Below are 144,179 nucleotides of genomic sequence, written 5' to 3'. Positions count from 1 at the left end.
GCTGTGGGCCGCATCTGGCCCCCGGGCCGGGGTTTGGAGACCCCTGAATTACAGCCTAATAGCCCAATCCTAATCAACATTCCATTGCCGTTTCAGCCGTGCTAACAAGGCACGAGCTGCTTTCTGTGGTGGAGGGGGCGGTCACGGAGGCCTCCTCAAGATAAGGGAACATCAGTTCCCTTACTCTGGGGCTGCATTGCAGCTGCCTCAGAACAGGAAAGTTGGTTAATAAGTTGTGTCCCACCTTATTATGATGTTTTAGACATGACTTCCTTCCCATGAAACCTTCACTCCTTAAGCATACTTACCCAGTGCCATTGAAATTACTGGATTTTGCTTTCACGTAAACATTATTAAGATCGAAGTCGTTTAATAGCAATTAGCAATGATGGAATTGATCCTCCTCAAATTGGGTCCTTCATATTTAGAGACTAAAAACTTCTGATTCCCCATTTCATGTTTGTAATAAACCCATATTACCAATATCTGACTTTTTAAAGAAAGTTCTTCAGCCCTTTGCTCCAATCGGCAAAAAGTCACCCGTAGTTGCTGATTTTCTTCTCTATGTTATTATAAATGTGCAAGGAATGGGGAGTTTTTCTTTCCGTCTTTGCCCAGCTCTAGAAGAAAAAGTGCTCTCTCTCTCTCTCTCTCTCTCTCTCTCTCTCTCTCTCTCTCTCAGCATTCTTTGGAAAACTTGTTATTAAAAGCTATTTATTGTGCTCAAGAACAAAGCACATTCCAATAATCCCTGGTGGCAGAAACTTGTCTGCTGTCTCTTAAACCAATATAGAAAGGTGAATCAAATATGTGACAGAGAGCTTTTGATAGCAACTTGAAGGCAGGCTGGACCCAGACGCTGTGATACCCCTTTCAAAATTCTCTTTGCTATCGTGCCTTCAGAAATATGAAAGCGGCCGCTTTCAACAGCCCTTGTTGCATCTGACTCTAATCTTGATTGCGGCCAGAGCGATAGGGGGTCCGGAGAGCTGTATCGGTGGAATGAAACTTGAGAAAATTGTGTCGACCATCAACGGGGTCTATTGCTGAAACCGTTTCCATGGGCAAAATGAAGTGACAATGAAGGGACAGCAAGAACAGTTAACTAGTTAATTTGCCTGTCTGGTCTCTTTTCAGGGGGTTTGGGTTACATTTCATTACACCAGAGCCCAGCGAGAGAAAAATTCCGAAGGAAGCGAACTGGGATTGAGAACAATCCCGCTTATCTGCACATCGGTCTACTGACAATTCAATACAGTGTGCACCTCTCAGGGAGGAGGAGGGAGGCAGCCAGTCCAGGCAACAGCTTTTGTGTGGCTCACAAATGGACGGCATGTTTGAAAAAGAGTTGTCAAATGCATTTCTCTCTCAGAGCAAGAGACCCAAAGTATTCTATTGATACACAGTTTCCTGATATCTCTTGCTGGAAAGAAAGCTCTCAGGCGATCAGAATGGAATTTGCCCCTTTAACTTTCATATGCTCTCAATAGCCTTTTCTGTTCCCAGGGCAAGGCATCCTCAAGGAGCTCTTTGGCGCAATCACACACCAAAGGAGTTTGTTTTTTTGATGGCAGCCCTTCACTCCTCCAAATGCAATGTGGGTATCATCATACTTGTTTACGTTCCGGTGTTGTTAGAAATGTATGTTGGCAACCTTCAGTCTCGAAAGACTATGGTATTGAGCTCTGAAAGGTGGTTCTGGAACAGTGTCTACTGTGGCTGAAAAGGCCAATTCGGGAGTGACAATCCCTTCCACACTGGGAGCAAGTGCAGTCTGTCCCTGGTCTGTCTCCCTGGCTATGGGCCTTCCTTCTTTGCCTCTTAGCCTCAGACTGTTGGCCAAGTGTCTCTTCAAACTGGGAAAGGCCATGCTGCACAGCCTGCCTCCAAGCAGGCCGCTCAGAGGCCAGGGTTTCCCACTTGTTGAGGTCCACTCCTAAGGCCTTCAGATCCCTCTTGCAGATGTCCTTGTTAGAAATATTGCAACAAAATAAGAAATGTGGAGTGTTTTGCACACTCCTACCATGCTATAGCAGGGCAAATTGTTATTTATGTATACTGCAGACTCATTTAAACTTCTTCTTAGGGAACTGTAGCTACATAAGAGGGCCTAGGCTCTCCAACAGATAATGGTCGGCTCCCTCACCATGATGAACATATCTGAGTGAGGCAGCTGCCCATTCTCTGTTGGAGAATAACTGCAGATCTCTGGGGAAAGAGAATGACTGTCAAACAAGTTTAAATTTGCAGCATACGGTTCCTGGGATCCTCAGGGGAAGCTATGATCATTAACCTAATGTGAAACTGACATCAGATTGCAATGTAGCTATGTGCTTATAGTATTACAAATACTACACCGAGCATCCTTACACTGGATTATCTACTATCTGTTCAGTGCACCAGGCTAGCAGGCTGGCCGACTCCACCAGCCCTGAGTAGGGCTGACACAGAAGCAACAGGAGTGAGAAGACGTAGACCAGAGGGAGACCACAGGGTCTGGACAGCAAGAGCAGGGAGTTTGCCAGTCTGAGTAGCAGAGTTTGGTTTGCAAGGCGGGGCAAAGGAACTTTCCCATAGAGCTGTTGCACTTCTAACTCTCGCACAGCAACTGAAGGGTTTTCTTAGCAGAGTTGACTGCTCTGCCGCTTCCGGGATCTCAGCAAAATCTTGACCCAGAGCATGTTCTGATGGAGGTGAACATGGGCAACCAATGAATGGCCTTAAAAGATGCATTCCCTCTTTGGGGAGAGAAGGGCATGGATGGGCACTCAACTCGAAATGGCTCGATTCAAGTTGTGAAAACACTGGCTTTTTGTGATTCGTTTTGACTTGAGTCATGGACATTGCTGATCCTGACTTGACTCGCAACTCGGGGCCAGTGACTCTAAAAAAGAGTCAGGGCTTGAAATAACTCAAACCCCACCATGAGTCGTGTGTGTGTGTGTGTGTGTGTGTGTGTGTGTGTGTGTGTGTGTTCTGGCTTACTTTTTTTTGCCACTTACAAATTGCTCTAAAGACATCATGGATGAACCAGAAGCTGGCATTCAGAAGGATGGCAGCAGAAAACAAGGTGGGAGAAGGGTAGGTTTTGGTTCCAGGATCTGGGGGCTTGGGAGTGGGGGTGGAGAGGAAGAGGAAGGCTTGAGTGTTTGTTTGTTTGTTTGTTTGTTTGTTTGTTTGTTTGTTTGTTTGTTTGTTTGTTTGTTTGTTTGTTTGTTTGTTGGCTGGCTGCATGAGGCTGAGGGTGGGATCAGAAGACTTCTCAAAATCATGACTCAGCTCAAAATGACTTTAAATGTGGCTCGGGTTGAGTCGTGACGGCCACGGACAATGACTCTTAAGTCGAGTTGAGTTGCTGGGTCACGGGGTCAGGACTCAGCTCTTGACCCAGGCTCAGTGACTGGAGCACAACCCTGGAGAAGGGTGTGAATGCCACTTCTAAGATGGTACCTGCTGGGACGCATCCATGCAACATCTGCAAACAAAGGAAATATACTTTTCCTAGAGAGCTATTGTCTTTACTCATATGCTAATATATGCAGATTTGATTGTATACAAAACTCATTAAAACTCATATAATTAGCCAATTAAGTTTTCTTTAATTGGGTGACAGCCCCAGTTCTAATGCCTTGCTTTGAAATGTCATTAAACCCTCTCTCACAAGCCTTGGGGGATATGGTAGGTTGAGGATCTTTTTGTCGTCGTTTTTTCGAAACGTCACATGCACCCTTGCCTTTGAAGGCAAGGCGCTGTGAAGCAAAGCGCTGAAGTGCCGTGCTGCACATTTATCACAACGAGCACAATTGAAAGCTTGAACACCAAGACTGTGGGTCAGCGGAGACTACCGTGATCCACTCTGTTTGTTTTTATGGCACTTCTTCAGACATTCTGTTCCATGGACTTGAGGCGGCATGGAAGTGTGTTGCTTAGCAACTTGCAACACACATGATAAAACTACCCCCAAAGAATTTTGTGTTCAGTTGGGAACAAATGAGAAACAGCAACTGGGAACTTTCCAGGAAAGAATTTTGTTCTGGTTTTGTTACAGGGAATGCACTCTTACAAAACAAAAAACATGATCATTAAATTATTTATGGTCAGAAGGAGCAGCAGGTTACCAGGTCCAACCTGCTCTTCCAAAACAGCTAAACCATGCACCAGGTTGCTCACAGATGAGCCTTTGCCACCTGGGCACAGGTGTGCCACAAGATGTCCAACTGGAGCTCTCGGGCATGTGTACATAGCTTCTAAAGTCAGCGCATGTCAGCTTCTAAAGGATGCGCATGTGAAACTGACTTGCTCAGGGCCAGACCAAGGGTTCGTCTAGCCCAGTCTTGTCTATTCCGACTGACATGCTCTAAGAAGGATGAGGAGGAAGGAAGGATTGCATGAGATTAGCAATCTAAAAAGACAGCTTTATTGGAAAAATAAGAGGGGAAACTCTCGCATCCCATCTGGTTAACACCCTAGCAATATTGCTTCTTTCAGATGCAGGATGCTTGTGCAATGATGTTCCACCTTTCTCCACATCCAGCACAGAGAAGGGTCTTTCCCAGTCTTACCTGAACCTGGGGTCTTGTGCATACAAAGCAGGGACTCTACCACTGAGACAGCCTTAAAAAAATTAAGCCGCCTTTATATGTCTCTCTCACATTAAAAGATGTGGGTAAATAGGGCCTTGACAATCTGATGTAAATAAGGGAAATAAGGCCTGACAGTCTCATTAATTCCAAGACCACGTCACTCAAGTAAATAGGAGACTTTTAGAAGGTGATTCCCTTAGGAACAGTATCCTCCTTCTTTTGCTGTGTAAACCAGTTTGGGTAAAATCCTGAGTTGCATTTAGACCAGCACAAGTTTCTTGAGCCGGCCCAGGAGGATCACAAACGTGCTGTAAAGCACGGCTGCGCCAGCCCAGGGATGCGCACCAACCACGGATGCTGAATCCAGGGCGGGTGGAGGACAGGTAGAGGCCGGTCCCGGGGCGGGCAGGCAGAGAGCGGGAGGCGGGGCTGGGACTCAGCTCTTATGCCGGATCCCAACCCCTGTTCCTGAATAGCATAGAGCGGCTTCAGGTCGCTTCACTCTCCTCAGACTTATGCCACCTCTGGAGGTGACACAAGTCCATTGGGGCAGTGGTGGCTTACCCAGGGGTAAGGAGAAGAGTTTCCCCTTACCTCCCACAGAGCCATTTCAGGGCCCTATCTTGCCTCCTGGCCTGCCTGTTCCAGCGAAAGATAGGACTGTGCTGTTAGTGAACTTTTTGTTGAAAGGCGGTATATAAATATTCTACACAATAAGAATTTTAGGAAGTTGATTGAATCCAATGACTATATGGCTTCCAGCTGTATGATTTTATGATCTCATGACCCCGCAGCCAACAAAGTCTTTGCTTAAGAATTTTCTGATACTGCTGTTGTTTCATTGTGCTATGCAAATAAGATCCCTTTTCAGAAGCCAAAAGCATTTAGTCAAAATCTGAACCCTTCTAGATCCACTGAGAGCATGTAAGCCGACAACTGAAAATTAATCAAGAGTTAACGAGCTGGGCCCACAATAGCACCATAGAAAACTCTGCCTCCAGCACAAACACTTCTGAGAGGCTTTTGAGATGGTTTTAATTAGAGCTGAAAAGTGCCTTAAAACTGAATCCTGCAAATGCCCAAAGTGGTGCAATGATAAATAATTGAAGTCGGAAAATTAAGCACATGCATAGAGCGAGATTCTGTTTACAACCCCACAGTGACTCTGATTCTTTCCAGTTTTCTCTAAGCTGATGTAGGTGCCACATTGTCCTATAACATTGCCCTCTCCAGACAAGATATTGCACTTCCTCTGAGGACAGTTGGACAGCGCATGTGGGGATTTCCCATTTCATCCTTGCAACAACCCGTGGAGATGAGATGTGAACTTTGTGGCTTCCTGGCCTACATGCACCACACTGCTTGCTGTCAAATCTTCGTTCGCACCATAGCTATGTTCTCTTGAACTTGTGTTCATCTGAGGCTAGTCAGCCCTAAGTCAGTGCATCTCACATGTCCAATCAATGCACGCAGGGGTGGGAACTCAAGCTCTGGATGCTCAACTGTAGGTGTGCAAAAGGTGGTTCTTCAGTCCCCGAAGCCTCCAGTCCCCTGTGCTAGGTAAGCTGCAGTTAAAGGCACATGAGAAGATCAGTAGATCAGAAGATCAATGATCAGTGTGCGTAAACTTCTGGTTTTAGAAGTAGTCTACTTTCAGCCCAATCCTATGCGTGTGTACTCAGAAGTAAGTCCTATTGAGCTGGGGCAGACTCCCAGGAAATGGGGCAGACTCCCAGGAAAGCAAGTATAGGATTGCAGCCTCAGAAAGTCAAGTGATAACAGGATACAGGTGTCTTGTTGTCTTGTGTGCTCCCTGAGGCATCTGGCAAGCCACTGTGAGATACAAGAAGCTGGACTAGATGGGCCTTTGGCCTGATCCAGTGGGGCTGTATTTAGTTCTTAGTAAGCATGGGGAAGATTGCAATCCTAAGCATTTTCGACTTAATGAGAGACGTTGATTTTCACCCTGGCAGAGGGGTACAGATTCATTTTTGTAAGCTGTTGAGGATTCTGCTGGTCCCCCACCCCACAATCACAGAAGGATGCTTTCAGAACAGCACCTGGCGGGTTTCTCTGCAGCCAGAGTAGCACCCCACAATGCCACAATGCCTCCCAAGGCCTACACTTTTGAGAGTTCGTGGCCAAGAAAAAATGTGCAGCATCACAACTGGAAAAGTCGCACCTGATAAATTCTTGAGCACTAGTGCGCAAAACCTTTGCACAATTTCGAGTGGGCATGTGCCATGACAGTAGCACCAGCTAACTTCCCTTGCACTTCGGATGATTCAACAGAATTGGTGGGGCAAAAGGCCAAAGCCTTTTGGCATAAGGGGAAAGCGACAGCCTAAAGCACAAGAAAAACAAAAGGGCATTTTGCCAAATGGAAAATGCATCCAAAAAGCATGGAGTTTGGAGGACCCCATCTGGTGAAGAAAGGTACAAGCCTGCTTTTTCAACCCTCTCTGTGATATCAGGATCTGTTTTAAATATACAGAGAATTCTGTGATTAGAGTTGGCAGCTCCAGGCCCTTCTGTAGATTTACATATTGGAAGAAAGGGAACATAAGAAAGTCCCTGCTGGGATAAAATATCACCACATCACATGACAGTGAATTCTATAAATTAAGTAAGCATTATGTGAAAATTGCCTCAGTCAACAGACTGAGGCAAAGAGTGGAAAGCCAGGGAGACAGACCAGGGACAGACTGCACTTGCTCCCAGTGTGGAAGGGATTGTCACTCCCAAATTGGCCTTTTCAGCCACACTAGACGCTGTTCCAGAACCACCATTCAGAGCGCGATACCAAAGTCTTTCAGGACTGAAGTTTGCCAACTATGTGAAGATTGCAATTCATGCAGATATAACGCCCCGTCACTCTGAGAAAAATGCTGCAGGATACCAAAAGCACAGCCCTCTTGGTATCCTGCAGCATGACGCAGAATTCTTGTGTACTTTGAAGAATAACAAAACTCTATCAGTGCCACTCTGAAGCATTAAATAGTGCTTCCTTAAATAGAACCATTAAATAGTGAGGCTGCCAGCCACAGGTAGCAGATTATGAAGTCCTGCTGAAGAGTCCCAAACTGCAAATGAGATGCATGTAACGTTCTCCAAACGTTTTTATTTAATGGAAAGGAATCATGGAGAGGTTCGATTAAGGAGCATTCTTTCCCTGCCTGTAATTTCTTCTGCTCCAAAGTCACCCACTCAGACAGATACACGAGATGGTCTTTTTCGCTTAGGGAACAATCCCAACCCCTTATGTCAGTGCGTTCCAGCACTGACTGAGGGCACAATCCTAACCAGGTCTACTCAGAAGTAAGTCCCATTTTGTTCAATGGGGCTTAATCTCAGGAAAGTGTGGTTAGGGATTGCAGCCTAAACTGCACCAAGCCATTCCTGGAAGTGTCAGATCTAGACCAGAGCGAAATGAGTGAGATTCTTCACCAAAAGTGCTGGCAATGTTTCTTAGGACCAGTCCTCCAATGACTGGAGAAGCTGCTGTACATCTGGGGGGGAATCTCCTCTCTTGTGCAACGATAGCAGCCAAAGTCTGCAACTCTTTACTCAGTAGCCAGTGCTGTTGTGTTAAGTGGAACTTGCTAGGAGGAGCTGTAGGCCAGGGATGGAGTGAAGAGAACCCTGGTTCAATTGCTCAGGGATGATAAGGGAAAACCCTTCTCTGTCTGAAGCCCTGGAAAACCACTGCCACCCTGTGTAGACAGTAGTGAGCTTGATAGATCAATGGCCTGGCTCAATAACAGATAGCTTGATGCAGCTGGAGAACTACATATTGCAGCCTTAAAGGTGTAAAAGCTTTCTCAGGGTCTGGAACCAGCAACTTGTTTCTGTTACACTAGCCAAAAAAAAACACCAACCTGTTATTGGATCTCTGCTCTGTATCTTTGCTCTCCACATGTTTGAATCTGCCTCTTCTGAAACAGCTTTGCTAAGCCCCGAGTCAATTGGACAGTGCAGAGTCATTTCAATAGTGTTTTATCAAGTAACCCATAAAACTATTTCTGATTGCCTAAGATTTAAAAGAGTTCTCCCTGCACCCCATCCCTCCTCCCCTCACGCCTGTTTAAAGCCAGCCAAGTACCACATCCTTCTGCTTTATCACCTGCAGCTTCTCTGCATGAGATAATTCCCTCCAGTGCAAACCAGAAGGGGTCTGCTGGGTGAACGCTCATCATGAAAACAGTGTTATTGAGGAAGCTGACTTCAAACATCACGTCCAAGGAGTCAGCAAGCTTGTCCAATCAGCATCACTCTGCATGAAGAAGGGAAGCTTCTACAGCAGGATTCATTGGCAGTAATGAAACCGCCACAAGGGTGCGTATTTTGCAGACTCTCCTCCTTTGTCTGTGTTCATTTTCTTTTCGTCCTCTCCAAGAGCAAGTTTGGGCTGTGAGTGGGCTAAAAGCAGACACCAACTTTCTAGGGAGTGTGTCCTCCACTGAACACAGTGGTACTTAATTCTAGTAAACATGCATAGGATTGCACTGCACATGACTGAACTACAAACCAAGAAGTCACGGGTACAGATCTTGCCTCTGTCATGAACACACAAGGTGACCTTGGGCAAGCCACACTGTCAAAGTCTCAGGCTCCACATCAGCAACAGACCTACCCTGCAGGGTTATTGTGAGAATTGCAACAAGATTGTGTTGTGTTAAGGCCCTGGAACGTCTGAAAATGCTGTACAGATTACTTTTCAAGAGTAAATACTCTCCACTGAACTAGACATGACTAAATTTGTGTAGAGTATGCTTGGGAATGGCCATGTTTCTTTCTTCAAAATGCTGCTGCGATGGGGACATTCACAGGAGGGCTGAAGAGTTGACACTTCCTCTGCACACTGTTTCCTGCTGAAAATAAATCACTCTCCCCACTGAAGCTGCTATCTGCTCAGATTTAGTTCAAAAAAATCAGGGCAAACAGAGTCCAGATAAAGATCAAACCCTGCTCTCATGGTAGTTTCGTATTATTAGAAGAGAGCATGATAAAGATGTTTCAGGTACTACATTGAAAACTGCAGCCCATCCTGGGGGATTCCATGTACCAAGGCTTTTATGCAAATGCCCAAATGGGAGAACTGGAATGTCTGATGACAAGAGAAAACTTTGATATAGTGGGCATAACAGAAAACTGGTGGAATGCAGAAAATCAGTGGGATACCACAATCCCGGGCTATAAACTCTTCAGGAGGGACAGGGAGGAGCGTGTTGGAGGTGAGGTTGCCATTTATGTTAAAGAAGGGGTAGAATCCACAAAGCAGAGATTGAAGGCAGGTCCGACTCCACCATAGAATCTCTGTGGGTTAAATTACCAGGCCTAAAGTCCGATGTAACACTGGACAGGTGACTCTGGATTTGAAAAGCGGTGTGCCCCAAGGATCTGTCCTGGGACCACTGCCTTTCAGCCTCTTCATAAATGACCTGGAGACAGGGTTGAGCAGTGAAGTGGCTAAGTTTGGAGTATTGTGTCCAGTTCTGGTCGCCACATCTCAAAAAGGACATAGTGCAAAAGAGAGCAAAGGAAATGGAAAAGGTGCAAAAGAAAGCAACTAAGATGATTACTGGGCTGGGGCACCTTCCTTATGAGGAAAGGCTACGGCGTGATTGAGACATACAAAATTATGCAGGGGATGGACAGAGTGGATAAAGAGATGCTCTTTACACTCTCACATAACACCAGAACCAGGGGACATCCACTAAAATTGAGTGTTGGGCGGGTTAGGACAGACAAAAGAAAATATTTCTTTATCTCAGCGTGTGGTTGGTCTGTGGAACTCCTTGCCACAGGATGTGGTGCTGGCATCTGGCCTGGATGCCTTTAAAAGGGGATTGGACAAGTTTCTGGAGGAAAAATCCATTATGGGTTACAAGCCATGATGTGTATGCGCAACCTCCTGATTTTAGAAATGGGCTATGTCAGAATGCCAATGCAAGGGAGGGCACCAGGATGAGGTCTCTTGTTATCTGGTGTGCTCCCTGGGGCATTTGGTGGGCCGCTCTGAGATACAGGAAGCTGGACTAGATGGGCCTATGGTCTGATCCAGTGGGGCTGTTCTTATGTGTGCAGGAATTGAGAGCAGCAGCCGCCAATGGAATGGCATACAAGAAAAGCAAGCTGGCCATTCCCAACAGAACAACAACACCGCTCACTGCAGCCAGAGCCTCCTGTGCATGTCTGCTGGGACCTCTGCAGAAGTCTGAAACTCACCTAATGGTGACAGCGTAGGAGAGCAGCGGCTGCCTTGTTCTGGGGCCTTCTCAACATTGGTCTTGCTTCTCCACACACAAACCAGGCAGGCTCTGGTCTTCACAGATCCCAGGTTAATGCCAGTCCCAGTCGAAATGAGCACATTCTGCCCTTCTGCTAGTGAGTGTGTTTTGTTTTCCCTTTATCTGATAAATATTAATAGATAATATTTTATCTATTTTTCACATTTTTCTACCACCTTTCCTCCAAGGAGCTCATACATAGTTCCTCTCCTCCATTTGTCCTCACAACATGAGGTAGATGAGGCTGAGAGATTGAAATTGGCCCAAGGTCACCCAGGAAGCTTCACGGCTGAGCAGGGATTTGAACCTGGATTATCTAGGTCTAAGGGTGCAATCCTATCTTGCGCTGGAACAGGCAAGCCAAGAGGCTTGCGCTGTATCCAGCGCAGGATAGGTGCCCAAAATGGCTCAGCCAGACCTAAGGGAAAGTTTTCCCCTTACCTCCAGATTCCTCAGGAATGGGGGTTGGGATCCAGCATAACTGCTGGGTCCCAGCCCCACCTCCCGCTCCCCACCCGCCCACCCATTGGGACGCCCACCGCCCAGCCTCCCCCTACCCTGGAACACCTCCCTCCCGCTTCCTCCCCACCTACCCAGAGCCTTGCATCAGCCCACCTCGGCCGATGCAAGGCTCGGTGCCTCCTTCAGCGCGGAGACTTATGTCAGACTCCACAGGCCGGCACACCTTTGTGTGCCGGCCAAGCTGACACACAAGGAGGTGCAAACGTGACTTACGGCATGTTTGCAACACTCCTGGGCTGGCGCAATGGCCTTGCACCGGCCCCAGATTGCACTGTAAGTCTGACTCCCAAAACACCACTCCAAAGATATAGGCAAGAGTGCTGTGGTTGGAGAAAGTGTCCCCTTCTCATAATGTATACACTTTTCCTTCTTCTCCCATTCATTTTCAGAATATTTTCAAAATATTATAAAAACCTATAGAACCTGTTTGAGCAAAGACAAATGTGGGACGAACATACATGAGCTGTAACCCCTCTTTTTAACTGACCAGTTCTCTGAAGGAAAAAAAAAACTAATACCTGCCTCCTACCTTAGTGACTTTTGTTTTCACACTTCACCTTGCATTCCATCTTGGGGCTCTCAGCATCTCCACCTCATCCTTTTCCTGTTCTAGGTGCAGCACTCTTCGAGTGAAGGTCAAGATCAAACAATTCACAGGCTGTTATCAACAGCTTTAATCACCTCTGCACAGACCACTTCCTGAGATGTTGGTCTTGTAGGGTAGCAATTTCCAGAATTTTTAACAGGGGCTGGAGATAGGCCCTTGTCTCTCATTAAGAACTGAAAGTTGTTTAAGAAAAACCATATTGCACAAGGTCACATAAGGTCATATTGCACAAGGTCACATAAGGTCAATCAGGGTTCGCACATTATGAGAGGGGGGGAGGTTTATCAGAGGCAAAAGTAGAATATGTGACCACACTACAAATCAAGAAATCTCTTTCAAACTGCAAAAAAAACACTAGTGTCTGTCTCCAACCAATAAGACAAGCCTTTCTATGATGGCCAAACTACACATTACAACACATTGGTCAGTGTGCTTGTTTGTTTACTCTCTAAATAGTAGTTGTGGAGGCTGACCTGAATCAGATCCACAGCATCAAGACAGGGGGCTTTAACTCTTTGCCCCATGGTTCCAATCTGGACTGAGACCCCTGTGGTTGCTAGTTAGGAAACAGAAAATGAACAAAGTCCAGCATTCTCCCCTCCCTTCCAAATTCAGTCCTCCCACCAGCCCACCCACCCCTGCCCTCCTGCTCTGGAATGCCCCCATGCCACCCTCCCCAGATCCCCGCGCCAGCCTGATTCAGCTGTCATGAACTTACCTTGCTGCTGGCGCAGTGGGGCCAGATTTGGCGTCTGGAGGATGGCGCACAGATGTACGCCAGCCTCCCAACTCCCACAGTGATGCAAAACAGCCTTATAGCACTTTTGCAACACCTCTGGGATGGTGCAAGGAACCTGCACTGACCCAGGAGTGCTTCTGGATTGCTCTCTCAGTCACCTTCTCCAGTTAACTCCTGCTGTACAAATGAAGCTCAAATGCAGCTATTCACAAGTATCTCTTCTACTGACAACCATCTAAGCTCTGTAACTATTCTCCTAAGCAAAGTCATTGAAAGTAAACGTAGCTTTTTTTTTGGTTTGCCTACATTCTTTAATAAACCATCTTCTTTTGAAAAGCTCAAGTCTTGTGGTCACTGCTAGCCTAATTCAGAGGCATTTTGAGGTTGCTCGCACCACTCACCCATGTCAACAATTCAGAAAGTGTCAGACTCTGCTGAATTTGACCTTTCAAGTAGTATTGCTAATTCCCCCAATTTGGTTCAATTGGAGTTATTGTGCAGTTACTGTGTTATTGTGGAGAGTTGTGACAAACGTAGGAACACATGGGTGTGTGTGAATGAGCAGTGTTGGCAACACCGCTCAAAGAGCATGAAACTGCATGCAATGTTAGTTCTGTCCTCAACGGCAAGTAACCACAACCAGCTTGCTCCGGATTTGGTAGGACAGCAAACATCTTGACCAGAGTGCAAGCTGTCTAGGCAGGCTTGTTCAACCACAGAATTTTTTGTTTTTAGTCATTAAAACTGTTGAGGCAGATGATACATAATGCGCCGGGAGTGCTTCCAGAATGGCCTGCGCTTCCTGCTTTATTTTAAGTGCTACTTGGTCAATATTTTGTTTCTCTTTAGTTCCTTTAATTCAAAGCATGCATGAGACATGCATTCAAATATGTGTAATTGATGCTAGGTGTCTGCCTGAAGAGCAGACCAATAATAGGTCTGTTTTGCAGGACTAATGGCAGGAAGCCACAGATTCAGAGGCCACATTTCTCCTAGAATCATGTAATGTCTCCAGTTTCTTAACTGATCCGTGGAGCCTAACCATCCATGCGGCCATCTGAAGGCTATAGTGCAACCTCACCAAAGAACCACCAACTCTCTACTATTCTCCTTGCCATGTGAAGTCAAATGGACTGCACACTCAGCGTCTCTGTCTTTCCTTCCTGCATGTGTTTGTGAGTGTGTGAAAGCTTTTTCCTGCTTTTCCAACCTTTTTGTTTGAGGTCCAAGATCAGGCCTCCTAACAACACCCCCCCCCCCAACGAATCCATCAGGTACTCTGAGAAAACAGAATCTCCCATTCCAAATGATAGCCCTTTGGAGGCTTGATCCTTCAGGAGTGCTTGCTTGGTGGGAGAGACGAGATTCCCCAGCACATGTGGGTGAAGTGCATTCACAGCGTGTTTCGAGGGTCACCCCTTACCTGTACCCTCCGTTCAGGCTACAGAGAGCCACTCTCAGCTGCAGCATAGAACAGTGTTTCTCAACCAGTGATATGGGTATCACCAGTGGTACTTGAGGTGGTATCTGGTGGTACTCATGGGACCAGTGCCTAGGAGAGGGAGGTAAAGGGGGTAATTTGTTCCCGGGCCCAGGGTCAAAAGGGGGGCCCAGGAGCAAAAGGTGGGAGCCAAATTTCCTGGGATCTGACATTTTCCTATCTACTCAGTCTTGTTGCCCGTACAGGATGCTGGAGACACTACCATGTCTGGGGATCCTGGGGACACTACTGATGCCACATGGGTGGGTAAACCTGGGCTCCAAAGACTTTTCCAGCTGTCTCTACTCTCCCCTCACCCTGCTTCGCCCCTCCCTGCCCCTATTCTGCTCGCCTGTCACCCCTCCCCCTTTGCAAAGGGGCCCAAAAGAAACTTTGTACCCCCTGATAAAATTCCTCTCAGAGGCCCTGCATGGGACCCCTGGACCCCTGCCACCCAGCAGCGAGACCAGGAATGCAACACCACAAACAACAGTAGGAGGCTCATCTTGCCAGGCAGAGTTCCAAACCATGCTTTTCTGTGCTCAGAAAAGCCCTCTCATCCATACCTGAGCCTCTTACTGGTGTTGGTTGCACCACATCTGGCCTCCCAACCCAGAAGTACCTGGTGATGATGTCATTGCCAGTAACCTCTGGTGGTGCTCCAAATATCTGGACCATGTGAAGTGGTACAGCAGAGGACAAACACTGAGAAACACTGGCATAGATCCCATTCCAGCACACAGACAGATTCCCAACTGTCTCCTTAATATTCCCCAACAACCCACCTGTCCTGATGGATGAGGGTCTCACTCACCTACCTGCCCGTGCGCACAGCCACCAAGGACTGTACTGGAGGCCTCCTTGCACTCACCAACAGTGTCAGCAAGCACAACAATACTGCACAACATGTGCCAGGATCCAGTCGCTTCCACCTGAATCCTGGTGCTTCCAGATGCCAACCGATAGGATTGGACAGTTGGCAGGATGGCCAGATGTTCATCCCTAACAGCATCCTGAATACAGCTTCTTCAAACTGTATCTGCTGGAATTCACTTTTCTACACAATTAACTAATGAGTTCAGGGCCCTGGTTTGCTCTGGCATCTGAGCAGTGGCATAGCTAGAGATGTTTTGCAGGGAGCCTCCCCACAGAGTTCCAGTGGCCCCTCCCTCTTCCCATCGGAGCCATTCCAGAACAGCTTCAAAGGGGAGGGGCCACTTGCAAGCTGCGAGGAGGCTCCCTTCAAAACTTAGCGCTTTGCACCCCCTCTAGCTATGCTACTGCATCTGAAAACCACAGTGGTGCCAGTAATACACAGTGCAAAAGCGCTCTCAGTTCAACTGATGACATGTTATATATGAATGTTGCAAACTAACGTACGCAGATTTCAAACCCCAGTGCTCAGAAACTCAACCCATAAGAAGAGCCCTGCTGAATCAGGCCCAGGGCCCATCTAGTCCAGCTTCCTGTACCTCTCAGCAGCCCACCAGATGCCTCAGGGAGCACGCACAAGACCACAAGATACTTGATACTTGAACCCCAAAGTAAGAAGCAGATACTGATCTTACACACTCACTCAGAGGCAGAACAAACCTACAATGAGGGGTTGCTGAAATATTACCAGAATGGCCACAATGAGGAAGTACCAAAACCTTGCAACTTGAAAAGCTCATTCGAAAAGTACCACAGATGACAAACCAAATCTCAAAACGTTTGCACCGCCTTGTAACACTGGCGTTGGTTTGAAATCTCCAGCTCCACACACACATTGTGTTGACCAATTAGGAAAGCTGCTGCAACCTTAAGCAAGCTACTACTCACTCAGCCTAGCTTTCCCCTCAACCCAAGGCATCCATTTGCCATATGGAGATGAGAACAGTGCCTGCTTACAGGGGTAAAGCAGAGATTACTAAAATACCATATGCAAGGTGCTTTGAATACCTGAAATGTTGGTGGCAGTAGCCTTTGCAATAACTCTTTAAGGGATGGCTGTAATATCTGTTGAACTTCCTGCTTGAAGTTTCAGAGGGGCAATGACTATTGCTTCCCAACTCCCTCCACTTCATTTTTTTTCACTGCCATAGCTAATATCATGCAACAGTGTTCCCAGCAGCATCCATTTTTAATTCCCACAATCCCCCCTGAAAATAACACTACGCCAACATGGAGCATCGCTTCGGAGGAAGAAAAAGGTTGCCCTCAGTCACCCAGAGGTGTGCCGTGACCACCTGAGATCAGCACCACCATCTTGCACAATGGAGACATAACAAACTTATCAAGCTCAGTGACAGGCGTCGGCAGCAGGGGTGTGTGTGATATGGCGTTCATTCAGTGTATTTCACAGATAATTTAATGTAGTTGTGTGTGTCTTAAAAGGTGACACTGCATGTGGCAACACAGGGCACACACATTTGCTGTCGTGACACACACATAGCCTGCACGTGTTATAACTGTGCCACAAAGGCAGGCCTAGCACATGAACCTAGCAACCCCATGAGACAGACCAATGACTTTACTCAGTATAAAATAGATTCAGATGAGTTCATATGACTCATTTCCCAGGAATAAATGACATAAAAGTCCACCAACCTTGAAGATTTCAGATATGGCTTTGGGATAGCATGCAACATTTCCGTTTTATTGAAAATGAATTGGGGAAATGGGTCAGTAGATATGCACCAGCCTTGGGTGTGTGTGTGGCTGGGTGAGAGAGAAGAGATTGCATGAACTTTAAGCTGAGCATTGGAACTGTTTTGCAGAAGTCCACCCAGTTCAACGCTGGCTTACCCCAAGAAAGGTACATTAGTCATCAGTGAAACCCAGTGTGAGCAATGGTACTTAAAGTTACACAGCCCTAATTGATCCCATTATTGATCGAAATAGATGAGATTTAAGAATGACTAGTGTAATCATATACACACTTACTAGAAAGTGAGGCCAATTGCAATCAATGGGCCTTATTCAAATTAAAATGTATAGCCCGTCTTTCTAGGTAAAATGTCCACTCAAATGTCTGCTTAAAATATATAGAAACAAAAGCAAGCAACCACAATATAAAATGTAACCAATGTATTAAAAATATGGGGGAGGGCAGAGAAAGTTGTCTAAAAATACCCACAAGAATAACACAGTTAAGTGCCCATTTAAGTGCATGTCATGAGGAGGCCAGTTGAACTTCCTTGGGATGATGTTCCAGAACCTTTGATTATCAGTACCATGAATTCTGCCTGGAAGCAAGTTGGGAGCCAGTGGAGTGGACACAGAACTGGCCTAAATAGTCTACTCTGCTAGCCTCAGACACCAATCTAGCAACATTATTTTGAGTCAACTGAAGTTTTCAGACAATCTTCAAGGGCAACCCCATGTTAAGTAGCCCAGCCTAGAGAAGACTGGAGCATGAATGACTTCTCCAAGAAAGGCAGCTGGCAAACCAACTAGAGTTAATACTTCAGAAATACATAAGTTAGGACTACACTGTGCTGTAAGAAGTAAGGCTCCCCAAGGAACTATCCCAGGACCATTGCTTTTATTCAAAAATGATCTGGAGTTGGGATAAACATTGAAGCGGTCCAGTCTGCAGATGACACCAAACTACTCATGATGTTTTGCCTTGAAAAACAAGGCAGATTGCAAAGAGCTCTGAAAGGATCCCTCCAAACTGGGTAAATGGGCAACCAAGTGGTTCAGGGTCAATAAATAATAATAAAATAAATGTAAAGTGATGCACATTTGGGCAAAAAAATCCTTACTTCACATACAGGTGGGGCCTCTGTATCCATGGACTGAGTATCTGCAGATCTGGCTCAATGTGGGTCCCCCAGACTCGCATTGAGCCACTCTTGGCCCCACCTGAGCCCTCCAGAGGTGACCAGAGCTGTGCTCTGGTAGCCTCTGGAGGACTTTTTGAAGCCCGCAGAGGCAGTGTACATCCACCCGCTGCCTCTGTGGGCTTCAAAATGACAATTTCACACTAAAAAACATGACTTCCAGTTTCCCAAGGGAAACCAGAAGTGACTTTTTAATGCAATATAAGGCATTCTGAGGCCCAGGGAAGCCCTCCAGCACAGCTCTGGTTGCCTTCAGAGGGCTTATGGGGCCGGAAATCATGGATTTGATTATCTGCAATTTTCTGTATCCGCCCCATGGATACAGATGCCCCATGGATACCCCATGGATGCCCCATGGATACCAAAGCCCCACCTATATAGAGTGATGAGGTCTGAGCTGTTTGTGACGAGCCAGGAAAGAGATCTATGGGGCATAACGGCCAGATCAATGAAAGCATCCATCTAGAGCTGTGAAAAAGGCAAAATCCAGGCTGGGATCATCAGCAGTGCCCCCTGTAATTTTCTCAGTGACTTCACGGGGCCCTAATAGAGCTACATGGGGGCAGCCCCGGAGTACTCAGTGATGATGTCATCACTCAGCTCTGGAGCACACTGACAGAAGTTACATAGGCTCTGGTTCCAGCTGAACGTTGCACAGCCATGCAGTTTAGAGAGAGCACTAGTCATCAGAAAAGGGACTGAAAACAAGTTCGCTAATATTCTAATGCCTCCATACTAATCTGTAGAACCACTGTGTACAGTTCTGGTCGCCACACTCCAAGGAGGATACTGTCACCTTGGAAAAGGTGCAAGAAGGGCAACCAAAATGATCAGAAGACTGGAAAAGCTTCCTTTTCTAAAAAGGCAAGTGGGAGTAGGAAGGGAAGAGGTTTTTTGCAGGTACTATTATAAAAAACTGCCTCAGCCGTCAACATATGCAGGGCACAGAGTAATTTTTTAATGTTCCCTCCTCCCCTTTGTCTCCCAGTGAATGCCAACAGTGCGTGCTGGCTCTTAGGGCTTATTGCTTCCTGCCATTGTAGCAAACTGGAATCTGAAATCTCTCTGATTTGGGGTGGGGGGGGCGGCGGCGGCAGGGGAAAGGATTTGGACAATTTGTGAGTTGGTTCAAAGTGAGACTTCTCCAGTTTGCCCATCTCCACCACACAGGTTTGTTCTGAGGATAAAGGGCAGGAAAGCCTTGTACTCTGTTCTGAGCTCCTTAGAGGCAGGGCCTCTGAGAGGAATTTTATCTGGGGGTACAAAGTTTCTTTTGGGCCCTTTGCAAAGGGGGAGGGGTGAAAGAGTGGAGGAGGGTGGTGACAGGCAAGCAGAATAGGGGCAGGGAGGGGCAAAGCAGGGTGAGGGGAGGGTAGAGACAACTGGAAAAGTCTTTGGAGCCCAGGTCTACCCATCCATGTGGAATCAGTAGTGTCCCCAGCATCCCCAGTCATGGTAGTTTCCCCGATAGGAAAATGTCAGATCCCAGGAAATTTCCGTTCCCCCTCCTTCGGCTCCTGGGCCCCCCTTTTGACCCTGGGCCCAGGTACAAATTACCCCCTTTACCGCCCTCTCCTAGGACCTGCTTAGAGGCAGGGTAGGAGGAATATGTACTCAATAAGAAAGAAGGCAAATGAATTTTTTCCCCTTTCCCCACATACAACAAAACAAGGGGCAGCAAAATTAATTTTTTTTCCCTGTGGCAGCAATACAGTTTTAGAGTTGGGTGTGTGTCCCAGAAGTCACAAAAGTTCAGCCGGTAAAAACTGTTATATGGAGGCCGTGGCGTCACCCAGTGCAGTATCTCATGGTGTCACCCCATGGACCTGCTCCCATGTACAGTGTCTGCACAGATTGCTGCCTCTTTCTCCTCTCTTGGCTGTCTGAGGCTGCTGAGTTCCACCTTAACACGTGCCCTGGGCAAGCTGCACACACCATTTCAGTTTAACAGAGGAGCGTTTAAAAGGAGGGGGCACCCCAAGCCTTCCCTCAAAGATACTGCATACTGTGGCTCTGGGCACTCCTATGCCATGCCCCCCACACTGAGCATCTCAGAATGCGCAGGTGCAGCACAAGGGGGGAAATAGAGCCTTGTGCAACAACAGCAATTGTACACTGAGCTCTGTGGAAGCAGATGTAACCGGGCAAGTAATTTTGGTGTCAACCCCTGATGGTGACACCTGGTGCAGTTCACACCCCCTACACTCCCCTAGTGATGTCACTGCAGGGGGAGCATTGGCTAAGTGTATGCTTTGACCCCAGATTCAGTTCCTGGCAGCAACTCTAGGTAGGGCTGGGAAAGACTCTGAAGCCCTGAAGACCTTCCCTCAAATTCCTGTGGCACACCTGTGGACCATTCGTGGCACACCAGTGTGCCATGGCACAGTGGTTGAAAATGGCTGAGCTAGATGGACCAGTGGCCTCACTCAGTAGTTCATATAGGGACCAGTTCTGAAAAGTCTGTGAAATGCTGTGGTATTCTGGAGTGCAGCTGAAGCTCACTTTTTTCATTATGGGAAAAACCCGTTAATGACTTGAGTCTGTTTAAAAAAAGAAACTGCTAAGTGGGTAGTGATGAAACAATTGAGCTGGTTGTGCATGCTGGGTTTTTTTGTTTTTTTCTTTTCATTTTCCTTTGTCTGGAGTATGAGTAAAATGACACAACTGACTGTTACTTCCTGACCCCAGTTTCATACGAGCGGGGAGAGACAGTCCATGCCAGTGCTCAGAGGACCCTGTTGCTCCTTACACATCTTCAGAGAAGGACATCTGCTTTACTCCAAAGGTAGGTTGATGCTTGCATTTTAACATATTTTCTTGATTTTAATACTAATGATTTTAATACTGGTGTTGGCCATGTGGCAGAACACTTACGCTGGTGGCAGACAATAGAAGCTGCTTTTGCTTTTTCCAGAAGGTTGAAAATGGTTCAATACTAGAGGCAGCATTGCTGGTGATACGGACATCCTTCCCACTATCATCTTGGGGAAACCGGCTTTGCACATGTTTGCAGCGTTTCAAAGATCTCAGTACACGATCAGATGTTTTGTTTGAAAGGAGGGGTTCATTTGTATTTGGTTCTGTTCTAAATCATGTTGATGAAATTCTATCAGCCACTTGAGGGTTCAACAATGGTAGAAAGGCAGTGACTTATATGTGCAAATCTTTCCCTTACTGACCTGTGAGGTTCAGTGGTCAGAGCAATCTGCTATACCAATGGTTCTCAAACCTTTTAGCACTGGGACCCACTTTTTAAAATGACACTCCATCGGGACCCGCCTAGCTTTATGAGACTTTTTTTAAAAGGTGATCTAGAAATAAATAATATTTTTATTTTATTTATTTGCAAAAACAAACTCAATCCATTTTTCATAATGAGGCAGCCCTAATGACTAGCCTCAAGGCTTGAGGAGCTTAGAGTGCAATCCTAAGCAACTTTCCAGCAGCAAAGTAAGGGATCCAAGGTCACAAACCTTCCTTTACCTTGAGGAAGCCTCCGTGACTGCCCCCCAACTGCAGGATGCAGCACATGCCCCACTGGCACAGCTATGCCAGTGCTAGAAAGTTGGTTAGGATTGCACCCTTAGTTATGTGATCCAGTCTTCACCTGCCCTCATTACCTGTCATTGACAGACTTGGAACAAAGATACTCCAATGTTTTTCTCCCTGAATTTACACAAGCTTGCAAACTGCAGGAGCTCAGCTCTTTGCAGGTAAGTTAGCAACTATATGATTTTTGAATAGCCTCTGGGCATGAGGCAATTAGTTACCTGATCTTTCCATTATGCATGTTTTCATTGGAGGCTCTGTGGGACCCACCAGAAATTGGGTCCAGACCCATAGTTTGAGAAATGCGGTGCTATACAACTGTGCAACAAAAGGGTTTTTGTCCCCTCCCCTTTCCTTTGTGTATGTGTCCCTTGGAGGTGGAGAGCAGGACCTAAAGGTGCCCCAGGCAAGGACCATCTCTGGTGCCTTCTCCATGTGTTCAACTTCTTAATACTGTACCTTATTTTTTTGTTGTATTTGTGACCTTGACACAAAAACCACATGCACAATTTAACCTTGACATGAAAGACAATGGATTTTCACATATGAATTTATGAATCTATACAGTATTTTTTTTCCCATGCTATAGATGGGGGGAAGTACAGGGATGGACAAATGTTTTGGCCAAAGAGTCTATGGAATTCATAGAAATTCCATATTTCTATGGATATTGTACAGGCAACTGCAATGCATACTTGTAACAATTACCATGTTAACTTTTATTCAGGTTCAGTAAACAAATATTTTGTATTCCATAATGGAATGGAATATTTTGTATTCCATTCCATTAGGAGGGGTTAGGCCCCTCCTAACTGAGGAGTTAAGTCAGATAGAGGTTAAAAGAAAAGATGTTTCAGACCTCATTGATAAATTAAAGATCAATGTCACCGGGCCCTGATGGCATCCACCCAAGAGTTATTAAGGAATTGAAGAATGAAGTTGCAGATCTCTTGACTAAGGTATGCAACTTGTCCCTCAAAACGGCCACGGTGCCAGAAGATTGGAGGATAGCAAATGTCACACCTATTTTTAAAAAAGGAAAGAGGGGGGACCCGGGAAACTATAGGCCGGTCAGCCTAACATCCATACCGGGTAAGATGGTGGAATGCCTCATCAAAGATAGGATCTCAAAACACATAGACGAACAGGCCTTGCTGAGGGAGAGTCAGCATGGCTTCTGTAAGGGTAAGTCTTGCCTCACAAACCTTATAGAATTCTTTGAAAAGGTCAACAGGCATGTGGATGCTGGAGAACCCATGGACATTATATATCTGGATTTCAGAAGGCGTTTGACACGGTCCCTCACCAAAGGCTACTGAAAAAACTCCACAGTCAGGGAATTAGAGGGCAGGTGCTCTCGTGGATTGAGAACTGGTTGAAGACCAGGAAACAGAGAGTGGGTGTCAATGGGCAATTTTCACAATGGAGAGAGGTGAAAAGCGGTGTGCCCCAAGGATCTGTCCTGGGACCGGTGCTTTTCAAACTGTTCATAAATGACCTGGAGACAGGGTTGAGCAGTGAAGTGGCTAAGTTTGCAGACGACACCAAACTTTTCCGAATGGTGAACACCAGAAGTGATTGTGAGGAGCTCCAGAAGGATCTCTCCAGACTGGCAGAATGGGCAGCAAAATGGCAGATGTGCTTCAATGTCAGTAAGTGTAAAGTCATACACATTGGGGCAAAAAATCAAAACTTTAGATATAGGCTGATAGATTCTGAGCTGTCTGTGACAGATCAGGAGAGAGATCTTGGGGTGGTGGTGGACAGGTCGATGAAAGTGTCGACCCAATGTGCGGCGGCAGTGAAGAAGGCCAATTCTATGCTTGGGATCATTAGGAAGGGTATTGAGAACAAAACGGCTAGTATTATAATGCCGTTGTACAAATTGATGGTAAGGCCACACCTGGAGTATTGTGTCCAGTTCTGATTGCCGCATCTCAAAAAAGACATAGTGGAAATGGAAAAGGTGCAAAAGAGAGTGACTAAGATGATTATGGGGCTGGGGCACCTCCCTTATGAGGAAAGGCTATGGCGTTTGGGCCTCTTCAGCCTAGAAAAGAGACGCCTGAAGGGGGACATGATTGAGACATACAAAATTATGCAGGGGATGGGCAGAGTGGATAGGGAGATGCTCTTTACACTCTCACATAATACCAGAACCAGGGGACATCCACTAAAATTGAGTGTTGGGCGGGTTAGGACAGACAAAAGAAAATATTTCTTTACTCAGCGTGTGGTCGGTCTGTGGAACTCCTTGCCACAGGATGTGGTGCTGGCGTCTAGCCTAGACGCCTTTAAAAGGGGATTGGACAAGTTTCTGGAGGAAAAATCCATTATGGGGTACAAGCCATGATGTGTATGCGCAACCTCCTGATTTTAGAAATGGGTTATGTCAGAATGCCAGATGCAAGGGAGGGGACCAGGATGAGGTCTCTTGTTATCTGGTGTGCTCCCTGGGGCATTTGGTGGGCTGCTGTGAGATACAGGAAGCTGGACTAGATGGGCCTATGGCCTGATCCAGTGGGGCTGTTCTTATGTTCTTATGTTCATAATTTTATTCTAGTTTTAAGCACTCATTTTGGACCTGGAGGGAGGAGTTCTGGAGAGGAAAATGGGATGTTTCCTTTCTCAACATCTCAACCTTGTTTCCAACCAGTTCTTTTAAGACTGTAGCATGCCTGAAAAGGACACACGTTGGCCCAGGCTCAGTTCTGAGCATGGAGCAGTCCAGGCAGAAGGTCTGCTGAAGCATTTGCTTCAGGCTCTAGACTGGGGGAAGCAGCAAACTGGCACACAGTAGGTAAGGGCAGCAGAATTTGTCATCACCTTGGACATTTGATGGGCTTGCGCTGGCCCTGATCAGCTGGCATGCATCCATGCTGGTCTTTCTTACACACAGACATGGGCGTTGCATCTGGGAATGAGGCTGCTGTGCTTAGGCAGGCAGCACCAGCGTCAGTGGGTATGTGCACAGAAGAAGGGTCCGGAGGGCTGGAGTTCTAGCCATGGACAGGGAGAGGGCCGGATTGGAAGCTCTTAGAGGCTGGACGCAGCCACTGGGCCATTCTCTGCCTACCTTGTGGACAGACAACCAATACAAACAAATTTGTTTCATCTAATCGTAGAAGCTTTGTAATTCTAAAAATAGCTGAAACGTCTGGTGGCACTCTACCCCCTCCCCATCAAGCACCATAGCAGTCACCTGGATCATTTGTCCCTACATCCAACCATAATGGGGAAGTTTGGTGAACAGATGGCCCTGCCTTGTATCACTGGCTTAGACTGATGCCATCTGTTCATTCAAGCTCCATTACGATGTGAACTTCTTTCTTTACCTCCTCTCTGTTTCCTACCTGTAAATTCTTTTATTTTCTTTGTTCTACCCACTCCATTTCCTTCCTTGCCCCACCCTTCCAGATGCAACAGTCGATGCACTCTTGTTTCCTACAGACACCTCCCAGAAGCACAGCAATATAGACCTTTGGGGTTTCTAGATTGATTCCCCTCCTTTTGGGGGGACCACAGTAGACCACTTGGGGGACCACAGTGGACCACAGTAGACCACTCTACATGCTTGGCATGTAGAGACTTCCTTGTTGGCTGGCTGCCCATTTCTGTTATGCAAGCGAACTCTCCACTGTTTCCTTTCCCAGCCATAGCTGCTTTATTTTTATTTTTTTTAATTTGGGCGTTAGCTAATTGACACTTCCTGTGGGGAATTTCGATCTAGGCACAATCAACTTGGTTAACCCGTTTCAGATTTGTAAATGGCCACCTCTCTAGTCACCTCTGTGAAGGAAGAATTGCCCACAGGTGACTAACTGAAGAAGCTGATTCTGTGGCTTTTTTCATAGGCCACAAATAACTAACGGTGGGGAAACAGGTCAGGGCAGGAATTGCCCAATGACACCTCTAAGTCACTGCTGTAACCTTCACTGGGGTGCACATCCCCCCCAATGAAACATGAGGTTTCCTCCTTGCGTGGGGTTTCAGTTTAAAGGGAGCACATCCCTTTTAACTTTAAACACCATGAAAATACAGTAAGGAGAGGGGGGTAGCAAACTGTTCCTTCCGTGCACAGGGTTTGAAGTTTAAAGCAACACATTCCCTTCCAACTTTAAATCCTGTGCAAGGATGGAGCACAGGGAGAGATGCAGATGACCTGATTCCCCACTCATTTTTAGCAAGCTCAGAACAGATGGGTGCGGCTTGTGTCTGCAGTGGGCTGGAGGGAGGCAGCGGTGCCAGACTCAAAGTGAAAGGCACCCCCAAATATGCCACATCCTTCCCCCTCCCTCCAAGTGCCACTAATACACCCTGCATCAACCCACATCATGACTGGGCTGGCCATGGGGGTGGTTATTTAGGAATACTGTACTACAGGTTTTTTTTTTTCAAATATGTGTTCTCAGAGTTGAAAGAACTCTTCACATGCTCAGAGACAGTATCAGAAATTTTTCAGTTGGCAACTGCCTGGAACAAAGCTTGTCGTAATGACAGAAAAGGTAAGGAATCTAGCTATGTGATCCATTGCAATAATTAAGTCCACTGAGGAAGATAAACCAAAGACTCAGGGCCAATCCTATCCAACTTTCCAGGGCCAATGCAGCTGCAATGCAGTCCCGGGATAAGAGAACAAACTTTCACTTACGTTAAGGAGGCCTCCGTGACTGTCACCCCAATACAGGACAAAGCACACACCCCGTTGGCACAGCTGCATCAATGCTGGAAAGTTGGACAGGTTTGGGCCACCAGTAAGCAAAGAAGGAAGAAATTTCTCCATTGGCACCAGACCCTGGCAATCTACACTAGCAGACTCAAACTCCCAGGAGTTATGGCAATTGTAGGTGTTAGAGAAGTACATGTAGCCCAATCAATAACTTGAAAGAGGGATCACATCTCCATTGGAAGCCTGTGGAGAGAGAAACCCCATCCCCTTTACACAGTTTGAGAACCTAGCTCCCAAACCTTAACTATATTGGCTGATAACCTATGGTGAGTTGCTATTCTCAAATCCTGCAGTTGTACTTAGAGATGGGGTAGGATAACATGTGTACCAACTGTCTTGTCCCAAAAATGTTCTGTCTCCTAATGTCCACTTTTTTGGCTAAGTAACACATCCTTATCTCTAGAAACAACAGCTGTGGTGTACAAAGGAATGAACGCAGAACTCCTTATCTATAGCAATTAACCAAATTTATTACTACAAACACGTCCCCTGCAATCCCCCTTGTCAACAGGCTTCCCCTCCCCAAAACTCCACTTAACTCAGTGGGTAAAGGTCCAAAGCCTCCAGTCCAAGTCCACAGTCTCAGTCTTCAGAGCACAGTCCAGTGTTCGGCAGCAGAGTCCCTTCCTCTGTGTCAGAGTCCTCCATCAGGGTCCTGGCAGTCCCCTTCTCCCGGTGTGTCCGTCCCGCAGTTCTCACTGCCGTAGATCTGGGTCAGGCAGCTCTGGGCTCCTTCTGAAGCTGTCTTTTATCCTTGGATGTCCCATAATCCAAAATGCAGCTCAGCTGTGAGCTACCTTGTTAGCCCCTTGTTAAGTCCAAATTAGGCTCAGGTGAGCCAACTCTTCAGTCCATGTCCATTCAAAGTTCCATAAAGGTCAAATGAAGCTCACGTGTCCATTCAGGTCTCCATTGGCCTTGTTTGATTACAGCTGTGGAGCCAGCCCTTCCCAGAGCTGTCAAACAGCTGTCAAAACATGGAATCGCTGTCAACACCACATCATCCACCTGATGGTCTTCTGATCTTCCATTACACCAACTGAGTTACTATAAGGGGTCCCTTTGGTGCAGCCGCAGCATTCGTTTTCTGTAGTCAGCTGGTGGCGGAATGAAAATAGTGGTTCCACAGGGTACTTAAACCATTTTTGCCCAGTGTTGCATATACGCAACAGGGATCAAATGTGTACACCTGTGGGCTGGGCAGAAGTGGGTTAATAGAGCCCTACATCAGCAAGGTATGCCTGTCTCAATGGCCTTCTATACAGTTCCATATATCCTTCTATACATCCAAATAACATACAAGATCATTCTATACATCGAAACAAAGTTAGCCACGTCTAAATCTCATTGGAATTAATGGAATTATTCACAACAAACTTGTCTCATGGATTTCCATCATATTTTGTCATGACTGACTTACAGCCCAAAATGTTTATTTTATTTATTTTTCACATTCTTATACTGCATGTCCTCCAAGAAGCTCAAGGTGGTGTATATAGTTTCTCCTCTCCTTTTGTCCTCACATCAGCCTATGAGGTGGGTGAGGCTGATTGATAGTGACTGGCCCAAGGTCACCCCAGACGCTCCACAGCTAAGCGAGGATTTGAACCTGGATCTTCCAGGTGTACGTCCAGGTCCAGAACCACCACACCATCGTGGCTCCTTGGTTTATTCAGCAAAGGTCCAGATTCTTCTTAGAGAATGGAGAATTTCCACATGTGGCATTTCCATGTGATGAACTCGTGTAAAAACTGCCCCCACGGTGTTCCTGTAATGTCCTCCAGCCTCAGCAGTTTGTGGGCAGGAACTAATGAAACACAATAAAATATAATGTCTTTCCAGTTGTTTGCAGCAGAGGTGACATCACAGGTCAGTCATCAACCTGTTTGACCAGGCTGAGCCGTAAGCCCTCAGTATGGCCATCCAAGGGCAGACAGGTAGCATCGGGGACTCCACATAGGACTTTGCCCCCAGCGACATGGGCATCAGCAACTTGTTTGAAGTTTCATAAGTATGCTAAAGTGTAAGAAGGAAGAGGTTTTACTGGTTCCTCTGTGGTTTGGTCTTTGCTGCACCATATGTTAAACTGAAAGCAGACATGAGAGTATCTCTGTCAAGGACTAAAAGAAGTCCAGGTAGTTCACTTCACTTTTTGTTCAGGGACTAGCCAAAGACAGCAGTGATCAATGTGTTCGAAAGCCTGGATCGCATGCTTTTATTTATTTATTTATTTATTTATTTATTTATTTTACTTTTATTGGCAACCTTCAGTCTCGAAAGACTATGGTATCGCACTCTGAAAGGTGGTTCTGGCACAGCGTCTAGTGTGGCTGAAAAGGCCAATCCAGGAGTGACAATCCCTTCCACAATGGGAGCAAGTGCAGTCTGTCCCTGGTCTGTCTCCCTGGCTATGGGCCTTCCTTCTTTGCCTCTTAGCCTCAGACTGTTGGCCAAGTGTCTCTTCAAACTGGGAAAGGGCATGCTGCACAGCCTGCCTCCAAGCTGGCCGCTCAGAGGCCAGGGTTTCCCACCTGTTGAGGTCCATCCCTAAGGCCTTCAGATCCCTCTTGCAGATGTCCTTGTATCGCAGCTGTGGTCTACCTGTAGGGCGCTTTCCTTGCACGAGTTCTCCATAGAGGAGATCCTTTGGGATCCGGCCATCATCCATTCTCACGACATGACCAAGCCAACGCAGGCGTCTCTGTTTCAGCAGTGAATACATGCTAGGGATTCCAGCACGTTCCAGGACTGTGTTGTTTGGAACTTTGTCCTGCCAGGTGATGCCGAGGATGCGTCGGAGGCAGCGCATGTGGAAAGCGCTCAGTTTCCTCTCCTGTTGTGAGCGAAGAGTCCATGACTCGCTTATTAACAGTATTTATATACCGCTTTTCAACAAAAGTTCACAAAGCAGTTTACAAAGAAAAATCAAATAACTAATGGCTATTTATTCAGACTTTTTTTTATACCAGCCTTCCTCCAATGAACTCAGGTGGTGTACATAGTTTCTACCCTCCTAAAAGTCTGCTCTTCATTTAATAGAAATTCTCAGCTGTAGCAAATATCAAATTAACTTATTAATCAGCAGCTCGTGCAATATAATACGATGCACTTTTTAAAAATGAGCTAAACAGATAATTGTACAGTGATCTAATTATGGGAGGCTAGAGAAAACTTAAGAACATAAGAACAGCCCCACTGGATCAGGCCATAGGCCCATCTAGTCCAGCTTCCTGTATCTCACAGCGGCCCACCAAATGCCCCAGGAGCACACCAGATAACAAGAGTCCTGAATCCTGGTGCCCTCCCTTGCATAGCTCATTTCTAAAATCAGGAGGTTGCACATACACATCATGGCTTGAAACCATAATGGATTTTTCCTCCAGAAACTTGTCCAATCCCCTTTTAAAGGCATCTAGGCCAGATGCTGTCACCACATCCTGCGGCAAGGAGTTCCACAGACCAACCACACGCTGAGTAAAGAAATATTTTCTTTTGTCTGTCCTAACTCTCCCAACACTCAATTTTAGTGGATGTTCCCTGGTTCTGGTGTTATGTGAGAGTGTAAAGAGCATCTCTCTATCCACTTTATCCTTCCCATACATAATTTTGTATGTCTCAATCATGTTCTCCCTCAGGTGTCTCTTTTCTAGGCTGAAGAGGCCCAAACGCCGTAGCCTTTCCACATAAGGAAGGTGCCCCAGCCCAGCAATCATCTTAGTTGCTCTCTTTTGCACCTTTTCCATTTCCACTATATCCTTTTTGAGATGTGGAGACCAGAACTGGACACAATACTCCAGGTGTGGCCTTACCATCGATTTGTACAATGACATTATAATATTAGCTGTTTTGTTCTCAATACCTTTTCTAATGATACCAAGCATAGAATTGGCCTTCTTTACTGCCGCCGCACATTGGGTCGACGCTTTTATCGACCTGTCCACCACCACCCCAAGATCTCTCTCCTGATTTGTCACAGACAGCTCAGAACCCATCAGCCCATATGTGAAGTTTTGATTTTTTGCCCCAATGTGCATGACTTTACACTTACTTACATTGGAACGCATCTGCCATTTTACTGCCCATTCTGCCAGTTTGGAGAGATCCTTCTGGAGCTCCTCACAATCACTTCTGGCCTTCACCACTCGGAAAAGTTTGATGTCATCTGCAAACGTAGGCACCTCACTGCTCAACCCTGTCTCCAGGTCATTTATGAAGAGGTTGAAGAGCACCAGTCCCAGGACAGATCCTTGGGGCACACCGCTTTTCATCTCTCTCCATTGTGAAAATTGCCCATTGGCACCCACTCTCTGTTTCCTGGTCTTCAACCAGGTCTCAGTACAGGAGAGGACCTGCCCTCTAATTCCCTGACTGTGGAGTTTTTTCAGTAGCCATTGGTGAGGGACTGTGTCGAACGCCTTCTGAAATCCAGATATATAATGTCCATGGGTTCTCCAGCATCCACATGCCTGCTGACCTCTTCAAAGAATTCTAAAAGGTTTGTGAGGCAAGACTTACCCTAACAGAAGCCATGCTGACTCTCCCTCAGCAAGGCCTGTTTTTCTATGTGTTTTGAGATTCTATCTTTGATGAGACATTCTACCATCTTACCCGATATAGATGTTAGGCTGACCGGCCTATAGTTTCCCAGGTCCCCCCTCTTTCACTTTTTAAAGATCGGCATGACATTTGCTATCCTCCAATCCTCTGGCACCGTGGCCATTTTGAGGGACAAGTTGCATATTTTAGTCAAGAGATCAGCAACTTCATTCTTCAATTCCTTAATAACTCTTGGGTGGATGCCATCAGGGCCCGGTGACTTATTGATCTTTAATTTATCAATGAGGTCTCAAACATCTTCTCTTTTAACCTCTGACTTCATTCCTTGGTCAGGAGGGGCCGTTTGGGCAGTGGTCTTCTGCCGTGAAAACAGATGCAAAGAACTCATTCAATTTCTCTGCCATCTCTAAGTCTCTTTTTATTTCCCTTTCCCTCCCTCACCACCCAGAGGGCCAACCGCTTCTCTGGCAGATTTCCTGCTTCTAACATATTTGAAGAAGCTTTTATTATTCCCGTAATGCTGCTGGCCATGTTTTCCTCATAGTCTCTCTTGGCCTCCCGTATCACCTTCTTACATTTCTTTTGCCACAGTTTATGTTCCTTTTTATTCTCCTCATTAGGGCAAGACTTCCATTTACAGAAAGAAGCTTCCTTGCCCTTTACGGCCTCTCTAACTTGGCTAACTTGCCCCCCTTAGCCTTTTGTGATGGCCCCCTTCACCACAATTCTTCCAAAGATAGAGCTTGCCTTGACTAAAATTAGGGGACTAAGGGCCCAATCCTATCCAATTTTGCAACGCCAGTGCTGTTGTGCCTATGAGGCATGCACTGCATCTTGTGGTGGGGCAGCAGTCACAGAGGTATACTCCCTTAAAGTATGGGAGCATTTGTTCCCTTACCATGGGGCTGCATTGTGGCTGCACTGGTGCTGGAAAATTGGATCGGATTCGGTCCTTAGAGGGTGGGGTTGTGCATTTCATCAGTGGCGCTCCTACCTTTTCACCCATAATATTAGCACTGGTGTCACTTAATAATCTGCTAACTGGGCAAAGAGACACTTTTTAAGTGGTGCTCCTCTTATATTTAGTAGGGAGAGAGTACCACTTTCTCCACACCAGCACATTTTCCTAGTGGCTGTTTGCTGGTGTTCTGCATCTTTTTAGATTGTGAGCCACATTGAAACAGGGAAGGCACAATCTATAAGTTCTATTGTGGTCAATGGGGTTTAATCTCAGGAAAGTGTGGTTAGGATTGCAGCCGGAGACATCTGATGATTTGATATTTGTCTATAAACCGCTTTGTGAACTTTTGTGTTGAAAAGTGGAGCCTAAATATTCTTAATAATATTAATCCAGATACAGCAGTAGTCGACAACAAGGAAAATCAGGTTTGGATCATTGATATTGCAATCCCAGGTGACTGTAGAACTGAAGAAAAAAAACATGAGATTATAAGATATTAAAACCTGTGAGTAGAACTTGGGCATCTCTGAGCTAAGAAGGTCAATATTGTACCAAATGACATTGCAGCACTGAGGTGCACTGAGGTGATTATGTCAGCACTGACATAAGGGTAATGCAGCTCTGTGGGAAGGGAACAAACATTCCCTTGCTTTGAGGAGGCCTTCGTGAGTGACACCCAACTGCAGGATGCAGCACATGTCCCATTGGCACCACTATGCCAGTGCTGGAAAGCACTGACATAAGGAGTTAGGATTGTACCCTCAACCTGTCAATCTGTCAGACCCTCAATTAATCTGGCAGAATATTTTAAAAATGCTATTATTAGTTAATCTCATTATTATTCTCATTGTCGTCGTCGTCATCTCAGCTAGCAAGTCCAATCATTTAGAAGAGACATCTCCTTCAACAAGAGAGAAACAGGGGAATGTCTCTTGTAGATGACACAAAGGCAAGGGACATTTTGCACCTCCAGTGGAGACACTTGTGGACCCACCTGGTAGATCAAGGCAGCATTCCCTGTATGTTCTCTGATTCCTGCCTGTATATTCTCTGAAGCAGCATTGGTGCCTATAGGAACTCCCCCCCCCCCAAGCAAACAGCTATTAAGGGTTCAACACATATTGTGACTGCAGTAGCACTGCTAGAGAGGGTGCAAAACATTAAGTTTTGCATGGAACCTCACTGCTGTGTGCACATGGCCCCTTCCCCTTCCCTTCTGGGCCATTCCAGGCTGCTAGAGTCTGGACTGAGTGCTTTGCAACTCCTCCAGCTACAATACTGCAGTCACTGTATGTCTTGGGCCCTTCCATCTGCAAAAGGGATCTGAAGGCCTTAGGGATGGACCTCAACAAGTGGGAAACCCTGGCCTCTGAGCGGTCCGCTTGGAGGCAGGCTGTGCAGCATGGCCTTTCCCAGTTTGAAGAGACACTTGGCCAGCAGTTTGAGGCAAAGAGGCAAAGAAGGAAGGCCCATAGCCAGGGAGACAGACCAGGGACAGACTGCACTTGCTCCCAGTGTGGAAGGGATTGTCACTCCCGAATCGGCCTTTTCAGCCACACTAGACACTGTTCCAGAACCACCATTCAGAGCGCGTTACCATAGTCTTTCGAGACTGAAGGTTGCCAATACAAAGCTGCTATTTGCTGCTTATCACTGCTTGGAACAGCAAGAATCCCACATATAGGAGGTGTCTCCTCCATTTTGCTCTCCTGGCCTAGAATGGCTTTGAAGGGGGGGGGCTGCTTGCACACTATGGTGAGGCGTCGTGCAAAACTTAGTGCTTTGCACCCCACTCTAGCTGTGCTACTGTGTGACTGTGGTAGGTTAAGACCACCTCACCCAAGCTGTGGTCGTAATCCAGTTCAGGGAGCCACAACTGCAATTTACGTAAATAAATAAATAAATAAATAAATCTCATTCTCTTCTGAACTTTTCCCAGTTCCACTATATCCTAAACATGCTCCTGATGGAAAGAGGCCACGTTAGGGCAGTTTGTATGAAAACAGGCAGTGTCTGGCCCAGTGGCATCACTAGATTTGCGGCTCCTAGTGCGGGAGGGCAGCGTGTCATCCCTATGACGGCCTCCTCCCATGCAGTAGGTGCGACAATGCCCTGGGCGGGAGGCATGGTGATATACCACCACACCGCCCCCCACTAGGTTTTTTTGGTATAACTTGTGACAGAACAGAGATATTTCAACATGGTTTGTTTCATTGTATCCTACATGAAATTGCGCATCAATTTATATATAACATGATGGTATTATTTGAAAATACGAAGATTTAAAAAGTTTTGGTGAGTAGTGGAGTCAACCCCCCATGCGTGTCACCCGGTGCAGCCTGCACCCCCCTAGCAAAGCCACTGCTCTGGCCTCAGAATTAGAGAAGGCTTTAATTTCTTTCTTGCCCGTTTTCCTGCAAACTACCCCTTCTCTCGAGACACGCAGCCTGGTGATTCCTGCTGCTTTGGGAATGGATTTTACACCAATAAGGACTGGATCAAAGTCAGCCTTGAGCAATATTTTGAGTTGCTCCTAAGGAATTTCCCTCTCTCCCATATCCTCTTTCATAGAGTGAGAGGGCTGCTTTCACATCCCCTTTTCAAATATAAATAATTAAATTGGGAGCTGGTTTTCTTGAGAAAATGACAGAAATGACAGAATGACACAGAATGACACAAAAACAACCCAGCACAGCTGTGAAATGCTCAGAGGTGCAGACATGTGGGTGACATGGTGGCTGCCAGCTTTTCGCAGACATAAGTATACAAGAGTGTTCCTTGTTTTATTTTTCATTTGACTTTATTTAACTTCCTGAGTCTCTCACTAGGAAAGGCAAGTAGGGTAGGTACCATCACCACATCCTCTGGCAAGAATCTAATATAATAATAATAATAACAGTATTTATATACCGCTTTTCAACTAAATGTTCACAAAGCGGTTTACAGAGAAAAATCAAATAACTAAATGGCTCCCTGTCCCAAAAGGGCTCACAATCTAAAAAGATGCAAAAAGAATACCAGCAGACAGCCACTAAAACAGAGAGTGCTGGGGTGAGGTGGGCCAGTTACTCTCCCCCTACTTAAAAAAGGAGCACCCACTTGAAAAAGTGCCTCTTACCCAATTAGCAGGGGTTAGGGTTACACAATGTGTTACACAATAATTATACAATGTGGCTCTATTGTGTGGGGGGGTTGTTGTTGTTTATATAAATAACAAAAGGGAGGCCATGAAACATGACAAAATCCCAGCATGAGGGAGGGGAGCTCAGTGGCATAGCTAGAAGGGGTGCAAAGTACTAAGTTTTGCAGGGAGCCTCACCACAGCATGCAGGCAGTTCCTCCTCCTCCTCTTCAGAGTCATTCGCTCCTCAGATATGCATATACGTATGCCTCCATTTTGCTCCCCCTGCCTGGAAGGCTTCAAAGGGGAGTTTGGGGGCCACTTGCTGGCTGCAGTGAGACTCCCTGCAAAACTTAGTGCTTTGCACCCCTTCTAGCTACGCCACTGGGGGAGCTTTAGTACTTTGACCTGCCAAAGTTTGGATCATGTTTTCGATCCTCCATGTACTATTTTAGGTTGAAACCAGGCTTCATTGGCTTTTAACTGAATTTCCCCCCCCCCCCCGACTAAAAATCGCTGTGGGAGGAGGCCGTAATCAAGATGAAAAGGACAGCAAGAGAGATATACTAAGGTCCCCCTAACCCATTGTTGTTTTGACATGTTCTGCTGTTTATAACACTGTGGCTTCAGCACATCCCTGGTTTTAACCCACTTTTCAAAGCTGACTCACAAAGTGGTTCACATCCATCAAAAGGGAGGCATAAGCCTTGCCCTCAGGTTTGCAAACCAAAACAGAGAAAACACATAAAGGAAATAGAGGAGAGGAGGAAGATCAGTTTGAAAACACCAGAGTGAACTGCTGAGTTGCAATGCAGGCAGTTACAAGGGGGTTCTGCAACAAAACTTTGCAATGCGCACATCTGCAGTGGAGTAAGGGCCACTTGAATCCATGGACCTTATTTCAGAGGAAACATGGCTTCGATCACACTGGAAGGGCTGACTGAGAGTCTTATGTCCAATGCTCCCAATTTCTTTTCCAGATTGTCCTGACAGTAGATCCCACTGGACTTCATGGGGCTTACTTCAGAGTAATCATATCCTAATGACGCACTCACTGAGTCACAGTTTCTCCAGTCTTCCTCTCTCTCTCTCTCGCTCTCAAACTCTTAGGCTCCCCAGGAAGCAAAGCATGGGGTGGGGGGTTGTTTATGAAAGCTGCTAACTTCTGCAAATCTTTGGAGGTCATTAAGTACAGTGTAACTAGAAATCTCCGTCTTCTTTTGGGTAGCCCTGTTCTGGCTCCAGAGTCCAGACTGATCAGCACTCAAGACCTGAGTTTGCCATTCTAAGAAGAGATATGCAGATAGGACCAGGATGATTTCCCTCTTGCTGGGGTCCTTCCTTGGATGGAAGTGGTAAACTACCCAGTGGCTTTTGCAGGAACCCTGGAGAAATGTCACCTGTTTTCTAGAAACTCATATGGTTTCTTTTGAACATTCTCAAATGCTCTTTCCGTCCTTGGCAGGAACTCTGAATTTTCTCTCAGCTGCCGCTTATTGTGAAACTTCAGAGTAGTCCTCTGGCTAGTGACGGAGGTCAGAATGCCTCCCCCCACAGGCCCTAGACAACTAGGAGATGCTCCTGCAACTTCTCCTTCTCTGGGCAATGACTAGGGCCAGACCCTTGCCATGGTCTTATTATTGGAAGGCAGGACAGCCGACTTCCCAGTGGCCCTTGTTCCTTATTAGACCAGTGTTTCTCAAACTGTGGGTCAAGATCCATAGTGAGTCATGAGCCAACTTCTGGTGAGTCCCCATTCATTTCACTGTTTTATTTTTAATATATTAGGCTTGATGCTACCATGGTATGTGACTGCATTTGGGAAAGGTTACAGACCTGTACTTTTAACAAGCTACTATGTATATTCTTTTAATGGGACTTACTCTCGGGTAAGTGTGCATAGGATTGCAGCCTAGGAGTGTTAAAAATTTTCCTACTTGATGATGTCACTGCTGGTGGGTTCTGACAGATTCTCATTCTAAAAAGTGGGTCCTCTTGCTAAATGTGTGATAACTACTGCTCTAGCCGTGTCACAGCCAGACTATCCTTTCTCTCACTCTTGAAGTCTTCAAGGCAGAATTTGTTGTGCAACAATGCATACTGGGGGTGTATGTGATCCTGCCTTGTAGCGGGGGGGGGGGGGTTAGGAACTTGATGACATAGGCTGGCAAACTATTTCTGAGAACCTTGGAGTTTCTCCAAAGGTTAGCAGGAGTTCCTCAATGTGATTAACAGGGGAGAATTAACTGTCCTCTTCATCTCAGCACAATGTCCTTTCTAGTGGCTGTTTGCTGGTGTTTCTGTACAGGAAGTCATTTAATTATTTTTGATTTTGTCTGTAAACCACTTTGTGAACTTATTTTCTTCAACAGACGGTATACAAATATTTTTAATAATAATATCGTCTTCACTGAAATACAGAGTGCCCACCAGTTCTGATCATTCCCTTCAATGCACAGTTTGGGATATTTTCTAGGGCAGAAGGTCAGTCAGGACCCACAGGTAGATTGCTGGATGATCTGCAGTAGATTCACAAGGATTTCTGACTTCTTTGTTTTTAAACAAAAACAACCGTAAAATAGCTCTGTTTTTCTAGATTAGGCTGCTAGAATCTCTGGTGTATAGTCACACTTGTGTACACAGGTCATCCTTACATAGCTGGCCTGGTGAATGCAACAGGGAATTGGTTCCATCACTGGGCCACCATTTTGCTCCTGACTTCAGCTGGCAGTCCTTGGGGGTTGTAGTTAAAAGCAAAGTACATCCTGGTGTTTGAGGGGAAGGAATGCTTTCTGCACCTTAAAGACTAAGGGTGCAATCCTAACTGGTAGTTAGGCCTGCGCAAGTCCCTTGCGCCAGCCCAGGGGTATTGTGAAAGTGCCATAAAGCAATTTTGCACCACTCTGGAGACAGTTAGGCTGGTGAACTGCACCGTCACGGGCCTCAGGGATGGTGAGTTGTATCAGCCAAGCTCGGCAGATGCAGGGATCTGGGGAGGGCAGGGAGGATGTAGGGAGGAGGCGTTTCGGGGTGGGGGTGGGCGAGTGGTCCCAGGGGTGGATGGGTGGGTTGGGTGCAGGAGGTGGGGCCAGGATCTGGCTGTTACTCAGGATGCTAACCCCGTTCCTGGGCATCCTGGGCCAACCCCAGGCTGCTCAGATTTGAGCTACCTCCTGAGGTGGCACAGATCCATTGGGGCTGCAGTGGCTGTCCCCAGGGTAAAGGGAAGCAATTCGTCTTGACCCGGGCTGAGCCACAAAGCACCCAAAATTTGTGCTGGATACAGTACAGGCCTGCTGGCCTGCCTGTTTCCAGCACAAGTTAGGTTTGCGCTGCACTAGAAGTGTGGTGGCATCACGGACTAGACCCCACTTACTCAGAAGCATGACATGGGAATCCTGGATACTGAGGTTAATACTTCATGCATCAGATGAAGTGATTCCAAATCCCTGAAAGTGTATGCAGAACAGATTTGCTAGCTTTTGGAGTGTTCAAGGACTCCTTTTGATTTTGACTGGTACTGTGCTTTCTTGCTAATAACAGGAAATATAGAACACAGACCGAAACAAGAATAGAGAGCAGTAAATTATGACAGGTGTTGGCCTGTAAATATATACTGTGGCCCAAGGTAGTGAAAATCTGCCTCTCCAACTTGTCTCATATGACAACAGAGGTGGTCATTAACTTTTGGATGTGCAGGAAGCCATAAGAAGAGCCTCACTGGATCAGGCCATAGGCCCACCTAGTCCAGCTTCCTGTATCCCACATTGGTCCACCAGATGCCTCAGGGAGCACACAAGACAACCAGAGACCTGCATCCTGGTGCCCTCCCCTGCATCTGGCATTCTGATGTAGCCCATTTCTAAAACCAGGAGGTTGCACATATACATCATGGCTTGTAACTAGTGATGGATTTTTCCTCCATAAATTTGTCTAATCCCCTTTTAAAGGCATCTAGGCCAGATGCCATCACCACATCCTGTGGTAAGGAGTTCCTACCTAACTACATGCTGAGTAAAGAAATATTTTCTTTTGCCTGTCCTAACCCTCCCAACACTCAATTTTACTGGATGTCCCCTGGTTTTGGTGTTGTGTGAGAGGGAAAAGAGCATCTCTCTATCCGTGGGGCACAGGTTCTTGGAAAAACCATAAGCCATCCAGCTGATAGTCTTCCACCAGTGGCAGAAGATCAGTGCAAGAAAGCACAGGAAGCCAAGCATCTGTGAGGGTGGGGCTAAAGCCTTTGAAGAAAGTTCTCCAGAAAGTCAGGCATAGCAAAGGAAACTATGATTCATGATGCACTGTGAAGCTTGTTGCAAACAGGGCAGGAAAAGGCCTGGTGAGTTAGAGTAAAGGCAGAGGGAATTAGCAAAAGAGAGCTCTTAGCATATCCCCCTGGCATGGGATTAAGCCCAGTTTCCAGTCTCTCAGAATAGGTGTGCACCTCAGTAAATCAAATGTGGAAGTCTGACTTTTCAACCTCAGAAGGCCCTCTAAGGGTTGGGGAGGCCATGCATTGGGGCAGCCTCCCCGGCCTTCTGACTCGACTGTAGCTGTCCAGTGGGGTTCGGAGGGCAACGTTCAAATCTGCAGGTACCAAACCCATGGATACCAAGGGCCACCTGTAGAATAATGTGAAAAAAGTAAAAACTAAATCAGAACACCATTCCATCATCATTCCGTCATCATGGGGGCTGTGGGCACCACAGATCAGGGATCAGCAGTGAGGTCTCCTGAGGTTTTGGTGTTGCCCAGGATAGCTAACTTTGATGCCAACCCTGTGTTGGTAAAAGGGGAAATATGCACTCAGTTACATGCACTTTGTGCTTTGTTTCAGTGAAGGGTGAAAACTAAGGGGTTGTGTCAAAGAGGAAACGGTGGGTTTTGAAGATGGATTCGAAGGAAGATCACCATCAAACTTGTTCTTGTCCCAATTGCTAACATGCCTAACTTTTCCCATTTTGTGTTTTTAGGCCTCCAGGGAGCCCAAGTGAAGGAGACGTTGTATTGCGGGACCCTACGTGTGCCGGCAGCATGGCCACAGCAAACAATTCCACAGACCCGTGCAAGGACCCCATGCCATTTGAAGAAAGCAAGCAACTTCTGGTTATCGTGTACAGTCTTGTCTTTGCGGTGGGTCTGCCAGCCAACTGCATCACTGCTGCCTTAACGCTGGTCCAGATCATCAAGGGAAACGTCCCAGCAATTTACCTGTTTGGCCTGTCGCTGTGTGAACTGCTATACCTGAGCACCATCCCTCTCTGGATCATTTATGTGCAGAACAGCCATCAGTGGATGATGGGGCTGCTCTCGTGCAAGGTGACCGGGTACATCTTCTTCTGCAACATCTACATCAGCATCCTTCTCTTGTGTTGCATCTCCATAGACCGCTACGTGGCAGTGGCCTATGCACTGGAAAGCCGAGGGATACGGAGCCAGAGGGTGGCCACCGTGGTCACCGTGGCCCTCTTTGCCGTGGTTGCAGGGATCTACCTCCCTGTATTCTTCACAGACATACAGGCCAATGTCAAAACCTGCTTTGAAACGTCAATCAACCACAGGCTGGCCGTTTACAATGTCAGCCGGTTCTTCGTTGGCTTCGTCATCCCATTCGTACTCCTCATCGTCATGAACTACAAAATCTTTCAAGGTATTCAGGGCAGCTGCACCCTGACCCTGCAGCAGAAAGCAAAAGTGAAGTACCTGCTCATTGCAATCATTTGCATCTTTGTGATCTGCTTTGCCCCCTACCATTTTGTGCTGATCGTTCGATCTGTCCACTACTTTCTGTACCCGGAAGACGCATGCAGATTTGACAGTAGGGTCTATACCATCTCGGTGGTGTTTCTGTGTTTTTCCACTGCCAACAGCGTCGCAGACCCCTTCCTTTATGTCCTGGCTAGTGAAAATGCTCGGCAAGAAATTTCCCGGACATTCAAGGCATGCCGAATTCAGCTGTCCTTTAGGTCTCAGACAGACAACAGCAAGGCCTCCAATATCCAAAGGACACTCAAAGACAACTTTACATTGGACGACAAAGAGGATAGGTAGCGTCTCCTTCTTAGCAAGAGGCAGGAGGTGAGTCGCTTCTTCTGACAGGAGGTCCACTTTCTCCACACGTCTCTGGGGCTGAGTAAAAGCTTGCCCCTTTCGGGGCTAAGTGTTGCTCTTTGCACAGTGTGGCCTCTTCACAAAACATCCTATGAATGGTCCTTTCAGCAAACTTGGCCATTATGCTTGAAGAGATGATGTCACATGCAGCTGGCAATGTGCGGGACATGGTGCGACGTAAACGGAGGCTCCATGCAGCATCAGGAGCACCAGCTGTTGAGACAATCAGAATGATGTGCGGATGGTGGGTTTGTGTGTTGGCCTTTGCATTAAGAGGGGGAAAGCTGGGATGCAGCAGATAAAAATTAGAGAAGAAACTGGAGATGTTACTGCTCAGGGTTATACTCTTGTGTGATGTCGGATTTTGTCCAAATACCAGTCCTACCTTCAGTAACAATCCACTACAGTACTTCATTGCACATTACAATTGCCGTGGTAACCCAAACCACTGTGTTTAAAACATAAACGATGGATACCTGCATCTGAGGGCCGGTGATATGACTGTAACGAATTCACACAGTCAGGTATTGGGGGAAAATGATATTTTTGTCATTAAAAAATTGTATGCCTGCGCAAAAAGATTCTTGCTCTGGGCACAGTGCATGGATTGTGTTTGCACTTAAATAAAGAAAGTCTTATATGGTGTCCCTGTGAGTGCTTTGCCAAGATACTTGTATGGGAATCTCTCACTCTATGGAGGGATTGTTGTGCAGTGTGCACTGGTACTCAAAGGGTTAACAGAAGAGTTGGGAGTAAGTCCGTGCAAAGCAGTGGTTCAAAGCCTTTAGGAGCCCGTGGACCACTGAGGCAAAAATTGGAATTATCATAGACTACACTACCCCTCTGCACACAAAAAATACAATTAAATTTGTAATAATTAGAGAATATTTTCAGAGATTTATTTTTTATAGAGAAGATTTCTGGGTTGCTGGTTTTGTTGCTAGCTGTGGTTGCAGGTGGTCCATTCTCTGCGATGAGTGTTCCCCCATAGACTACCAGAGATGACAGAGAATGGACTGCCCACAGCCACAGCTGACACTTCATTGACGGCTACAGACAGTCTGCTCTCCACTCTCTCTTGTGGTCTGTGGGGGAGTGCTTGCTCAGTGAGATTCTTGAAGTGATCAAAGCTCATCTTTTTTTCTGAGATCTCACAGACCACTTCTCAGGGTCTCATGGACCACCTGTGGTTCCCAGACCACAGGTTTGGAACCAGTGGCGTAAACCAACCAATTTCAGTTTATTTACAATAGGGATGAGATCCCCTAGGACCTCTTTCTTCACTTCTGCCACAAGGGAAAATCCCAAAGGAGGGAAATCCCTGACTTCCAGCCTGCACTGGTGAAAGACAGAAGACCACAAACAAACCCTTCTACCTTCATCAAGAGCAGGGGTGTCCAAACATTTTGGCAGGAGGGCCACATCATCTCTCTGACACTGTGCCGGGGGCCAGGGGGGGAAAAAAGAATAAATTTACATTTAAAATTTGAATAAATTGACATAAGTGAATATATTTGAGATGGAACATATGAATGAATGAAGGTATTGCAGTAGCTTAAGGCCTATAAAAAGCCTTGCACAAAGCAAGGCCAGTCTTTCCTTCACTGCCACTGCTGCATCACAGACATGAAACAGTAAGTAGTGGAGGGAACCCTCGTCCCATAGCTCAGGTGAGAAGTTGAACAGTCGTCCTCACATTGAGAGCAGTTGCATCAGGCCAGCAAGGGCTCCAGCAAGTCTCTGGAGGGCCAGAGGTTCATTGGAGACTGGGTGCTCCCTGTGGGCCTGATTGGGAGCCCCCAAGGGCCGCAAGTGGCCCCCGGGCCGGGGTTTGGGCACCCCTGATCAAGAGCATAAAAGGGAGATGTTTAAAGGTTAGCAAAGGAGGCACATGGATGGATCCCCTTGTATGCTGCTGTGAAGCCCCCTGCAAGATTTAGTTGCTCTGCACCCCCTCTAGCTACGCCACTACTAATTGTTCAACCACTGAGACAAAAGCAAGGATGTGGCAATACTGGGTCTCTGGTTGACAGAGGCATCCCTGGCTCAGGCCCTTTCTTTGATCAAGCAGATATATTTCACTGCAGTGGATGGATGTTCCAGAATTCTTCATCCCATGCTTATTGGGGCTGGACTTGGCAACAGCACTTGCAGTCACCTTTGGAAACTGCCATCTCCATGCAGCTTTTTAGGGGGGGGGGAGGAGAATGAAGGAAGGAAGGAAAAGGGGAAAATGGCTTTTTCACCAGACCTGGGCTTCGTGCTCTCCTGGCATGGAACCTCTGTTAAAAAATCTGTGTCTAGTGCCACAGTGAGAATAGGGAATCTCCGCTCTGGCAGACACGTAGGCTGGGCTTTTGAAATGGAGGGGAATTCCAGAGCTGAAAGGCTGCCACACAGCGGTGGTAGTGGTGATACTGGGATTTCCCTTCCTGCAGGTAGCTCAGGGTTGCATACGTAGTTTCCCCCAGGCCCACTGTATCCTCACATTGGCTCTGGGAAGGACGTTAGGCTGACAGATGTGGACTGGTCGAGGGTCGCCCAACAAGCTTTGGTAGCTGGGCAGAGATCCGAAACCGGGTCTCCCAGCTCCAAGTCCAACACCATGTCCACAACACCACACTGGTTGTCAGGACATGTCCTTCGCACCCTCCGTGACACTATGCCTTTTTTCATCACTGGATGAAAAAGATTTAAGTAAATCACTGAAGATTTACTGCTGGGCAGGTGGATGGGAATCGGAGTGTGGAGATTTAAGCTCACTCTTTTGTCATGGGCAGATCACTTCCTAGTAGGGTTTAGACTAATTGTGGCTTCTTGTCTCTAAATTATAAGAACATTAGAAGAACCCTACTGGATCAGGCCAAATGCCCACCTACTCCCGTTTCCTGTATCTCAGAGTGGCCCATCAGATGCTGCTGGGAGCACTCAAGAGAGCCCTGATACCTACATCCTATCACCACTCCCTTGCATCTGGCATTCTGAGATAGCCTACTTCTAAAACCAGGAGGTTATGTATACCCATCATGGCTTGTAACCTGTGATGGACCTTTCCTCCATAAATCTGTCCAATCCCCTTTTAAAGGCATCTAGGCCAGGCTCCATCATCACATCCTGTGGCAGGGAGCTCTATGGTCCACTCCCAAAGGCTGTTGGATCCTGATGGTTTCCAGCTCTGGTCAACCTCTGGAATTAGGAGATGGCTTCAGCAGAGGATCAGATTGCACCCGCACAACCTCTGGCACACTGTGGTGCACACCTTGATTTACTGGGGAGCTGCAGGCTATAAAACAACTGAGAAGACATCTTGAGCAATGGTGGAGGAAAACACAGACTAGAATCATGTTAGAGTCTACGTCATGGCAGTTTTTTCACATCCACAAAGTGTTACCCAGCTGATCTCTTACATGTAGCTTGGGGCTTATTGCATCTGGTCTCTCAAAGGATTTACCGGTATGTGCTTGGTGGCTTGCTATCATGAGTTTCTTAGATGTTTCACAGGCCAAGTCACTCACATCCATTATGCCTTGGACTCCACATTGACAGTGTCTGTTGATGTCCCCCAGGCATCTTCTGGTCCTATTGTTTCAGATTCTTTCTATCTTATACAACCTGAGGATGTGGAGTGAATCCTTGGGAAAATGTGGGCATCTGCTTGCTTGCTCAACCCTTGCCCAATGCGGCTTATAAAATCAACCTAGGGAGGTCTGGCCCAGTGGGTGGGGAGGGTAATAAACATGTATTTAATGGAGAACCTAGAACTTTGAAGGTGACAGTGGTGTGCCCCTTCCTAAAAAGCCTCCGTTAATCCCACTGTGCAGGATAATTTCTGGTCAGTGTCTAGCTGCCCTTTTCTGGGTAAGGCAATTGAGAAAGTGATGGTGTCTCGGCTCCAGAGGGTCCTGGATGAAATGGATTATCTGGATGCTTCTCAATCTGGCTTCAGGCCATGCTTTGGGATGGAAATGGCCTTGATCCCCTTGGTAGATGACCTGCACTCGGGAATGAACAGGAGGGGTGTGTGCCTCTTGGTCCTGCTGGACCTCTCAGCAGCTTTAGACACCATCTAACCTGGTGTCCTTCTGGGTTGGTTGGGTGAGTTGGGGCTTGGATGAACTGTTTTGCAGTGATTCCGCTCCTTCTTGGTTAACAGGGCACAGAAGCTGCTGATGGGGGATGCCTGTTTGGCACTCTGGCAGTTGGTTTGAGGAGTGCCACAGGGACTTATTTTGTCATCCATGCTATTTAATATCTACATGACACTGCTGGGAGAAGGCATCTGGGAATTTGGAATTGGGGATCATCAATATGTTGATGAGACTCAACTCTATCTCTCTTGTCCATCAAACACCAAGGGAGCAGTTGAGGTCCTGGAATACTGCCTGGAAGAGGTTGGGAACTGGATGAGGATTAAGAACCTGAAATTAAATTCAGACAAAAAGAGGTCTATTGGTCCAGAAGTCCTCAGTGAAGATGCTAGCCTATTTGCCTGTTGTACTCTCTCTACAGGAACAGGCATGCAGCTTGGGAGTCCTTCTGAATCCAAAGTTACTCCTGGATTGCCAAGTCAGACCCAGCCATAGTGGTCCACACCTTGGTGACATTTGGATTAGATCAGCATTTCTCAAACTGTGGGTCAGGACCCACATGGGACCCACTTCGACGAAGCCTCTGTTGAAAACACGGATGAAGGAAAGATCAGATAACTACTTGCCTCAAGTAGGGCTATTCAAAAATCAGATACCTGCTAACTTCCCTGCAAACAGCTGGGCTCTTGCTGTTTGCAAGCTTGTGTAAATATAGGGAGATAAATGTTTGAGAGTTTTTTTTCTGGTGTGTTTCCCCCCAATGACAGGTAGTGGGGGTGGGTGAAGACTGTAACTAAGCCCCTCAAGCCTTGAGGATATTCATCAGGGCTGCCTCATTATGAGAAATGGCTCAAGTTTTTTTTTGCAAATAAATAAATAAAATATTCCTTATACATAAATAAATATTATTTCTTTCTAGATCTCCTTTTTTAAAAGTCTCATAAAACTAGGTGTGTCCCGACAGAGTGTCATTTTAAAATGTGGGTCCTGGTGCTAAAACGTTTAGGAATCACTGGATTGGATTGCTGTAATGCACTGTACAAGGAGCTACCCCTTAGAGGAATTCCTTTGGAGGGGGTTGAAGACTTTTTTAAAATTTTAGATCTAGTGTGGCTAGAGTGCTAGGTTAGATGGGTTCTTATTCTCTGCTCCTTTCATGTGATATTTTTGTGTAGTACTTTTATTGCTGCTATTAGACTATTTTTATTTGTGCTTTTTAAATTTAATGAGCACTTTGTAGGCTGCTGCTTATAGATATGGAAGTTTTGATGCTAATAGTGGGGCTCTCTGCAGGCATATTATGGCATTTTTGTTAATTATTGGATTATCTATCTTATCCCCTGGGGGCTGGGGATAAGAATAGGCCCTCAGTTTGGCTGTACTTGTCATAAGAGGCGACTAAACAGCCACCGGGTAGATGGGGCTCTCAGCCTGGGAAGGCAGCTCATCTGAGAGAAGGAAAACTCTGATCCCAAACCTCCACTGCCTTGTGGCTACATCCAGTTATGGAAAAGGCTTCAGGAGTCAACCTCGAGGCAAAATCTGGAGCCGGAGTCCCTGAGGCAGTTAATGGCTGAACACAGTCACGTTCTGGCAACTCCTGCAACGCCACTGGAACCAACCGTATTGGCCTCTGCCTTTCCATTGGACCATTTCAGCGACGTGGAGAGGGGGGATTTGCTGCATGGGTAACAGCCTATCCTCCATACCTACTTTACCCAGGCTTTGCGCACTGGAGAGGACACTCTGTTCCAGAACCTCCATTCAGAGCGTGACACCATAGTCTTCCGAGACTGAAGGATGCCAACTCAAGAATTATTGGAGTAATTATAGTGCATTTTTATATTATAGTTCTATTAGTTTGTGTAAATCTGTTTAACAAACTGTATTGTTAGCCACTTTGTGCATTTTGGGGGGAAGGCAAGATGAAAATCTTTTAAATGAACAAACCCCCCCAAACTGTGCCTGTCTCAGTTGCAATTCATGGCTGTGGTCACCAGAGGGCACAGCAGGCTAATCTATTTCAGTAACTGTACAAGGTGGAGACAAGAAAATTCACCTTTTTTAATTGCCCATTTGTTTTTATCAGGGATACAAAATTAGCAGGACACCTGCAATTGTGGTAATATCAAGTCTCATCATTTTATGAATTTCAATTTTTGAATGGTAATCATGTTCCACAGCCATGTACAGCTCCTTGCACCACAAAACATTTTTCTTTTTTCTGAATGGATATGACGTTCAAAATTCCATGAGAATGCCTCATATTTTATATTTAAGAAAAAACACACTTGCTTTTATAAAAGCAAATTGCTATTCACATTTTTTTTTAGGCAAGAACAAACTGAAGATCCACCGGATACGCAATTTTGCCTTACCCAAAAACCTGTGGCCAAACTCCATCAATTATTTTATTTAACCCTATCCACACTTTCCTGAGAGTAAGCCCCATTGAACACAATGGGACTTAATTCTGAGTAGACATGCATAGGATTGTGCCCTCATTCATCTTATTAACACAACCAGATGCCTGCACTGAGTAGGGGCTGGACTAGATGACCTCCGAGATATCTTCCAATTCTAACATTCAAGGATTCCAAATTCCCAAGATATTACTAGCCATTCATACTTCACTGGGGGCACAAAATTTCTTTTGGCTGGAACTTTTGAGATGATATCCAATGGCCAGGCAACACCAATTGTAGATTTGTCGAACATTTGTTCCCTTACCTTGGGGCTGCATTGCAGCTGCCCCAGTGCTGGAAAGTTGGATAGGATTGGGCCCTCCTCTCACCCTTCACCACTGTTCCAACTCATAAGAACGTAAGAACAGCCCCACGGGATCAGGCCATAGGACCATCTAGTCCAGCTTCCTGTACCTCACGGTGGCCCACCAAATGCCTCAGGGAGCACACCAGACAAGAGACCTGCATCCTAGTGCCCTCCTTGCATCTGGCATTCTAATGTAATTCACTTCTAAAATCAGGAGGTTGCACATACACACAGAGTTGGCAACCTTCAGTCTCGAAAGACTATGGTATCATGCTCTGAATGGTGGTATAGTATAGGCTTAATTGCTGCTCTCAGAAAATCTTTCTAGAACCTTTGATCATGGGTCAACCCATGTTTTCAAAGGGCACAAAGCCAGCAGCAAGCCTGGGTTTTCCATGTTGGCAACCTTCAGTCTCGAAAGACTCTGGTATTACGCTCTGAAAGGTGGTTCTGGCACAGCGTCTCGTGTGGCTGAAAAGGCCAATTCGGGAGTGACAATCCCTTCCACACTGGGAGCAAGTGCAGTCTGTCCCTGGCCTGTCTCCCTGGCTATGGGCCTTCCTTCTTTGCCTCTTTGCCTCAGACTGTTGGCCAAGTGTCTCTTCAAACTGGGAAAGGCCATGCTGCACAGCCTGCCTCCAAGCGGGCCGCTCAGAGGCCAGGGTTTCCCACCTGTTGAGGTCCACTCCTAAGGCCTTCAGATCCCTCTTGCAGATGTCCTTGTATCGCAGCTGTGATCTACCTGTAGGGCGCTTTCCTTGCACAAGTTCTCCATAGAGGAGATCCTTTGGGATTCGGCCATCATCCATTCTCACGACATGACAGAGCCAACGCAGGCGTCTCTGTTTCAGCAGTGCATACATGCTAGGGATTCCAGCACGTTCCAGGACTGTGTTGTTTGGAACTTTGTCCTGCCAGGTGATGCCGAGGATGCATCGGAGGCAGCGCATGTGGAAAGCATTCAGTTTCCTCTCCTGTTGTGAGAGAAGAGTCCATGACTCGCTGCAGTACAGAAGTATACTCAGGACGCAAGCTCTGTAGACCTGGATCTTGGTATGTTCCGTCAGCTTCTTGTTGGACCAGACTCTCTTTATGAGTCTGGAAAACGTGGTAGCTGCTTTACCGATGCGTTTGTTTAGCTCGGTATTGAGAGAAAGAGTGTCAGAGATCGTTGAGCCAAGGTACACAAAGTCATGGACAACCTGCCGTTCATGCGCAGAGATTGTAATGCAGGGAGGTGAGTCCACATCCTGAAGCATGACCTGTGTTTTCTTCAGGCTGATTGTCAGTCCAAAATCTTGGCAGGCCTTGCTAAAACAATCCATGAGCTGCTGGAGACATACACATCATGGCTTGTAACCCGTAATGGATTTTTCCTCCAGAAACTTGTCCAATCCCCTTTTAAAGGCATCTAGGCCAGATGTCATCACCACATCCTGTCGTGTGCTCCCACCTGCACACTATTCCCAGTTTTAGAAATGCTTCAAGTGAAATCTGATAGAAGCTGTTTTAAAACTACAACCAGCCCATGGAGAGGGGAGTGATTGGGGTTGGAACTGCAGTGGATACTGAGATGGAAATTCCCCATGTCCTCATCATAGTTTGGGGCCATTCCATGCCCCCTCCCCACTAGCTTAAAAAATGTAAGCAAGAACTAAACTCACTTTCTCTAAGCTGTGGATTGACCTTAATTAATCAGGTCTTTCCCTATCAGCTGACAGTTGCCCAGAGCGAGGGGAAAGGAATGAATTGCCTCTTTCCAACCTGTCCAATGATGGGCCACAGTCTTATTTGTATACATGGTTTTTGTCTCAGCAAAATTCCATCCTCAATTTCATTAGCTAAAAGGCGATATTTGCATCCTATCCTTTGATGAGAAAATAAGATTTTAGCATGACCTCTTTGCTCAACCATATATTCCCTTCCTTATGGTTGAAGAAAACCATTCTTCTTCACGCAATCTTCAAATCTAACTAGCTATCCCAAAACAATTTTTAATTCAGTTTAATCCCAGTAAGATTCAAGGAAACACACAGACTTGCTTTGCTGTTTAGTGGACCGAGGACTGTTTTCTAGCAGGGAGAAAATGAGGTTGAAGGTAGAAGGTGAAGGAATGGATTATTAAAGGCACAGCAAATTCAAACTCACTTCTTTATCACCAGCAGTATTTTTTTCCTTCACATCCAAAACAAGTAGTTATTATGCCAGACCAAGTGAAAGGTCACAAAGCTGTAAGTAAGTGTTCAAATTTACCAGAATTCTTCTACAGGCTGAACACTAAGGAACAGAAAGAAGAGGGGGAGAAAAGGTGCTGTGGGTGTAATGGAAAAACCCCAAAGTCTTCAGGTTCCACCAGTTTTAAGGTAGAATGGAGGAGGTATTTTGCAATCCAGGCCATAATCCTGAACACGCTTACTAGGAAGCAAGCCCCATTGCTTCTGAGTATGCTTTTGTAGACTGCATTTGCCTAGAAACACTGGCGCACACACACACACACACACACACACACACACACACACACACAAAATCCCTGGCACTGCAATAAAGCATTGTGTGGCTGCTCTCCCACTGAAGCTATAGAAGACATCATTCAGATCATATGTGCATGAGATGCAGTGGTGTAGCTAAGGGGGTGCAGGGGGTGATAATTGCACCAGGCAACAAGCTTTAGGGGGGCAACAAGCTGAGCTTGTGAAAATGGTGAAAACCTTATTAATTATTATTAACAGTATTTATATACCGCTTTTCAACTAAAAGTTCACAAAGCGGTTTACAGAGAAAAATCAAATAACTAAATGGCTCCCTGTCCCAAAAGGGCTCACAATCTAAAAAGATGCAAATGAATACCAGCAGACAGCCACTAGAACAGACAGTGCTGGGGTGAGGTGGGCCAGTTACTCTCCCCCTGCTAAAAAAAGGAGCACCCACTTGAAAAAGTGCCTCTTACCCAATTAGCAGGGGTTAATTGGTAAGTACAAATAATACCATAGTGTTTTATATCATCGGAAAGGTAATTTAATGCTGAATGCAATGAAACAAACTGACTTGGAGTATCTTTATTCTGTCAAAGGATATGGCCAATTAACCAAACAACTTTTTATTTATTAACTTCATAAATTGAATTTGATTTTGTCATGGGGGGGGCCTACAAAATCTTCTTCGACCCCAGTCAGCAGATGCCTTAGCTACGCCACTGGTGTGATGTGCTGGTGGTACATGTGTACCCAACCACATGCCAACCCTCCAAGATTGGCCTGGATGCCAACCCTCCAAGATGCCAACCCTCCAAGATTGGCCTGGAGGGTCCAGGAATCTGCACTGCTCTCCAGGTAACATCTGAAAGCAATTACAGGGCTTCATTACATTCTCTCATGTTGGGGGGGGGTGAATCTCCAGGAATAGCTACAGTTGGCAACACCCTAAAACACACACACAGACAGATAGAGTGCTGGCAGGGTCAGGTCCTAGCAGCTGGAAGGTCTGTAGGTAGATTAGCCTAGAGCAGAAGAGACAAAAAAAATGGTATGGTACCTTCATTGGCTGGTCAGAGAACCAAGTCAGGACAGAGCAGGGTGAGGAAGGCAACCAACAGAAGGAGGATGGAAAGCAGGACATAGACCTCTGTAATGTGTGAAAGTGGAAGCTTTTCCACTAATGGGCCAAAAAAGCTCTGGCTCCCATTAGTTTCTATGAAAAACTCTCTGTAGTCTGATCTTTCAAATCCAAAATTTTAAAAATAGGAAAAAGAGCCCCAAATTTAATCCCCCATCTATGATAGGCTGCCCCAGACATGCAATGCAGCAACCACGAGCGAGAGATGCCCAGGGACTTCTTAAAGGGACCTTGGGCTGGACACACTGGTTGAGATCCTCATATATGATCTCATGCCGGCATGGGGGCACACTGTAGCAGAGTGGACTACAGAAATGAGGTTCATCTCAGTGGTAGAGCAGCCACTTTGCAAGCAGATGGTCTCTGGCTCAGTCCCTGGCAGTGGCACAGCTAGAGGGGGTGCAAAGCACTAAGTTTTGCAGGGAGCCTCTCTCCAGTGTACAAGTGTACAATGGCTGCCTCCCTTTAGGAGCCATTCCAGGCTTATGCCTCTGTTTTGCTCCCACCGCCCAGAATGCCTCCAAAAGGGAGGGGGGACTGCTTGCACACTGCAGTGAGGCTCCCTGCAAAACTTAGTGCTTTGCACCCCCTCTAGCTATACCACTGGTCCTTGGTATCTCCAGACCCCCCCCCCCCGTCTGATTCCCTGAAGACCCAGTGACCCTGCCAGATAGTAGACAGTACTAAGCTAGAGGGACTTGCCTCTATACAAAGCCACTTCATTTACTGATGCACTGTTCAAACCTCACTTCCTTATTCAGTCTGCACCTTTGAACAGAAAAAAGGAAGTTGTTGAAAAAGGCTTGTTTTAACTTTTGGAGAAGTCCTTGGGACTTCCATGGGCTTCTAGTGAAGCCTGAATGGGGAACTAAGGACAGAAATCCACAGGGGAAACCTACGCAAGACAGAATCAGGTATGGGCAGGGATGGATCCTACCACAGCCGTAACTAGAATGGAGCCTGAGTGGCACCTGCCCTGGGGTGCTTCACCAAGCCGAGGTGCATGACTGCTCCCAACCTCCATGGAGAAGGAACAGGGTGCATGAAACAGCCAGAAAAGTGCCCCTTCCTCCAGGGAGAATCTGGAAGCAATGTTACCCCAGGAGCCCAAGTAATCCATTATGGCCCTGGATTCTACACAGTCTGCAGAGTGTCCACCTGCAGACTTACACGTACATTTCTGCTGAGTACAGTCCCAAGACATGAGGAGTCTCTGTATGTGAGCACTTTCCTGCAGGCCTTACAAGGTTGAAGAGCACCCCTTGGCAGGGAAGTGCCCTTTTGCCAGGGAAAGAACTGGGGCAAGCAATAGTGGGAGCAAGCCCAGAAGGCTGGGAGCCCACTTTACAAAGACCTAGGATGGGGATCATACAAAGCAAGTTCAAGGCAAGCCAGAGGAAAGAGCAACACCAAAACCAAGCCACTGCTTCTGTAGTGTGCATGGCACACCCAAGGCACATGCAAAAGAGAAGGGGGTAGACAGGCCTCAAAGCGGCTCAGTCATCACTGGTGGTAAAGAACACCTTAGCACAGGGGTGGCCAAACCCTGGCCCTGGGGCCACTTGTGGCCCTCGAGACCTCTCAATGCGGCCCTCAGGGAGCCCCCCATCTCCAATGAGCCTCTGGCCCTCCGGAGATTTGTTGGAGCCCACACTGGCCCAACACAACTGCTCTCAGCATGAGGGTGACTGTTTGACCTCTCACATGAGCTGTGGGATGAGGGTTCCCTCCATTGCTTGCTGTTTCACGTCTGTGAGGCAGCAGTGGCAGCAAAGGAAAGGCTGGCCTTGCTTTGTGCAAGGCCTTTTATAGGCTATGAGCTATTGCAAGACCTTCATTCATTCATTCATATAAGTTCATCTTTAATATATTCATTTGTGTAAACTTATGTAAATTTATTCAAATTTGAAATGTAAATTAATTCTTTTTTTTGCCCTGCCCCCGACACAGTGTCAGAGAGACAACGTGGCCCTCCTGCCAAAAACTTTGGACACCCCTGCCTTAGCAGGTAAAGAACCTCAGAAACACTGCAGGAGGTCATGAATATCCACCTGATTTGGCAGTGGGGAAAATGTGGGGGTCTCATAAGTTTAAACTAGCCCAACAGTGCTTAGGGGCTTAGGGTCTCTCTAAAATGGAGCCAACCTGCTAGATTTGGAGCAAGATTCCCATCAGGTCACGGAAAAGTCTGGTGCCATCCCTGAGGTGTCTTTCCACTCTGGTGTCAGGAGTTGTTTGGATTCTAATTGAACTTACAAGATACGGAAGTTTGGTCAGACCTTGGTTTAATTTTCTTTTGAATGTTGTCTTTGATCTCAAGTGTTCAATTCGACTGTTTGTCTTCCATTCTCTTTCTTCCCTTTTTCTTTCAATAATCTTTTACTTGTTTCAAATGAACAATCAACCTCTACAGCATTTGATCTGCAATAAAGTATTGTTTGGAACCTTCTGAGGTTTGGTGATTAAAAGGAAGGATGGCTAGTTGAGACACTGCCTTCATCTCTACTCCATCTGGGGGCTTAACACCAGCCAGAGTTGTATCAGTGGTGGAGGTTCAACGGCATGGGACCATGCTGGTGTCAGAATGCAGCTGCACCAGCATTGGGGGGAGTTGGTGCTTCAAGTGCGGTCAGGATGAAGTTCAACCAGCGCCTGAATGCTTACATTATACCCTATGCTACTCAGAAGGAATTTTCAAAAGTACAGGCCTCCGCCACTTAACAACGGTTTGCTTAATGACAGACCACATATATGACGGTTGTCAAAGCACAATGAAGTTGCTCTTAATGAGGCAATCGTGTCTCCCGTAGCCTGCAGCAGAAGTGTCTGTTTACACTCTTAATGGAAAGAAGAGGCAATCTATCTCCAGTAGCCTGTGCAACTAGTTAGTGTCTGGCAGGGAGTATCTGTTTACCCAACAAGGCAATAGATTGGACTGAATTTTCACATAATGACCTAACTGCATAACAACGGGAATCGGAGAACGTATCCCCGTTGTTAAGTGGCGCACACCTGTATATGATTACACCAATAGTGTAGTCACCAGTTACCATGTGCAGTCGTGAAATCCAACCTTGGTTTGTCAACTAAATAATTTCTCTTTATTATACCTTCTTTCTTGTGTTTCTTTCCCCACAGCTCAAACATCCTTGGCTGTTTCTTTGGCTTCTGTTATAATTCCTTTTTCTTTCCAGTTTCCAGCCTTCCCTTCCCTTCCCTTCCCCCTCTCCCTGCCCTGAAAATCCTTGTTGTTGCTGAAAGCTGCAAGCCAGGAGCTGCGATTGCTGCTGCCTCCTGCTGCATCTCGCTCCTCTCCCTTGTCGCCTGGAGCAAATCTGCCTTCTTCCCCTTTCCCCCTCTCTTGATCACAGGAAGAGGCAGCCAGCACCATAGCAGCACCCAAGGTGTTCAGCCCTGCTCAGCACAAGAAGCAGTCCAGGAACTGGAAGAGGTGCAAGAACAGGCTAGCCAAGCTGGAAAGCAGACAAAAAACAAATACTTCAGGCAGCAGAATTGGCTGGATAATATTTGCCAAAAGTGCCTGACTCAAAGGATCGCCTCTTCTTTGCAAGACATCAGAGTAGCCCCACAGAACATTTGTAGGCTATCCCAGTACATAGGAGTCTACTAGCACAGGGGTTTCCAAACCCCGGCCCGGGGGCCAGATGCGGCCTGAAGCGAGCCTCTATCCGGCCCACTGCCAGCCTCTTGTGCCCTGAAAGCCTCTGGCCCACTGGACTGAACATGACCAGAGCTGTGCTCCAATTGCATCTGGAGGGTGCTCTGAGGGTTGGAGAGGCTGGATGAATGAGCCCACTCATTCATTTATTCATTCATCTAAGTTCCATCTCTAATTTATTTATTTAAATTTTATATTTAAATTTTTTTCCGGCCCTCAGCACTGCGCCAGATATTTCATGCAGCCCTCTGGCCAAAAAGTTTGGAGACCTCTGTACTAGCACAATGTTACATATCCTCAGAAGTAAACCAGGCTTACTAAGCCTCACGGTTTTCAGTGAGACGTTTTCCCAGGTCAGTGTCTGTAGGATTGCAGCAGAGCCTGCCATCCATAACACACTTACTAGGAAGTCGCACTGGACATCAGGGACTTAGGGCCCAATCCTATCCAGTTTTCCAGTGCCGCATGGCAATGAGGCATGCACTGCATGGGGGGGGCAGTCACAGAGGGCTCCTCATCATAAGGAAACATTTGTTCCCTTAGCTCAGGGCTGCACCGGTGCTGGAAAGTTGGATAGGATTGGGTCCTTCTGAATAAATGTGCACTGGATCTGACTGCACAGCTATGGTCCTATGCACACTGAACATTGGATGAAGGGCTAGATGTGGACAAACACATTTAAATTGAACTTAGGAGATCCACTGGTTTGGAAAATGGTGTTTCAGCCTACTCTGGAGGATGTTGCATTCCTTTGAGGCAGGGGTCTCCAAACCCTGGCCCGGGGGCCAGATGCGGCCCACAACAAGCCTCTAGCTGGCCCGCAGCCAGCCTCTTGTCCCCTGAAAGTTTGTGGCCCACTCAACTGAACACAACCAGAGCTGTGCTGAGAGCCAGAGAGGTTGAATGAATGAGCCAATTCATTCATCTAAGTTCCATTTCTAATTTATTTATTTAAATTTTATATTTAATTTTTTTCCCCCCAGCCCTCAACACTGCACCAGATATTTGATGCGGCCCTCTGGTCAAAAAGTTTGGAGAGCCCTGCTTTGGAGAGGGATCAAGTTTACAGTTTGGGGATTCTCCAGACCTCTAACCTTGTGCCTGGATGTCCAGGTGACAGCTGTCCCAAGATGCTTTTGTGCAGCTTCACCTGGTGCAATTGTGCCTGTTTCTGTCTCAGGGCCCAATCCTATCCAACTTCCCAGCCCAGGTGCAGCCATGCCAATGCGGTGTGCACTGCACCCTGTGGTGGTGGGGAGCAGTCATGGAGGCCTCCTCATGATAAGGGAATGTTTGTACCCTTACATTGGAGCTGCATTGCACCTGCATCAGTGCTGGGATGTTGGATAGGATTGGGCCCTCAGTCAGGCTGGCTTCAGTTATCCACCTTAGCCAATTCTCATTGGGATGGCTGCAATGTGCTTTATGTGGGGCTTCCATTGAAGACCCTCTTGAAGCTTCTGGGGATGCAAAATGGAACCGCTAGAGTGCTGAGTGGTGTTAACTATTAAGGCTATTGTTGTTCGGGCTGCACTGGCCAGTGCAATTCAAGGTGCTGGTTAGTCTTAAATAGTTTGGGGCAAAGGTACTTGAAAGACAGGGATGTGTGGTGATGGTGAGGCAGAACCACCCCATCCTAATCCATGGAAAAGCACCACAGCTGCCCTGTCTGCTTGCACCTGAGGTCGCTCTCCTTACACCTGAGAAAGTTGGTTTAAGAAGAGTCTCCTTGGGTGTAAGCAGGCAGGGCAGCTGCAGTGCTTTACCATGGACTACAATGGGGAGGTTCTGCCTCACTTGCTCCACCCACACCACACATCCCTGTTGAAAGACCACCTCCTTCATGTGAGTCTACCCATTCCCTAACAGAGGGAATGTGGAGGGCCCTCTCAGTGGTGGCTGGCATCTCTCTTATGAAATTCCTTCCTGTTCATGGTATGGCTTGCTCCCTCCCTTCCAGAGTCATGCAGGAGCACTGTTGCAGAATCCCCTTATACGTCTTACACAGATTATGAGCCCAATCCTCTGTATAGTATACTCAGTAGTAAGTACCATTATAGTCAATGGCACTTACTCTCAGGTAAACATGAATAGGATTGCAGTCTCAGGTTTGCACCCATTTCTTTCCAGGTTGCTTAACCTCTGAAGACCTTTTCACACATTACAAACTCTTTCTGCAGAAGGCCCTTCATAACCCATTTCTGCCCAACCCACAGGTGTACACATTTGATCCCTGGTGCTTATATGCAACGTTGGGTAGAAATTTAACAAGAACAGGTAGATGAAACTTGAATTAAGGATTTAATGATCTTGCACCCCACTGTCTCTACATGCAGTGGGAAGCAGAGGCTGTTCATGGGCTTGTCATTACATCCAATACATGAGGAAATGCACACCCTATTGACTTCCGTTGGGTATACATGGACTTTGCACAATGCATAATTTTTTCAGGCATGGTTAGGAATAGGGCCTTTTGTGGTGGCTCCTCCTCTGTGGAATTCCCTCCCCCTTGAATTAAGAACAGATCCCTCTCTGGAAACATTTTAGGAGGGGGGGCCTTAAGAGCTTTTTTTTAATTCAAAGAGGCTTCTAGCGGTTGACATGATGGACAGGAACTTTTTTTAAATTTTAAACAAAATATGATTTTAATTGGTGATTCAATTAATGAATTAAATGAACGTGCAATTAATTACTTGCCCCACTATAAATTAACCCCTATAAATTAATTAATTAAAGGTGCTATTAACCAATTAATTAATTAGAGCAATTAGTTTTTAATGGGGCAATTAATTAAGTAAGCACTAAGTAATTTGTTCTCCCCTCCCTCTCCAGCGGGGCTCTTCCCCTCCCCCTCCCAGGCCTCCTGCAGAGCTTCTTGCCCTGAATCCCTGCCAGGGTTTGGCAGGCGTTTGAAACTTCGCCTGTCTCCTTCCAGCCAATCACAGCCGAGGGGCGGGACTGCGCGCTCCATGGCAACGCGGGCGGGTTGCAGAAAGAATGAGCTGCGGGAGGATGGAGTGAGTGAGAGCGAGAAAGAAAGAAGGCGGGACCGATCGCCATAGCAACCATTGGACCAATCGGTAGCTCGGGGAACAGCTGCTCCCTTTTCCGCTCGCCCAATGGGAAACCGAGGCGGTGAAGGGAGGGGCGGGACCTCCTCTGTGGCCCAATCGCGAGGCGGGAAAGGGAGAGGGGAGCGCGCGCTTGTTCCCTTTGTGGGGGTTTGACAATAGGGCCGGAGGGGCGGGGCTTCGCGAACCGTTGGCTCCGCCCACTTTCTCTCAGGCGCGGAGATCGCCGAGGCGGGCGCGCCCGGCTGTCCGGTAAGTGGGGCGCAACGCGGCGCCGGTGGGGGCCGCCACGTGGAGGGGGGAGCCGTTGGCCCGGGGCCCAGGGGGGGAGCGGGGCTTGGCCAGGGAGGGAGCTGGCGCCACAGCAGGTCAGCGAGCCACGGCTCTAAAATGGCGGCGGCGGAGCAGGAGGGGGAGGCGAGACTCTTGCCCCCCGCGCCGCCCCTCCCGGCCCCCCAGCACTCCCTCCCCGCCTCCCCCTCCAGGCAGGCACATGCCCCCCACGCCACGCACCCCTTTGCCCCGCCATGTTCCCCCCCGCCTACACACTTACATACACTTATGTTTTTATGCCACCTTTCCGCCTAAGAGCTCAGGTCCTCCCCTCCTTTGTCCTCACAACAGCCCTGCGAGGTAGGCACGGCTGGGAGAGGGAGGGGGCCCAAGGTCGCTCAGGAGGCTTCAGATAAACGCCCCCCCCCCGCGCCATGCACAGCCTTTTTCATCATGTTCAACCCCCACCTTATGCACTTGGTAGACACATATTTCTATACCACCCTAATTCCAAGATGGGTTCCTCCCCTCCTTTTGTCCTCACAACAACCCTGCGAGGTAGGCAAGGCTGAGAGAGAGAGACTGGTCCAAGGTTGCCCGGGAAGCATTAGATAAATGCCCCCCTGTGCCACGCACAGCCTTTTTCATCATCCCCTTTCAATTCCCCTCCCCCAATACACTTATATTTTTATATTACTTTTCCTCCAAGGAGCTCAGCGTGGTTTACATAGTCCCTCCTCACCTTTTGAAAGTATAACCCGAGGCTCAGTGCAAAATGATGCCCCAGGAGTGAATGGGGACCCACCTGAAATTGACTCGCGACCCACCTAGTGGATCCTGACCCACAGTTTGAGAAACACTGCACTAGTGGGTTTGCAAGTTTATTTTCAGTGGGCCATGAAAAGTTTTTGAAACATTTTTTTTAAACTATCCAATCCCCCTTGCCTGGTTTGCAGAAGAAATTTGTCTGGAATGCTAACCTGTCGTATATTCTTCATACCCCCCCAATTAAAATGTCACATTTTCCAATTTCCCCTAGTAATTGGCATGGCATATAGATCACTTATGAACCCAGTTTCAGTTTTTTTCAGTTTCAGCCACGCATATAATGTGTGGCTCTAAGAAATATATTGCCTGAGGTCCCTTTTGATATTTAAGAATTTAACTGCTCCATAAATATTGTGGGTCTCAAACATCTCTATTGTGGCCCTCAAATATCTTAAGATTATCATATGTGGCTGTTACATTAAACAGGTATGGCCACCCCTGCTATATAAGTATATATACTTATCTGTCTGACCTCTTCTTCACTGCCAGTTATTCTGGTCTCCATTTAGTGTACATGCAGTGTGCTATTCCCTTCATAGAACAATTTACAGGCTAATTGTAAGTGTAGTTAAGATTGCCATATTAAATTTAGTTGGCTGTGGTGACATCTGAAAGTATATAGACTGATAGTGCTAAATTTAATAATAGCACGTTTTATATAGCTCATCTCAGTTATTCAGACAACTTGCAACTATATCCCTGTAAGGTGGGTCACTATAATCCCAGTATTGCAAATACAGGACTGAAACTTAATAGTAGGTAATAGAAGGTGACATTTCAAGTGGAGTCTTCCCAGCTGATTCTCCTTGCCTCTGGAGGGCACAAACTCTCCTGAATCAGGAGAAACCAATTCATATGAATGTAAGAGGAATCCTGCTGGGTCAAATCTGTGGTCCATCTAATCCAGCATCCTTGAATTTGGATTCTTCTGGGAAGCTCAAGGCAAAACCTGAAAGTGATAGCCCTTCCCTGCTGTTGCCCCCCCCAGCAAGTTATCAAAAGACATACTGTCCCAGAACATGGAAATTCCATTTAGCTTTTGTTGGTAGTAGCCATGAATTTGTCTAGTTCCCTTTTAAAGTCATCTAAAGCAGTGGCTATCTGCTTTATGAGGACATAGATTACATATATTAATTGAGTAAAGGAATTCCTGGTGTCTTCTGCATTTATTGCCCACCAGTTCTCAGTTTTAGTACTAACAAGAAGGGGATTCGTCTTATTCACAACACCGCATAGCTTTATACCTCTCTGTCGTGTTTCCATTGTCAGCTGTTTTCCCCCTCATCTAAAATGTCCCAAACTATAGCCTTTCCAAACACTGCCTCTATACTTGATCCTAAAAGAAATTTTACTGAGTTCCCCTCAGCATATTGTCCTGCTTGTCATCTTTATGCAGACTTAGAAAAAATTTTATTTATTTCTCCTGGGGGCTGGGGATAAGAATAGGCCCTCAGTTTGGCTGTACTTGTCGTAAGAGGCGACTAAACAGCCACCGGGTAGATGGGACTCGTTAGTCTGGGTAGGCAGCTCATCTGAGAGAAGGAAAACTGATCCCAAACCTCCACTGCCTTGTGGCTACATCCAGTTATGGAAGAGGCTTTAAGAGTCACCCTCGAGGCAAAATCCTGAGCCGGGGTCCCTAAGGCAGTTCATGGCTGAACACAGTCACGTTCTGGCAACTCCTGCGACGCCGCTGGAACCAACTGTACTGGCTTCTGCCTTTCCATTGGACCATTTCAGCAACGTGGAGAGGGGGGATTTGCTGCATGGGTAATAGTCTATCCTCCATATCTACCTTACCCAGGCTTCGTGCACTGGAAAGGACACTGTTCCGGAACCACTATTCAGAGTGTAATACCATAGTCTTCCGAGACTGAAGGATGCCAACTGAGAATAAATTTTAGGTATCTAGTTGCCCTAGCGGCCCTATGGAAGACTTGTGCTTATCTATAGTGGCTTCTAAGGATTTCAAATGGCTTTCAAGCTTGGTCAGCTGTTGCCACATCACCTCAGCGACTGTACCATCCTTGCATAATCCATAATGTAGTAATTTCTTAGTCTCCTGTACAATTTGCCAATCTCACACACATGCCAGAGCTGCCTTCCATCATGTTACCTTAATTTCTTCAAAAATTTCCATTCCCTATTTTTATCAGTTGTACATCACTCTTCCCAGCATCCTATTCTGTCATTGTTTTAATCCTTTCAGTCACTACAATCGATAAAGCTCTGTATACTTTTCTCACTATAATTATTTTAAAAACCTCTCCTTCATAGGCTTCACAAGTTTATTATTATTATTATTATTGCAGTATATTTATATACTGCAATATACTTATATTTATATACTGCTTTTCAACTAAAAGTTCACAAAACGGTTTACAGAGAAAAAAATCAAATAACTAATGGCTCCCTGTCCCAAAAGGGCTCACAATCTTAAAAAATGCAAAAAGAACACTAGCAGATAGCCACTAGAAAAGACACTACTGAGGTGAGGTGGGCCAGTTACTCTCCCCCTGCTAAAAAGAGGAGCACCCACTTGAAAAACTACCCCTTTTCTCATATAACCCTTTTCCCCATTTAGCTACATCTCCAAACTGGGTGAGAGTGGGGCTCAGGAAAGGAGTGGGCATGCTAACCATTAGGCAAACTGTTCCCAAACTTAACCTGATCACAGTATCCTTAGTGTCAGGAAGTCTTTCACAGGTTGCTGCCATGCTAAGGGAGGACGAGATGGCTGCCAGCCATCTCAACCCATACAATCTCAACCCAGCCAAGATGGTGGAACCTGGGAGAGTAGGTGCCCCTGTGAGTTCACCACAGTGCACAGTTTGGGCACCATTGCACTAGGTGTTACTTCCCTGGGTCAGCCTGCAACTTCTTCAGATTCGCTGCTTCTTGCTTGACATGGAAGGAGCTGCTAAAGTTCACCTTGCACTTTCTCAAAAATGTGCAGCACTTAAATGTGTTGGCATCTCACCTAAGCCATGTCTGGTTCTTCTGCAGCCAGTCGCACCTCCCTCCCTCGCCCAATCTGCCTCCTGGGCCATCCACCCCCTGCCCAAAAGGTGTGCATGTTCAGAACGTAGGCAAAATTTCTGAACATAGTTCCACAAGTGCATTAATAAACAATAGATGAGTATAGGTGTAAATTTATATTTCTGTATTTTAACTGTAAATAAAAATTAGCCATACCCCACCCAGCGTCAAATTTTTTTTAAAAACACCTTATTTTTGGTTGTTTAATATGCCCACATTAATAGATGAACTTAAAAGGTGAGTTCAAGTTAAGATAAGCTAAAAATTGAACTTGAGGTATTAATATACATTGAAAGGGCTTTTAAAAAAAGTTTTTTGGTTTCACCTTTACTAGCTTAGTGGTAGGGTTTTATAAGGTCTCTATTTTGGTCCCCTTTTTTGATCTGAAAGTACCTTAAAGTCTCTCAAATAGACTTGAGTATGGAGTACGAGTCCTGGAAATACAACTAGAAATTAGGGGCACTAGCTGAAATTAAATGGCAGTAGATTCAGGACAGATAAAAGGAAGCATTTCTTCACATAATACATAATGTAAGGAATTTACAGCCATGAGATGTGATAACAGCCACTACTTTAATTGCTCCTCCATGCATTTGCCAAATCCTTTTTTAGAGCTATGAGCCAGGTTGGCTGAACAGTACCTCTGTGTTCAGAGGCCGTATATCTCTGAATATTAGTTGTGTGAAAAGGCTGCTGCCTTTTCACACATGGGTTTCCTTGAAGAAACTGTTGCAAGCAGAATGTTGCATCAGATCAGAGGTTCTCCTCCCCTCCCTCAGTTAATTGTCTGTTCCTTCTGAGATGGACAAGAGAGCCTGCTCCACCACCACCACCCACTGTGTCATGGCTGCTGCTGCCTTCTTCTAATTCCTCCCCCCCAACCTTGTGCAGCCTCCCTTCTCCCCTCCACCTCCCAGCCCCCACTTCCTGGAGTCCACCTATTGTCCTCCGACCAAGTCTATACCATGTACTAGTTTGGGTGCTGGCTTTTGGATTGCCCACAAGGTCTTTCAGGGTGACATGGAAGTGAAAAAAAAATAGTAAGCAAGTGTACACACACACAATGTCAAGTCATAAGAACAGCCCCACTAGATCAGGCCATAGGCCCATCTAGTCCAGCTTCTTGTATCTCCCAGTGACTCACTAAATGCCCCAGGAAGAACACAAGACATAAGAACTGCATCCTGGTGCCCTCCCTGGCCTCTGGCATTCTGACGTAGCCCATTTCTCATGACTTGTAACCTGTGATGACCTTTTCCACCAGCAATTTGATTCCCTTTTAAAATCAGGAGGTTGCACATACACACAGGCCCAAAATGACAAATCTTTGTGACTTGTTATGCAAGTTATGACTCTTCCTATTGGAGCCCCAAATCGCAAGTCAGTGGTGCATGTGACTCGAGTTCCCATGAATCTCAGAAAAAGTGTGTTTTCACAACTCAAGTTGAGTCTGCAAGTTACGAGTGCCCATCCCTGGGAACTTCCAAAAATATTAAATTTGAACCATAGAAACAACCATTTGTTACTTCATATTTGAAGACCTTAAAAATCTAGCAAGAGAATCAGTGAGAAGGCTGAAAAGAATAAATATTGTGGCCGATAAGAAAATATCTTATTGGCTTTGTTGGCTATCAGTAGTCAGGGCCAAATTCAAAATTGTTAAATTGTCATAAGAAAGTAAGGATAGCCATGATGGATCAGGCCAAGGGCCCAGTTGGTTCAGCTTCCTGTCTCTTACCATGGCCCACTAGATGTCTCTGGGAGCACACAAGGCAAGAAGATACCTGTACTCTGTTGCCACTCCCTTGCAAATAGCGTTCGAAGATAGGCTACCTCTAACTACCTTGTCTAGTTGAAAAATGTGTATTGAGGCCATTTTTTTCTTCCCTCTAGAAGGTCCTTGTATAATCCGTGAATCCCCTTATGTGCCTCCTTGGGCACATGCCCTTCAGTTTATGCACCCTAGCACTACATAGTCCTTTTGGTTCAATGTAGCAGAGTTCTAATTAGTAGCTTACATGCAACTTCTTATTGTTAACATTTGTTCTTACATTCTAACAGCTGTGTTCAAAGCCAAAATATCCTATTTTCAATTCATTATATACAAATTCTTAAGAAGTCATTGATCTATCAACTGTCATCTAACAGTTAATAGATTTGATCTGTGTGTCTCTTGGTGCTCCATTGTTGGAGTTTGTACTATTGGAAAGAAAAGTTCTCAGCTCTGTGGAGATGCAAGCAGCACCCTAAGAATAAAGTCAAAAGGACATTGCCTCTTGTTTAGATTAGAACAAGATAGTTCTGCAGTTCCTAGTCTGCCTTAACTCCTTGGTGTTTGAGGTGCTGTTTTGTCTTGCATATTAATGCTGCTTCTGTGCTAGCTGCTGACTCCTACTGTTCCCTTGCAAGGCAAATTCAGCTAGATAGTTCATTTAAGTTTTCAAGGCCACTTCCAGTTGTCACTGTCAAGTTGCTACTTAGAATCTGCCGAACTATTAAGTGCTTTCAGGTCAAACATTAGTATATTGATTAATAGTGCAATCCTATGCATGGCTGCTCAGAAATAAGATCAATGGAACTTACCCTCTGGTAACTTCATACTAGGATTGCAGTCTAAGAGACTGAACTTTGAATGGGGAAACTTCGATTAAAACCATGTCCTGCCATAAACTTACTAGGGCTGCAATCCTAACCACACTTTCCTGAGAGTAAAAGTATTATTTTCAAGTATCTTAAAGGTTTTTCTCCATACTTTACTGTCACTTCACTTTATTTCTTAAAATAAGAGGAATGTATATGGGGAGGGAGAGTACATTTCCTTAAAATGTTTCCTATACATGTTGTGCTAAGAATGTAATTTTTTTAAATGATTGAAGACATTTATTTCTTACATGCTGCTTTTAGGTAGGTGGTGCTAGAAACTTGCTGTATGGAATCTTGTTCTGTAATATGGGGGAAGAGGAAGCACTCCATCAAACGCAATTGTTGGTAAGTAGCTTGCAAGTTATATGGCCTACCATTTGTATGTTAATCATCATCAAAACATGTTGGGACACAGGAGTTCAAGACACCAGGAGAAAAAAAAAATGTGTTTCTCTGTTTGGAATCGTGCCTTGCTTCCATCATAGCTCACCTGTGGGTTCTCCTACTTGTCCTAGATCCTCTTTTGTTCTATACAATACTCTTCAGGAGTGATGCTGCATTTTTTTGTTTTCCTGCACATAGAAAAGAAAGAGCATTACTGGTGAGGAATAGCAGTAATGTTTGTGAGATTATTAAAGAACCGGAATAGACTGGCACCATACATTTAGCAAGTGAAGATGGGTGGTCAGAACTCTGTCCACCATTGTCATAAATAGAATTGCAACATGAAGTTGACATTGAGAAAAAAGCAGTGGGTGGCTTTGTTCACTGTGGTGCAGCTCACTCAGGAGTAATGGGTTGGCTCTTATTTATTCAACTACTTCTTAGTCAAAGGCCCACAGAACAGCTTGTGCAATTGTGTAGAAACCATTGTTTTAAAGTTACTGAACTTATTTAAAGTAAAGATAACTACAACAAAATAAGTATAGACATGACTGGGCATACTAGTTTCCTCCCTGTTTTCCTGGTTTGAGCAACCCATAGTTTGCTCAGTTCCAATGTACCTGACGGAAGGAATTGGAGCATATAAAACAGGGTCTTGGTGAACCCACAGAAACTTTCCAGTAAAACAGCAGCTGGGCAAGATGAGGGTGGCTGGGTCTGTTGCAGGAGCGGGAACATAGAAAAATTTGTAATATGTTTGGCAGTGAGGGAGCAGGTTAGGATTTGCAGCTCTGTGTAGGAGAGGTCATTTGAGATTGAATGGCTTCCAAGGTCTTGTAATGAATTGCCAAAAATCAGTGTGCTGTTGTGTCTACATTATGATATTTGGAACAGTCTTTGGAACTGATATTTGGAACAGTCATTATGAGTCTTTGGAACAGATTGTACTGCAGGGGTACCTGTATTGATTTTGGTGTATGCAAGTGTATTAACACACTTAAACAGCCTTTCATTGAATAGATTTCCCCAAATCCATGTTTTATATGTAGACACTTGTGTCTCATCCATGAAATTGATTAGAATAGCTGTGTGGTAGAACAATGATTGGAGTGGTTCTCTTTGTGGTAGTTTGCTGCTTTGAGGTAGCCATGCAGCAAAACACTTAAAGAGGCTTGACACAAGGCCAGGATAGAATCTTCCATCAGCTTAAGATGGTCAGCTAGGCACAGACTTTAATAGGAAAGAATTATCTAGCCACTACCTATTCTGGCCAAATTGAAGGTGCTGTTTCTTGCCTGTAAATCTTTTAAGTGGCTTGTGTCCAAGATAACTCAGAGTATACTGTTTTCTTTGTTCCAGGTATATGAAACCCTGTTCTAAAGCCCATCGCACTGTGAAGTTGAGCTGTATGGCCCAGGACTCTCAGGAGTGGCACCCATTATTTAAATAACTCTTTATGGGGAGGTCATTGAGGCTCCTTAGTTTTTAAGCCTCGGATAATACAGCTGTCTTGGTTGCTGATACCATGATCTAGTAAACCAGAAGCTCTTTCCTTACTCTAAAGATGGATCACCAAATCAGGCTGTTAGCCTCTCTAATGCAAAGATGCTCTTGGCTGGTGCCATGATGTCTGAATGCACGTTGTCATTAAATAATTCAGAACAGATTCACTGGTCCCAGGGCAATTGCCCTGGAAAGAAGTGGCTGTGCAAAAGCTAAGCCCATTAAGATAGTAGCTATTCTGTATTGACCAAGTGTTAGGTTTGTTCAAACATTGTATTTGAAAGTCATCGGATTCAAAGTTTTATAGCGAGCATCTTCAAAAGGATTAGCTTGTGGAAAGTCACTCATTTGTAATCCTCTGTTATTTTTTAAATTTATGGATTAATATCCCATCAAACAATATTAAAAATGCAATAATAAAAGCAAAAACGTATACATATACAGGGGGCCCCCATTTTCCATGGGGGTTCAGTTCATGGAACCCCTGCAGATATGGAAAACCGTGGGTATTCATACCAGTGGTTCCCCCCCCCCCCCCCGCTTCCAAACCCTACAGGATCTGGGCTCCAGTCAGGCCTGGAGGCTTTCTGACGCCCACAGATGCCACATGTGACTGCCTGAAGCAGACCTCAGAATGCCTGAAAATAAAAAAAGCAAGTTCAGTTTTATGATAAAAAGCAGCTACGATCAGGCTTGGAGGTTGGGAGGTGTTCAGCACCTGTGAATACTGGATGCTGAACCCGAGGATAACGTGGGCCCCCTGTAATAGCGATTTATTTAAATACAACAGTCTTAAAGCACTAACCAAAATTGAATTACTTCTTGCTTGTGGCAACGTCACTAGTATTCTACTTGTAGGGTAAGCCCTAAACCAGTGGTTCTCAAACTGGGGCATCGCATTGCCTTGGAACCTGCACCCTTAAGGTTCGGGCAGCCCCGCAGGGGGCCTTGCAGGGCTTCCCGCAGCTTGTAAACATTGAAAAACACAATTGCAACCCACTTCCCGGTTGTGAAAGTGAAACTGGAAGTAGATCACAATCGCGTTTTTTCACTATTTCCAAACTGCGGGGATCCCTGCACAGCCCCCTGTGGGGCTCCCCAGACCATGGCAACAGGTAAGTCTTGCTAGGGAAAGCTCCCTCTACACCCACGTGATCCGGGAGATCGAATCGCTGCCTTCCCCCCACCCCCAACCAAGACTTACAGTGGCTCAAACTCCCTGAGACTTTGAGAACCGCTGGCCTAAACCAATGACCTGTTAATCTTAATTTTGTTGTAACCAAGTTGCTTTGATTGAAATTCCAAAACCTCTTAGACCAGTGGTTCTCAAGCTTTTAGCACCAGGACACTTTAGAATGAGAATCTGTCAGGACCCACCAGAAGTGATGTCATGCCTGGAAGTGACACCATGAAGCAGGAAAATTTTTAACAATCCTAGGCTGCAGTCTTACCCAGGAGTAAGTCCCATTTATTATCATTGTTAAAAGCATATCCATAGTCGCCTGTTAAAAGTACAGCTCTGTAACATTTCCCCAAATGCAGTCACATACCATGGTAGCATCAAGTCTAATATATTAAAAATAAAATATTTAAATGAATGGGGACCCATCTAAAATTGGCGCGCGACCCACCTCGTCGGTCCCGACCCACAGTTTGAGAAACACTATCTTAGACCATGAATTTGTTATCCAATAGCCTCTTATTCTGTTGCTTTTAACAGGACACAATGTTTGTTCGTGGATTGAAGAGGAAATGTATTGATGGAGAAGAGGATATAGAAGGAACTTTAGCTGGCTTTAAAGCTATTCCTTCTTACAACCTTCAGCGCCAGTCACTGCTAGACATGTCTCTGGTTAAACTTCAACTATGCCACATGCTTGTTGAACCCAATCTCTATCGCTCAGTGCTTATAGCCAATACGGTACGACAGATCCAAGAAGAAATGACCCAAGACGGAACTTGGCAGATGATAAATGCACAGAGTACGGGACCAACCTCTCTGGACCGTCTTGTTTCAACAGATATCCTCTGCCGTTCCTCCAAGGAGCAAGCTGAAGAAAAGCTTGTTAATGGTTACAATGGCTTCTCAAAGGACTTTGAGGACACTCACTCACAAGAGAGCTCAGAAATCTTAAGACCTGCTCCACTGCAAGGTCCCCGAAACCTGCAGAATAGCATGTGGGAAATGGAGAGCCCTCCAGAAAACAGAGGAAACTTCCATAAATCATTAGATCAAATATTTGAAACCCTAGAAACAAAAACCCCTGACTCTGTTGAAGATCTGTTTTCAGAAGTTGACAGTTCCTATTACAATCTTGATACAGTATTAACAGGAATGATGGGCAGTACAAAAATGGGACACTGTGATGCACTAGAAACCTTTCCTCAAGCAGCCTCAAATTCTAATTCTAACTGTAAACCTGACCTTAATGAGCTTGATCATTTTGTGGAGATTCTGGTTGAATCCTGAGACAAAGGGTGAATGAGACGTTCTTTGGCACAGCCAGATCTTGGATAGTAAAACTTCCAAATATTTTGTTCTCTGAAAGCTGCACATGATCTTCCAAAAAAAGGCATTTCATTTTGCAATGTTGTGTTAATGTATAATGTTAACCTGCAATTTGTAGTGTCTGAACTGTATGTATTTTCAAGGCCACAATTTTGAGGGGTATTCTAGGCACACTTAAGAGCTAGCTTGTGCCCTGCAGATTTCCTTTTTTTTTTCCCCTAGAACATTGTTGCTCCATCCTTTGCCATGTCATAAAACTGCTTTGTTTTGATATTTGACATATCAAAGGACCCTGGATGTGTTTGGTTAATCATGTACTGCTTTGTATTGTACCCATACATTCTCATCCACCCCTTGGGGGCCCAGTAGTTACAAAACTAGATTATTTTGCTAATCCCTTCTAGCTTTAGAAGGGGTATTTAAATGGTGTAGCAGCATTCCTTCTCTATTGACAATCTCATCTCCCCCTCCAAGGTCCAAGTGCCACAGAGTCTTCAGTTCTTGACATACAAAGGGTGGCTATAAAGTTGTCTGCTAAAGGCCAAACCCAACTTGATTCTGTTTATGGTGCGAACTCTTCAGTAGCCTCTTGTATTTGTTACTGGTTGACTTCAGTGAGACAACCTTGCAATAATTTGGTTTGAGGACCAAAAGCTTGCTTTCCTTCCCCTTAATTCCAAGTAAATACTTCAGTGACTTGTCCTTTGCAATTATTTACCACAGAGCTCTAAAGAGCCCTAAGCAGTGGCTCCCAGTATCCTAGCTAATTTTTCTGTCATTCTTATTTTCTGTTTTTAAATATAATTATAGTTTTTAAATGTGTTTTATCAGTGTTGAGAATTTTTCAGCTATTTTCTGAGGATATATTTTTGCTACAAATCTTCCATCAACTGCTTATTTAGTATCCTGAAATATTTGCAGTTGTATTTTTTTAATCACTTTGAAGAAGGAATTTTTCCTTATCACAGGCCTTCCTTACATATTGTAAATATACAGCTTCAAGGCAGGAGCATTTGTCAGCATTCTGTCTTAAGAGTACAAAAGAATAGACACTGTTACATGTTACTCTTGGTACAGCTTGGATATATACACCGGCAGAAGGGCTCTTCCAAGCTACAGAAGCTCTTGATGCCTTTACGCTTCAGTTCAAGCCATGTCTATTTGTTACCGTCAAGCATAAATTATGTGGATTTTATTTATAAGTATTTATATGTATATGTCATCAAGTGAATTGTTTGGCTGAAGTCTACTGTCCATACTTAAGTATTTGGGGGTGGGGGGGACCCAACCTTGCACTAATTACTACAGTACTGTGACAGAGGCCTTTCAAGAGTGTTCTTCACACTCGGATGTGTTCCACTAACGTGAAGGTGCATCTGCCCGAATCCTGGTGAACAGGAGATATAGTAGCAGGTTAGTATTAAAGGAAGCAGATTGTTTTAACTTCTAAAAGCAGTTTCTGGTGAAAGGGTGCGTCAAATGTGACAACACTTACAAAAAAGTTGCCCACTTTTTACCTTGATAAACTGGTAATGCAGGAAATGTAACTGCATGGTGGGAAAACGAAAAGAGCACTGAGTACTCTTTAAAAGCTTAATGCTCTCATTAACTGCTAAGAAGTATTTCTGTCATCTGACAAGCAGTTCTTGCTACTTCACATCAATTTGCAATGATGAAAATTGAAAAAGTTGCTTTGCAAAATTCATTCTGGGTTTTAATGCTTTACTTGAATACCAGTTACAAAAATGTTGGCTGTCTCATCTTCCAGCAGAGGGACAACAATGCTGCAGGATCCCTGTTGTGCAAAGGAAGTTTCTGTACCTTAGGGCAGCATACCCATCATGTACAGCCAAAATATCTCTTGAAAGCATAAGGATTCTTGTCTTGTGTATGTATAGTTAAATGTCTGTCTTAGTTTAGGGTGCAACCTGAAATCACTTAGCCTAACTAGCCCTTCCTAGAATTCAAAGGGCTACTTACAAGGAAGTGGTTTCATGATTGTGGCCTTAATAATTTAAGTGCTTTTGAAGCAACTGGTTTGAAAATGACACTGTTTTCCAGTTTTGGCTCTTTTCTGTAAGTCAGTTTTGTGCCAGACCATACAGTTTTTAAGAGGACCTTTTTAATGCTTTTGAAAATGATTAATGTTTTTTATATTAAAAGTTGAATATGAAGTTACTTCCTTGCTTTATAATAGATGTTTGTTATATCTTGATATAACTTTTGTGATTAACATGGCATTTTATGGGACAAATTCTTTAAAGACAAGCTAGCAATCAGCAGAACTTACTTCTGGACATGTGATCTTAGGTGTGCTGATTGGCATGTAAATGTCATTTAACTGATTTAAACTACTCCTGAGCAAGTTCATTTAGGATTGGGCTGTAGTAAATGACTTGATTTTACAAGTGTAAGTAGTCAGTGAATTGCTGTGTCATTTCTAGTAAAATTGCATCCTGGCTTCAGGGGAGCATTTGCTAGAATTTAAGTCTGCTAAACAATTTGCACCTATTCTAGCTTTTATCCATGATAAGTTCCAAGTATGTTTGCTAGAAACTTACTACCTTGCCTTTCTGTTAATGTAGTTCTCTTATCAAATTGATGATCCAAAGTCTGTTACAGTTGTCCTTGTTTTATTTCAAATATGACAGTCAAACATCAGCTGCACTGTGATGTAGAAGACTTGCTCTGGAGTTGGCATCCATAGTCTGCATACCAGCCTTTCACTGTGGTCCATTTGGTGCTTAATTTCACAGCCCCATGCATGGCACCATCATAATCGTCAAGGGCTGTGTATTGGTTAAGTCTGCTTTAGAAGCTAGGAAACTATTTTTGCTCTAGCAAGGTTATATAAGACTTCTCTACTCAGAAGTAAGCCCTACTGAGTTCAACGGGGCTTAAGTAAGATTCTAGGATTGCAATCCAAATTCTTCAGTTACTCTCTAATAATGGGCCCAAGAGCAAATGGTTCAAATCACCTCTTTTGGACCTGTGTAGCGCTAAAACAGTGTTTCCAGAAAGTCTTTTACTCCCCTACTAAACTAACCTATTCTTTTGTTCCTTTTATTCTTTACTTTCAGACTCTGGCTCCTACATGGGTATGTGCAAGGGTACTAGGTATCCACAGCTAGGCAACATCTTACACTTTTAACCCTTATTGGCAGTGAGGCTTCAGATTTCTTCAGTGCATTTACACTGAAAAGTGAATTAAACACCACTACAAATAGACAAATGACACATTACCCCAATAACATAATTGATTTGTCATCTATAAACAGCGGTGGGATGATCAAGATCATTGGAGAAAAGGCTCTAACATTTTTTTCCTCAACCTGATCTTAATAATACCTGTATGTGCTAGTTACAGAAGAAAAATCAACCATAGAGGACCAGTCATGTAAATGAAATGTGTTTGATCCTGAGTATTTGCTGTTTCGCATTTGAAAAAATATGGTTCAAGCCACATTAAATTGGTTTAGGGTGAAAGTGAAAACCAGCCATTCCTGCAAATCTTTAGAGCCTCCATATCCTGAATGCATGAGAAATGCCTCTGTTAAGGTAACCAGTTGGGATATCTCATTGGACATTTGTAAAAAAGGTTTTGCATACATGCCAAGCCAGCAGTATGAAAGCTCTTTAACGTGTGCCATTTTAAAACTCACCTGCTACCACCTTGTAATGAAGTCCTCTTTGTTGGTTCTAAATAAGCCAGTCAGGTTAAAGATTATGCTGCTCCTTCCTTTGAGTTATCTTCATTTGTCATTCCTTTTCATCCTTCAGTGGTGTGTTTCATAAACAGACTTCAGAAAGCTTGTGATCAGAGCCACAATATCTAGTCAATTTTCTTCAGATTTAACTATTCAGACGAATGAAGAGTTTCCATAAATGTCTATCTTAAAACATTCATATCTAACAAATAGAGCATAAATTCTTTTAGATGCTTCCAGAGATGGGCTCAAGTCACTCAGCCTGAGTTGCGAGTAGAGTCCTGAGTCAGTAACCCCATGGCTCAACTTCAGTTGTGGGTCATAGAAGCTGTTGTGACTTGACTTGCAAAATATTTCAAACGAGTCATTTCAAGAAACAAATTGAGTCATGACTCAAAGCCTTCCCTGAGCATGACTTCACAGAAAAATGGGAGGTGGTAGTGGGTGTGTGTATCTGTATGTAGGAGTTCTCATTTAACTCTCCCCTGATGTTCCCATCTCATCTACACTCCAATCAGCAATGTGTTGAAGTCTTTTTCCTCCGTTTATGTCAACAAAAGCTGTGCTCTCTGTTGTTCAAGTTTAGCAGTACAGAAAAGCAAGTGGTTCCATACAAACCCCAGCGACTTCCCCCCCAGGTCACATCACGATTCCTCTTTTCCCTCATGCAGAAAACAAATTGAGCAGTTTTGTCCTATGTCTTAAAGATAGTCCTCTCTCCCTGTGTCCTGGCTGCCCCTGGCTTCTGGCCCTTCCCCCCAGACTCATCCAACCAAAAAAAAAAAAAAATCCTTCCTCAACTACCCAGCTCTGGCTCATGGAATCAAAATCTCCCCTCCAACCATGCCTGCTGCTGCCATCAGTCTGAGTGCCAATTGATGGATCTCCTACAAGGTGCATGAAGCAGAAGTAGTGGATACACACACACAAACACACTCTCAAGATAGGGACTAATGTTAGTACTTGAGTCATTTTAAGTCCCGACTTGTTTTTAGAGTCCCAAGATGCAAGTCAGGATCAGCGACATCTGTGACTCGAGTGGTTAAAAAACAGGCTTTTTCGTGGATTCACAAGTCGAGTGCCCATCCCTGGGTACTTCAGCATGTTTTGTCATCTTGAAGATCATATTTCAGCAATTTAGCCATCATGGCTAATATGCCAAGTCTGATGATTTTTTTTTTAGTCATTGGAGGTTTACAGCCCAATCCTATCCGCACTTTCCTGGGAGTAAGCCCTATTGACTGTAATGGGACTTATTTCTGAGTAGACATGCATAGGATTGGGCTGCCAGTGTTTTGCCATTTATTTGTTTATATCCTGCCTTTGCACCAGAAAGCAGCACACAAAACAGGTACAAGAAGCCTCACAAAACCCTTAAAATTATAAAAGGTAAACATTAATACGATATAATATGAAATTAATGCAAAATACCAGATTTAAAAAACAGCACCAAAAATGCTCCCGCAACACACAATATAAAACAAAAGCAGTGGCATAAAACTATCAGCGAGAGTCACCAACAAGAGACAGCAATGTGAAAACACTTATTAACTCACAATCAGTATCAAGAAAAAATCACATACAGCTGCAGTAAAAACTTAAGCCCAAACAATACCCCACCATCCATTTGAACTACAGGACAATGAAAATGCTTGCTGGAAAAGTTTTCGCCCCTTGCTAGAAAACCTCTAGAGAGGGGGCAGATCTTAAATTATATAGGAGGGAGTTCTGTGCAGAAAAACCCCTATCATTTTGGCTCGGAAATGTTTAAAAATGAAAGTCCATACACATAAATGGGGTGGCTGGCAGCATCTTACAATTTCCTTTAAGAGGGAATGTCTTTTCTAAGATGGTACCTGATTATTGCACACTGCAACACTGAACAACAGTGGGGTTTTTTTTCCTTTACACCTTTCTGTGTAAGCCTCTGTAGATTTGAGTTGGGCAACAGCCCCTTGTGACACTTCAAGCTGTGTCTTCATTGTTTGATTGCCTTTTTGTGAAGCTTTGCAATATGACCCTGTGTCCAGCTCTGTCCCAGAGAAGCTGAAACAGAAGGCCCACTTTCAAAGCTCCCACCAGCGTTTGAAGTCCATGCAGCAAATGTTGTGGAGGAAAGCAGAGAGTGATGCAAGAGTCATTCTCTAACTAGCAGCATGTTCTCCCCAACACAGTTCAAAGGGGGTTCATGAACGTTTCCTAAACAGCCTTGCCCCATTCATGTGTTATGACCCCAGCATACAGCGCAGGGATCAGAGCACTGCTGTGACCTGGAGACCACTAGCAGTATCATGTAGGTGAGGCTGGGCCAGAAATGCCAAAAAGGGACTGTCTTCTCTGTCATGAACCAAATATCTTTTGGCATTCGACTAACAGTTGTTCCTGTACCGGCAGGCTGTGTGTTGCTCATTTTGCTTGCTTATTTTTTTAAAAGATGTATGTGCAAAATACATGCTTCTGTAACAGCTGCTCTTGTGAGCAGAGTGTTTAGTGCAAGCTAGATATACAGTACTGGGTATGAGATTCAAAACAAAGCAAAAAGCAAATTGCATTCATCTGCTGGCACCATGGGGGTTAGCCAAAGCTGTGGGTTAAAGCAGCAAAGAAACTTGTGCTTCGGTGCTACAGCTGCTTAACAGCATACAATACTAAGTGAGGACGTGAATTGAAAAGCTAATCATATGAATAGGGTACAGGCCAGTCATTGCTTTCTGTGGGGGAGTCAGATGTGTGATTCTCTCCTACTGGCATCAAAACATCTTAAAATGCTTAATTTTGGCTGGGCTAGTTTGTGTCTTCATGTCTATGCAACCCTTTTCCTGAGGAGTTTAGGTCAGCACACAGTTTATCCTCATAGCAAGCTGGTGAGGTGGGTCAAGCTGAGATATGGCAACTGCCCAAGATCACCCAGTGAGCTTCACGACTGACAGCGCAATCCTGTACAAGTCTTCCATGGGTGCAGTGGTCATGGTGCCAGCCTTGAGTGTTACAAATGTGCTGTGCAACTAGTGCACGCAGCACCAGTGGAAAGACCTGTGCCGTCCCGCCGGTGCTGCATCCAGACCCCCCTGTTGCTGGCAGATATAAGAAAAGCATCAAGCAGCACAGGGGCTTGGAAGGGCAGGCTGGAGGCAGGAAGGGCATTTTGTGGTGGCAGAGAGTGGAATGGGGGCAGATCCAGTCCAAAAGTGGGGCCAGGATTGTATCTGGTTCTTGTTCTCACCTTCATATCCACTCATTGAGGGAGCACATTGATGAGGAATAGGATCACATCTGTGTATGCTGACCTCCATGCATTCAATTGATGCATGAAGTGCTGGGTCTGTATGTGTTAGCAGCAGCTCTGATTGTCCCAGAATTCTAATCACATATGCAGCTCCATTCTTAACTTCCACTGAATGATGGGAAGTCAGGGTTAAGGTAGTTCAGTCCCTTGTGCCAGCTCTCCAGTGTTGTGAACATGCCATAAAGCATGTTTGCAGCTACTCAGGAGCAGGCTGGGCCAGCAGAGCCAAAGTGGCACCAGGACAGCGTGAGCTGGGGCCGGCAGACATGCACAGTGGGTGCGAGAAGGCATAGGGAGGGAGAAACAGGGATGGGGAGAGGGCGTTTCTGAGCAGAAGGAGGGTAGTCCAGTGGGTGGATCGGGGTGGGGAGCAGATCTGGTCCAGGATGGGGCCAGCCCTAGCCCCATCCCTGTCCTGAGTGGTATTACTCGGGCTGCTTGGATTTACGCCCGCGAAATCATGGGTGCAGATTCTGACTAACCCCAAAGAGCTGCCTGGAGTGTTGCGCAGGGTAAGGGACTGAAATCCCCATACTCCGCATTGCACCCCGGGCCATACCAAACCGGCACTGAATACAGCGCAGGTCAGTCGGCCTGCCTATTCCAGCACAGGTTACGATTGCGCTCTGAGTGGTAATCTGTTTTCTGGATGCTGAAGGTGGGCTGTTCAGAATGTAGAAGGGATGTTGTGTGTTTGAATGATCCCATGCCTGCAAAATGAAAAAAAACAACTCTCCCTATAAGTAGAAAAAAATTGGAGGAGGACATTTCAACACATAGAGTTGCCTGAAGTGGCACAGCCCAAAAATAACTTTTACTACTTGAATTCTGCTGCTTGTATCAACTGGTCCTTAAGAATCTATTTTCCTTTTCTTTTTGACTTTGAGTAGAAAAAGTTCATCTTGCAGTTTCATGCGAGTACAGAATGGCTGTTGCTTAGCAGGGACTTACTCTGGTGAGTCACAGCATTGTTTAATTATTGACTCAAATTGCTTTCTGCAGATAATTTCAAAAGCACCCATGCCTGTTTGCCTGGTGTAGCCCTTGGTGCCAGTGTCATTTGATTGCACAAGTGTACAAGGAAGGCAAGTACAAGACAGGCAGGGGAATGGCCACTGAAGTTGCTGGGGTGTATGTGTGTGTGATTACGCATTTGTACATTACTTGTGAAATGTTATTTTTTTTCCCATACCATTTTTTTAAACGCACTGGTATTTTTAATGCAAAAGAAACTGGCTTGCTAATTAGAGTATATTGATTAAAACTGTAGATCTTCTAAACTGCTCTCCATAACAGTGTGCCTTGCCAGTCTGCACATTCAGCAGAATGTTTCTCCTGGACTTTAGCACTTAAACCTGAAGAGAAGTTTTGCATATTTCATTGGTTCTCCATGTTCTCCTACTCGGAGTCAGAACCTTGGATCACTTAGATAATTCACTTGCTCTTCAGAGTTTCAGAGAGGGGTCTTTTCAACCCTATCTGGAGATACTAAAGATTGAATGTGAGACCTGCTGCATGCAGAGCAGGTCCTCCACTACTGAGCTACGGTTTGTTGTGTGTTTGTTGTTATAACCTAAAAACCAACTAGTCCCTGTTTTTGAAGAAAGTACTTAGTCACATGTAAATATCCCAGATTAACTGATAATTAATCTGAGAAATAACTGTGGAGCAATGCTTCTGAAAAGCAAAAGATTAGCAGATGTTCTGCTCCTATGGGTGCTCCTGATGTTTACCTTTTGACAGCTGTTCTGGCACAGTTATAGGGTCTAGTACATGGTAACAAGCAGCTGCAGAAGGTATATTCTGATATATTCAGAAGGTATATGCTGATATATTCTCACAATTGTTGGCCTGGGAAAGAACTTTAGGCTGCAATCCTATAAAAACTGCACTGAATAGACAGGATTGTGCTTTTAAGAGGCAAGCCCCATGTAATACCCCAGCCTGCCCTATGGGGCCATGTGGATCTGCACCAGCTATTTCACTGGCACAAATCTGAGCAGGCCATGTAGGGTTCCAAGGCCCAGAAGTGGGGGTTAGGTTACAGCACATGCTGTTGCTGCCAATCCCCTCCCCTCCTAGACCTGATCCGCCTCCCGTTCCACCCTTCCCCTACTGAAAAATGCCCCTTTCCCCACCCCCAGAACACCCTCTTCCACCCCCTGTGCAGCCCAGTGCACTTACCTCATTCGGCTGCAGCAGGGGCTGGATTCAGCACTGGCAAACCAGCACTGGCCTCTGCGCTGGCTCAGCACATTTGCGACACTTGGGAGCCTGTGCAGAGTGCCTCCACCAGCTCATACCCTTAAATCATGTCCTTAGTGTTATGTGCCTTGTGGTGTACTGCAAAAGAGTTGAACTAAAAGGACATTCAAGCAACTCTGAACCAAATACAACAGCAGTGGCATAACTAAGGCATTCAGAATCTGGGGGCACAACACATGTTAACACCGCTTCTCCCCGCATGGCCTCAAAAATTCAGTTTACACCAGGCGAATCTGCTCCTTTGTTTATTTGGGGGGTGAGGGTTAGGCAAAGAGGGGGGTGCCTTCAGAAGCAGTCAGGTTTGCTCCCTGTCTGGGGCTAGGCAACATAGGTCAATAGAATGCCCATCTCCCCCTGATCTTCCCTTCAATTATCGATCATGAGTCACTGGCAGGCATATGGTTTCTTTGCCTGGACACCACCTTCCCTGTATATCCACCTTGAGCCCCTTCCAGGTTCCCCTTGTGCCTCCCTTGTTCTTTCTCTCTGCTTCTCCAAAACCTTCACCCCACCCCGGGCTATCTTCCTATCCACCCCTTATCTTCTTCCATATTTCACTTCTCACTTTCCGCTGTTCCACACTCCTTTGTTGTTCATCTTCCTCCTGGCTCTCAAGGACCCCATTGTTCCCTTGTCCCACTTTCCACTCTCCTCTCACTGCTCCTATCTTCATCATCTTGCCTTTCTCCTTCCCTTTTGTGCTCTCCTGCCTCCATCCCACACCCCTTGCCTCAGAAGTGCCTTCCCTTTCTAAGGCTTCATGAAAACCAGAAGTACCTTTCGAAGGCCTCCAGGAATCCTTATGAGGTGGGGCGGGGGAGCTCCATGCAGCCTCCTGGGTCCTCAGAAGGTCTTTTTCACCATCTGATGATGATGATGGTGGTCATCTGATGATTATGAGAGTCCATCATAGGAAGTGTGAGTTGGCATCCCCTTAAGGCATGGTATCTGGGACGATGCACCCACCATCCCTTAGCTACACCACTGCACATAACCCAAACTGTGTAACGGACTAATCTCACAGTTGTCTCCAATGGTTGGGGGAGTCAGACAAGGTGAAGAGCTCAGTAAAGCCCCTGCATGTGTGGGTCACAAGGATGAGATATATGAGTGAATCCCCCCTTCCCCCAAGTAACCAATATTCAGATATCCCCTAGTTTGGTGGTTCTCAAACTTTTAGCACTAGGACCCACTTTTTAGAATGAGAATCTGTCAGAACTCACCGGAAGTGATGTCATGACTGGAAGTGACATCATCAAGCAGGAAATTTTAGCAATCCTGTGCTGCAATCCTACCCACATTTACCCAGGAGTAAGCCCCATTGACTACCTTTGTTAAAAGAATATACACAATAGCCTGTTAAAAGTATAGCTCTGTAACATTTCCCCAAATGAAGTCATGTACCATGGTAGCATCAAGTATAATCTATTAAAAATAAAATACTGAAATGAATGGGGACCCATCTAAAATTGGCTCACTAGGTAGGCCCTGACACACAGTTTGAGAAACACTGCCCTAGTTGCAGTGAGTGGAACTGTTACAAAAGAGGATAACTGGGACAATAACTTATTATGCTGCCACTTTCATTCATCTTTGTTTCCTCAGAAGTCTTTGGACTTCAAATTGGAAGACCTTAGCCCCAAAAAAGTGTGCCGAGTGACGCTTTGAGCTGGAATGCCTGATGAGTGAATATCACCATTCTGAATGTACCACTTAGCCCAAGTAGCTTGTTGATTGAACAAAAATGTGAACTAGGCAGACTAGTTCAGGAGGCAGTAGGAAGGGCAGATAAATCCCATTCCATTTATTTATTGCGAGGACCCTACATGAAAGCATGCAGTGTGCATGGCATAAGGCAGTCTCAGCTATGCCGGATTCTAGCCTAAATCCTACACACATCTACGCAGAGATGTGTGTCGGATTTAGGCTAGAATCCGGCATAGCTGAGACTGCCTTATGCCATGCACACTGCATGAGATCTCTACGCAGAGATGTGTGTCCTCACTGTCCTCAAAGTCTCACTGCCCTCAGTGGAGCTGGCTTCCAGAGAAGCTTGTAGCCTTCATCTGAACCTGCACCAAGCCTTTCCAAGGTTGTGCACTATCAGCCCAGTCCTATGCATGTCTACTCAGAAGTAAGTCCCATTAGAGTCAATGGAACTTATTCCCAGGAAAGTGTGGATAGGATTGGGCTGTAAGGGCCCGATCCTATCCCATTTTCCAGTGCCGGTACTGCTGTGCCAGTGGGGCGTGCACTGCATCCTGTGGTGGGGAGACAGTCACAGAGGCCTCCTTAAGGTCAGGGAACATTTGTTCCCTTACCTTGGGGCTGCATTGTGCCAGCACAGGTGCTGGAAAGTTGGATGAGATTGGGCCCTCAGGCCGCAATCCCACAGGACCCACAGCCCAATCCTATGCATGTCTACTCAGAAGTAAGTCTCATCAGAGTCAATGGGGCTTACTTCCAGGAAAGTGTGGATAGGATCAGGCTGCCAGTAAGCAGGGCTGAGTAGACACGTAGAGGCACTGCCACCAACTCTGGAGCAAGAGCCCTTCTGCCAAGCAGGAGAGGACATATCTGGGTGGCATGACACACGCCTGGCTGTCCCAGCATCTGGCGGCCACCTGACTCCTAGGCCCCAATCCTATCCAACTTTCTGGAGATGGTATAGCCATGCCAATGGGGTGTCTGTTGCTTAGTGGGGAGACAGTCACAAAGTCCTCCTCAAGGTAAAGAAACTTTTGATTCCTTATCTCGGGGCTGCACTGCAGCCGCATCAGGGTTGGAAAGTTGGATAGGATGGGGCCCTTAGCCTCAGTGAACAGGGGGGGGAGTCATGCTACAATCTCTGGTGCCCCCCAATATTGCACGTGCAACCAAGGCTGCCCCCTTTCCAAGGTTATGCTAGTGGGCACCTGTACCGCTGCTGCACGTGGGGAGTTTTTGTGTACCAGGGCCCCCTTTTTTTCAAACTGGGACCCAGAGCCTTCCATGCAAGGGGGCAACCTGTGCATAACAGCCCAATCCTATGCACGTCTACGCACAAATAAGTCCCATTCTATTCAATGGGGCTTACTCTCAGGTAAGTGTGGATAGGATTGCAGCCTAAGCCTACTCAGAGCCCAATCTTAAGTATGTCTACTCATAAGTAAGTCACATTATAGTCAATGGGGCTTACTCCCTGGTCAGTGTGTAGCCTCAGAGCCCAATCCTATAAATGTCTACTCAGAAGTAAGCTTCATTACAGTCAATGGGGATTACTCCCAGGAAAGTGTGGAGGGGATTGCAGCCTTGTAGTGCAATCCCTGCATGCCTACTCAAAAGTAAGCCCCATTGCAGCCAATGGGGTTTACTCCCAGGAAAGCTGCCTAGGACTGCAGCCTTGGAGCATCACGCGCCAAACGGGCGCCCGCCAGTCCCGGGCGCCGAGGGCGGGGCTCCTCGGAGCGCGAGGGAGCTGGCTGGAGGAGAGGGAGGAGGCGGAACCTCCCTACGCCCCGCCCCCTCCGCCCAAGGCCTCTCTCCCATTGGCTGGCGGCATGAAGCGGACCCCGCGAGCGAGGAGGCCAGTTGGAAATCGGTTGCCGGGCAGGGTTGGGGCGGGGCTGACCAATCAGCGAGCGGCGGCCGTGCAGGGGGAGGGGGGAGAGCGCGCATGCGCGGCGAGGCTCCTCCAGAGCTGTGGTGATCCCGGCGCGTGCGGGGGGGGGGAAGAGGAGGAGCGCGGCTGCGCTGAGGTGGGTGGTGCTGCCTCCGCCCCTCCCCCTTCAGTGCGCAGGCTGGCAGGCTGGCAGGCAGGCGGCGGTCCAGCCCCTCGCCAGGGAGCCCGGCTGGCGGCTGGGTTGGCAGCCTGCGGGGGACCCGGTGCAGCGGTGGTCGCGCAGGTGAGGGGCTGCCCGTGGCGGGGGGGGGGGCTCAGAGAGCAGCCTCGGCTGGGCAGAGGCGCCCTTGGAGAGGGAGTCACAGCCGCGTCCTGGGCACGTCTACTCGGGAGTAAGCCCCATGGCACTCAATGGGCCTTACTCCCAGGTAAGTGTGGGCTCAGCCTACTTGCAGCCCCGTCCTGGGCACGTCTACTTAGGAGTAAGCACCATTAGCGTCAATGGGGCTTACTCCCAGGAAACTGTGGGCAGGCTGAGCCCCATCCTATGCTTATCTACTCAGGACTAAGTCCCATGATGGTTAATGGGTCTTACTCCCAGGTCGGTGTGGATAGGGTTGCAGCCTAAGCCCTAGGTGTGTCTACTCAGGAGTAAATCTCGTTATGATCAGTGGAGCTTACTCCCAGGAAAGTGTGGACACAACTGTACCCTAAAACCTGCTTAAAGCCCTGTCCCAGGCATGTCTACTCAGGAGTAAATCTTATTGCAATCAGTGAGGCTTACTCCCAGGTCAGTGTAGACAGAATTGCAGCCCAAGCCTACTTAGAACCCCATTCTAGGCAGGTCTACTCAGAAGCCAGTCCCATGGTACTCAATGGGGTTTACTCCTAGGACTGTGTGAACAGGCTTTTAGCCTGTTTACAGCCCCAACCTAGGCATATCTACTCAGGATTAAGTCTCATTATAGTCTGTGGGGCTTACCCCCATGTCAGTGTGGACAGAATTGCAGCCTGAGCCCAGTCCTCAGCATGTCTACTCAAGAGCAAGTCTCTTTATGGGTGTGGCTTACTCCTAGGTAAGTGTGCCTATGATTGTAGCCCAAATTGACTTATGGTTGGTTATGGGGGTCCAGCAGTGGGGTCGGCAAGCAAGAGGGATGGAGCTATGGGACACTTAAAAAGCAGGGGCAGAGTTTGATGTCTGAGCAAGTGGTTAAGGGGTTATAGAGCAGGTTATACGGGGGCTGGTTACAAGAGGGCCAGATGTGGGGGGTCAGTAGTTGGCTGAGTAGAGGTCTGGGTCAAGATGTGGGGTTGGCTTGCTGTGGAGGGAAGGCAGCACAAGTGTAGCAGGAGGTTGGCATGCAGAGTCTTCTGGAAGAAGTAGGAGAGGGTGGGTGGGTGGGTGAGGAGCTGGTGGGGGTCAATGTGCTGGTTGGGGGGGGTGGAGACAGTTGCTGGATACGCTGGGAAGCTCTGCATATACATGCATAGGACTGGGCTCTTAATCCCCTTCCACTCACACAACCGTATTTGCAGATTTGTGTCCCATTATAGTCAATGGGGCTTACTCCTAGATAAATGTGGATAGGATTGCAGCCTAAGCTGACTAAGAGTGAGGGTGGTATCTGCAAACACCCCCAGCCCCCCATGGATCATCATGTTCCTCATCAGAATGTGCATGGTGGGCTGGCTGACTAATGTGTTAGTAATATTGACTGGGTGTGGGATGAGCAGAGGTGGCAGAGAGGAGTGGGTTTCTCCTGCAGCCCGGTGCACTCTGTATTGAAAACTAGCCTTGTTAAATACTGTGAGGCTTATTTCTAAGTAAACATGCATAGGGCTGGGCTGTCACTGTCACAGGAATAAGCAGTGGTATAGTAGAGGGAAGGGACAAATGCAGGAGGTGGTGAGAAGGATCGGATGTTGCTCCAGGGATGTTTCAGTCTCAGGGTTATGGTAGGAAGTGTTTATGGGGTTTGGAAGTTGGCTTAGAGTGCCTGGGTAGTTGTGGTGTTTTGCAGAGGATCTGTACTCAGTTGATGAGTGATGAGTGAAAGGGGTATTCCTAAGGAAACAGGCTGGATACCTGGTATAGGTTTACTGGAAGCTAACATAATAGATTGGCTTTAAGCTGGGAGTTGGTGGTCCCCGACATTTTTTCACTTGTGTACCCCTTGGCAGCCTATTTCCATAAATTGTACCCCTCATATTAGCCCCACAAGGCATTCTAATGCCAGCCCTGCAAGGCATTATAGTACAGACTTGCCTTTTCCACCATTATTCAGTTTTTTCAAGTACCCCTAAAGGTCCTGGCAAATACTCCTGGCAGTATAATGCCCTAGTTTGGGAAGCAATGTCCTAGAATACTATGAGGCTTCATTTATTTAGAAGTGTAAGAAGTTGGAGTGAGTGGGTGGAGACTGAGCAAGGGGTATTTGTGGAAGCAGGAGCCTCTGGGAAAAGCAAGGGGAACTTAGAAACTTGCTGGATGCAGTTTAGGGTGGTTCTTCAGTATGGGAAAGGGCTTGTCAGAGGTGCCAGGTCTGGGTAAGGGTAGCTGAGTAAAGTACTAGATGTGGATTGAGGATTTGTGGAAAATTGTCAGAAGAAAGGCCTAGTGTTGGGACCTAAATTTGGAGATGTCCTTAGTATTTGTATAGTGCTTGTGGGGTGTTCAAATGGATACAGTCCTTACAAAAATGCTGCACGGTAAGAATTTTGACCCATTATTGCTGCTGGGAAGTTGAGGTCTAGGGGGGAGTGGGTTGCTAAAGGCCACCCAATGAGATCATAGCAGAAACAAGATTCAAACTGGGAAAGTCCTGATTATCTGTGTAATTTCTTAGTCACTTCACAAGGGAATGTTCTCTGCCTGACAAGGGGCCCATGTCTTATTTAGCACTGGGGATGAAAATAGGAGCCCCTGAACTTTATATTTCTAAAAATGGCAGAATAATCATTTTTGGAGCTGTTCACACAAAAATTTCTGTATGTTGGGCACACATTTACATGTAAACATCAGCACCTGGGTTCATTTGCAGATCAGCAGTTGATGTGCACTGTACATAGATTGGGTAAATGGCTGTTGATATTATGTTGTACCTAAGTATTGAATATCTATTTCTGTACTACTGTAGTAGTGGGCACATTTTTGGGTGAATGGCTGTACCTGGGTTTGTTTTTAAAGTTATATGCATAGATTATATCTGAACTGGATGAAATGTGTTAATAACCCAAGAACAGACTAACAGTGATTATTCCTGATAACACAAATGTATCCAGGTACAGATTAAGGTGTGAGCAGCCCCATTTTTTCCTTCCTTAGCCCTCTGATCTAGACCATATGGGGAAGTGGTACAGAACATGCTTCATTTGCATGCCGACGGTCCCAGATTCCTATATCTCCAGGCAGGAATGAGAGATTCCTAGAGGTCTGCTGGCAGTCAGTTCTCACCGTAATATAAGAACATAAGAACAGCCCCACTGGATCAGGCCATAGGCCCATCTAGTCCAGCTTCCTGTATCTCACAGTGGCCCACCAAATGCCCCAGGGAGCATACCAGATAACAAGAGACCTGCATCCTGGTGCCCTCCCTTGCATTGGCATTCTGACATAGCCCATTTCTAAAATCAGGAGGTTGCACATACACATCATGGCTTGCAACCCATAATGGATTTTTTCTCCAGAAACTTGTCCAATCCCCTTTTAAAGGCATCCAGGCCAGGCATCCAGGCCAGATGCCATCACCACATCCTGTGGCAAGGAGTTCCACAGACCAACCACACACTGCCATCCACGTGGCATCCATCCAAATACTCTCCAAATAATGAGACCCAACCTGTATTTTTTTGCCATCCACGGGAGTTCTTGGAGGGAACCCTCTGAATAATGAGACCCAACCTGTATTGACGATATTGTATCTAGGTAGGGAGTGGGGAGAATGAGGCGGATCTCAGAGTGGAGGGGAGGAGCATATAGTTGATGAGGTGGTATAAATTGCTTTGGGATCTACTTAACGGCAATGTTTGAGGACAGTGTGTAGGAGTTATGCTGTGCCAAAGAAATCACTTCTGGAAATTGCAAACTCATGTTGAGGAAGCAGCTAGATATAGAACAAAGAATTGAGTTAGGGTGGGGCTTGTTGAAAGAAACAGAACTTGATATATAAGGTGGGAAGAGAACTAGGTGCCAGACAAACTGAATAGTTGAAAAAGAGGTATAGAAGTGATTCGGCTTGAGTTTTGAAAATTGGCCGCATATACAGTGATACAGTGACTTTGGAAGGCGCACCCTTTGGAAGATTTCTTGGGCAAAGTGTTGGCCTGGGAGGGGAGAAGGCTGGTTGGATATGTAGAAAGAGAGGGAGAAGTGCTGGTTTGGGTTTATGAGGAAGCAAGCTAGTTCACGCTTAGAACTGAGCATACCAGAGAAGTACAAGACTTACAGGGTTGGCTACTTTGGAGAGAGTATGTGAAGAGCCCTGAGAGCTTCTTGGAATAAAGGGGAATTATTTTGGAAGTGAAGACATGTTGTGAGGAGACTTAGAATATGTAATTGTGTGGTGGGAGCAAAATACAGGAGTGCTCCTTGGTACCCATGGGCATGAAGGAAGCTCAAGGCAGAGCATGAAAGCTGGGTATGTAGGGATGTGGCCAGATAGAGGCTCAGCTTTTTTCAAGAACTAATGTAGACAATTGAAGTGATTTTAATGTGGGCTGGACATTACTAGGTTCAGGGATAAAACTGAATTGGGTCATTATAGTGCATAAGGAGGGCTGTGGTGAAAATTTTGAATGGGGTCTTCAATTATTGTACCTCTCACTTGGAGAACTGTGACAGATCTCAGTGTAGAAAAATGTGGGGGTGTTCGTTTTGAGTGCCTGAGATAATTCTGGGGTATCGTATTGGTCTCTGTAGAGGTTGGTTGACAGCTGTACCAGAATTAGGATGAGCTTCTCTATTTTGTTATAAATAGCTTCTGGGAGGAAGAGAGGAGGAGAGTAACTTTTCACTGTCCAGAGAGCAAAAATGTTGCTGCAAGCTCTTGTCTTGCTACTGTGGGTGGGGCAGGCAGCCGCTTCCAGGAAGTTCTATCTACTTTCTTTTTGTGGAGGCCCTGTGGAGGCCGACTCTCTTGTGTTTTACTATTGGGTGAATTGAAGTGCAAATGGAGGTGAAGTTTTTGCAGCTCTGGTACCTTATTTCAGAATTTATGAACACTTAAATACATTAGTGCTCCCTTTAAAACACTTTTCCCAACCTGTGGTCTGGGAGACTCTCAGAAAAAAACAAGATCACCTTAGATCACTTCCAGCATCTCACTGAGTAAGCGTTCTCCCATGGACCACCAGAGAGGGCTGAAGTGTCAGCTGCATACAGTCCATTGTCCAGCCTCTCTGGTAGACCATGGGGCAGTGCTTGCTTGGAAGATGCTCCCCCATGTACCATTGGAAAGGATGGAGAGAGGAGCACCTGCATCTTCAGCGGGCAACAAAATTTTCTCTGTAAATAATACATCTAATCTTCTCTAATGATTACAAATTTACTTGTATTTTTTGTGTGCAGGGAGGGTGGGGGGGGTTGAGTGTGGTCCATGACGATTTCAGTTTTCCTCAGGCCACTAAATGTTGGGAACTACTGCTTTTAAAGTATGCATTAATTGCTGCTAACATTTAAGTGCTTTGTACTATGTGTTTTGAGACTTCATGAATCTCCTATAAAGAGCTAGGCTTTGATCTGATCTTAATCATTTATATCTCTCACCAACTTGCTGTTAGTAAGCATGGTCCATAATCTCAGTTCACAAGAGTCTTGATATTTATAGGTCCGGCTCACAGTATTTGTTTCATTTCTCAAAATTATACCCAGGAGTCTAGAAATAAGATGTATATGTAATCAAGAACAGCTCATAAAAGCAGCAAAAATAAAATTAATTTGATTTGCATGTGTAGTTCTCATGGCCAATTGTGCTATATTTCCTGATCAGCTGCGTGCACAGTTCTTCATGCACAGAAAGCCATTGCCCTGTTTGTCTTCCTTCAGGCAAGAGAAAAAAAACCCCTGCTGGATCAGTCCAAAGACCTATTTAGCCTCCTGTCTCCTACTATGGCCCAGCAACTGCCTCTGGTGTTGTTGGTATTCCAAGAGGTATACTGCTGGTGAGCCTGAGGGTAGCGCATACTTGTCATGACTAGTAGTCACTAATAAACTAGTCATATTAGTATCCACTAATGAATTAGTCATAATTGTCATGACTGGTAGCCACAAATAAACTTCTCTTCCATCATTTTGCCTAGTCCCCTTTAAAGCCATCGGAGATAGTTGCCATCACCACGCCATCACATCTTGTGACAATGAATTCCACAGACCAGTACACTGAGTGATTTTCTCCATTCTGAACCTTACGTTAATCAATTTCATTGGTTGTAGTACTGAGAGGGAGGGAGAAAAATGTTTGTTCTCTCTCACTATGCATAATTTTATGCATCTCATTCATGCCCCCCATCTTTTTTTCCAAGCTAGAAAGCTCTCAGTGTTGTAACTTTTATGTTTAAGAAAAGTGTTTCAGTCCTCTGGTCACTTTGGCTGTCCTCTTTTTCCAGCTGAACATTATAGGTAGCCCTTGCTTAAGTACAGGTTAGTTTCCAGAGGTCTGTATTGAACATTATGCAGTGTAAACAAAATTGTCAACCGGTTTCTGTGTTGGTTGAAGAACAGTATAGAAATTTATATATATATATATATATATATATATATATATATATATATATATATATATATATATCTATAGACATAGATAATTCACTCACTATTAAATGCATGCTCTATGGCAGGGGTCTCCAGACCCCGCCCGGGGGCCAGATGCGGCCCATGGCAAGCCTCTATCCGGCCCGCAGCCAGCCCCTTGTCCCCTGAAAGCTTCTGGCCCACTTGGCTGAACATGGCAGGAACTATGCTCTGGTTGTGTCTGGAGGGTGTTCTAAGGGCCAGAGTGGTTGAATGAATGAGCCCATTCATTCATTTATTCACTCATCTATCTCTAATTTATTTATATAAATTTTACATTTAAATTTTTTTTCTGGCCCTCAACACCTTGCCAGGTATTTGATGCGGCCCTCTGGCCAAAAAGTTTGGAGACCCCTGCTCTATGGTAACCCTGCTTTTCTTTTGTTGTGCAGTGTAGAAAATGGGCCTTAGAGCAGCTTAAATGAGGGGAGCTGCATTTGTATTAGTTGTATTTTACAGCTTGCATTTTACATTTTATGACAGGTTACAATTTGCATTTGTGTTAGTGGAAGAGTTAACAAGAGTACAGTTTTATTAAGCACTGTACCTCGCTCTCCTTTACTCACCACTTCTGTGTCTCAAAAACCGTTACTCTCTCCCTTTCACAAACCAGCACTAATCTCAGAATAGACAGGCTGTTCCTGTGCATCACTTTTGCACTTACTGAGATTGAACTGCCTTTGTACTTTGGTTTTCCATTCACCCAGTTTGGAGAGGTCCTTTTGGAACCCTACCATTTTTTGCTTTCGTCCACTATGAAAATTGTGAATTTATTTGTACTCTCTGCTTCTTGTTCTTTAACCAGTTGTCAGTCCATAAAAGGACACGTCCTCTTATTCCATGACTGCTAAGTTTACACAAGAGTAACTTCAGCTCTTCCCATGAGCCATGCTGGTATCCTGGACCTGGTGGTGCCTTTTCTACTTAGTGATGTACATTTTAGTTGTTTCTGTTATTGTATTTTAGGATTTGATCCTCTTGACTTCCAGCTCCTATTTATTAGCCCCTTCATTTTTAAGAAGGCCCATCTTTTGAAGTCCAGCGTGCCTGTGGTAGACTTCCTTGCAGTTACATGACTATTGAACAGGATATTACTGTGGTTACTGTTTCCTCTATCATGAACATCAGTTCTGCAGTAGGTCCTAGGCACCATATTGAACCTGACAGTTTATGTGAGGATATTTAATGTACCCATTTCTTTAATAAATGTATTTTGAATATTTTCATGTAGAGGAGTTTACTTGAACATGACCTGCTGTGAATCAGAGTGTTATATGGGGATCAAACATTGGCATTAGTTGTGTCATTTGGTTTTTTTTTTTTTTCAAACTGAGGTAGAGGTCTGGCAGCACAGAATTTTGCTGTGCTGAGTTCTGCCTTTTTCTGTGATGGCCTTTGGTGAGGTCACCTGCTTTTCCATTCATCTTTAGAAAGTTCTTTCTTGCTATAACATACATCTGTTTGGTCTACCATGTGTACTCTGTCACAAGACAATTACCTTTTTAACTAGTTGTTTTCTGTCAAAGTGTTCTGTTGAAGTTTCCGGTCTTCTGGATACCAGGGCACAAGAACAAAAAGACCTTGCACTTTGCTGCTTTTTCCTGGGATGAGTAGCCACCATCACCTGACATGTACCTGAATGATAAAGCAACCATAGCATAACCCAGTTCAGGGCCATTGAGGCTGTATGTATAACTGGGAACCTTTTAAAGATGGAAGAGTACTGAGAGCAAGTTCTGCAACTGCTCTTGCCCCATGCTGTTAAGCAGCACTCTGCTGCAATTTCCAGGTCCAAACAAGCACCTGGAATGATTCCTGTTGATACTGGCAGGTGAAATCATGGCATTAGCTTTAAGAAGGAGCAGAGCAAGTGAGGAGCAACAGCTCCTTTGCAAAACTTTATAGGAAACAGCGAAGTAGTAGCTCATGATCAGAATGTTCCAATTAATTGTGTGTTACCGATCATCCTTATAAAACAATGTGATAGTAACCAAAATTTGTCTGTTCTTCTTTTCTGAGGTTGCAGCCCTCGACTGACAGGATTACTTTGGCTGTTATCAGTTTTGCTGAACATTGTTTTGGATGAGCCTCCTATACCACATCGGGAATATTCTGGCCTCAGCTTCTTCTTTTTATTTTTAAGGGTAAGGTCTTGTTTTCTTCCAAATATAGTATACTAAATTTCAGAGCTTACCTGACATCATAGGGACTTGCAAACTGAGGGCTTGTTCAGATGTTTCAGTAAACAGAAGTAGAAATTTAAGTTGCTGTTCTTGTCCTAGCAGCAACTTATCTATTGTTCCTATTTTCTACAGAACAATACTTTTTTCTGCTTCTTTAATTCCTGCAAACACTAGTGTGAGTCAGGAGAAGGTGGGGAGTGACTAAAGTGATCCCTGGAACTCTGGCAGCATGAAAGCTGCAGTCTGACTGCAAACTGAGAGGAATGAGACAGCAAGCCATTACAACTACTAGCTTTCTCCAGTGTAAGCAGAGCAATACTTGAATATCTTTCATTTGTGCTTTTTTTGTTGGCAACCTTCAGTCTCGAAAGACTATGGTATCGCGCTCTGAAAGGTGGTTCTGGAACAGCGTCTAGTGTGGCTGAAAAGGCCAATTCGGGAGTGACAATCCCTTCCACACCGGGCAAGTGCAGTCTGTCCCTGGTCTGTCTCCCTGGCTATGGGCCTTCCTTCTTTGCCTCTTAGCCTCAGACTGTTGGCCAAGTGTCTCTTCAAACTGGGAAAGGCCATGCTGCATAGCCTGCCTCCAAGTGGGCCGCTCAGAGGCCAGGGTTTCCCACCTGTTGAGGTCCACTCCTAAGGCCTTCAGATCCTTCTTGCAGATGTCCTTGTATCGCAGCTGTGGTCTACCTGTAGGGCGCTTTCCTTGCACGAGTTCTCCGTAGAGGAGATCCTTTGGGATCCGGCCATCATCCATTCTCACGACATGACCAAGCCAACGCAGGCGTCTCTGTTTCAGCAGTGCATACGTGCTAGGGATTCCAGCACGTTCCAGGACTGTGTTGTTTGGAACTTTGTCCTGCCAGGTGATGCCGAGAATGCGTCTGAGGCAGCGCATGTGGAAAGCGTTCAGTTGTGCTATTGCCAATCATAACTGCATAAGTAAGATACTTAACTCCTTCTTCCAGACATAACTAGGGGATAAAGAGTTCTCCTAAAACAGAAGATGCAGGTTCCTAGTACTAAGAATATTATGTTCTGTGTGACCTAAAACCTGTCTGTACTAGGGAGTCTTTGGACAACCATGAATTTAAAAAGTAGAACTAAACAATGTTTAGATGATAGTCACCTGCCTTTTAACTACACAATTTATTAAGTTTTCATATTACCCAAAACTGATGTCTGAGAGCCAGTAAGAGGCTTTCTGAATTTCCTGTAAAGAGGAAATATAATTTACTGTATACAGGTCAGCCCTTGGTATCCACTGATTTGACTTACCAGTGATACTGAGGTCCACCTGTAAATGCCTCCTAATAACGGAAAAAAGCCATTTTCCAACCTTTGTGCTGTTAAATGATTATTTCATTCCATTAGATTCAATTATTCACCCCATCTAGTGGCTGAATGCGGTATAGTGTCTATACCAAAGCATTCTGGGGTGCAAAAAGAAGAGCAAGAAACCTGGAAGTGGGTCTTCAGAGTTATTTTTCCGCTGATATGGTATTCACTGTTGTGTTTTTTTATCCACCAGGGGTTCCAGAACAGAACCCCAGTGGATAATGAGGCACAACCTATATCTCTGACGGTACAGTCCAATGCATGTTCAGAAGTAAGTTCCATTGTGTTTGGTAGGATTGCTATCCAAATCTGGCTGTTATCTCTCGCAGGGTAAATACAGCTTTTGGGGCGGGGGTCATGCTTGTTGGAAGGAGGGGCCAAAGGGTTACAGTTTTAATCTGTAATAAGTAGTTTGACCTTTTTGAACAATTGTCAGTGGTAAGTTTTTACACTTAATAAGCCAAAGTAATTTTCATGTTAGAAGAAAAAGTCATCTTTTTATGTTTGTCTTCTCCTATTACAGTACTATATGAGAACCAAAATAGCCTCAAAAAACCTTCTGTAACTTAGCCTTGTCAGTTAAAATTGGTCTTTACTAATTAGCCAGAAAGAGGAGGGGGTAGGGAGCATGGGAACATGAAGACTAAAGAAGGGGGGGGGGAAAGGAGACAGAGCCTCAAGTAGAGATTCAAAACAAGGTATTTATTGAATAGTACACACATGCCTAATGTGTTTCTCCTTAATGCTTCTTCAAGGGCACTTGTAAAAATGAGAAGTGCCTATACAACTTAGTTATGAACATACCTTCAAAAAGTAACTCATGGAAATAAGTATAATGAAACCAAAATGTATATGAAAAACATTCCCACAAATCAGGCGGAATATAAAAATAATTGGAGCAAACTAATAGTAAACTAAAAAGTAAAATCAAATTTTAAAAATACTTATTTATCACTTTCCTCATAAGGAAGGTACCCCAGCCCAGTAATCATCTTAGTCTCTCTCTTTTGCACCTTTTCCATTTCCACTATGTCTTTTTTGAGATGCGGCGACCAGAACTGGACACAATACTCCAGGTGTGGCCGTACCATCGATTTGTACAACGTCATTATAATATTAGCCATTTTGTTCTCAATACCTTTTCTAATGATCCCAAGCATAGAATTGGCCTTCTTTACTGCTGCCGCACACTGGGTCGACACTTTCATCGACCTGTCCACCACCACCCCAAGATCTCTCTCCTGATCTGTCACAGACAACTCAGAACCCATCAGCCTATATGTGAAGTTTTGATTTTTTGCCCCAGTGTGCATGATCTTACACTTACTTACATTGAAGCGCATCTGCCATTTTGCTGCCCATCCTGCCAGTCTGGAGAGATCCTTCTGGAGCACCTCACAATCACTTCTGGTCTTCACCACTTGGAAAAGTTTGGTGTCATCTGCAAACTTAGCCACCTCACTGCTCAACCCTGTCTCCAGGTTATTTATGAAGAGGTTGAAAAGCACCGGTCCCAGGACAGATCCTTGGGGCACACCGCTTTTTACCTCTCTCCACTGTGAAAATTGCCCATTGACACCCACTCTCTGTTTCCTGATCTTCAACCAGTTCTCAATCCAGGAGAGGACCTGTCCTCTAATTCCCTGACTGTGGAGTTTTTTCAGTAGCCTTTGGTGAAGAACCGTGTCAAACACCTTCTGAAAGTCCAGATATATAATGTCTACAGGTTTTGGATTTAGAGGCAGAGAGGAAGGGCTGTATTTCTGCAGTCTTGTAAAAAAAAGAAGCTACATGGTTTGGCAGTGGACTGAATGAGGGGATGCAATTGTTAAATAGGATTGTGACTTGTTAAAGAAAAACCTTGAGAATGTAAAAATAAAATACAATACCTCAAGAACATTGTTCAGGGTAAAAAAAAATTCTACCACTCTCACCAATGACTTTGCGGTGTCCTGGGTATCTCTGTATTTAACACATGCCTGCTCCGTCTGCTGTAAAACAGGAGAGGAGATGTCTGTGTTTTATGTCAAACAATGAGTGCAGGGGAGAGGAGTGAAATCTGCCGCTTATCCACCTGACCTTACTGCACTTGGCAGTGTTTTTGAAGCCTGGTTCCCAGAGAAGGAGTGAGCCAGGCAGGTGGAAAACTGCTTGAGGCAACCAGGATGGCCAAGGGAGAATTCGTTTCCTTCCTTTGTGTGATCCTTTCAGTATAAACAGGAATGCATGCACATACCTACCTTATAGGCAAATAGGCATGCATGTGTTTTTACAAATAACTCATTGCTCTGCAGTTGGGTTCTTGTATTGAAAAGATTTAAAATTAGCTCTGGCATTGTTTGCTTGATACATTTTCAAAAAGGATTATTTCCATGAAATCAGGATAACTGTCTCTCTCACATTTCTACCGTCTTTCACCTTCTAAGACAGTGGTATTCAAACTGGGGCGTCACAAAACCCCAGCCTGTAGGTCCTGTCCTCTGCCCCCTTAAGGGGCGGGGGTAGCCAGGAGACAGGGGGAAGGCAGCAGCGCGATCCACAGGATCACGCCACTAAGGCGGGCTGCAGGGGTTTGGGTGCACTTGCCCAACCTCCTGCAGCCTCCCGGGGGTGCGGGGAGCCCTGCACAACCTTCGGCAGGGCTCGCTAGGTCAGGAAAAATTCGTGCCCCGCTCCATAAAAGCAGAAGTGGAATGCGATCACCCCACTCTCCCTTTCCCTGACCTGGAAAGCCCTGCAGGCGCTCGTGCAGGGCTTCCCATACACAGGGATGGCTGCTGCAGGGACTGATGAGTGCATCCCAGTCCCTGCAGCCCCCTGAGCGATGCGATCCTGGGAATCGCATCGCTGCCTGCCCCTGCTGCCTCCCACCCCCACGAAGACTTACTGCGGTTTTCAAACTCCCAGAGAGTTTGAAAACCATAGTCCTAAGAGGACCCAAGGCAGCATGAATGTTATTGTGGCAAGAGCAGACAGCCTTTCTGTGGCCCAGTGGTGGTGAACCTTTTGGCCTTGATGTGTCAAAAATTTGGAAAATGCCTAACTTGACTCTGCTGGCATATCACCACTCCCTCCCCCCCCCCCAAACAAAAGAGAAACAATTGTTTACATATTTATTTTAAAATGTTGAATAATGTGTGGTGCTATGTACTATATAAAGAAATGTGAAATAATTACAAAAATGAAATACATGTAAAACAAACTCAGTTGTTGATGGGTGAATGCTGGTGTGTCACCCAAAACATTGTGGCGTGTCACCTTCGACACGCATGTCATGGGTTCGCCATCACCACTATAGCCTCTTGCACTTGAGTGGTAGAGCAAGAGAGCTCTCATCCCCTATAGAAAGGTTCACAAGACGATGTGAATACATGAGTCCTGTATAATAACTCTCCTATTTAGGGATGCCACGGGTATTGCAACATTCTAATTTCAAACTTAAATTATTCATCCCATTGGCTGAAGACAGTAAATGCCAAAGAAAGGCCTTGCCATGCTCAATGTAGTTTCAGATTTAATTTACCTAGTTATTCCTTTATTATGTAGATGCCCTTTTATGGTATTTCTTTACTATCAGATAGCCAATGGTTACTATCCTGATTCTTCCAACTCAAAATAATTTGCCTAATGGCTGAGTCATTAAGGGCTGGGGAAGGCCTGTGGCTCAGTAGTAAAGCTCCTGCTTTGTGTGCAGCAATTTCCAGTTTCAGTTCCTGGCATCTTCAGGCAGGGCTTGGAAAGATCCTGGATCAGTGCTGCCAGTCAGTTCAGATAATACTGAACTTACTCTCTATGGTTGCTTTGTGCATACATTGCTAACCCTGGCCTGGTCTTAGACTTTGGGGATCTTTAAAACCTGAGAAGCAAAACCACGGGTTGGTTCTTGTACTGACTGTGGATGACACTCTTGTGTGACTTGCTGTTGTCAGCACTGAATGTTTAGCTGGAAGAGTGACTGTCCTTTAGCCACTATGCTGTAGGATGGAACTGCATGTCTGAAATAGTGCCTTTCTGACCAAGATTTCCTGATTTCACATGGTAGCCTTTCTGTCGGAACTATTTCTTTATCACCCTTAATTCCTCCCAAGAAGCCCAAGATGACATACATAGAGTTCCCAGGTAGTATCACACTCAGTCACTGACCAACCCTGGACTTTTTAGCTTCAGCAAGTACGTATCATTGTTAGCCTTTGAACCATGTCCTGGGCTGTGGCAAATTAAGCAAAATATACACAAGTTCTAAACGCACCTTGCATTTTCTAAGTGTTAAAATAGTGATTACGCATTGGGAATCCTGGTTAGTCTTCATCTCAGTTCATGCCCTGCCAATCTAATGTTAATTTTAATTAAGATGAGTGCAAGGAATTAGCACTGGAGATGAATGGGAGAAAAGGGGGTACGCAGCCTTTGGGTACTTCTGCTTGGCTCTGGTGTCCAGGATTTGCACAAAAAGAGATGAAATGTTGAGGGGAAATTAAAACTCACTGGATTCACAAGTGTAGAATCTCATTTAGTGTCTGGAACTAGATACAGGTTAAGCCTACTCATCCACAGATTTTATATCAACAGAAAGTTTTCCCAGGCGTCAGGATGCCTTAAAAGGCATTAAAACATCACTACTGGTTTCCTGGGGGAAACTGAAAGTAGCTTTTTTTTTTTAACCAGAATAGCCATTCTGAAGCCAGCAAAGGCACAGTTCCTGTCACCTTTGAAGGGTTAAGAACATAAGAACAGCCCCACTGGATCAGGCCATAGGCCCATCTAGTCCAGCTTCCTGTATCTCACAGCGGCCCACCAAATGCCCCAGGGAGCACACCAGATAACAAGAGACCTCATCCTGGTGCCCTCCCTTGCATTTGGCATTCTGACATAACCCATTTCTAAAATCAGGAGGTTGCGCATACACATCATGGCTTGTACCCCGTAATGGTTTTTTCTCCAGAAACTTGTCCAATCCCCTTTTAAAGGCGTCTAGGCTAGACGCCAGCACCACATCCTGTGGCAAGGAGTTCCACAGACCGACCACACACTGAGTAAAGAAATATTTCCTTTTGTCTGTCCTAACACTCCCCAACACTCCGCCCAACACTCAATTTTAGTGGATGTCCCCTGGTTCTGGTATTATGTGAGAGTGTAAAGAGCATCTCCCTATCCACTCTGTCCATCCCCTGCATAATTTTGTATGTCTCAATCATGTCCCCCCTCAGGTGTCTCTTTTCTAGGCTGAAGAGGCCCAAACGCCATAGCCTTTCCTCATAAGGAAGGTGCCCCAGCCCCGTAATCATCTTAGTCGCTCTCTTTTGCACCTTTTCCATTTCCACTATGTCTTTTTTGAGATGCGGCGACCAGAACTGGACACAATACTCCAGGTTTAAAGGGGCTGAAATAGCAGATTTCTTATCCGTGGTGTCCACAGGAGTTCCAGGAATGTATCTCCCATGGATACCTAGGCCCCACAATTTCAAACTTCAGGCTAAGTCCTTGTGGGCTTGTTAATTGTTTAGTATTTACTGGACAATTTACATTAAGCGTTATGTCTCACTTTCTTCAAAAGCATTGTTTCCTGTTGAACTTTTAGGTCTGGTAAACAACTTCTGAGTACATCAGAGCATGGCATCTTGAAAGGGGCCAAATATAGAAATAGTATCCTGTGTTTCAATTACCTTCCTGTACAATAGGTCAGAATAAAAAGCTTGTTGTGCTACATGAATTGCTCTTGCCCCTACTTCTAGTGCTCATCTTGTGTTTTTGACCAGACAATAATTTGGTTGAGAGTTCTAAAGCCTCATAGCATAACTACTTCCATAGGGGTGACCATGTTAGTTTGTTGTGGCAGAAACAACACAGTTCTTGTGGCATCTTAAAGATTTACCTTGATCCGCTTCCTGCTCACCCGAATGTGAGACAGATCATCCCATTCCTTAACATGCTCCCTGTGCAGTTTCCTTAAAGCCAGAAGTACAGGACTTTATTTACAGGGACAGCACACATCATTCTTTTAAATAAAACCAAAAGTCTCGCACATCCAGGTTTAATGAAACCACATAAGAAACATGGTAAGGAGCTTTTTTCCTTTCTACAGTGCCTTACAGAGGCAGCAGCCATGGTGTGGGGCAGCACCCTTTGACACAAGTAGCACTGTTAGTAGCACAGGCTACTTGTTCAAACCTCAATGTTCATAGGGATGTTCTTAAGCCACGCACACCTCTTTTGGAATTCCTGAGGTGATGGAACTAGGGACTGAGCTATTAACTTGAAACATTTATAGTTGTCTTTGTCATCATATTTTTGTTTTGTCGTTGAGGCAGATAGATTCCCATCACTTTATAGTAGCCTGGTGAAGACTACATAAAATTCTGATTCAAACTCTATTCAGAAATATAAGCCCTCACTTTGCCCTTTAAAAAAAAATAAAACAACTTGGGGTTGTTTTAAGCAGGGAAAGGCATTTCCCTACTTAAGAACAGGTTATGTTTTAGGGGTATGTTTGTGAATTTTGTTAAGTCCAACATCATTAATTACTATTGTTGGTAGTGAATGGGCTGTGGAATATAAAAAAGAATGTATTTACAATGCACCTACAGTACTCAATGTGTGGTCTTTCCTTGAAAAGCCAGCTAACAGGACTTGCTGCGGTCAGGTGTTGGTGCCAACACCATCTATGGTCATATGACCAGGCATCTTTGTATCTTGAAAGTTCTTAAGTAGGAGAGCTTCTGTACTTTGTGTGTTTTACTTGCAGTATTACTGGCCATTGCTGAAACTTTTGAGAGAAAGAAATTACTTCTAGCAGATTGCCAGAAGATCCTGATCTACTTTCTGCCTGGTACATATCATGCAGAAGCAAGTCAGGACTTATCCAGAGTTACTGGGTACTATTTATATTGATCAAGTCACTAGAAGCTTCATATCTCACAGAATTGCAAGGGTTCTGGGGCTCCCACCATGCCAAATTCAGGAGGCTTTTCGTTCATGTTTGTACACAAAATTCAGAGATGTCCATTTGCCTTTCAGACTGAACCTTGGCTTCTTAGTGCATACTATAGGCAACTGAAACAGACTCTGTTCTGTCGCCTTTCCTCAAGACCCCCCAAAAGTCACATTGGCTGAAGTCTTGCAAGATGTTAAATTAAGTGATTAAATTTATAATTAACCAAAAGTGCATGAGCTAATCTTTCAATCTCTAATTGATTGGCAGCCCTTGCTTTGCTCAGAAAGCAGAGCAATGAAGCGGTTGCCGCCTTTAACTGTACTGGTCCTCTGCAAAGGGCTTCATAACAGCAAAGGAGGGAATGGGACCCAGAACAAAAGCCATGAGAGGCTTTTGCTTAACTGCTTTCTTCTGCATGAATGCTCCTCCCTGTGGGTGCGTTGCAGAAGCAGCTGCTTCTCAGTAACTGACAGATGGGAGCAGGTGACTCCTTCCAGGATGGTGGCACAGGAATTGCATGGCTGCCACTTGGGGGTGGGGGGCTTTGGGCTAACGCTTCTGGTAAGCAGGGGCTGACAGTTGTAACTGAGGCTCTGTGGTTAACTGGTGTGCTCACTGAATCTGCCTTTGTATTATATTCATCCCAGTCTTTGAATGGCAACAGATGTGTGTCCAAGAAATCAACCCCTGCTGCCAGTGTGTTCTGTGGTCTCCAAGCTGTGCTCCTTTCCTTCTCACATTTACCACAAAAGGGAATGTTATGCAATTGAAATGGACAGGGTATTCTGTGTCAGTACAGTTGTCCCTCATCCACGGATTTGGCATCCGTGGATTTGACTCGCCGTGGGTGCCACCCTGCAGCTGGAGGGCCACAACCAGAAGGCACTTATATCAAGTGGAATGGCATATTGAATGATTTTAGAATATTTATATACAGCACTGTTTTTCAACAAAAGTTGAAAGCATTTTACACAGCAAAAGGAACGAGCAGATGGCTAAGTCTTAGAGGAAATACAGTTGGGATGTTAGCTACAGCCTTTGAGAGGTTAGAAAGACGTATATAAAAGTGGTAGCTGGGCCTCCTCAAACCTTGTTGGAGTTATGATCCCTGGCCTAAGGATGTGTGTTTCTCTTTTCTTTCTTACCGGTGGGCATTGGCAGTATTGTGTACGTTCTGCATCTGCACATAGCATAATCCAATTATCTCTGAAATACAAAATCCTGTTTAGATGGGCCCTGGCCTGATCCAGCAGGGCTCTTCTTATGTTCTTATGGAGATTTCTTGCAGTTCCTAATTTTTTTTTTGCACAACACTGCTAGCCCTGGGATGGTAATTCAGAGTTATATTGAGTTATTGAACAGCAGCACTGAGACTTCTTTGTGAAGATTTGGAGGAGGAGAAGCAATGGCTAGCGTAGCATCGCTCCCAGAAAAATCTTCTTTCTCTTTGGCTGAGAAGCTTTGCCATTCCTGAACTGCAGCGTGGAGCTGGCAACTTCTCCAGTACAGTCAGCTGAGCAGCTGCTAGCTGTACCCAGTTCTGAGAGGGAAGGGAAGTTGGGAGGCCCTCTGTGATGAACAGGGTCTGCATATTTAAGATCTTTGCCTCTCAGTCTTGAATATATTTGCGTCCTTAACACCACCCCTTTTTGTGTCAAAGCAGTTGAGGAACTTTGAGCAGTTGCCTGCCAAAGGCCGTTTTCAAAGCCCACGTTTCGGCAGTCTCTTTTCAACAGTGTAGCTTTCTCAGTAGTGTCTTCTTGCTGCTTAGCTTTGGTTAGGCCCCTTTGCATTCCTTCTGGCCGCTCTTTGCCAAACTTAGAGAGCTCTTGGGCTTAATGGCCAAGCTACACATTACCTAAAGCATATGATTGCCCCTGGTGCACTTGTCATTCCCCTCTCCTGAACTGCAGCCTCAAGAGGGGGTGATCTGGATTGGGAGTGAAAGGGAAGGGGAGGTTTAACCCTTTGCCCTGCCACAGTCCTGATTGTATTTTCTCCCCCACTCTGCCTTTCTGCTCTGAGGTGACGGCACTCAAGGCAGCTAACATAATAGAAGAATACAGTAAAAATAAAGTCCATACAAAAAAATACAGTGGTCATTAGCTATGTGTAGTGGAAAGCCATATTTAAGCATGCACATGTGAGATCATAACATACAATAATGTGCGTGCAAGTTGGATTTACACAGAAGTGCTTGCTGCATAAGAAAATGGTCACTGCTGCTGGTCTGTATCTTCTAGACTGGCACTTAAAATTCATAGTCCTGATAAAGCCAAAATCAAGCCTACTTTGGTCAAAATTTGTCATTAATAATTAAACATTGATATAATAATTACTGACTGAACCTCTTCCATTCTGCAGCCTTTGACAGTCCCTTGACCATTTTTTCCACTGTGTGCCTGCATACGCACCCCTCTACCAGCGGAGGCTGTCACTTCCTGCATCTGGTGAAATGGACTACAATCCATGAAAGTTTATGTTGAAATAAGGATGTTCAGTCCTTAAAATGTTACCAGGCTCTTTGTTTTTGAGGGGTAGCAGACTAAGAGCCCAATCCTGTGCTCGGCAGCACGGCTCCGTGCCACCGAGCACTGTCACAAATGTGCCATAGGGCACGTTTGCTAACCTCACCACCAGGCTTCCGCCCGTGCTAGCCCAGCGCCGGCTGGTGCTGGGCTAGCGCGGGCCAGGAGCCCAGCTTCCGTGGCTTGGCAGTCTCCCAGACCGCCGAGTCGCGGTACGGTAAGCAGGGGCGGGGAGGAGGTGTTCCGGGGAGGGAGGAGGCCAGCGGGGGGCGGAGAAAGGGCGTGGGGAGTTGTGCCGGGGGGAGGGAGGGAGAGGGGTCCGCAGAGCTCCGCTCTACAGGATCCAAGGCGCTCATGGAGGGCTCCGTGCCCTGCACGAGTGCCTTTACTTTAAAGTGAGTAGCCCCATTACTTACCTTACCTTGGAGAAGGGGACAAAAGTCCCCTTCTCCCTTGGCAGCCCAGGGTGTGCAGGATCCGGCGGCAGCCCTTCTCAGTGCCACTGAGCCTTGGCGCCCTGGGCAGCTCAGGATTGGGCTGTGACGGGGGACCCTTCTGGAAGTCAAAATTTGGATAATCTTTCTTGATTTTGTCTTTTAAGTACAAATTATATGCCGTGATGGGCCATGAAGGGCCATAATCCTCTTTTGTAGCTGGCTACCCAGTCTAGAAATTCTGTGGGAGCAGCAGTTGGAGGGAGAAATTCCCTTGGAAGCATTTAAGCTTCAGGACTGGGTGGTGTTGGATGGTAGACTCTGCTTAGCCACCCTCGCAAGAGCCACACAGTACCTTTCTCTGCTTGACTTTGGCAGAAGCACTCCTCCCTGCCTCCTTCTCATTCAGCCTCCTTGATTGGGGCCCTTCTTATCATTGGTGTTCTGAGAGTACTGTAAAACCGAAGAAGAGCCTCCTATTCTGAAAAGAGACTGAGGCAGCTGGCTGCTGCTGCAGGGATATGTCTGTGTGCTACTTTTATCTATAGGGAAGTAGTTACATTTAGAATAGAGTTTGTAAGGAGAGTGTAACACTGAGCTTTTAGCAGCTGCTTCTGCAGCTATTGGCTGCATGTGCCAAGACTCAAAGTCCACCTTTAAAGGGGAGGGTAGAGAATGGTCAACACAAAAGCATTCTTTGAACAGCACAGCTTCCCTTCATGGCCAGATTTTAGGTCAGTCAGAAGCTTGAATGTGGAAACTTGAATGTGAAAGTAATACCTTGGGTGGGATGCATGCCAGCTGCATGTTGGCAATGCAATAAAATTATGCTAACAAGGTGACAGGGGCAAGATTATACTCTTGTGAAGACAGAGATTTTCCTATACAAACACACTCACACCCCACCCCAGGAGTTGTTGGTTCTCAGTCATCAACTAGAACATTTTTAGTCGATTAAAATATTAATGTATTCTGGCTCCTAGGTGACTGATCATCCTTACTGAAAGGCAGGGATCTGGATATTTTTCAGTGGGACCTGGGAGGAGTTTTCCTCCAGGAGTACCCAACTTGCAGAATGGGTTCTGAAGTGGTTCTGCCAGAGTAGTTGTGTGGAAAAAGCAGAAGAGAAGGTAGGTGTAGTTCTGAGCTTGAAGACCAGCAGGCGATCTGGACACACCTCTAATGGTCTTTGGGTCCCAGTGGATCACTGGATCTGCTTGACTGGGAACTAAGAGACTCAACAATTATGTGTTTAAGGAATAAATACAAATCTCTTGTTTCATCCTGCATGTTGCCTTCTCCCCTGTCCTCCTCCCCAGTGTGGATTACCAACACCCTCCCAACAGCTGTTCCCTGGTAACTTCATTATTTTTATTTCAGCCACCAGCAGCATCACTAACTGCATCATTGCCCACCCCTCCAGCTGGAATACTTGTGATTGTCCATACGGTTTAGGATTGTGTTTTAAATATCACCACAGTGCTAGTGCAGTGCTTTGGCAGCAATTTTGTGCGGAGTTGCAGTAAAAACTGAGTTAATTACTCATGCCCATTCCAGGAAGAAAGTCAGCAGCAGAAACTTGAGAGTTTTTAGCTGAGGCATCTAGCTCAGAACTGGGTGTAGCTGGGATGCATGTGCTAGTAGCACAGGTACCCCTACAGACACAGCAAATGGGGCAGAGCAGTGCCTTATTCAACTGTAGTGTCCTCCTCCACCTGTGCTTCTTCCATGGGCTTGCCCAGAGCAGCTCTCCACTAGCCTTCCAGAAACTTCTTAACGGCGGCCTCTCATCATTGCCAGGGTTGTGAAGGACTGGTTGTTTGCAGAAAATTGACCCAAGCCTTTCTAAAAAACTAGAGCAGTGTGATGTAAAAAAGCTTCAGAAGTTGTATGAGTCCAGCCATGAAAGATAATGTATCTTATTCTTTAAAAGAATATTCTGACCTGTACAAAGTATTGAAACATAAGCAGGTGTGATTTATTATTTGCATAATTCTGCAATTTTTTTCTCTGCCAGTCATAAATCTGTTTCTGCCCAACATTGCATATACACAACAAGGATCGAATGTGTACACCTGTGGGCAGGGCAGAAATGCATTAAAGTAAGGAGCTGTCATTACCTTGCACGTTATGACCCATCCAGCTTGACCTGCAAGGCAGAACCAGAAACCTGCCAGGCCAACTGTGAACCAGTGATGTTTGGGCTTGAATGACCACAGACTGGCTAAATTTAACCCAAAAGGTAAAACTGCCACCAGCCCTCTGTCAGACTTGAACCTGGGGATGGCCCAGGCCAATAGGCATCCTAGCTACTCTGCGGAATTAAAACCTCAAAACTCCCCCTCCTCCAGAGCTCTGGCAACAGTTTTCAGTAGTGTAACTTTGTGGTCAGCACTGGATTTAGTTGAAACAAATTTCCCCAGCAAAAACCACACTCTACTGTAAAGTATTAAGAATAATACAGAGACAATATTAAGACTCTTTGTAATAATGAAGTGAGAATTATACATAAGCAGAACAGAAAACAATAAAAGCTAGGCTCCTAACTATGTACTGGTTAACCTCACCTGTGAGCATGACTTCTGAGCATGTACAGAAAGCCAAAACAACCATTGAGCAGCATTGGTATGGTAATGGAGGGCCATGGCAAAAACCCTGACCACACCTCAGGAAAGGTCTTTTATACTTGAGATGTTACCTTTGGGAAACCTCTAACCAATCAAGAGGTTCCAGCCCCTCTATAAAACTTAGAAGGCTGATATAGCATGCCCTGGGTGTTATACCAGGTAGCTACCATGATGGCTCAGCCAGTCATAGCTCACAGGCCATGGAACATTTGAGGTGATGATATCAGGTTTGTCCAGGAGCAATTGCCCCCTCCCTTTTTGAAACACACAGTTGGGGCTGGTTTGCAATTAGTGGCCTAGCTGCTTGGCCAGAGAGACCAGCACTGATAGACATCTCTGTGAGTATTTTTGCAATTAGCAGCTTGTCCTCATGGTACCCAGAGACACAGCTGTGTTCTCACACAAGCTGAACTCCTGAGAGCTCCAAGATAGACTCTCATAAAACGGGATTTAACAATTCTGTCACAGGAGTTGTACAGGATACTGAAGAAGCCCTGTCTGACCAGTGGATTTGGTAATTCCTTGAACTTCTAGGAATTCACAAGGCAGTTGTGCGTACACTTTCAATTGTTCCTTTATTATTTATTTGATGAACTTATATATCCTGCTTTCCCATTGTTGCAGGAGCTCAAGCCAGCTTACAGCAATAGCTAAAATAATGGAATAAAAACTATCAATAAAAATATTTGAATCACAATAAAAAGCAATCATAAAACAAGTCCCAAAATGCCAATTAAGAGTCAAGTAGAATGAAAAAGTCCCTCTGGAAGGCCAGTGGGGGGGTGCAGTCCTAAGTTTCAGGGAATGAAATCCACAGGCCGGATGCCACAGCAGAAACAACTCTGTTGTGGGCAGCTGCCAGTCAAGCATCGAAAGACAGTGGTGTGCACAACATGGCTATCTGAGATAACTCTTCAAGTACCTGGCTACTATACCATTTAGGATTTTGTGTATCAACACTCACATTTTGAATTGTGCCTAGAAAAGTACAGTCAGAGGTTCACAATCTCTAGCTTGTCATAAGGACCACATTCTGTTCTAATTGAAGTTTTGAGGCAGTTTTCAAGGGCAACCCTACACATTACAATAGTGCATTACAATAGTCGAAGGTTCCCAAAGTGTGTGTTGTGATGCCTTAGGGTGTTGCAGTATACTCAGGACACCGCAGCATGCTCCCAGTGGCCCCTCTTACCTGTTCTCCTGGGCATGGCCACCTTGGATCTTGCAATCCAAGATGGTGGCGCCCGGCTGAACCAGGAAGAAGAGGCTGTGGTAGCATCTTGACCCAGATAAATTTGGTAACCACTGCAGTAGTCCATTCTAGATATTACCAATGTATGGCTAACCGTAGCCAGTGCCATCGGATTCAAAACAGAGCGCAGTTGGCGACCAGACAAAACCAGTTCAAGGTGCCAACCCTTGACAATCCAGGTCAAGCCCAGATCTAGGAGAGCCCCCCACGAATTTCAGCATGACATAAGAAGAGCCCTGCTGGTGCAGGTCAAGGGCCCATCCAGTCTAGCTTCCTAGACCTTACAGTGACCCACCAGGTTGCCTCTGGGAGCACACAAGACAACATGATACCTGTTATCGCATCTGGCATTCACACATAGGCTACTTCTACCTGAAGTTTGCATACATTTGCCATGACTTGTAATCTGTGAGACACTTTTCTTCGATAAATCTGTCCTGATCATTAAAGGGGAGTGAAATAAGATGGCAATCTACATCCCAGTCATTGGTGTCCTCACAAACAGTATCTTTGTCTTCTACAGATTTAAACTTGACAGCCATGAGATCTAAAAAAACCGTCCTTCTTAAACGAAAGCTGGGATTCTTGAGAAGTTGGAATTTGGCAGCTTTTCTGCAGTCCTGAGGAATTGCAACATACACAGAGCCCCAACTGCCCTTCCAGCTATCCAGAAGTCACCTCACCTGGAATGCCTTCACTCCCTTTCTCCCTCTGATCTGGGATAAATTCCTTCCTGATCCCAAATTCAGGGATCAGTTTAACAGCTGTTCTGAAGGCACATGCTCAGCCATGGCAGTGAAGCCAGGCGTGTTTGAGTCTGAACTGTGCCTTGATTGGAGATAGCCTAGAAGTCCTATTGTGAGTTCCTTGAGAAAAGAGAGGCTGGCTAGAAATGTAATAAATAAGTACATCCTAGGAGTGCTGTTTTCCTTATTGTGTTGCTCAGATCAGTAACCTGTCCCTGGTTTGTTTTATATTCCAGGTTCATGTTGGGGAGGGGTCTGAAACGCAAGCTGAGTGATTATGAAGAGAACATGGCTGGTGTGTCAAGTGCCTTCGATTCCAGTCGAAACCTGCCATATCCCCTCAAGAGGCAGCTGGTGCTCAACGTGTGCCTCGCCAAATTACAGACGTACAGGATGCTGGTGGAACCAAACCTGCACCGTTCCGTCCTTATCGCAAACACCGTCAGGCAAATCCAAGAGGAGATGAGGCAAGAAACAAGCCAGCAATTCTTGAATATGTGCAGTGGGCTCAGTGCCAGTTCTGGCCCTTCCGGTTACATGGGCTTGGAATGGTCTGGAATGCCTTCACACCTTTTTCCGGGCTTTAATCAGCAGGAGTCTAACAGCTACGAACCACGGCCTGTGGAAGGCCCAATGGAAAATGGCTTGCTAATGGTTTCGGATAATGACATGTCCTCAGCCATCTCCTCTATTCTGAAAGACTTGGACTTCATGGAAGACGTGAGCCCACCTACTCACTTGACTGGATCTGGTGATGATCAGTTCAAAGCTCCTGAAGCTCTGGGTCTTAGGTCCGATGACGACAGACAAGACTTAAAGGGAGTAGAATGTGCATTTGGTTCCTTTGAAATTTCAACTAGTTACTTGAAAGATTTGGCTATAGATGACATCTTTGAAGATATTGACACTTCAATGTATGATGCAGATTTTGATTGCCCCTCAATAACTCCTCCCAGACCGTCACCTGTGCCACCCATGGAAGAGATTTTAAAAACCTTCCCTTCTTGTAATTCTTCCTCTGCAAGCAACATCCCAATATGTAGAAGTGATCTGAGTGATCTGGACCATATCATGGAGATTCTTGTTGGATCATGACACACACACAGACACAGACACAATCCAAAGATATTTTTTCTTGTGGTGCCACATAGTGCTGGTTTGAAGCTAAAACCCAGAGAGGGAGCAAGCTGCAGAGCATTATGTCAACTGGAGGCGCCTCTCCTTGAGCAGCCCTCTAAACCTCTCCAGAACTCATCTATATAAACCAAAAAAAGTGGCAGGTTGTGCTATAAAATGAAATATTTATTAAAACCATTGTGCAGTCTTTTAAAATCTTTTTGTTGTGGGGTCCTTTTAGGGTATATGTGAGGAATGTCTCTCTTGCACACACCTCCTTTTAGTCCTATTCCAAACTGAACTAACTTTTTAATGTGCAATTTTTAACCTATTTGAAGAATTTGCATAGCAGCAATGAATTTTCATAAGGGGAAACTTGTCTTCTGAAGTCTAAAGATTCTATTTTTTAATAGCAAACTATATACTTTCGTTGGCATTCACTGAAGTTGCATATTTGGACATGCAGCCTCAGTAAATACAGATATATATTGAATATATTTAAAAAGCAACCCATCTCTCTTTCCCTTTTGTTGAAGGAACCTTGAGATGCTTGGCAGCAAAATTCCTTGCATTTTGTAAAGCGTTTGAAGCTATTTATTTTTGTAAATTTTATAGTCTTTCTACATTTTACTACATTGTTCCATCACATACAATGAATTTTTCTGGTTGGATGTGGCTGGCACTACCTCTGTAAGCAGAAATGCATTTAACTCTTTCCACTGCTTTGTCTAACACTGCAGATCTTGTTGTTTTCTTGGATGGCATTTGTGGAAGAATAAGCAAGAGAAACTCTGGCAGTAGCTTGCCTGGCTGGTGAAATTTAGTGGTATTTAATTGTATACATTTGCAAATGTAATTTATATGTAGATTGTCCAATTTTAAACTGTCAGTATTATGTGCATCGATTTTGGGGGTAATTTGGGATTTTTAACATTGGTATTTACTGTACAGGTAGAACTATTTTAACTCTTTGGAGAATATTGTATCTTTGCAACAAATTTTTAGATTTTATGTGCAATATATCACTTCAACGGAACACTTTTTGCATACCTTGTATTATAAGGAAATGTGTTGAATCCAAATGACAGGTAAAAAAATTCAAGGCAGCACCTGATGGGCCAGTCTGAAGTGTCACCTGCACAACATCTCTGTGAACCCTGTAGGAGCTATATGGGAGCTCTGTTCTTGACCAATTCCTTTCATTGTCGGGAATTCCATGGTTTGAATTAACTGAAGAACCCACCATGGATTGTACCCATTTGGTGGTGGTTTTGATTCTTTCCTCAAATGTGGTCTTAATAATCAGGGTCAGTATTGAGGAAACCACAGGATCACCCCAGCACCAGAGGTTTAGAACTCTTCTGTGGCAGCAGTGGTCTTGCCAATTGCAGAAGCAGCTTTTGCCACATTCTAAGAAGCTAATACTGCATTACTGGTTTCAGATTTAGGTGCTGTCTCTTTTGTCCATGCTGTCATGGAAGGAGTGTAGTTGGATGGGATTTGTTCATACAGTTTCTACACTCCTATATCACTTAAGGCACAATCCTAACCAACTTTCCAGCACTGAAGTAAGGGCAATACAGCTTTGAGATAAGAGAACAAACATTCACTGAACTTGAGGAGGCCTCTGTGACTGCCACCCAAATGTAAGATGAAACACATGCCCCATTGGCACAGCTGTGTCAGTGCTGGAAAGTTGGTTAGGATTTGAGCCTTAAATTTGCTTCTTCTGTTTTAACTGTGCTTGAGTTAGATTCACCTCTCACCTTATCTCTGTGTTCCCACCAGTGTTGATGGTATGACAGTGGATATTCAGCTGCTGTGGGCATTGCAGAATCCTTCCTCTGTATGATCACAAACTTGGTTATGCTGCAGTGCAATCTTATCTTGCGCTGGAACAGGTAGGCCAGGAGGCCTGTGCTATATCCAGAGCAAGATAGGGTTGCAAAGTGGCTCAGCCGGAGGTAAAGGGAAACTTTCCCCTTACCCCCAGGTAAGCACCTGCAGCCCCAATATTCTACTTGGACCTGCGCCACCTTAGGAGGCGGCATAAGTCAGAGGAGAGCGGAATGCAGGCTAGAATCTAGCATATCGGATGGGTCTTGGTCCCGCCTCCTGCTCCGTGCCTGCCCATCCCCAGGACCACCCTGTGTCTGCCCTCCCCTGCCCTGGAATGCCTTCTCCCCGAACTTCCCAGACCCTTGCATCTGCCGACATAAGCCTCCCCTTGCAGGTTGGCATGGAGGCTGGATTCAGCCTCCATGGGCTGGTGGGCATCCCTGCTCTTGCCCAGCCAACTCTCAAAGAGGCTCAGACATGCCTTACGGCATGTTTGCAGTCCTGTTGGGCCAACGCAAGGGACTTATGCTGGCCCAAGGGTGCATTAGGATTGCGCCCTTGGTGTTCCTTAGTCGTGGTGACAAGTTTGTTTATTTTGGAGACAGACTGGCTCAACAATAATGCGTTTTGGGATGAATTATTGCAGCACGGAGAAGGAAAATAGTTACCAACCAAGCAGCCAACAAATTGCAATAAGTTTGTGACACAGACTGCAAAGATGGTTCCACGGATGGGATGACTTCTATAGAGAAAATGATTCATACAGTTGGGACTCTAGTAGTAATCGCTATTGCAAATTATTGCTTATTAGTGGTGCTTCAAAAAGTTTCTACTGTTCATTTCCTTTAATACTTTCATTTTCCTTTTTAAGGGAATTTACCATGAATTCAAAAAACAAAACAAATCCCTTAATAGTTTTATCTCAAAAAGAGTGAAATATTTCCACCCTGGGACTGTGGTTGTATTTATTTAGTGCCGATTCTCTGCTTCCCACTTGACTTCACTAATGTTGGACCCGGTAACTTAATTGGATCCACAACTAATGCAAAAATCAATTCCATTCTGTTGGCCCCATGCATAGTTTGGCTGTTGAAAAGTATTAATTTGCCCACAGTGTGCAAATAGATCAAAATCATAGCAGCAGAACCATTACTGGCAAAACGTCTATCTTTGGTTTAAAGGGATTAGGGAGAAAGACACCTGTGTCTTAGAATGTACATGGTAAATGCTTCTTTGTATGTAAAAATATGAATCTTGAAAATGGGAAGGGCCTTCTGCACTGTGATGAAGCAGAATTGTGGTTAAAATAATATTTTTTAAATTCCTGTAATAAATATTTCAATCTAATTTTCTGTTCCCATTTATAAATGTGGTTCTTGGTTAGGTTCTTTGCCTAGAAGGGAGGGTTTGCTTGTTTCCAACTATGAGCTGCCACAAACATGACTTGATTGGGAGAACAGACAAAGAGTCTACCCAACATTACTGTGAGCGGATCCATTACTGTGAGCGGATTATTAGACCCAATAATTTGATGAATATATTAAGGACAAAGAAGCAGAGCTTGGGACATCATCACAAGGGATGAAAGAACTATCCCATACACCACACTGTCCCTCTCTTGTGTCTAAACACAAGGGTAGAGATTCACAGCCCAATCCTGAGCTGCCCAGCACGTGAGGCTGTTGCAGTGCCAAAATGGCTACCATGGCATCGAACAGGCAACTGGGCAGCCTGCGGCAGGTCAGGGAAGTACCCCATAATGGGGCTAAGGGAAGTAGCCCTGCCAGTGGCATAGCTAACAATCCTGTTGCCCGGTGCAGAGTGCAAAATGATGCCCCGGAAGTGATGTGAAAGGGGAAGTCAGGGGCATGCCCCCTGGTGCCAGATGCCCATTTTTGGCAGGCATAGCTTGAGTCCTGCAGCTGCCTCCCCTGCAAGGGGGGGGGGAGAGAGGAGGCTGGCTCACAGTGGCTGATGGGGGATGAGGACTGGTGGAAGGAAACCATGTCTGACTTACTAAGGCCCCAATCCTGTCTGCACTTCCCTGGGAGTAAGGCCCACTGACTCTCAAGGGGACTTACTTCTGAGTAGATATGCCTGGGATTGGCAGTGAGGGAGTTCATGCAGGAGGTGGTGGCGGCAGCAGCGACACACCTCCTCAGTCCCTCCCGCTGCTGCAAGAAGCGAGGTGGAGCTGTTGCAGCCCCCCAGAAGACACTCCCTTGCCTCAGCACCCCTCGGTGGGGCAGCTGTTGGTTCTTGGTGGGGGGGCTGTATGCCAGCACTGAGGCAGCCCACCAAGATCTCCCCCAGCCCCGCCAAGGTCTGGGGCAAAGCGGAGCTGCCTCTGCTTGCAAGAACTTTCCCCGCTCAGCTTCTGCCTGCTGTCACCGCTCAACTGCCTTCCCAGCTCTGCCAAGGGTGGAGGGCCTGCCCCACACCCCCTTCGCTTTCCCTTCCTGCCCAAATGAGGGCAGCCCAGGCGGGGCTTCCCCAACTCCCCTCCAAGGGGCTTCCCTGCTCCCAGCTGCTGGAGGGGGGACAGCAGTGTAGTCTGTTGCCGCGTGCATGACTTATACTCGGCTGCACACGGCAATCCCAGTGGACAACTGTTGCCCCCCAAGTCGTGCATGGGAGTTTTTGCCCCCCAGCCCCTGATGTTGCCCCTCCAGCAGCTGTAGGCTGGTGCATCTGCTACCCCCTGCACCCCCTTAGTTATGCTACTGAGCCCTGCAATGGGGTACTTGCTTCTGTGGTGGCTCTTGAGCCAGTGCAGAATCAGGGAGTCCCATGTTGGGTCACATGACCCAACACGGGGCTCAGGATTCAGTGGAACTGAGCTCCACTGGTCCTGCCCCCTCCCTCCCCCTGCCATGCCTTCTCCCTATGCTCCCCCCACCCTGGAACCACCCACCCTCACTCACCTCTCTACCAGGCAGCAGACCATGGGTCCAGCACCAAAGCTAGCCCAATGCAGGCTTGTGCTGGGCTAACTCCATAGCAGGGCCCGTGGTAATGGTTGCAGAAGTGCTTTATGGCATGTTTGTGTCAGTGCATGCCAGCGAGAAGCCAGTGCACAGGGCTCTAAGATCTTTAAGTGACAAATTGTTGACCAGAATAATCCTATCTCAGTTCTTTAGGCTGAGTAATGCACTAAAGTGCATACAGGGCTGCTTTACGCTTAAAAAACAAACAAACCTACAGCTAAGGGGGCACAGTCACTTTTATGAAGTGAGATGGGTATTTTGTAACAAAGAATCTTGTCACATACAGAGTCAGTATCCAAGTTGAGGCCTCACATGATCTGCAGTTTCTTGGCATGATGCACCATGTGCCTATGCACCCTTTCTAATCTCTCATATGCTCAACTTAAAACAACATGCCTTGGCTTGTTGAGCCACAGTTTGGCATGATGACTGAGGTTGGAAACTATGGTTTGAGGGTTCCCTACAAACCAGAATTTCAAACTGTTCCAAGTCTGGTTTGCAAGGAATGCTTAAACCCAGGTTTCCTAACACAGTCATTACAACAAGCTGGGACATGACAAAGTCTTGTATTAAGCCAGGTGCAGAAGGAGGAAAGCTGTGACGAGAGAAGGGTGTATGTGGGCACAACGTGCTCTCCGGGAATACCAGGCCAAGGTTTCCTAGCTCCTTGCAGAAAGGAACCTAATGTTTGTGGAAAAGGCCAAGCCTATGCCTGGCACCAAGAGCTTGCAGCAGCAACTGCCCTCAATAGAGCACTCCCCCTCCAGTTCCTTGAACTGACTCACTCTAGGGTGATTATTGGCTCAAATAATAGAAGACATGCATTTGGAAACAGCTTTGGTTACTAGACATGCTCTAAAGATGCACATATGGAAAAAATCTAATGCATGGGCAAGGCCTTATGGGACAACTGAATAGAATGGCATGAAATAAGGCAGGCAAGGTTATGAGTGTGTATACACACACACGAAATGGAGAAAGGAAGACAGACGAGAGGCAGGCTGTTACCATCCTAGTGAAAGGAGAGCAAGCGCAATTACCTGGGGGCACAGGGACCAAGTCTTCATTCTCTGTAGCTTGAGCCAGTGCTGTGGGCAAAGAGTGAGTCCCCTGGTGGGCTGTAAAACACCTCAAGGGGTGGGGGGGGGCGTCTCCCAAAGCCTGATTACTCATGCCTCCAAGATAGCAGCTAACTGGATGTGTTGATCCTTGCTCTTGGAGCCCTTGATAGATCTGTTATGGGAACTGTGCATTGGAAACCTAGGGCTCATTGCTGGGCCACCTCACATGGTAAACGAGAGACCAAGGATCAAACACACAACACTTGCACCAAAGCAAAGCAGAAAGGGATAGGAATATTGTGCCGCCACTTGACTGCACATGAGACTCCGAAGATATGGGGTTCAAGATATTTGCTGAAATGGGGCTTGCATTGCGTCAGGGAGTTGGGGCTGCATTGCCAAGGAAAAGCACTATCTTGGCTCAAAGGTGGGGGGCAATGAAGAAGAGACAGTGATAGGCAAACCCAGGAGGGCTGGACAGTAGCCTTATCGAGGAAACAGCCAAACTGCTTTTCCTGGGGAGGGTGTCGGGGAGGGCAGCTCATGGGTGCTTGAGCAACCCATAAGTGGTGACAGTGATGGCCGCAGCACAGAACACGGGAGGGTAGTATCAGAAGGAATGGGTATGTGAGGGGTCTGTGATCCAGTTGCTTAGACCCAAAATCCCCATATTGTATCCCCTATTGCAGGAGGAGCTCCCCAAGGCCCATTCTCTGGTGACTTGATGGTCAGGTGGAGATGGGTGCCTTCTGTTCTTCTGCACAAGGGGCTCTTTCATGGCTTAGGAGCTGTAGTGTAATTAAGAGCTTAAAAAGAGTCCTGGAACGTGCTGGAATCCCTAGCATGTATGCACTGCTGAAACAGAGACGCCTGCGTTGGCTCGGTCATGTCGTGAGAATGGATGATGGCCGGATCCCAAAGGATCTCCTCTATGGAGAACTTGTGCAAGGAAAGCGCCCTACAGATAGACCACAGCTGCAATACAAGGACATCTGCAAGAGGGATCTGAAGGCCTTAGGAGTGGACCTCAACAGGTGGGAAACCCTGGCCTCTGAGCGGCCCGCTTGGAGGCAGGCTGTGCAGCATGGCCTTTCCCAGTTTGAAGAGACACTTTGCCAACAGTCTGAGGCTGTTGGCATCCTTCAGTCTCGGAAGACTATGGTGTCACGCTCTGAACGGTGGAATTGTCAGCTTACAGCCCAATCCTATGCAGGTCTACTCAGAAGTAAGTCCCATTGGGTTCAATGGGGCCTACTTCCAGGGAAGTGTGCATAGGATTGTAGCTTTAGTAGCATTCTGTGAACTGTGGCCAAGGGCTGTTGAAACAGGAAGATCAGTTTCAGAAATTCTGTAGGTTTGCTATTCTAGATTCAAGAACCTGGCTTACCAGTACAAGTCAATGTTTCCTTCTTTAGAGGTTGATGCAGAGGGACAACTGAAGAAACTAAAGGTAAGCATTGGAGAAACTAATTGATTATGCCTCTATTTAAGACATTAGATCAACATTTAGTTGGCATCCTTTAGTCTCGGAAGACTATGGTATCGCGCTCTGAATAGTGGTTCCGGAACAGTGTTCTCTCCAGTGCGCAAAGCCTGCGTAAGGTAGATATGGAGGATAGACTGTTACCCATGCAGCAAATCCCCCCTCTCCACATCGCTGAAATGGTCCAATGGAAAGGCAGAAGCCAATACGGTTGGTTCCAGCAGCGTCGCAGGAGTTGCCAGAACGTGACTGTGTTCAGCCATGAACTGCCTCAGGGACTCCGGCTCCGGATTTTGCCTCGAGGTTGACTCCTGAAGCCTTTTCTGTAACTGGATGTAGCCACAAGGCAGTGGAGGTTTGGGATCAGAGTTTTCCTTCTCTCAGATGAGCTGCCTTCCCAGGCTGACGACCCTCATCTATCCAGTGGCTGTTTAGTCGCCTCTTACGACAAGTACAGCCAAACTGAGGGCCTATTCTTATCCCCAGGCTAAGAGGCAAAGAAGGAAGACCCATAGCCAGGGAGACAGACCAGGGACAGACTGCACTTGCTCCCGTTGTGGAAGGGATTGTCACTCCCAAATTGGCCTTTTCAGCCACACTAGACGATGTTCCAAAACCACCTTTCAGAGCATGATACCATAGTCTCTCGAGACTGAAGGTTGCCAACAACAAGAAGAGCCCCACTAGATCAGGCCAAAGGCCCACCTAGTTCAGCTTCCTATATCTCAGTGTTCCACCAGATGCCTCAGGAAGCAGACAAGATACCTGCACTTTGTTGCCACTCCTTTGTATCCAATTTACATGGAAATTGGTGAGAAAAGCCAAGGTTGAAGGCAATTCTTCTGTGATCCATACAGGTCTTGTTTATCTCCAAGGCAGGAGGCTCTCAAGGAGTGACTTCGTTTACAGGTTTAGACTTGTTAACCCAAAAAGGTGCAGTTGGTTACAGAATTTTCATAAAGGCAAGTGTTTCCTCTAGGTCAGCCAGGGACTAAAGATGATGAACCAGCACTTGGTCTTTTCCCTAAAGGCCAGTGGGACTTGATGATTTCTTGTCCTCAGCCCAAGCAAAGTGACACAAAACTGGTGGGCCTTGCTTGCCTGGCAAGCAGCCAGCAGCACATGCACATGACTGTGTGGCAGGCAACATTTCCACTGAAGCCATTGGTATAGCTGAGTCTGTAGTTTGGTATCTGTGACAGTTTCAGCAGAACACAATGAAAAGCAAAAACGGATTAGTATGAATATTTTATTAAAGGCAGTGTTACCAAAAAAAAGTATCAGTGCAGACTTTTCAGTTCTTCGTCAGCTGAGCTGTAAGAGGCCTGGATTGCACAAAGTTCAGGTTTTTCAACATTACAAGCACCCCAACAAGGTCAGCAGCATCATGCCTTCCTGTGTGTGCATTCTACCACAGGCGCTTGGGCCCACCCATTGCCTGGCAACTATTCTGCTGCAGCAGCAGGAAGCTGAACTGAACTATTGCTATGAAAATGAGAAACAGGAGAACCCACGTACTTATTAACAATGACAGGGCCAAACTAGTTTTACTCCAGAACACAGAATATAACCAGTAGGTCTTAAGTGCATGTAGGAGCATTGGTCAGATTGCTGTCACAGACTGCTGTCACACTGACATTAGCTGAAGCATTGGAGTAGCCCTCTACCCCTGCTGTCCTGGCAATTAAAACAAAAAGCCAAGCCTACACATGGAAGAAGCCAGTGGATAAGGCTTAGAACAGTTCAAGGAGGTCTTAACGCAGCCTCAGAAACAAAATGGCTAACTATAAAACATGAACAACAGACTCCAGTTGCCTTTCTTGTGTGTTAAACTCTACGTCATCATTTGGGGCAAGAAATTTATTGTTCTTCCCCCAAGACTCCTCTGGTACTAAAACAAGACTCAGTGCTTTCTAAAGTGGCAGTGCTGGAATAATGGAGTGGCTATTTTACCCTTCCTGCAGGACTTGCAGTGTCAGGTTGTATGTGATGTGGCATATGGGAAAACAGTGTATAGAGGCAGGGCACAGTGAACAAAATTGTGGAAGAGTAACATGTGGGGGGAAAGCTATCATGTCACTAAGTTTAAGCAACACTTTCTACAGTGCAGAGTCTTTTGTTCTAGTGCACTCAAAGTATTCAAAGTGCGAGAATTCCTCAATGGAAAAGTCAGTAACAGCAGGCACACTTCCCCAAGTCACTTTTTCCCACCACTACTCTTCCCCTGCAGTGTGCCCACCTTAACTGAGTGTGCACTTTCTAATACAACAGGGTGCTTCAGAAGAACCTTCTAATTAGTCTCCTACTTGTAACTGCTTGTCACAGGATGAGGTGGCCTGGCCTGGATGCCTTTAAAAGGGGATTAGACAAATTTCTGGAAGAAAAATCCATCATAGGGTACAAGCCACGATGGGTACGTGTAACCTCCTAATTTAGAAGTGGGTTACCTCAGAATGCCAGATGCAAGGGAGGGCACCAGGATGCAGGTCTCTTGTTGTCTTGTGGGCTCCCTGAGGCATCTAGTGGGCCACTGTGAGATATAGGAGGCTAGACTAGATGGACTTTTGCCTGATCCAGCCAGGCTTGACTCAAGTTCTTAAGACAAGGAGGAGAGTTCCCAATGTAGAGTTTGAGAGCCACAGGATGAGTGTCCTTGAGCATAACAGTTATGACATCGCCTAAGGATCCTCTGGAAACATAGTTTTGTGCAGAAGAGGCCATTATTGGAATTATTATTCCCTCAAAGAACACATAGCAGGATCTGAGGCATAGCATGTCTTGGGGGAACTCCAACAGCTTAAGCCATTTCTGCCCAATGTTGCATATACAGAACTGGGACCAAATGTGTACCTATGGACCTGGCAGAAATGGGTTAATTAGAAGATGGACCAGATCTCACTAGTATTCTATTATGGAACAGTAACAGCAGCAGATATTTGCCTCTAACACAATAAGGAGAAGCATCAAGATGCAAAGACAGTTGTAGAATGGTATTTGATGGCTTGTACAGTTCCAAACTGAGACACTGAAAACTTTGGTGAATGTTTAAGTCTTCCAAGAGGCAACTCATAAGCTGATTATATTAATGGGGACCTAGTCATTTCAGTGAGAATAAAACAGTGAAACTAATTCCACTGTGAGTTGCCTGCTGCAAGTACAGAGCAAGAACCAGAGGCAATCTGTACAGGTACCAGCAACTGTATAAGAGCAGCCAGGCAAAAACATAGAAGGTGACAAGGCACACAGACTTTAATTGGGGGCACAGTTAGAAGGGTCTGAGAAATCCCATTCAGTCCTGCAAGGATGTGTCATAATGGCCGGGGTGAGTCAGAACAGCACAGCACACCCCCTCTGCGACAAGCATTATTCTACTTCATTTACAAAGAGACATCGTTTTTTAGTTTTTCCTGCAGCTCCTTGTAAAGTTTGCCATGAACAACTCAAGCCTGTCAGGCAACAGGACTAAGTAAAACGCAAAGGAGGGCAAACTTCTCTTCTCGTAGAAGCATTTCTAATCTCAAAATTACCAAATCAGTAATACAATATTTTTCAAGTGATAAAATAGAAATGTTTGTGTTAGCAAATGTTGCTGCTAAACATCTTCATCTTTAGGTTTTGTGTAGTAAAAATTCGCTTCTTTTGTGGAATGGTTATATATTGCATATTTCCACTGGATGGAGTCTTCTTCAAGAACAGGTTATAGGTAAAAAGATGATTCTGCCTTGAATCAGGAGAAACCGAAAGCTGTGGCAAAAAAGACAAAGGGGAAAAAGCATATTGAAGGCCATTACATAGCAGCAAATGTGACATCAGATATCTGACAGCAAGTCACTTTTTTATAGATGCATTTCCAAGCACTGTTCTAATGGCTGTGGCACATGGGATCTCAAAGAGAAAGCAGACACACCACAATGTGCTGATTGACTAATTTTCAAAAAATTTTCCTATTCCCAATTGTTTCCTTTCCGATTGATTTCCAGTTCTACTGGTGCTCTCAATGCCTTTTCCTTGCTTTTATTCACTCTTCAGAATGTGCAACAGTCCTTAAGCAATTTCTAAAGGTCAAATTTGTAACAGAAATGACTCTATTTGAAGGCCACACAATCAAGCCTGAACTATCCAACAGTGAGCCCCTTTTGCAATATGCAAAACCAGTCAAGTAAGGAGACAGCAATAAGAAAGAACTGGGTGACAAGAGTGTGCATGTACCTACACTCCCTCAACACATGAAAGTGGATCACACCTGCTGACCCTGTCCTATCAGCGTCATACATCTAAGTTCATCATGTGATCAGAAACCCCAATCATACAGGGGCACATAGGCTCAATGCATACCTTCACCAGGACGTGTGTGGAAGGCGTGGGACACAGCAGATGGCATGATTCCACTTGCCCTCCACACATTCACTGACCATGTACAAGGTATAAACAGGACTACTGAATCTCACTTGAATTGGCTTTTAGAAAGAGGATGTTAATTGCTAGCACAGGATTGTTCAGCCTTTTATCAGACACCTGGAATTAAATACTTAGCATTTGCATAACACTTGGTTCATACATAATATTTTTAAATGTTGTCCTTACCATAATCCTGCAAGGCAGATATTATGATTCCCATATTGCAGGTAGGAAACTGAAGTAGTGGCTTACCAAAGGCCACCTAGGGAGCCCATGGCAGCAGCAAGATTTGAACCTGGGTACTTCCAATTCACAGGTCAGCCTCTTAACTACTATACCTGTACTACAGTAGCTGCATATCTCCAGGTGGTGTCTGGAATGTAGATACACTGGCTAGAGAAACTCAGTCTAGCATAAACCAGTGAAGGAACAGCTTTAATTAACCAAATAAAACAGACAGAGAACAAGATACGTGCAGCCTGTGAACATTTGGTACAAGGTCCCAGAAGAACTTCATCCCATTTACCAGGCCAGACCAATACCAGAAAGAAGGGCCTCAGCAAACACTTTATTTGACAGTGTGTAGCTGTTAATACGAGACATTAGAAAACAGGAGTTTAATCGATACAGATCCACATCTCAGGTTTATTTGGACTTGACCTTGAAAAAGCACTAGTATAACAAAACCAGGCCAAAGTGTGTCTGAAGGGCAGAGCTAGACATGATGTTATAGATATGCAAACAGGATCTTCCAGTGAAACAACAATACTGGGGAAGGAAGATTTAGTTCCCCGACTATTTTTCGTTCCCAAATTCATCTTCCCAAGTTCCTATCAGGGGGTTGGAGGACAAGCCCTAAGAGGAAAGGTTGAGGGAACTGGGCGTGTTCAGCCTGCAGAAGGGAAGGCTGAAAAGGGATATGATAGCTCTCTTTAAATACCTAAAGGGCTGACATATGGAAGAAGGGAATAATTTATTCTCAACTGTCTCTGAAAGTAGAACTAGAACCAATGGGTGCAGGGAGGCAATTTTGATTAGACATCAGGAAAAAAGTTCCTGACAGTAGGGGTGATTCGGAACAGATTGCCGAGAGAGGTGGTAGTCTCCCCCTCACTAGAGATATTCAAGCAGAGGCTTGACAAGTACCTGTTGGAGATGCTCTAAGAGGATTTCCTGCCTAAGGTAGGGAGTTGTACTAGATGACTTACTGGGCCCCTTCCAACTCTTCTCTTATGATTCTATTTGCACTGCCAGAGAAAACAAGTTTCATGTGGGAATCTGTATTTTTCACAAGCGTAAAGCAGCAGCTGGGGAAGGCAGGAGGGAAGAATCTTTATGCTTTCCCAGGGCAACAGTAATTTTGAGAGGGGATTATGCGACTTTCACATACAGGTGAAAAACCTCAAGCACTAAAAGGTCACAATTTGGATCAGGAATTCCTTCAGCTGCTATTCAATTAAAAAAAATCAGAACAAAACACAAGAAATCATTTTCATGGACTTCTTATCTCAGGTGTTTAGTTTGGCCTCTACAGACCTAACAAGCTACTACAGCAATACACAGATCACTAGCCCTGAAGCCTGGCACTAGCAAAAGTTAACTTTTCTTGAATTTTCTAACAAGAATATTTGGCAACAGTGAACAGTGCTAGGAGGCAGGGAGTGGGCAGTGACGAGTCCCATGAAGGAGGCAGGACTCACATTTTATTTATTGGGATCACAGCACAAAAAAGGTTGAAGGCCACTGATCTAGTACAGGGGGGAGGGCAAACTCTCAACTTTAGAGATCCTGGACCTTTAACGATTGTACATCTCGCAGATGACAAGCTGCACCTGCTGAAATTCTCTCTCCTACACAATTGCTAAAGGTCTGGGATCCCTAGAGTTGAAAGTTTGCCCACCCCTGATCTAGCAGATAGAGCATATTCTATTTGTACTGAGAATGCAGCTGCTTATTTGGAGTTTGAGACACTTGTGACAGCCTACGATACCACCACCACCCACCACTTCACCAGTTAAGGATGCTTTGTCTCCCCCCAACTCTTGCCCATGGATGCAGTACTGGGCACTGTGAAGGTTTCACACTCCTAACACCAGAGCATCCAGACAACTCATTGTTCTGATACACTCCAGGCCTACTGGTGCAACACCCTCTCCAATGGGTCTATAGTGCAGCTCCCAAGTTTGTTTCCTAAGTAACCCCCCTTCTCAGGCTCTCACAACTGCCTGAGAGGTTTGGCTAGTGATCTTAGAAAACAGATCTACCATTCCTGGCTATCTCAGGGATCTACAACTCCTGAAATAACTAGGCACAGTTCTTAGCCAGATAAACGAAATCACTGAGTACAAGTTTCTGACACAAATTCACCCATTAGCTCCAATACTTGCTAACAGGTTTCCTAACTGGGTTTCCTTTATGGCTAAAGCCCACATTGGTGCTGGTATTTACAGCTCCAGGGATAGCTGAGGGCTTATGGGGTAAGGCTGCAATCCTAGTCACACTTACTTGGGAGTAAGCCCTATTGACTATAATGGAACTCACTCCTGAGTAGACATGTATAGGATTGGGCACTAAGCCAGCTCTTGTACTCCCTCTCAACTTAGGGACCCAGACTGAGGACTATGGTTTGTAATAAGACTTCCATCTGAGACAGATGAGTATCCATCTTGGAAGAGGGAAAAGTCCCCCTGCCCCATAAGTCAGGAGTATCTTTATACTTTAAAGCAGGGGTGCCCAAACCCCGGCCCTTGAGGCCTCTCAATGCGACCCTCAGGGAGTCCCCAGTATCCAATGAGCCTCTGGCCCTCTGGAGATTTGTTGGAGCCCACACTGGCCCGACACAACTGCTCTCAGAGTGAGGGTGACTGTTTGACCTCTCGTGTGAGCTGTGGAATAAGGGCTTCCTCCACTGCTTGCTGTTTCACGTCTGTGATGCAGTAGTGGTAGCAAAGGAAAGGCTAGCCTTGCTTTGTGCAAGGCCTTTTATAGGCCTTGAGCTATTGCAAGAGCTTCATTCATATAAGTTCATCTTTAATATATTCATTTATGTAAACTTATGTAAATTAATTCAAATTTTAAATGTAAATTAACCCCCCCCCCCGGCCCTCGACACAGTGTCAGAGGGGTGATGTGGCCCTCCTGCCAAAAACTTTGGACACCCCGGCTTTAAAGTCAGGCTCTGACCAATCAGAAATTGGAACTAGCTGAACTTTCTTCAGGCTGATGTAATCACCTGGAGTTCTTACAAGTCACTCTCTCCAACCTCTCCCAACAACAAAAAGCCCAGCTGCATCCAGTCTGTAATTAAGGTGTCCTTGAAGCAAGGCACAAGGGGCTGTTATCTTCGTGCAAGGAATTTGCTAGCATGCATTGACCTGGCCAGTTGTCAGCTTTTCGATAAGAGTACTCTTCTTGCCATGCTAATGAGCAGTTTTCCCACTGTGGGTAGAGAGGCAGTGACTGTTCTTCTCAACATGGAGTCAAACAGCACTCTTGCCTTTCAGCTTACTTCCAAAATGGAATCCAACCAAGACCTAGTTCTTCACAGGCACAGAGTTCAGCTTCCCAAGAATCTCAGTTACATTTCTGAAAGCAAAAACTTTCCAGCTCTCACGACTGTGAAAAAATGCTTGTAAATGTGTGGACAGTGTCTGAAAATCTGCAAAGCCAGAAAAATGACTGAACAAGGTTTCAGTGATGGGGGGAGCATCACTGAGAGTCTGCAGAGCTCCTTGCCATGACTGGCAAAATCAAAGTGTGCAAGACAGCAAGCACATACAATCCTGTGCATTGATACGTGTTGCAGAATTCCACAGCTCTTGGGGCAAGTTCTGGATTTACTGTGCACAAAGTTTTCTCCCCCCTCATTATCAAATACACCCAGCCCTAGCAATGAGTTCTACACAAACTGAAAAGGAAACATTTTAGGGGGCTACTTAACTGAATGAATACCAGTGTTGTGCAAGTGCCCCAAACCATATCTACACACTGGGGCCAGACTGAAAATAGGATGCAGTGCTTGTCATTAGAAGAAGCCACAGGAGACGTTTCTCCACAAGATATAACCTGCTGTGAGATTCTGACAGTGTGTTCACCCCATGTTTGTCTTTTTGCTCCTGCCCTTCAGTGAATATTACTTCAATCTCTTGCGATAAGGAACCTTAAAGGTGCTTTGCATCAGTGCCTTCCTTCCCAGGAGCATGCTACCTAAATTTCTGAATCACTGAATACCTGAATGACCAGTTTGACAAAAATTACCAAATCCATCCTTTTTATGGCACTTATGCCCATCATGCATTGCTATATTTCTCTTCTTCTAACCTGCTTCCCCTGCTTTATTAAGCAACTGTGCCTTTTGCTGTCCAGTGGCTATCAGATGGGTTTGCCCACTTTCATTTTGCAAGACCCTAGGGAGAGGCAGTGTGTACACAGGTGGGCAATTATCTTTGCGTAACCTTTTCCATTCAGCTATCCAATTCCTTTAAACTGCATGATCTGAACTTCAAGCCATCTCACTCAACACAGGGTGCATTGAATGCACCATGATTAAAATTAGTCCCACGTTTTGCAAAAACAAAACAAGCTAAGAGAGGCTGATCTGGACAGCTCTAAAGGCAGTGCCGAGGTGGGAACTTCCTTAATAGGAGGACCCACCATACTGCTTACTCCACCCATCCAAAGCCACCTCACGTAACACTGCAACGTCATTGTGTAATGAAATACTGTGCATAAATATGCGCAACTCGAAAAGCAACTTTTGCAAGAGCTTCCACCAACTTAGGCACAAGCTTTGCTCACACGCTACATCATCAACATTTGGCAGATCAGAGGTTGTCCAAGTAGTCAGTGCCAGAAAGAGGAGCAAAAGAGATGACTTGGAATTCGAATAAACTGAGGTTCAAATCCCCATTTAACCCAAGAAGCTCATAGGGAGCTTTGGGCAAGTAGGGTTATTGCAAGGATTTGGTAGATAAGCCCCTAGGGCCCCTTCAAGGGTGAGATACAGTATAAACAGAATAAGTCAGTCAAGGTTTAGTGTGGTCTTTAACAAAAGGAAAACCCCTGCTCTGCAGCTTAAGCAAGAGAGGCCAGCCCTGAGGAGTGCATACAATGTACACCAAAAACCACTGCTAATGCTCATTTGCTGCACACCAGGAAAGATAACATGAACAAAAAAGACCAATTGGCTTCTTTTGTTCCTATTCTTACCTTGGTTTGAATTAGTGCTTTACAAGTGCTAATGTTGAATTTGTCAACACTGGGGTCTTCCTTTTCTTTAATGTTAGTTTTCTCCAAAATACCATCCTTGCCTTCTGGAAGAGCCTAAGAAACAGAAATCATATACAAAACTTTCAGATTGAAGAGCCACTTTATTTAGAAATGGACTCTTTTCTGATACAATATCCTGTACGATCGTTTTTAATATCAACAGTTACAAAATGTGGGCACTGGAAACTGGACATCAAGCCCCAAATTATCAACTAACATGTTTTGCTGATGCTGCCACCAAAAACAGCAACTGTATGTCTAGTTCTCCAGCTTCGGCAGGACGAGAAGCAGTGAGCCTTTGCCGATATCACCAAATTATGTGTGATATGCTCCATCCCCGCCAACAGCTGTCCATCAAGGAGCACTTCTACCACTATGATGTCCATTTTCTTAGTGCTCAAACACAATGTAGCACTAGCATGGTAGTTGCTCTTGCAAGGGTGGACTGTGCAAGCATCACAAACAATAACAGGTTATTGAGCAACACAGCTATTTTTCCCCATCATGCTACCCTACCTGAATATTTCTAAAAGGCCAAACACTTCTCAACAGTGCTTCTGAAGCACAAGAAAATTTATGTAGCTTCTTAAAAACCAAAGAAAGGAGCCAACGGCCCAGCAGTTACGTTCCCCCTTCCTGCAGCAATGTTCCCCTCCAATTTTGTGAATTCTTTTTCTCAGAAGATGTTATTGAATGATATATCAGGCTTACTGATATATGCCTTTCTCATCAGGCTATAAAGGGGTGGGGGAAAGCAATGAGAAGAGCCTTGCACCCAGCACCAACTTCTTGAGGAAGGGCAGGGTAAAAAATTTAATATCACATTGTGCCAAAGTGGACAAATAACCTCCTTGGCTTTTAAAACAAGGGTAATGAACACAGTAAGGGACGCAGTGGCTCAGTGCATTAAACCACTGAGTTGATGAGCCTGTTGATCACAAGGTTGGCAGTTTGAATCCACACGGCGGGTGGCCTCCCGTTGCATGTCCCAGCTCCTGCCAACCTAGCAGTTTGAAAGCATGTAAAACTGCGAGTAGATAAATAGGTACCACCTCGGTGAGAAAGTAACAGCGTTCTGTGCGCTTAGGCATTTAGTCATGCCGGCCACACGACCACGGAAACTGTCTACAGACAATGCTGGCTCTTTGGCTTAGAAACGGAGATGAGCACCGCCCCTACAGTAGGAAACGACTAGGCTTAATGCTGGGAGGAAACTTTACCTTTAATGAACACAGTATATTGTGCCTTTACCATTTCTCCACTGTTACGTGGGAAAATAGGATTGTCACATTGCTGCTGCTTCATTTAAGGCAGTGCAAATGCTGTATTGCAAGGGTTTTAAGACAGGTCTTTCAAAGATTCTGGACTTCTATGCAAGAAGAAGCTCAGTCTGCAATCTACCCATTGCATGTCTTAGCCCAGAATTATTATTATTCTGTTTATTAAATAATCTCAAACCCTCTTGGACCAAGTTCCTAAGAGCTCCATGTGTAAAAAGCAACTTTTCCACACATGCTTAGGGAGGGTCAGTGATCCCCTTAAGCAGCTTGACAGATGCTTCCTTAATGCCCATGGATGGCTTTGAGTAGCAGAGAGAGGGCTCAGAAAAACCTCATAAGGACACCACAGACAGCCCTTTGGATTCCAGACTCATTAGCAAAGGTCCAGAGCAGCTTGACAGTTGCAGCAGCTGTACAGAGAGCATGTGCTTGAGCAGAAGGTTCCACACAAAGTCTCCACCCACTTGTAATATATGCAAACTCTGCACTTGCAATATAAAGCTCTCATCAGCAATAAAGAATCACAGTACATAGGAATCAGCAGTCACAGGCAAAGGGGTGCCCAACCAAGACTGGGAGCACAACCTGAGCGGGAAGGAGGAGGAAAGTTTAAATTTCTTTCCCTGCATCGTAAACCTACTGAAAATCACTTCAGAAGCTCATAATTGAGGGTGGGATTTCTGTCAGGACTACAGCTTGGGGGAAACACTTGTAAGCTCTCCTCCTCCATGAATAGTTTGGACCACAGACTTTGGACAGAAGGGAAGAGTTTTCATGTTGTCTTTCGTGGTACATAAAACTTACAGCCCCCCCCCCTTATAATTTACATGTTCCAACAGTCCTCTCTCTTGCTTTCAATGCATGCAGTGGGTAAGCATCAAATTCATCAGAGTCCATGTGCTCTTGTTCACCTAAACAGCATTTCAGGCAGATGAGAGGGCAGAATTGTGAAACAAGCAACGCAGGAAGTTTGGGTAGGGAGGTCAGGAAAGCAGCCAGTAGGAGAACAGGGCTGTTGGGTGGACAGCCTGCAAAGATAAGAGTCTGGGAAAGAAGGAGTGAGCCAGGCGAGGGGAGGGAGGCAGCTCAAATACTGATACTCATTCGTTACCTGTAGTTCAGAGCCCATGAAGTATTTGGCCTTGTGTCAGCTTAACTGAGAGCAGGCCCAAATAAGAACTGTTGGCAACTCAAACGAAAGAAAAAATAAAATGGAATTAAAAGCCTCCAAAAGTCTTCCCAAGTCAATAAAAGCATATTGAGTTTGATAGGCATTTTCCCTTCTTGTTTTTGATTCAACAACATTCCCTTGGTTTTGATAACACAAGATGATCTCAGTGAACATTCTAGTACGGGTACTATACTTTACGACTACATGGTGATATCTCCAGCTGGATTGTTCCAGATTAAAATCGGCATTAAGCCCCACATTCAACTGGGAGCCAGAAGTCTCCTGCATCAATTTACTTATATTGTTCTCCCCAACACAGCCAAGTTTGTACAGCTGTTAACCTTTCTGAAGATACACTGCAGTTTAAAACAGCTAGTTCAAAAAGTTTACTTTATGTCAATTTCTGTCTCTTGTAATTGTGGAATGGTTGCACCATCCCAACACTTAGTAACACTTAGCTACCAGCATTCAACATCAGAGTGCAATTTGCCAGTTCCCCATTGGTGATCACTCTTTCAAGTTTTCCACAAACTACACAGGAGAGATCAGTCTCTCATTTCACAACATCTTTGCAGAACACAGATGCAGTGAGAGACTTGCATGATTTCTGCCAAAGTCCTACACTTGATATGACAGGCCCCTACTCCAGCACTTTCCAACACACAAAGTAACTGAGAGGACTACAAATAGTTCTTAACTATTAAGTCTTAATTTCATTGCCATCCAATTAATGCAAGAGCTACACTTTTTTTTTCCTGGAGACATGGACACACCTGGTGTACAAGATTCTACTACTGTTATTATTAAAAAAACAAATACTGTATTCTAGAAAATATTTTGAAGAGTACCTTTTCATGAGCATCTATTCCAAGCACAGCTAAAAGGTTTGCCTGGTAATGTGATCCATTCCAGGGACATCTTAAACCAGAAGGGTTACTGGAGCAAGTCAGGATTTTCCATAAGGTCCCAGAATCAGTGCTTTAAAGAAATGCAATTCATATTAAGATCTCAGAAAATATACCTCATCATGGTAATCATTTTTCCTGTTTGTAATTCAAATACAGCCTCAAAGAACAGTAAACACAACAGATATGCAATTCAAGTTCAGTAGCACATGTGGACTTGTTAAAGAGAAAGCATAAACCACCACTGATTCAATGTAAAAGTGATGTGATGCTCTGTTAAATGCAAAAGCAACTTTAAGGTTGTTCTGAAGCTGCATTCAAATTGGGTTTAATGATCACATCCTTTTCTCAGAGAACTGTAGTTCTCTGTTCTTCAACAGAGTATTCTCAACATCTTCAGCAAACTACAATTCCCAGGATTATTTAGGGAAAGCTATGCAGGTGCGCTGAGCAGGTGCACTGACACTCAGCTATGGCACTCCAAATGATAGGTTGATCTAAGGCCCAGAGCCTAAGTGTAAGGGCTCCCAGTCTCAGGGAAACAGAGAATGTGGGTTGGATCAAAGCAGGCCCAGGGTCTTTGGAGGCAGGACTGCAGTCCCAAAACTCTCTTCTACCATTCTTGCTCTAGCACTGCAGACACACAGAAGAGGGAAGGGGGTTATGTCTCGAATTACTCCTTCCCATCCTGCAACAGCTTCACACGACCTCCGTCAACCTGCTGACTGGCAGAGCCCTCATTCATCAGCTTTCGATCCTCCTCCCAGGTGCTCACTGCAAAGCTTTTAAGGTCAGCACTGGCATACTTGTTCTCCTTCCTCAAGGAATATCTTGGATCTTAGTGATGGAGCCACATGTGTGAAAAGTCTCACAATATGCAAAATTTTTGGTGGATGTTATAGCCTCCAGCTGCTTCCCTGCTAGTGTTCACCTTTCTGCCTCACTCCAAGTAAGGTCACTGCCAGTCTATAGCAATTCCAGACACCATGGTTATCCAAGACATGCTCTTAATGTTACTTGACATTCTTGTCTTTTAAAGGACATGAACGTGAAAATAACGGATTTGAAGGATGAATGAAAGAACTGTATAGTCTTACACAATTATAATGCAGCTGAAGCGCGATACCAATGTTAAAGATTTATATGTATATTAGATAGCAGATGTATAGATGTTTACCCATGTAATTAGGCTGACCTGGATTGTATTTATGATGCACTTTGGAAATGGCTTATGATGAAAGGATATTGATTTAATAAAGAAAAAAATAAGGACACAGCAGGGGACATATTAGCTGGCAGTAATGATTAATGGACAACATTCCAGAGAAGCTGCCCTCATAGGGGATGAGATCATCTAGTGGGAGCAGTAACAACTGCTGGGAAATCAACCCAGTCAGTGGGTAGTCAGGTTACCACCACTATTGACAGTGAAACAAAGACAATTTTAGGAAAGGAAGCAAACAGTCCACTGGAGTTCTGTTTGATCCAGTGAGCTGCCACTATTCCATACTACCAAAATTCTAAGATGATGAGTACTATCGGCCCTCGGCATTCCAATTCTGTTTTGGAACCCCTGTAGATGCCAAAACCTGCAAATCCTGGTCCCACCTTCAAATGTGACCGGAAGCTAATTCTGGTCACTTGATCCAAGACCCAGAGAGGCTGTGCACTGTTTTTGCAAAAGGAAAGGCACTTCCAATTTTTGGAAAAACCTGCAGCAAGTTAAATCCACAGATTTTGAACCCATGGATAGAAAGGGCCCATCTGTGTATTTCCTGCACAATCATATTTTCCAGAAACTTCAAAACTCTTGGCCTCCCAGAAACAAGCAGAACAAAAATCCATGCCCCATAAATACTCAACACAACAATTCTTAAGTAGTTACCAAAGTTGTTTCCTCATGTGCTCAGGAATGTCCGCCTCTTCTGTCTGTATATCAAGCATTTGATCCAAGCTACTTATACTCTCCACGAACTGTGGTACTGGAACTTCTGGAAAGCTCAGCTTAATAACATCTTCAGAACTGAGGCTAGCCTAGAGGAATCAAAGTAACATAAGTATACCAAGGCCAAGTCTGCTATTTTATATTGTGACAAAGCATCCCATTATCCCATTGTGGGGGCAGACAAAATTATTCTGGTTTACTTTCTACCACACAGGCTTACGCTATAAATTAGAGACTTCAGCCTTGTTTCAGCAGTCAGTTCAATCCAGACCACAGCCCTCTCACCATTGCAAAGATTCAGCTGCACTGTGGTTTCCCAATCAGTTACCCAGGAGAAGGAAAACCACCAAGATATCTTGCTAGTACACTGAACCCACCCATTCCAAGATTAACTGACAGCCTGAGACTTTATCTAAATGGAAAGCGTGTGCAGCATTGTTGTGAGCCAGATTTATGACGCCACAAATTATGTTTTATACAGACATTTTTCATGAAGAACAAAATGAAAAATGAATGTCTGTATTCAGTCAACAGTGTTTTTCAATGAAGGATGAACCAAAACCATCTACCTGGGTTTAGCAAGTGTTTTCATGAGTGTTCAAATACAGGTGGGGCCTCGGTATCTGCAAGGGATCCAGCCTTGGATCAACCTCCCCCCGCGGATTCCAAAAACCAAAGATAAGGAAGCCTGCAGTTTTCAGTACCTTAAACCCTCCAAAGGGTACCAGAGCTTTGCTCACCTCCAAAGGGCTTTCTGAAGCCCACAGAGGCTGCACACAGCCACCTGCAGCCTCTGTGGGCTTCAGAATGCCTACTAAAGGCAAAAAAAACAAGTCACTTCCAGTTTTCAGCCAAAAACTCTGCTCTGGTCCTCTTTGGAAGGTTCAGGCTGTGCCAAGTCTAGCCCAATGTGGGTCCGGAGGACCTTTGTTGAGCCAGATCCAGGTATGGAAAATTTGTGGCTAAATAGGCTCAAATTGTATGTCTCCTGTTTTCAGTTTCAGAACCTGTTGACTCATTTGCATCACCTCAAATGCCGGGGTAACTGGCACCATTTTTATAGAACTATACAGTGTTCTTCAATGCCATTTAGTCCAACCCCTGCTGAAGGAGGGGTGGTGGTGGACAGGTCAATGAAAGTGTCCACCCAATGTGCAGTGGCAGTAAAGAAGGCCAATTCTATGCTTGGGATCATTAGAAAAGGTATTGAGAACAAAACGTCTAATATTATAATGCCGTTGTACAAATCGATGGTAAGGCCACAGCTGGAGTATTGTGTCCAGTTCTGGTTGCCATATCTCAAAAAGGACATCGTGGCAATGGAAAAGTTGCAAAAGAGAGCGACTAAGATGATTACTGGGTTGGGCCACCTTCCTTATGAGGAAAGGCTACGGCGTTTGGGCCTCTTCAGCCTAGAAAAGAGACGCCTGAAGGGGGGCATGATTGAGACATACAAAAGTATATCTGGGAAGGATAAAGTGGATAGAGAGATGCTCTTTACATTTTCACATAACACCAGAGCCAGGGGACATCTACTAAAATTGAGTATTGGGAGGGTTAGGACAGACAAAATAAAATATTTCTTTACTCAGCATGTGGTCAGTCTGTGGAACTCCTTGCCGCAGGATGCGGTGACGGCATCTGGCCTGGATGCCTTTAAAAAGGGATTGGACAAGTTTCTGGAGAAAAATCCATTATGGGTTACAAGCCATGATGTGTATGCGCAACCTCCTGATTTTAGGAATGGGTTAAGTCAGAATGCCAGATGTAGGGGAGGGCACCAGGATGAGGTCTCTTGTTATCTGGTGTGCTCCCTGGGGCATTTGGTGGGCCGCTGTGAGATACAGGAAGCTGGACTAGATGGGCCTATGGCCTGATCCAGTGGGGCTGTTCTTGTTTTCTAATATAGAACATCTCCAAAACACACTTTTAAGCCTTTGCTTGAAAACCTCCAGCAAGCAAAAAGCTACCATTTCCCTCAATTATTTGCTTCCTTCGGATAATTGCTCTTACCGTTTTCTTCCCAATATCCAGTCAAAATCTCCCCTCCAATAGCTTAAGTCCCTTAGATCTAGTTCTGCTCTCAAGGGGTAGCAGAGAACAAACCTTTGATCTATTCCATGCAACAATCATTCAGGTATTTGCTACAGTGTCCCCACAGCATTCCCACCATCTACTCAGCTAGTAGCCTTATTAAAAGTAGTAAGATTTGACTGGCAAGATTTTTGACAAATTGATGATGGCTTGATCATGGATTGATCATGGCCTCATGATCATGTCTGACTAAACATCCAAATTAATGTCATGGACGCCCATAATCAAAATTACTTATTTGGGTTGCCACAACCACACAAATCAGGCGGGAAAAGAAACAGCAGCTGCCACAGTCAGAGAAACGAAAGGGTACCAAACTATAGCAAATTACTACAGGCATTAGGTGACGATCTCCGGAGAGAATCTGCTTGGCTGCACCAACTGTGCTACTTTCAAATTGAACATGGACATTAAAGAATATTCAGCACAGGTCTACTTGTAACAGCAATTATAAAATCACCCAAAAATGTGTGACAGCTGGAGAAATCCATTCCTTATTCACACAGATGACTCTTACAGCACAATCCTATTATGTCTACTCAGAGGTAAGCCCACTGTGTTCATTAGGGCTTACTCCCAGGAAAGCATGTATAGGGTTTCAGCATTACTCATGTAAGCAGATCCACTAAAGCTAATACAATACTTTATTTACTGTGATTATTCTTGTGCCAAAGGATTTTGCAACTTCATTCGATGTGATCACCCAGCCTCTACTGGGCAAAGAAAGGTAAAGAACCCCTTCTACAAAGCACCATATCATTATGGTTTCTACCATAATAGATGAATCTCAGTTTAAAAGTTAACCTGTTTACCTCACTGAAGCTTGTAATTCAGGATACTGAAGTACAGGGCAGTACACTGAAGTACAGTATATTGAAGTACAGTCTCTTGTTATTAGGTGTGCTCTCTGGGGCATTTGGTGGGCCGCTGGGAGATACAGGAAACAGGAATCAAAACACATAGACGAACAGGCCTTGCTGAGTGAGAGTCAGCATGGCTTCTGTAAGGGTAAGTCTTGCCTCACAAAACTTATAGAATTCTTTGAAAAGGTCAACAGGCATGTGGATGCGGGAGAACCCGTGGACATTATATATCTGGACTTTCAGAAGGCGTTTGACACGGTCCCTCACCAAAGGCTACTGAAAAAACTCCACAGTCAGGGAATTAAGAGGACAGGTCCTCTCGTGGATTGAGAACTGGTTGGAGGCCAGGAAGCAGAGAGTGGGTGTCAATGGGCAATTTTCACAATGGAGAGAGGTGAAAAGCGGTGTGCCCCAAGGATCTGTCCTGGGACCGGTGCTTTTCAACCTCTTCATAAATGACCTGGAGACAGGGTTGAGCAGTGAAGTGGCTAAGTTTGCAGACGACACCAAACTTTTCTGAGTGGTAAAGACCAGAAGTGATTGTGAGGAGCTCCAGAAGGATCTCTCCAGACTGGCAGAATGGGCAGCAAAATGGCAGATGCGCTTCAATGTCAGTAAGTGTAAAGTCATGCACATTGGGGCAAAAAATCAAAACTTTAGATATAGGCTGATGGGTTCTGAGCTGTCTGTGACAGATCAGGAGAGAGATCTTGGGGTGGTGGTGGACAGGTCGATGAAAGTGTCGACCCAATGTGCGGCGGCAGTGAAGAAGGCCAATTCTATGCTTGGGATCATTAGGAAGGGTATTGAGAACAAAACGGCTAGTATTATAATGCCGTTGTACAAATCTATGGTAAGGCCACACCTGGAGTATTGTGTCCAGTTCTGGTCGCCGCATCTCAAAAAAGACATAGTGGAAATGGAAAAGGTGCAAAAGAGAGCGACTAAGATGATTACGGGGCTGGGGCACCTTCCTTATGAGGAAAGGCTACGGCGTTTGGGCCTCTTCAGCCTAGAAAAGAGACGCTTGAGGGGGGACAAGATTGAGACATACAAAATTATGCAGGGGATGGACAGAGTGGATAGGGAGATGCTCTTTACACTCTCACATAATACCAGAAACAGGGGACATCCACTAAAATTGAGTGTTGGGCGGGTTAGGACAGACAAAAGAAAATATTTCTTTACTCAGCGCGTGGTCGGTCTGTGGAACTCTTTGCCACAGGATGTGGTGCTGGCGTCTAGCCTAGACGCCTTTAAAAGGGGATTGGACAAGTTTCTGGAGGAAAAATCCATTATGGGGTACAAGCCATGATGTGTATGCGCAACCTCCTGATTTTAGGAATGGGTTAAGTCAGAATGCCAGATGTAGGGGAGGGCACCAGGATGAGGTCTCTTGTTATCTGGTGTGCTCCCTGGGGCATTTGGTGGGCCGCTGTGAGATACAGGAAGCTGGACTAGATGGGCCTATGGCCTGATCCAGTGGGGCTGTTCTTATGTAAGGGCAGAGTTACTGTTCACCAAGAAATGCAAAGTTGTGTTGCTCTTCTTGCCCAATTTAAAACAAAGATAAGAGATGGTAATAATCCCTTAGGTAAGGGGATTCAGCTAAATAACGCATGTGGTGGTGTTTTCCATAAAATTAGAACAATGTCCATTGCTACCATGCTTGGTTATGCCCCTTTATCATAATACAGGTCATGAAATGTTGCTGCATGTTATATATGACAACTGCCATAAGAATATTGTATGCTCAATACTGGAAGGTTCCAGAGATACCTTCAGTGGAAGAATGATGGTTAAAGATTCTGAACCTTGCAGAAATGGACAAACGATTCTACTTAAAGACAAGTCAGTACAAACCTTTATGGACAATTGAAAACCATTTATGGACTTCCTGCGCACGAAGGGGAAAATGAATTAGGGATTCGATGAGCAGCCAATGATTATATAAACGTTTTTCCTCTTTTTTGTTGTTCAAAATGTACTTTAGAATAATTATCAGTTTAACAGGTAATACCCAAAATGTTATATCAGTGTTTCTCAAACTGTGGGTCAGGACCCACCAGGTGGGTCGTGAGCCAATTTCAGGTGGGTCCCCATTGATTTCAATATTTTATTTTTAATATATTAGACTTGATGCTACCATAGTATGTGACTGCATTTAGGGAAATGTTCCACATATGTACTTTTAACAGGCTACTATGTGTATGCTTTTAACAATGATAGTGCATGGGACTTATTCCTCAGTAAGTGTAGCTAGATTGCAGCCTAGGATTGTAAAAATTTTTCTGCTTGATGATTTCACTTCGTCATGACATCACTTCCAGTGGGTCCTGAAAGATTCTCATTCTAAAAAGTGGGTCCCGGAGCTCAATGTGTGAGAACCACTGTGTTACATGTTTTTGTAGAAGAACAAAGAAACAGATTGAGAGCTCTGCACCCGCCACACAGCTTCTAATCTTTTTTCCTTTTTTTATTTTTATTTTTGCCTACTTTGAATTTACTGAGTTTGTATGTTTCAATTTTTGATCTTTTAAAATAAAACTATAACTTAAAAAAAGAAGTGTTGCTGCATGTATATTTTGTTTCCTAATTTGCTGTGATTTTAGCTTAACATCTCTCTTCATCCATGGTCTTCCCTTCCCATTCCATGGTCCGTCCTTCTCCTTGTGCACCTGTCTATATAAATTTTGAACTTGAAGACAAGGACACATTGTTAATGTATGTAAGCACCTTATTTCTCAGGCACTTGCATAAGAATAATTAAGCAAAGCAGAGGGAAGGAACTAGTTTTGTCCTTCTTCACTGCATTAATGAATCAAGGAGTTGTCTTAGCTCTGTGTTGCCAAATATTAATTTTATTATATCATAAAAAGGCAGGAAATATATTTACATTACAAACAAAATACAATCAAATGAGAATCATGATTGCTTCACATATGAGAAATAAATCAGTTTAGACTCACTTACCTTTTTCTATTCTTCTCATAGCAGTACCTACCACAAGCTAGACAAGACTGAGCCCAATCCTATGTATGTCTACTCAGAAGTAAGTCCCATTATAGTCAAGGAGCTTACTCCCAGGAAAGTGTGGATAGGATTGCAGCTTCCATCCACAAAAAAAAAGTAGCCATGTTTAACAAAGGATCAACTTCATATCCATGAAAAACAAACAACTTATAGGTGAGCCTATGATAATTTCATATAAGAAGTATACCACCACATAAACAAAACTTATATGAAAAAAATTAAGAACCACACCCCTACTAGACAGCGTAGTGCATCTTTTACTTATTAAAACTTACCTTCTCAGGAACATTAGCAAAAACTTCTTTTCTATTGTGCGCTGCTGCTCTGGAAAACAGCTGCCTGCATGAGGTAGTGAAGCAATTGTAACTGAGATCTAGATGATTTGTAGAAAATTGCTTTTCACTTGAACTCTCCAAGGATTCTGGAGCATGGTTTAAGTTCTCCAACTTGACCTCAGTGAAACCTTCAAAATCGCCCCAAGTGCCACTGGATTCCATCATGTCAGTATTGAGAAAACTGTCTGGAGATTCTTCATAAATTCTTCCTTCCTCATACTCACTGGGAAAGGTTTTCTGAACTGTTTCCACTTCCAAGCTTTCATCAAGATTTCCGTTTTGGTTTAAGGGGCACACATCAGCTTTCTCATTGCTTTCACAGTGGGAGACTGCACACGTCTCTGCTGACCGAGTTCTCAAAAATGACCCCTCTGAAATTTCCGCACCCCAAGGTGCTTCTGCTAAACTCTGATCTTCCATTTTTTCCCCTCGTTATTGCAGCAATGAGCAATCATTCATGGTAAATGACCCCAAAAATCCAGAAGAAACATGGGAAATGGGACAAAACTCTTAATGTTTTGAAAACAGAACCGGGTGCTTCATTGTATCTTGAGCAGCCTGCGACAATCTTGCTCAACAAAACTGCGTGCCCTTCAACACCTCCCTAAGTCATCAATGCAGTGCTTGTTTTGCAGTCTAACTTGCTCCCAATCCAGATTTCAGTCTGCAAAAGAAGGGTTCAGAATAAAGACCTTTCAGATAATACTGTGTGTGAGGCTTAAAAAAAGATAAGCTATTGGGCAAGACAAAATGCTCAGGCTTGGACAAATACATTCCAAAGTCATGCTGTGAAAACTTGCAATTTAAAGGAACAGAAACTAAACAAGGGTCAGTCCTTGAAATTTTTACCTCCTGGACTCAAGAACCAGTTCAGAGCAAAGTCCCCTTGGGGGCCTGGGAGTGTATTGCACAACCTGGCATAACACTTTATAAACTGAGGACAATTCAAACATGGGTCAAGATGGAGTATAGATCAGTTGTAATGGGACTTGAGTCAGGCGTAAGGACTTGTCTGGATCATCGTCTATATAGCTATAGAGAGCTCTTTTGTTATCTATATGAATACTTGTGCTACAATCTGAAGTGACTGAATAATAATGTTGCCCCTGTGAGTGGGGCTAACGCTGACAAACTCACTACCTTTTCCAGAGGTGTTTTTTTTAAAAGAAAAATATGTTAAACATAAAACTGGTATAGACCTACAATTTTCAGAAGAGTAGCTTTGTTGTTACTAAAAGTTGCTACAAGACTTACAAATTTATCATAACAAAAGTTTTGTAGACTACAGTCTACTGCATCGTATGTACAAAGTTGGCTCTCTTAGGTTCACACATATGGACAGCAGAAGTATGTCTACTCCCAATTTTCCACTAAGTTTTTTTGGGGGAGGGTCCCCTTGGGGAGAAAGGTGGGATAAAAATACTGTAAATAAATGTTTCTACAGATCTTTTACACATGCAGTTTCAAGAACCTTCAAGAATAAAGCCAAACCTGGCAGAAAAATGTACATTTCTGGAAAATGTTTATCATTTTACTTTTAAGGGAAATTCTTTTTCTTAACCATGTGTACTCCGATACTGATAAACATATCACATGTAAAAAACTATGTCATACATAACCAGTTCTACAAGGAAACTCTTCATCTATTCAGTCTATTCAAATAATCTTTGCATTAATTATAGCAAGACTTCTAGTCATGATTGAGAACAAGCTACAGCATATATTGCCAAAACCCCACCCAGTTTCAATCAAGAAGCTTTCTATACAACTTATTGGACAGTAAACTTCTGGCCACTTGCCTGACACTTCAGTTTTGGGGTGGGGTAGAATACTTTGAGGAAATAACTTTGCATTTTTTTTAAAAAAATGTATTTGAATCAACATTTTAGAATATTTATAGCACAGGTAAATGAAGCTCCAACCAGTGATGGGCTGCGTATGTGACAACACCGATCCCCGCACATACACCCCCAAGCCTCTGAAGCCACGGGAAGCTCTGCTCTCCTTGCCTTCAGAAGCTTTTCTGAGCCTCGGAGAGGCAGTGCACAGATGCACACTTCCTCTCTGAGGCTCAAAAAGTTCTCAAGAGGCAAGGGAGCGCAGCTTCCCCATGGCTTCGGAGGCTTTGTTTTGTGTCAAGCCTCATTGGTGATGGGGTGCCGGTTCGCATCCCTGTCACTAAGCGACACACAACTGTATTTCACACAACCTGTGTTTGCAGCAGTAATTCATCTACAGTGAAGATGACACAAAGCTGTGCAATACATTTCCCCACACACTCCTGCACATCCCCTGTGGTCATCAGAGAGGGCCCTTCTCAGAATTCCACTGCCATGTGAAGCCAGGGGAATGGCAGTAAAGTGTAGGGCCTTCTTGGCTGTGGCACCACACCTCTGGAACCAGCAGCCAGATGATCCAAGAGCAGCTTCCTCAGTACAATGTTTCCAGCGGGGTTTGAAGACCCATCTGTTTCACCTGGCCTTTGGGAAGGGAGGGACTTCTTAACTTTTTAAACTTTTATGCTGCTGCTAACTCCTATCTGCTCTTTTATTATTGTTGTTTAAATTATTTTATGGTTTTAAATGGTTATTTTAATACTTTATCCTGACACCTTGATACATTTATGCTTTGTTGTAAACTGCTTTGGATTTTTAGAAGAGCGGTATAAAATTCTTTTAAATAAATATGCAAAATAAACCCAAAATAGATTATGAAATATTTAGTGAGATCAAAGTAACCCAATAAAAAAACAGAAAGATTAAGTATGCTACACTGCTAAAAAGGTGGTGCTGGAAGAGACCAATTATCACGGGCCAGATAAGAGCTTCTGTGGGCCTGACACCCCTCTCCTAAACCGTTTAAGGCATAACACACACATCTTGAATTGTGCCTGGAACACACTACCAGCCAACAGAAACATAATATGCAACACGAGAATAACCTTCAATGTCAGTTTAACCGCCTGACAGCAGCATTTTGCACCAAGTTTCCAAACTGTCTTAAACAGCATAAGAACATAAGAAGAGCCCCACTGGATCAGGCCAAAGGCCCATCTAGTCCAGCTCCCTGTATCTCACAGTGGCCCACCAAGCGCCCCAGGGAGCACACAAGACAACAGACACAACCTGCATTCACAACAAGCAGCCCCACATACAGCTTCTTATAGTAATCCAACCATCTCCAAAATGGAGACTGCTGTGCACTGAATACAGTCTCCCCAGCATGACCAGACCTTGCTTTTCTGCCACAGATCCTGCTACTGTCACCTCCAATCTGCCTCAATGTTCATGCTGCCCAGACACATCTGCCAAGAAATCCCTGCAGAGCCTGGGTTGCACCAAATGTTCTACCAAATGCTAGAGGAGATCAGAGGTGACAATAGCAACTCCCCCATGGAATGGCAAGCTCCATTCATGCGGGAGACGGGTTAGCAAGGGTGCCGGATACAGCCCATGGGCCGCAGTTTGGAGCGCCCTAAAGTAATCCAATGGCAGTGTCACCAGTGCTGACCAACTCAGCAATGGGCATTAGTAACCCTGAACATCGATATTAGCTGAGTATCCAAAAGCAGAGCCAGACACCCCCCAGAATGTTTAAAAAAAAAGAAGGCTTTCACGGCTATTGGCATTATTAAGAAGCACATGGCCTAGAGTCAGGTTTGTGAAGCACATTGTTGATCCTGCCTTGGGATTAACTGAGATTGAATATGAACAATTTTAAAAATGTACATAATAATGCTCCCACGTGTCTTGGGCATCAGCTCCACCCAGCTGTGAAACCATCCACAAATTTACATTTGCTGACTGATTCGGTAAAATGTACCATGATAGGGAGAAAAGGGGATTCTTCCCAAGGAATTCTCTTTGCCTCCCCTTCACCCTCTCTGAGGGATTGCCAGTCACCATAAAGTGCAACAATACTCTACCATGGAGCCACATCATAAAAATTCGGTTTGTATGCATTAACCAAAGCCAGGAAATTTGAAATATTTTTCCAGCTCGACTGCTAACACTGTGTGATTAAAGGCAATAAATAAAAGTAACATATCCTACTTTGACACAACACCTATTCTAACACTGAAGCAACACACACTGAAGGTGCTGTCAAGAAAATTAAAATAGGGCATCCTGAATTGATATTGCACAAGACTTGTTCCAAAATTACAGGCAGTGTGAACATAACTTTCACTAATTCACAAGGTCTGAATATATTCTTTAGAATGGGAATTTGGAGGTTCCATCCCTCCCTGCCTTTCTTTAACACTGATTTTTCAAAGCTATCGAAGCTGGAACACACACCCATTTTGCTTAATGCACCATCACTGTCATCTCAGTTTTAGTCTAAAAGCCAGGAAAGGATATGTACTTAATAAAATTTTTGGAGTACAGTATGTCACTGAAAAAGTAATAGAAAAAATTGAACTCCCTCTATATCTTTTGAGAAGCATGCAAACTGAAGCAAGCCATCAACAAACAAGTTATAAAGGTTGACCAGATTTTCTTTTCTTTTAATGGTGCGGTTTTAATTATTGGTTGTATCGAAGAGCAAGATGAGAAGTATAACTATTACAAAAATGAGCTGCAAGACAGAAAGTCATCCCCACCCCATTTATGTCTCACTGCATCTATAAACTCACGAAGGCTGCTGTTTGGTTCGGCATTGATGATGGTTGAGGCTGAGAAACCTCTTACTAAAAATATTCCTACACTTCACATCATTTAATACACGTATTAGTATTCCTACACTTTATATTTTCCCTCCCTCCCACTCAAACCAGGCAATTTTGATGAATGCATATTACGAGGCTCGTATTAAGCCTCATTGAATTCAAACATATAACTTGAATGTTTTTTAAAAAGCTCTTCAGGCTAAAAATTCTATATCTGTTTACTTGGGAGGGGGTCCTTCTAATACAGTGAGTCTTTCTTTTGAGTAAACACACACAGGCTCAGGCTGCACACAGCCTTAGGCAAAACAATATTCCCACGCATCTGCAGTCAAAAGATTAGTGGTGATACAGGTCCTATCTCAAAGTTTGTAACAAATGCCAGGATAACATATGTCAACAATCTGGAACACTTCAGAAGAGCACTATACAAAAACTAAGAATTAAGAAGCAACTAAAAGTCATGTTTTGTGGTTCAGTCCACAAGTGCTTCTGCTACAACAGATTTTGCAGCTGAAGAGGTACCACAACACAACAGCCTAGCAGCCACCCCTTCCTTATGTATTTGTCACATTTTTATCCAGCCTTCCCTTCAAGGAGCTCAAAGATGCATGAGTGTGGTTCTATCCCCCTCTCCCCTTTATCCTTGCAAACTCCCTAAGCGGAAGCTAACAATTGGCCTAAAATCACCCAGTGATGCTCACAGCCAGGTAGGAATTTAAATCCTGATCTCTGTAGCCCAGTGGTCCTCAAACTTTGACTGGTGGATCCCTTGACCTACTGGACCATTGACCACAGTTCCCCATTAGGGATACAGTCCTATACATCAATGGTCCTCAACCTTTTTCATGCCAAGAACCAAACACCCACACACCCACCCCAGAGAGAAAGAGAACTAGGACCTCACTGTTGATCATGCCCTCTCTCAGAACCCTATCCACCCACTCCCATCACCATCCACTCCTCACCCCCCTATCAATCCTGTTCATTTTCATCAAATAGTCTTATTAGAGAGAGCAGAAAAAGTTATCTTGAAGCCTGGCACTAGTGAAAGCTAATCTAGCACAACTGCTAAGAACCTGAGCAGATTGGGACACAATCTCCTGGTACCTGAAGGGCTACACAAAATGCCTCCCATCCTTTACCTGGAGGTCTTCAGCCTTTCTGAAGATGGCACACCACCTTACAGGGGCAGGTGTAAAAATGTCCTTTAAAAGCCCATACAGAGAGAGCCTACCTCACAACACTGTTGAGAGGACTGGGGCACACCACCTTACAGGGCAGTGGTGTTCAACTTTTTCATTCTCATAAGTTGCCACAACCAAGGCTTCATGACCCCATTGGGGATCCTGACCCAACAACACTGATGCACATTTTATAGGGTGGTGTATTTTTCCAAAAGGATTCAGTGGCTCCCAGAATCACAGGCTGGAAACAGCTATGCAAGTCCAACATGTACCACTGCACAGCGCACACCATACTCAGGAATGGTGGGTCTGGGTTCAAATTCCCACTGAGCCATGAACTCCATTGGTCTTGGAAACACCAATAAATCTCTTGGCTGAGCCTACCTCATGCCGCCGTTGTGAGGACTTATGCGCACCACCTTACAGGGCACAGAGGTAAAAATGCCCTCTCAAAGGGCTTTCAAAGGGCATTTTTACACCTGTGCACTGTAAGGTGGCCTGTAACAGTCTTCACAACAGCCCTATGAGCCTATATATATAGGTGTGCACCACCTTACAGAGTGCAAATGCCAAAATACCCTGTGGAAACATTATATATATATAGGCTTTTAAAGGGCATTTTTCCACCTGCACCCTGTAAGGTGGTGCACACCAGTTCACAACAGCCATGTGAGGTAGGCTCTACACATATGGGCTTCCACAGGGCACCTTTGCCCTGCAAGGTGTTGTGCACCAGTCCTCACAACAGCCCTGCGAGGTAGGTTCTACACATATGGGCTTCCACAGGGCACCTCTGCACCTGTGCCCTGTGAGGTGGTGCGCACCAGTTCTCACAACAGCCCTGCGAGGTAGGCTCATCTATGTACAAACCCTGCCCGGCCAGCCCCCGAGCCCGCCCACTCCCCTGCCCCCACGCGCCCCCCGAAGGCGCTCCCAGTCGGGCAGGGCGCCTAAGGCAGCTGTAGGAGGCCCTCACCGCTCCGCCGCGCGCCTCCTGCCCCTGCAGTCCCCCGCTCCAAGCGAGGCCACCGGAGGAGAGGCGAGCGGCAGGTGCCGGCCTGCGCATGAGACCCCAGCTCCGATTGGCTGGGCGCGCCCGGCAGGGCGGGGCGGAAAAAAACCCATCACACGCAGAATCGCGGGGGCGTGGCCTGAGGAGCGGTTGGGCAGGCTGGCCTCTTTTCAGAGGAGCGTGCGGACTGCCAGGCGCGTCACCGGCCCTGTGGGCGGGGCTATTTCCTGGGCCCTCCACAGAGAAACCAAAATCGCCAGAGTACCACATCCCTGTCCTTGATGGAGCACTTCCGGGTTTTCATTAGAAAACCTCCTCCTAGAAGATTATGCTAGTCTTTGAGGTGCTGCAAGGACCATCATCACTTCTGC

General features: G+C 45.3%; 4 protein-coding genes across 5 annotated transcripts; 3 read left to right on the top strand and 1 right to left on the bottom strand.

Moving 5' to 3' along the window:
• The first annotated feature begins 39,999 nt into the window (after nt 1–39,999).
• Nucleotides 40,000–41,016, top strand: GPR132 (G protein-coupled receptor 132). The gene has a single exon (XM_066624228.1). The coding sequence runs from the start codon at nt 40,000–40,002 to the stop codon at nt 41,014–41,016; it is 1,017 nt and encodes a 338-aa protein (XP_066480325.1).
• A 17,457-nt stretch (nt 41,017–58,473) lies between these two features.
• LOC136652611 (cell division cycle-associated protein 4-like) lies at nt 58,474–72,092 on the top strand. The gene is made up of 3 exons (XM_066629544.1): nt 58,474–58,550; nt 65,343–65,426; nt 68,689–72,092. Exons 2-3 carry the CDS (start codon nt 65,388–65,390, stop codon nt 69,436–69,438), a joined length of 789 nt encoding a protein of 262 aa, XP_066485641.1. The 5' UTR covers nt 58,474–58,550; nt 65,343–65,387; the 3' UTR covers nt 69,439–72,092.
• Nucleotides 72,093–82,518: 10,426 nt separating this feature from the next.
• On the top strand, nt 82,519–111,467 carry LOC136652593 (SERTA domain-containing protein 2-like). Of its 2 annotated transcripts, none has more exons than XM_066629533.1 (3): nt 82,519–82,619; nt 91,153–91,270; nt 107,402–111,467. In XM_066629533.1, exon 3 carries the CDS (start codon nt 107,406–107,408, stop codon nt 108,258–108,260), a length of 855 nt encoding a protein of 284 aa, XP_066485630.1. In that variant the 5' UTR covers nt 82,519–82,619; nt 91,153–91,270; nt 107,402–107,405; the 3' UTR covers nt 108,261–111,467. The 2 variants fall into 2 exon arrangements, with proteins under 2 accessions (XP_066485630.1, XP_066485624.1); XM_066629527.1 differs by having other exon boundaries at nt 91,146–91,270.
• Nucleotides 111,468–116,886: 5,419 nt separating this feature from the next.
• On the bottom strand, nt 116,887–143,864 carry CLBA1 (clathrin binding box of aftiphilin containing 1). Its single transcript, XM_066612316.1, has 6 exons — nt 143,773–143,864; nt 136,884–137,607; nt 130,559–130,707; nt 128,617–128,746; nt 125,258–125,371; nt 116,887–119,395 (listed from the first exon to the last, which is right to left on the bottom strand). The coding sequence occupies exons 2-6, from the start codon at nt 137,361–137,363 to the stop codon at nt 119,228–119,230; spliced, it is 1,041 nt and encodes a 346-aa protein (XP_066468413.1). The 5' UTR covers nt 137,364–137,607; nt 143,773–143,864; the 3' UTR covers nt 116,887–119,227.
• Between the last annotated feature and the right edge of the window lie 315 nt (nt 143,865–144,179).

This window comes from Tiliqua scincoides, chromosome 1 (assembly GCF_035046505.1).
Source record: "Tiliqua scincoides isolate rTilSci1 chromosome 1, rTilSci1.hap2, whole genome shotgun sequence".
NCBI classification, from domain to species: Eukaryota; Metazoa; Chordata; class Lepidosauria; order Squamata; family Scincidae; genus Tiliqua; species Tiliqua scincoides.
This window is presented reverse-complemented; position numbering and strand designations above follow the sequence as displayed.

Excerpts from the sequence above, each read along its gene's own strand:
- GPR132 (XM_066624228.1), top strand. The coding sequence starts at position 40,000 with ATGGCCACAGCAAACAATTCCACAGACCCGTGCAAGGACCCCATGCCA.
- LOC136652611 (XM_066629544.1), top strand. The coding sequence starts at position 65,388 with ATGGGGGAAGAGGAAGCACTCCATCAAACGCAATTGTTG. Across the intron at positions 65,427-68,688 it reads TCCATCAAACGCAATTGTTG|GACACAATGTTTGTTCGTGG; the intron begins GTAAGTAGCTTG and ends TGCTTTTAACAG.
- LOC136652593 (XM_066629533.1), top strand. The coding sequence starts at position 107,406 with ATGTTGGGGAGGGGTCTGAAACGCAAGCTGAGTGATTATGAAGAGAAC.
- CLBA1 (XM_066612316.1), bottom strand. The coding sequence starts at position 137,363 with ATGGAAGATCAGAGTTTAGCAGAAGCACCTTGGGGTGCGGAAATTTCA. Across the intron at positions 128,747-130,558 it reads CACATGAGGAAACAACTTTG|CACTGATTCTGGGACCTTAT; the intron begins GTAACTACTTAA and ends ATTTCTTTAAAG. Across the intron at positions 125,372-128,616 it reads GAATAGATGCTCATGAAAAG|GCTCTTCCAGAAGGCAAGGA; the intron begins GTACTCTTCAAA and ends TCTGTTTCTTAG.